The 105,059-nt window shown below is 38.5% G+C and overlaps 6 protein-coding genes and 4 long non-coding RNA genes across 12 annotated transcripts; 7 read left to right on the forward strand and 3 right to left on the reverse strand.

Annotated features, from left to right (window-relative positions):
* Positions 1-1,913: 1,913 nt before the first annotated feature.
* Positions 1,914-3,186, reverse strand: LOC126631509 (uncharacterized). The gene is made up of 2 exons (XM_050301629.1): positions 3,062-3,186; positions 1,914-2,980 (listed from the first exon to the last, which is right to left on the reverse strand). Exon 2 carries the CDS (start codon positions 2,970-2,972, stop codon positions 1,914-1,916), a length of 1,059 nt encoding a protein of 352 aa, XP_050157586.1. The 5' UTR covers positions 2,973-2,980; positions 3,062-3,186.
* A 16,155-nt stretch (positions 3,187-19,341) lies between these two features.
* On the forward strand, positions 19,342-31,980 carry LOC126633001 (11S globulin seed storage protein 2-like). Its single transcript, XM_050303550.1, has 4 exons — positions 19,342-19,483; positions 20,231-20,248; positions 29,672-30,368; positions 30,714-31,980. The coding sequence occupies exons 3-4, from the start codon at positions 29,674-29,676 to the stop codon at positions 30,841-30,843; spliced, it is 825 nt and encodes a 274-aa protein (XP_050159507.1). The 5' UTR covers positions 19,342-19,483; positions 20,231-20,248; positions 29,672-29,673; the 3' UTR covers positions 30,844-31,980.
* On the forward strand, positions 23,572-25,870 carry LOC126631510 (uncharacterized). Its single transcript, XM_050301630.1, has 6 exons — positions 23,572-23,770; positions 23,840-24,208; positions 24,281-24,351; positions 24,418-24,531; positions 24,605-24,949; positions 25,028-25,870. Exons 1-6 carry the CDS (start codon positions 23,737-23,739, stop codon positions 25,868-25,870), a joined length of 1,776 nt encoding a protein of 591 aa, XP_050157587.1. The 5' UTR covers positions 23,572-23,736.
* Positions 28,076-103,538, forward strand: LOC126633012 (uncharacterized). Its single transcript, XR_007626927.1, has 2 exons — positions 28,076-28,237; positions 103,289-103,538. It is a non-coding gene; the product is annotated as an uncharacterized LOC126633012 (long non-coding RNA).
* On the reverse strand, positions 32,127-33,578 carry LOC126633008 (uncharacterized). The gene is made up of 3 exons (XR_007626923.1): positions 32,935-33,578; positions 32,737-32,827; positions 32,127-32,629 (listed from the first exon to the last, which is right to left on the reverse strand). It is a non-coding gene; the product is annotated as an uncharacterized LOC126633008 (long non-coding RNA).
* On the forward strand, positions 39,047-41,416 carry LOC126633004 (uncharacterized). Its single transcript, XM_050303555.1, has 2 exons — positions 39,047-39,184; positions 40,241-41,416. The coding sequence occupies exons 1-2, from the start codon at positions 39,175-39,177 to the stop codon at positions 40,768-40,770; spliced, it is 540 nt and encodes a 179-aa protein (XP_050159512.1). The 5' UTR covers positions 39,047-39,174; the 3' UTR covers positions 40,771-41,416.
* LOC126633009 (uncharacterized) lies at positions 52,277-60,317 on the forward strand. 2 transcript variants are annotated; one of them, XR_007626924.1, is made up of 3 exons: positions 52,277-53,324; positions 53,414-53,528; positions 59,849-60,317. It is a non-coding gene; the product is annotated as an uncharacterized LOC126633009 (long non-coding RNA). The 2 variants fall into 2 exon arrangements; XR_007626925.1 differs by having other exon boundaries at positions 53,414-53,499.
* LOC126632994 (11S globulin seed storage protein 2-like) lies at positions 65,131-67,914 on the forward strand. Its single transcript, XM_050303539.1, has 4 exons — positions 65,131-65,290; positions 65,568-65,781; positions 66,257-66,968; positions 67,617-67,914. Exons 2-4 carry the CDS (start codon positions 65,583-65,585, stop codon positions 67,744-67,746), a joined length of 1,041 nt encoding a protein of 346 aa, XP_050159496.1. The 5' UTR covers positions 65,131-65,290; positions 65,568-65,582; the 3' UTR covers positions 67,747-67,914.
* Positions 75,528-78,700, forward strand: LOC126632992 (11S globulin seed storage protein 2-like). Of its 2 annotated transcripts, none has more exons than XM_050303537.1 (4): positions 75,528-75,578; positions 75,857-76,070; positions 77,390-78,098; positions 78,429-78,700. In XM_050303537.1, the coding sequence occupies exons 2-4, from the start codon at positions 75,872-75,874 to the stop codon at positions 78,577-78,579; spliced, it is 1,059 nt and encodes a 352-aa protein (XP_050159494.1). In that variant the 5' UTR covers positions 75,528-75,578; positions 75,857-75,871; the 3' UTR covers positions 78,580-78,700. The 2 variants fall into 2 exon arrangements, with proteins under 2 accessions (XP_050159494.1, XP_050159495.1); XM_050303538.1 differs by having other exon boundaries at positions 75,529-75,551.
* LOC126633013 (uncharacterized) lies at positions 99,253-99,627 on the reverse strand. Its single transcript, XR_007626928.1, has 2 exons — positions 99,374-99,627; positions 99,253-99,318 (listed from the first exon to the last, which is right to left on the reverse strand). It is a non-coding gene; the product is annotated as an uncharacterized LOC126633013 (long non-coding RNA).
* Positions 103,539-105,059: the final 1,521 nt, after the last annotated feature.

Raw genomic sequence — 105,059 nt, forward strand, 5'->3', positions numbered from 1 at the left:
AGGGCCATTTTCTTCTTCTGGAAGTCCAGAGGCATGAATTGTGGATTTGTCATTGACTATCTCTTCTTGAATGATTTCATTTGGATTCAGTTGTGCCCTCGTCTTTCTCTTCCGAGGGGCTGAATCTTTTGAACCTGGTGGTCTACCACGCTTCAGGCGTGCACCAAATGAATCATTCGCTGCCACTTTATTTTGTCCAACAGGGACATCAATTCTGGCAGGTGCATTTGCAGCTGGTATATGCGATTTTGTCACTTTCATAGCGTCATTAAATGCATCTGGCATTTGATTGGCAATGCTTTGAAGATGAACGATCCTTTTCACTTCATTTTCACATTGAAAGGTTCGAGGATCAAAATGAGACAAGGTGGGAACAACCCATGTCAGCTCTTTCCGTTCTTCTGGAACGGTCTTTTCTCCCCCTAACGATGGGAAGACTGTTTCATCAAAATGACAATCAGCAAAACGAGCTGTAAACATATCACCTGTCAAGGGTTCCAAATATCTAATAATAGATGGTGAATCAAAACCCACATAAATTCCCAGTCTACGCTGAGGTCCCATTTTAGTGCGTTGCGGGGGTGCAATAGGCACATAAACAGCACAACCAAAAACTCGTAAATGTGAAATGTTTGGCTGATGTCCAAACACGAGTTGTATTGAGGAGTATTGGTGGTTGGTTATAGGTCTCAATCGAACCAATGATGCAGCATGTAGAATGGCATGTCCCCATGCAGAAACTGGCAATTTGGTTTTCATAAGCAGAGTGCGGGCTATTAACTGAAGCCGCTTGATCAATGCTTCTGCTAAACCATTTTGAGTATGGACATGAGGAACAGGGTGTTCAACATCAATGCCCAATGTCATGCAGTAATCATCAAAGGTTTGAGACGTAAATTCACCAGCGTTATCAAGTCGGATTGATTTAATGGGATAATCTGGGAATTATGCTCGTAACTTAGTTATCTGAGCAAGAAGTCTCGCAAAAGCTACATTCCGAGTAGACAAGAGATAAACATGTGACCATCTAGTGGATGCATCAACCAAAACCATAAAATATTGAAATGGTCCACAAGATGGTTGAATAGGTCCACATATATCCCCTTGAATTCTTTGTAGAAATGATGGTGATTCAGCATCAACCTTTAGTTGTGATGGTCTAATTACCAACTTCCCTTGAGAACAAGCCTTGCAAGGGTTATCATTTGAGATAGCAATGTCTCTGCTCAATAATGGATGTCCATTAGAGTTGGTAATGATCCTACGCATCATGGTGGATCCTGGATGACCCAGACGGTCATGCCAAAGCATGTAAACCTTTGAATCAGTGAACTTCTGGTTCATGATAGTATGTGATTCAACTGTCCTTATGTATGTATAATATAATCCACTCGAAAAACCACGCAACTTCTCCAATATACGCTTCTGGGTATCATTGGAGGTAATGCATAGATACTCCACATTTTTTGCACTTTTCGTTTCAATGTGGTATCCATTTAGACGTATGTCTTTGAAACTCAACAAATTTCGAGTAGATCGAGTAGCATACAATGCATTTTGTATGGATAATATTGTTCCATTTGGTAACATAATATGGGCTTTCCCTGAGCCTTCAATCACATCTGAAGGTCCTGATATTGTTGTTACCCCGAATTTTGTAAGCATTAAGCTTGAGAAATACTTTCGATCATGAAGTATTGTATGTGTGGTTGCACTGTCTGCAAGACAAATATCTCCGCCATTTCTTATGTTCTGAGAATAACCACAGTTTTTATCCATGCTTTCTGAGTAAATGGAATCACAGTTAACAAACAATTTATAACAGGAAATTTACATGCCATTTTTATTGAATCTGAAAAACTAGTTTTAGACAACAAGTTCAGCATAATAAAAGTACATCAAACATAAACGATTTAGTCGGACCGATATACTTCATTCCCCCTTTTCGTAATGAAGTCTGAAACATCTAGGTGAGTTACGTCAAATTGCCCTGATAAATCAAACACTGGATCAGGTATATCCATTGGTTTAGCCTGGTCGAGAAAATTGGTCTCGACACCCTTCTTCTTGAGGGAGGCTTGATACAACTCCACCAGATGTTTTGGGGTACGACAAGTTCGCACCCAATGCCCATTGCCACCACACCTATGGCAAGCTCCTTCAGAGTTCCTGGGAGCATTGGTCATGTTAGCTTTGCCTTTGTGACGATTCACATTTTTGAAGCTCGGGCCAGAATTATGCCTCTGAACCTGGTTGTGAAACTGACCACCATGGTTCTTGCCTTTCTTATTCCATCGACCTCGTTTGTGGCCACGTCCTTGTTTATGATAATTACCACCAGAGGATGTGGCGTTCACTTCGAGGGAAGTATCATTTACTTCTGGGAATGGTGCAGATCCAGTAGGTCGGGAATTATGGTTTTTCATCAGGAGCTCATTGTTCTGTTCAGCTACCAGGAGCACAGATATCAGCTGGTTGTATTCAGTGTAGCCTCGCGCTCTATACTGTTGCTGCAGGAGCACGTTATTGGCATGAAATGTGCTGTAAGTCTTTTCCAGCAATATTTCATCAGTAATGGTATCCCCACAGAGCTTCATCTGAGAGGTAATCCTGAACAACGCAGAATTGTACTCCGCCACTGATTTGAAATCCTGAATTCTCAGGTGAGACCACTCATAGCGAGCTTTTGGAAGAATCACCGTTGTCTGGTGATTATATCTGCTTCGTAAGGCCTCCCAGAGAGCTAACGGATCTTCAACCGTTAAGTACTCACACTTTAGTGCCTCATCAAGATGGCGGCGAATAAAGATCATAGCCTTCGCCCGATTTTGAGAAGATGAGCTGCTTTCTTCCCTGATGGTATCTCCAAGATTCCCTGCTTCCAGATGGATCTTGGTATCAAGTACCCAAGTAAGGTAATTCTTCCCGGTAATGTCCAGGGCAGCATATTCAAGCTTAGCCAAGTTCGTCATTTTCTTTTCTGAAAGAAAATGAGATGTGTAAGAACTTGCAGTAATATGTATTCCTAGAGGAATGTGATGTTAGAACTTCTGGTTCTTACAAATTTTTCATTTTGATCTTCAGGCCAAAATGATAAGCACTCGAAACTTCTGGCTCGAGATTTTCAGGGTGAATGAGAAGGGTGATTGTACCGCACCATTCTCATTGAAAGAATGTAACATGGAATGGGCGATTATTCCACACCACTCAAGTAGCAAGAAAATTGAAATACGCAGAGCAGGGTGGGCGATTATACCGCTCCACCTGAAATTTGCAGTAAAATTAAATAACAGGTAAATTTAAATTTGAAGAGCAAGGAGGGCGATTATACCGCTCCACCTGAAATTTGCAGTAAAATTAAATAACAGGTAAATTTAAATTTGAAGAGCAAGGAGGGCGATTATACCGCTCCACCTGAAATTTGCAGTAAAAGTAGATCTGCAGTCCAAGATAGGCGATGATACCGCACCATCTTGGATCGCAGTAAGATGAAATTTGCAGTTTAAGATGGACGATTGTACCACACCATCTTGGATTGCAGTAAAATCAATATAAATATTATGTTAGTAATCAATATCCAAACCAAACAAGTAATCAAAGATGTATGTAACCGCTAGTTGGAGAACTACGAGCAGGCATGGAGCAAATAGTTCGTCGCGAGGATATACCACGCAGTTGAGGCAGATGAAGAAGATGAACAGGAAAAACCTTAGAGGAAACATTTATTTTTTTTCGTTCGGCGGAGAGAAATGAGAGAATGATTTCCTATATTGTTTAGTGAATGTAAATGAGACATGGTTATACTTAGAGACTCGTGCTGATAACGTGTTATAAAAATGTAAAAGTTATAGAAAGATAACCTTTATTCGGGATAGGAACGAAGCAGTTGCAGAGTATTATACCAATACAAGCTGTTGCAGAGGAAGTAATGTATATTATTACTATTAGATATTTTTCTCTTCCTTTTCTCTCTCTGCTCAGTTGAACGTTCGTAAAGCTCTATTTATAGAGCATCACCATGGAAACAAACAAAAACCCTATTAAGCATATGATATGTCTACTGTATGCATGTGGGCATACATTATTATACTATTTACAACAATATATATATATATATATGTAGTCGACTCCAATCTTCATATGTATATCCATAGTCATAGGTTCAAATTGCTGAATTTTTTTAGAGAGTTTGCTCATCTGTCTTCGCTCACGAAACTTAAAAGGTGATACTTTCTAGCCGAGTTGTATCGCTTCGTTTGTAGGATTTTGTTTTCTGGGTCAGATGCTTTCTTATACTGAGTTAAGATCATCTTCGAATCTCTGTGTTCGAAACCTAAAAATTGAAAATCTGAGCTGTTGAAGAGAGAGAAACAGAGATTTAGACCCTTCATTTCTGTGAGGTGGTCAAAATAGACTTCATGAGGACTACATGATTTAAAATGAGTTTTCCGGATCTTTGAGTCTGTTGACTTCAGACACAAAGATCCAAAGAGGACCTCAATTCTCTTATATTAACGTTGTTTGTACCATACTTGACCAATCCCAAAACTACTGAACACCGGTCAACGTTATACCGTCAAGGACCCAGAAGAGCTTCCTTTCAACCAGGAGGCCAATCACAATGCGACACGTGTCGACATCAGAAGCCAATCACAGCGCGACACGGGTCAACATCAGAAGCCAATCACAACACGACACGTGTCAATGTCATAACAAAACTATAAACTATCTTCTATAAATAGGGATCATTCTCCCACAATAATCTCTAATGTCATTTTGTACTAAACTATTCACTAGAACTCACAAAAAGAGAGCTTGAACCTATGTATTTGTGTAAACCCTTCACAATTAATGAGAACTCCTCTACTCCGTGGACGTAGCCAATCTGGGTGAACCACGTACATCTTGTGTTTGCTTCCCTGTCTCTATTCATTTACGTACTTATCCTCACTAGTGACTGAAGCAACCAAGCGAAGGTCACAAAACCTGACACTTTCTGTTGTATCAAAGTCCTCACTGATTTTGTGCATCAACATTTGGCGCCGTCTGTGGGAAGCGACACTTATTCCCATTCTCTTCAGCTTTGTCAAGCTGGTTTCCACCGCTCGTACACTCTCTTTTGGCCAAGCATCTCTCTCCGACATGGGGAGCGAAAGAAGCCATAGCACACAGAATGACACCCCATTTGGACCTAGTATGAAGCAACGAAAACATGAGGGAAATAGAGTTACTCTTCAAGCTAAAGTCGATGAGCTAGAGGTTCAGAACAACAAGATAGCGATGAAGAATGAGGTCCTCCAAGAACAATATGAAAAACTTTTTGAGATGCTTCACGAGGCTAGGCATGCTCAAACACACAAGCTCGTCGCCCCTGTTGAGGTCAACAATCATCTGAATGCCCCCCAACACGGAGGGTCACCGATATCCAACACGGACATCCCTGATAGGGATCGAGCTACACATCAATATGATAATCAACATGAGACTTCTCTCAACCCAGCTGCTTCAACCCGAAGCAGAAGAAGTAGAGGAAAACACCTCTTCACAGAGGGAGTGGAAGGATCAAAATCTGTCTATCGCGATTGTCGAGACTTCCTAAAGCAACGTCGAGAGAATCTCATCCACATAAGCTCGAAGATCAATGACCCAAAAGTTTCTGAAAGACTCGGTCCTCTTCCACGACCCAGGCCAGCAACTAATCTAGGGAATGGGCAACAAGTCCCAGAAGAACATGAAGGTACAGGGGACTCGAAAATATTCTGACATACTCACTCTATGAGTGAGTATGGCGAGTCCAAGGAAAAATCACGTTATCTTGATTAAACTTTCCTACTTACAAGAGGCGATGAAGACTTACGGAAGAAAACTTCAGTGGTGCACGACTCCACTCAGGACCCCCTTGTCCTACAGCTCCTGGAGGAAGTAAACAAGTTGAAGGCTGAACGTCAAGCCGAGATACCTGACTGGAACCAACCCAGGCCTAGCCCCCTCACAAGAAGGATCCTCAACACCCCCCTCCAAGCAAAGACAAAGCAGAAGTTTAGCTTACAACTCTATATTTGAAAGGAAGACCCGATTGAACACCTTAACCTCTTTGAGTCCACCATGGTATATCGGAGACACACCGACGAAGAACGGTGCCTTCTCTTCCCCTCCATCCTCTCTAGCAGAGCTTTAAACTGGTATTGCCGTCTTTCACCCGAGACAGTAGACTCATTTGAAGAGTTGAGGAAGCTGTTTGTCTCTCAACACATCTTCCAGACTGATCGCTTGCATTCCGCAGATGACTTGTACACTATTCGCCAGAAGCCGGACGAGTCATTACGAAAGTATGCTGGCCGCTTCAGCCATAAGTATTCTCGTTGCGTTGAGGCAGATGACAAGACCGCCCTCAAGGCCTTCACGGCAGGCTTACGTGACTGTTTCTTCAAGTACATGATCAACGCCAACACTTGGAAGACTTATTCTGAGGTGATGGCACAAGCTTACAACCATGCCTCCGCCGAGGCAATGACATATCAAGGGAAACCCCCTACAGTCACCCCTTATCAGCAAGTAGGGAGTGGAGGCCAGATTCAACCGAATGAGAAGACCTCAACCTTCCAAACGGTAGCAGCACACCCCCTGCCTCATTTAATGCTTCGCCAAGTCAACAGACATATCAATCCCAAGGCAAAAGGAAAGATTTCCATCCTCACCAATCTTATTTTAATAAAAAGAATAAGGGGCACTATCGCGATAACTCAGGATATCGTCACAATAACGCCCGTCCCCAGACAGTCAACGTAGTGGGCCAATCACGTGTCAAGACAGGCCCTACCCCGAGGTATGAGACATACACACCTTTGAACGCTACATGCGCGGCCATCTACCCCAGTATAGCTCACTTGATACCAAAGCCAAAACCAAGACAGCCAGATTACAAGTCCACGAAGAACACGGGCATGTTTTGTTGCTACCACGAGTATAATGGCCATGATGGCGAGAAATGCATCATCCTCCGTGATCATATTGAAGCTTTGGCACGTGAAGGAAAAATTGATCAGTTCTTCCTTCACCCTCCAAGGGATAACCGTAACCAACGCCAGGTGAATGTGATATATTCCATAAGCGGCGGCACACCCATGTCTGAATCTTCCAATAGGGCCATGAAAAACAGTGAACGAACTTTGAGACCTGGCCATCAAGTGTTTCACGTGGAAGACATCAGGGGAGGCAAGTATCAAAAGCCTAACTGGGATCCAATATGTTTCTACCCTGAGGAAGAAAGAGGTATCATCTACCCTCACAACGACCCGCTGATCGTGGAGGCTCACATAGCAAATTTTGATGTGAAACGAATCCTGATAGACACATGTGCTTCAGTCAATATCATGTTTGCTGAAGCTTTCAAGGCACTTAATGTAGCTGAACACTTGCTCGATCGCTCGATTTCTCCTTTGATAAGCTTCTCTGGCGATATCGTGCAACCTTTAGGGAGTATACACTTACCCCTCACCATTGGTATAGGCCCCTACACAGCTACTATTACCACTAACTTCCTAGTGGTTAATTGCCCGACGGCATACAATGTCATCTTTGGGCGCACAGGCATCAATGATCTCAAGGCCATGGTATCCACACATATGTTGTTGATGAAGTTTCCAACCCCTTTCAGCAATGGATACATCAGGGGAGATCAACTTAGTGCTCGATCATGTTACAACACTTCAGTTAAGCAGCAACACCTGCCTGTCCCCAAGGAGACCCTCTCTATACATAACCAAGTAGTAAAGACCAGTCCAGATGAAGCCAACTCGGATCTTCATGATGGCAACAGTCAACCCGATGACCCTTGAGATGACTCATTCACCCAGCAAGCACAACCCGCTGAAGAGTTAGAGAATGTCTCTATCTCCAAAGACCATCCAGATCGCATGGTGAAGATTGGCACCACTTTGTCACCACCCCTTCGGTTGTCGCTGATCTCATTTTTGCAAGAGAACGCTGAGGTCTTCACTTGGTCATATAAAGATATGTCGGGCATTTCTCCCGATATCATCTGTCACCACTTGAGTATTGATCCCAAGACCAAACCAGTAAAACAGAAGCGAAGATCTTATGATGTTGAACGATACGAGACGATGAAAGTAGAAGTTGAAAAACTCAAGGACATAGGCTTCGTCCGTGAAGTCAATTACCCAACATGGGTAGCAAATGTTGTCCTTGTTAAGAAAAATCCGACCAAGGAAAGTCTCCTGCTTCAAAAGGTCTTGTGGAGAATGTGTGTCGACTACACCGACCTAAACAAAGGATGCCCGAAGGATAGTTTCCCCCTTCATCTCATTGATAGACTTATAGACTCTACGGCAGGGTGTGAGCTCTTGAGCTTTATGGACGCTTATTCAGGATACAACCAAATCCTCATGAACCCCTCAGACCAAGAACACACAGCCTTCACTACTGACAGGGGACTATATTGCTACAAAGTCATGCCTTTCGATCTAAAGAATGCAGGAGCAACTTATCAGAGACTGGTCAATTCAATGTTCGCCGAACAGATTGGGAAGAGCATGGAAGTTTACGTTGATGATATGTTAGTTAAGAGCAAACATGCTGACCAACACATCACCAACCTATCTGAAACTTTCACCATTCTAAAGAGGTATCGAATGAGGTTGAACCCCAACAAATGTGCCTTCGGCGTGGGCTATGGCAAATTCTTAGGCTTCATGATTAGGCAACGAGGCATTAAAGCTAACCCCGAAAAGATCAAAGCAATCCTCGACATGAAAGAGCCAGTAACTTCAAAAGACATCCAAAGCCTTACTGGCAAGGTGGCAGCCTTAACCAGATTCATCTCTAAGGCCACAGACAGATGTGCTCCTTTCTTCAAAGCACTCAAGGGAAATAAGAAGTACATTACATGGACGGAGGAATGTGCCAAGGCATTCAGGAACCTCAAAGAGTACATGAGTAAAGCCCTTCTGCTCTCCAAACCAGAAGTTGGTGACACTCTCGTTATCTATCTATCGGTTTCGGCTTCAGCAGTCAGTTCTGTTCTTATTCGAAATGACAGTGGTGTCGAACGGCCCGTCTACTATACTAGCAAGGCCCTACAAGATGCGGAAACACGATACTCCAACATTGAGAAATTAGCTCTAGCATTGGTCATGTCTGCTCGAAAACTTCGCCCTTATTTCCAAGCACACGCCATCATTGTGCTTACTAATCACCTTCTTCGACAGATACTCTAGAGTCTTTACACGTCTGGGCGAATGATCAAATGGGCGATAGCATTGGGTGAGTTTGACATCTCCTACCAACCAAAACCATCCGAAAAAGGTCAAGCAGTAGCAGATTTCATCGCCGACTTCACATATCTTGTTGACATTGCTTCTACACCTGAAGCAATAGCTTCATTACCATCGGAAGCTCAGAAGATAGAATCAACAACCCCAGCATGGAGTCTGTATGTTGATGGCTCATCCAACCAACAGGGCTGCGGAGCAGGATTAGTCCTCATTACCCCTGACAAAGTGGCGATAGAATACGCTATTCGTTTCAAATTCAAGGCATCGAACAACGAGGCCGAATACGAAGCCCTTCTAGCAGGCTTACGTTTGGCCAAGCATCTTGGGGTTAAACGAATTGATATCTTCAGTGACTCCCAATTAATGGTCAACCAAGTCACAAACAACTTTGATGCTAAGGATAGCTCCATGGCAGCATATCTTGCGCAAACGCGACTTTTGCTCAAGCACTTCCACTACCAGATCACCCAAGTTCCTCGAGCGGCAAACAGTCATGCAGACGCTTTGGCTCGCCTCGCCTCGGCAGTGGAAGACAAGATTGGGAGAAAAATTCATGTCGAATTGTTAGCAGTACCAAGCACCATGGTCGCGGAAGTGTGCAATTTACAACAAGGAGATAGTTGGATCACCCCAATTTATAAATTCCTTGCTCATGGCACCCTCCCAATTGACAAAGTCCAAGCTAAGCAGATTCGATACAAGTCTGCCCGCTACCTGATCATTAATGACCAACTCTACAAGCGCGGTTTTACCCTGCCATACCTAAGATACCTTACACCTGCAGAGGCGGAAATTGTCCTTCGGGAAATACATGAAGGAGTTTGCGGAAATCATGCTGGGTCTCGATGCCTAGCACACAAGACTTTTCGCCAAGGATACTATTGGCCAACACTCCACCAAAATGCCATCAGAATATCTCGCTTATGTGATAAGTGTCAACGCTACGCAACTATCCCTCATTCCCTTCCCGAGCCGCTCACTCCTATGATCAGCCCTTGGCCCTTCGCCCAATAGGGACTTGATTTGATCGGCCCAATGCCTGCAGGGAAGGGCAAGGTCCGCTATGCAATCGTTGCAGTTGACTACTTCACAAAGTGGGCTGAAGTAGAACCCTTGGCAACCATTACTGAGGGAAAAATAGAAGACTTCGTATGGAAGAACATCCTCTGCAGATTCGGCATTCCCAATGCGATAGTCACGGACAATGGGCGGCAGTTCGACAACAAGAAGTTCAAGATGTTCTGCTCTAAGTTCAACATCAACTTATGTTTTGCCTCTCCAGCCCATCCCCAGTCTAAGGGACAAGTCGAGGCTGTTGACAAAATAATCAAGCGCACTCTGAAAACTAGCTTGGACAAAGCTAAAGGTTGTTGGCCAGAATTCGTAACCCAAGTTCTTTGGTCATACCGCACTTCATATCGGATTTCCACAGGAGAAACTTCATTCTCACTTGCTTTTGGTACAGAAGCAGTTGTCCCGGTTGAGCTTGAGCAAGCAACATACCGAATCCAGAATTACATGCAGAGTGAGAACGACAAACAACTCACCCTCAACCTAGATCTAGTCGAGGAACACAGAAATCAGGCTCACCTGAGGATTGTCGCCTACAATCAGCGTTTTTCCAACTACTACGACTCAAGGGTCAAACCTCGCTCTTTCAAAGTGGGAGACTGGGTACTGAAGAAAAGATTACTCTGTGATAGGGTCCCGAGTGAAGGAACACTCAGTCCTAACTGGGACGGACCGTTCGAGGTTGTCGGCATCAGCTGTCCTGGCTCCTACAAGCTCAGAAGCTCCAACGGCAAGACCCTTGGCCATCCATGGAATGCTGACCACTTGAAGTACTATTACAAATAGACTCACATTGTACAAGTGTTAAGCTACAGCCGTTCGGCATCCTATGTAACAAAGACCATTTGGTATGAATTCAATAAAGAGGTGATTTAGCTAACTCGGCCCTAAACTCTTTTACATTCTAAGCAATGAAACACTCAAGTGTTGAAGCTTCAACGCAAATGTTTCCAATACAAAATCAAATCTAAGTATATGTCAACAAGACTATACAAAGGATCTATGCAAACATAGTCAAACATTCATCAATGATAGGGCAAACACTTGAAGCTTGATAATGCAAACACTTGAAGCTTGACAATATAAACACTTGCTTGATAATGTAAACATTCATAAACATACAAAACAAAAAAACTCATAGGCTTATAACATGGCACATGCCATACAAACAACAAACTAGTGCAGGTAGAGTACATGCAGAAAGTGAAAGCACTTTTAGTCATCCTCATCTGAGGTTGAACCCCTGATCATATCACTATAAGTCCTACCGCCATTTTCTGCATTTCCAAACTCATCATCACCCTGATGACTCTGCTCATCAGCACTAGCCTCATCATCAGACTCATCTGCACTGCTAGAATAAACGGCAAGGTTGAAGGTTTCACCTTTTCGATGATGCTCATCTATTTCTTCACGGTATTTTCGAAAAATGCTTCCATCATCATAACGATCAAGGACAGCCATCCATTTCCTTTTTTTCAAAGTGAACTTCCCGGGTACAGCGAGGTCTAAGGACATGGAGAAAGGCCGGGGAACCCAAGAACTCATTCACAGCAGCTTCCTTCTCAGTCGGGATACTACTCTTCAGCTCAGAAACCTCAACCAAGGCACTATCCAACTCCCCTTTAACCTTGGAAACCTCGAGCATAGTTGTCTCCAACTGTTTCTTAGTCGCCTCCAACTGTACTTTGAGTCTCAAATTCTTACCATTCTGCCTCTTCAAACTCTCAAAATGTTGATCCCTGACTTGGATGGCCTTAGCCAAAGCTTTGCTCGTCTTCTTGGCATCATTCATAAGCTGCTTATTCTCTTTCAGTTTCACCTTGCACCGCTCAGCCTCTCGCAGTCTGTCGTGATACTCAGCCATGACCTGCATGACAAGACCGCTACCAAAATAATGCTAATAAAAAGGAGAAAACAAGGAAATGACAAAGTAACACTCACATATGAAGACATCTTCAACATTCGGTCACAATCCGATTCATCTTTAGCTAAAGGCTCTCCGAGCTCATCGAAAGTGAATCGACACCCTGCCAGGCAATTGTTGATATACCCAAAGTCCTTTGGCCGCATGGCAACCTTCACATCCTTCCAAGGGACACTGCCAACCTCTTCTTTATCTTTACCCTTGCTGCTAGAAAGATGAGCAATTGAAGGTAAGGAAAAGAATGGAAACTTATCATTCTTATATATAGTTCAACATGGCTATTGATATTCAAAATTCAAATTCAAACCGTGAGAAAGCCCCACATGGAAAATCTTTAAACTTCTAACACTAGGGAGTTTCAAATTTCAAATGTTTCAGTTCCCCCCTTCAAAAAAAAAAAAAAAAAAGGGAAGGGGGAACACAGTAGCTTTATCAATGGGATTCAACCGCCAATCTAAAAAAACTTCGCACTATCTTCATCAAGATAGTGCGAAGCACAATCACTTTATGGTGACCAACAAAAGCTTCATCAATGGAGGACAAATATCAATCTCAAAAGCTTCGCACTATCTTCATCAAGATAGTGTGAAGCACAATCAATTTATGGTGCCAACAAAAGCTTCATTAATGGAGGACAAATATCAATCTCAAAAGCTTCGCACTATCTTCATCAAGATAGTGTGAAGCAAAATCAATTTATGGTGCCAACAAAAGCTTCATCAATGAAGGACAAATATCAATCTCAAAAGCTTCGCACTATCTTCATCAAGATAGTGTGACGCATAATCAATTTATGGTGCCAACAAAAGCTTCATCAATGGAGGACAAATATCAATCTCAAAAGCTTCGCACTATCTTCATCAAGATAGTGTGAAGCAAAATCAATTTATGGTGCCAACAAAAGCTTCATCAATGGAGGACAACTTTCAATCTCAAAAGCTTCGCACTATCTTCATCAAGATAGTGTGAAGTAAAATAAATTTATGGTGCCAACAAAAGCTTCACCTATAAAGTTTCAACACCAAAGCTTCACCTATAAAGCTTCAACCCCAAAGCTTCACCTATAAAGCTTCAACCCCAAAGCTTCACCTATAAAGCTTCAACACCAAAGCTTCACCTATCAAGCTTCAACCCCAAAGCTTCACCTATAAAGCTTCAAACACAAAGCTTCAACACCAAAGCTTCACATATCAAGCTTCAACCCCAAAGCTTCACCTATAAAGCTTCAAACACAAAGCTTCACCTATAAAGCTTCAAACACAAAGCTTCAAACACAAAGCTTCACCTATAAAGCTTCAACACCAAAGCTTCACCTATAAAGCTTCAACACCAAAGCTTCACCTATCAAGCTTCAACCCCAATACTTCACCTACAATACAAAATTTCAACACCAAAACATATAAAAGCTTCACACACTCTTCATCAAGATAGTGCGAAGCTAATTCAAGTTTTGTATCCTACAAATAGCCTCAACTAGTCACGCTATATACCCAAGCAAAAATCTATAGTCAATAAACCTTACCTATTAAACTATTTTCCAAACACAAAACCTTGTGACAAATAAACAAATTTTGTTCACAAAACCAAGATTCCCTTGAACCTGTACAAAAACACGGGTCAACGCAAACATTTGTTTTGTTCTACACCCACAACATCCCTGTCATAAACAAACAAGCAATTATGTATATGTTTCCAAACATATTATAATAAATCAAACACCAAGCCAAAATCCCAAGTTTAACTAGAAATCCAACCCAAGCAACCTCTTTCCCTCTCTTCCTCTTCCGCCTCCTTTCATCTATCAAATTTCTGCAACCTTTGCTCTTCTCCAGTGGAGCTGAATTTTGGACACCCTATATTTCTTGAGCAGATGAACAACTTTCAAGAAGGAATCGTTTCTGTTTGAGCGACGGAAATTAAAGTGTTGAGGCTCCAAACACGACAGTCGGATTCCCGCAAATTTAAAAGCTTCTGTGATGTTTTGAAGATCTGGAAATATTTAACCGTTAGTTCATTCTAAATTTTTGATATGTCATGAACGAGACGATAAGGAACAACTTCGATGAAGAAAGTATGATGATCTGAACAAGAGAAAATAGAGTTTCGAAGCTCACAACAAGTCTGACAGGTTGACAGAAAAATGATGAACAGTTACTCATCATACCTGAATTTCTGGATTTTTACTTCTCCGATGGATCTCAAATTTGGATATGTTGTAGTTGACAAGGTGAGGAACAACTTCGATGAAGAAAGTATGTTGATCGGAATAAGAGAAAATGGAGTTTCGAAAAATGATGAACAGTTACTCATCATACCTGAATTTCTGGATTTGTACTGCTCCGATGGATCTCAAATTTGGATATCTTGTAGTTGACAAGGTGAGGAACAACTTCGATGAAGAAAGTATGTTGAGCTGAACAAGAAAAAATGGAGTTTCGAAGCGCACAACAAGTCTGACGGGTTAACAGAAAATTGATGAACAGTTACTCATCATACCTGAATTTCTGGAGTTTTACTACTCCAATGGACCTCAAATTTGGATATGTTGTAGTTCACAAGATAAGGAACAACTTTCATGAAGACGACTTTGCGATCTGAGCTATATAAAATGGTGTTATATTGCATCCACTCAGGCTGATTAGTGGAAACGAAAAGCAATTCCACCAAAGAAAAGATGAAAAAGAAGAATAACACAAAAAAGGGAGCTGGGTAGGACACAGGTACTCATCAACAAGAGAGAAAAGCTACTAATTGCACTTGATTTTGTCTAGTCATTAGCATGCAGCATCAAACACACAAAAGTCGGAAATATTTTTAGATAAGGCATATACGAAGGTGTGACATCAAAACAAGGCTTCGTTACTTTGACAAATTAGTAACAAATAAAACACCTCATTCGGCAACTCTCCTCGCCTGAAGACTTGAGGGACTCCCACCATATGCTACTGCACCTTGATACTCGGAAGTCTCACAACCACTCAGTGACTTGGATTTTTCAAGTCTCCAACCGAGAAGTTTTCCTCACTCGGGAAATTAAGGGAACACTACCTCAAACTACATGCTTCACTCACAAAGCTTCAACAATACAAGTTTCAACAAAAGAAAAAAATTCAAAGAACTTTCTGAAGAAGGCTTTGGTGTATTTAACACAATACGTTGAAATGAAGCGAAGCTTATTTATTAATATTTCCGATAAGTCACAAATATGTACATATACATGAGTCAAAATAAACAAACAAAAGGGAGCCTTCACAAAGGTTGCTTAGGGGAAGTCTCAGCAGTCGGTAGAGCCCCAGAAAGAGAAAGCACTTGAGGATGGTTATCCGGAGCCTCAGTACTGGACAGAACCCCAGAAGGAGGAGGCATTGAAGGTTGATCATTTGGAGCTTCATTATGCGGTATAGCCCCAGAAGACGAAGGCAATAAATGCCTTTGGAACAAACCCACAAACCTTTTATGATCAAGTAAAGCCTGACCATCAGATTCCTGCATCTGGTCAAGTTTCCTCTTCATGTTTGTAGCATAGTCATGCGCGAGCCTATGCAACTGTTTATTCTCATGCTTAAGCCCTCTAATCTCCTGTTTGAGACTTATCACTTCAGCAGCCAATGATTCAACTTGGCGGGTTCTAGAAAATAGGCGTTGGGCCATATTAGACACAGAAGCTGCACACTGAACACTAAGAGCCAGAGAATCCTTAACAGCCAACTCATCAGACCGTTTGGAAAGTAGTCTGTTATCTCTGGGAGTGAGAAGATTCCTGGCCACCACCGCAGCGGTCATATCATTCTTCATCACAGAATCCCCAACGGTAAGAGGACTAGTAGAGGATATGAAGGATGGGCGCCATATGTTGTCTGGAGAAGGCGTGGCTGCCTCTTCTCCAAGGTTCAAGTCAAATCGACGGTCGGAGGGGCCATACATTTTCAAAGGTGTTGAAGAGAGAAGAGGTCAGACAAATCAAGATCTTATAAGTGCAAGAAGGGAACTTCTACTGGTGGAGATTCAAGTGTGTTGTGGAACTTAATGCCAACCTCTATAAAAATCTGCACTCGATGGAGCTTCAGAAATCAAAGAGGCGTTTGCTTTCTCAAAAGCTAGGCTGCTCAGAGACCACGAGGGCCGATCTCAAAAATCAAAGAGGCGCTTCTTTTCTCAAAAGCTGGGCTATTCAGAGACCACGAGGGCCGATCTCAGAAATCGAAGAAGCACCTGCTTTTTCAGCTTCGTCAGCACCTGTCACATGCACACTCAGCTTTGCGGAAATTACGGGCAATCTGTCGAAGATTTCTGGTGAAGTAGAAAGCACGCGAATCTTGCTATTCAATCACCACTCTCCACACGCACCATTAACTCATCGGGTACCACATATAACTTTGCCAAAGATCTCTGACAAAGTTTAGGCGCGAGAATTTCGAAGTTCCAGCTACCCTACTATTACCCACAAGGGTAAATGAACATCACCATTGCTTGACAACTGGAAAGTCCATATGTGTGTCGACCTCCGTGTTCCGTGGCAAGACAGACTGGCAAGAACGTCCAACCTTTACTCACATTCGAGAAAAGACTCCCAACATAATTACTTTCTTAAAAGTTGAAGCGGCACCGCTTTCCGAATCTCGAGAGCCAGATCCCCGACGGGATTGCTTGTTCGAAAACCGAAGAGGCACAACTCTTAGAACTTCGAGAGCCAGATTTCCTTAGATAAAGCTTGTCTGTAATCTTCACACGCAACATCAGCTTTCCAGATACCACATACCACTTTTTCAAAGTGCTCTGACAAAGTTAAAACACGTGAAGCTGGCAGCTCCCACTACATTGCTGTGACCAAGAAGGGTAAAGGAATATCATTACTACTTGCTATTGGGAAATTCCTATATATGTCGACCTCCCTCCTCCATGGATAGGCAAACCTGCAAAAATGCTCAACCCTTTCTCGCATTCGAGAAGGCACCCTCAACATAACCTCTCGAAATACTCAGCTTTATTTCCCCCCGATAATACCTCAGCAAATAAGCCACGCCAAGAACAAGAGTATCTCATATCATCAGGGTCGAAAGCAAGAGTATCCCATATCATGCTTTCTCCCTGTCCTTGTCTTTGTCCTTGTCCACACCTGCAGGACAAGGAGAAAGAGAGCAGTCATTCGGAACCTGAAATCAAACCTCCAATCTGGAACTAACTGCCTGAGACATTTTCCTGGTTGCTTACTTAGCATTGCTCTCGAGTACTCCTCCTCAACTGCTGTCAAGGTCATGAATTCCACCGGCAAATACCTCATGACAGTTGATCAAATATTGGCTCTTTACACTGAAGCTGCCAAGCGTGGATGAATCACTATGAAGGAATGTTCTGAAGGACCATTTAAATGCAAAGGTTGCAAACCACTTCTGCCGTGCAAAAGATTGAAGCAGAAGGATCACTACAGCACGACACCTTTCCATACCACATTCACTATTCTGTCAACAGCAAGAGTATCCCATATCATCAGGGTTGATCATACTTTAAATTTGATGGACTTGTTTTGACCCTCAAATTCTTGAGTCGACTCACTAAGGCGTCGAAAAATGCACGTGTTGATTCATCACCCTTGAATCAAATCTTTAAAGATCAAGTCACCTACGGCCCTTGAAGATATCACAAGCCCGATTCAAGATCAAGTGTCCACCACCTTGAATCAAATCCAGTTCAAGATTAAGTCTGTGGAAAGTCCTTTCGAGGAAACTAGAAAACCCTCCAGCACAGTTCAAGAATAAGCTTGTGGAAAATTACTTCTTCAAAAGTAAAAGTATCTCATATCATCTCTTCTCCATTTGCTTCTCCTTATCCTGGCAGCTGAATAAGAGACAAGGAGAAGGAGAACAATCAACCGGAAGCCGAAGTCAAACCTCCGATCCTGGGTTGCTTGCTTGGAAGTCTGACTGCTTACCTTGTCTGTCACGTCTTTCGGCAGATCTCCTAGCTCGGAGACTTGGGGGACTCCTACTATAGGGTTTGTATCGCACTTGACCAAGCCCGAAACTACAAGTAAGCTTCAAGTGAAATTGATACATTACCTTGTGCATCTTCATCGGTTAAAGATACCACCCCTGGATGGAGGAAAAGTACTTCCAGAGAAGATGCCACATCTACATATGAGACAGATAAGGCAAGTGAAAACAATACCACACTTCGGTACTTAGAAGTTTTGTGATTACTCAGTGGCTTGAATCTTGCAAGTCCCCAACCGAGGAGCTTCCCTCACTCGGGAACTTAGGGGAGCACTGTTTGTACCATACTTGACCAATCCCGAAACTACTGAGCACCGGTCAACGTTATACCGTCAAAGACCCAGAAGAGCTTCCCTTCAACCAGAAGGCCAATCATAATGCGACACGTGTCGACATCAGAAGCCAATCACAGCGCGACACGTGTCAACATCAGAAGCCAATCACAACATGACACGTGTCAATGTCATAACAAAACTAGAAACTCTCTTCTATAAATAGGGATCATTCTCCCACAATAATCTCTAATGTCATTTTGTACTAAACTATTCACTAGAACTCACAAAAGGAGAGCTTGAACCTATGTATTTGTGTAAACCCTTCACAATTAATGAGAACTCCTCTACTTCGTGGACGTAGCCAATCTAGGTGAACCACGTACATCTTGTGTTTGCTTCCCTGTCTCTATTCATTTACGTACTTATCCTCACTAGTGACCGAAGCAACCAAGCGAAGGTCACAAAACCTGACACTTTCTGTTGTACCAAAGTCCTCACTGATTTTGTGCATCAACAAACGTTTCCTTGGCTCTCTGTCTCTTTTGAGGGCTCTTGTTTTTTCTGTTTAAGTTGTACATATGTAAGTTAGACCAGTTGGATGACAATGTAGATTCTCCTTTCTCCTAGATTCGACTGGTTAAAATGATCGTCTTGTTGTAAAATTAATTAAAAACCGATATTGATCTGGCTTTTTGGATGGTTTTTTTTTTAAGGAAATACTTTAATCAATGGATGGGACGGACTTAACACCCAAGTTAGCTCAAAAGTTGTTTGAAGCAGATGGAGGAGCATATTACATTTGGTCGAGTTCAGATGCTCCGGTGCTTGCTGAGGCCAAGGTTGGTGCGGGCAAGCTTGTTCTTCAACCTCATGGTTTTGCTCTTCCTCACTATGCAGATTCCTCCAAACTGGGATATGTTCTTGAAGGTAATTAATAACTAATTAACTACAGCCTGCAAATACATATATAATTAACTGCATTTCTGATTATCATGTTCACATATAAGAGATTTTTTATTGTACTCGGAACACGAGCGGAACATTATATGTCATTATACAATAGGAGGAAAGTTTTTTTTATTCAAGCGTCCATCCAATTACAAAATGACATGTAGTGTTCCACCTCATGTTCCGACCACACTGAAAAATCTCTCTTCATGTACATGTGTGCGTATTTTAGTTAACTGTATTTGTAATAAAAATGGAAAACAAAGTCTGTTATTTGTTCATCAATGCCCTTATTATATAACTAGTTATATGATGGAAACCAAGAGTCATACTTATGTTGCTAGACTATAATGCTTATATTATTATCTGTTATGAATCTGAACCACATATTTAATCAATAATCAAGTTGATTAAGTTGATGAAGTAATTCACATAATTTGTAGTTTATATTCACAACCTGACAAAATAACGATAACAGATGATGTCAGTGATGTTCTTTTAAGAAAGAGACTAATAGTGAATGATCATTAAGCCATGCAAAGAGATCATTTAAAAAAGTATGTTAATTTCATTCATCATCGTCCCTGTTACGATAATCGACCTGCTGATCGATCAGTTGGACCAAAATAATCAACATGATCAATAGTTCAGATTTAGTTATTCGCATGAAAGCATTAAGTTATTAACTATAGTTGAAGATTTTAATTAGCACTAATGGTGATGCAGGTGATGATGGATTTGTTTGTCGCAGGAATCTCCTGGCGGACGAGCACACAGCTCCCCTGGGAGAATGGCGTCGGTTGAGGGTATCTGTCGTACTTCTGCTTTCTTCTCGGGCTCGCTCGGGCAAGCCTTTGTCGGGCAGATCTTGGTCGGGCAAGACACACTTCGGGCAAGGCTCGTCGGGCAGTTCTGAAAGAGAAGGACAGAGTTAATTTGAAAGGGTGCCTTTGTGGGGCCTTAGGTGTAGGCCTTAAGGCTCACAATCAAGATTAACTTTGTCGTGCTCAGGCGTGCCACTGCCATCTTCAGTATGGCAGATGTTGAATGGGTGTTAAGCTTTGATTGAATATGTATACGCCCGAGAAACCAAGTTAGATATAACAGGTGCCTTTGTGGGGCCTTAGGTATAGGCCTTGAGGCTTCCTGTCAAACTAAACCAGCGCTTAGATGTATCATATTTGGTCTTTTATGGTTGCCAGAGTTTTATCACTATTATACCTTTGATTATCTGAATCCAAGAGGTAGGACGAACCCAAATGAGTGCCTTTGTAGGGCCTTAGGTATAGGCCTTGAGGCTTCCCATCAGAGTTAATCCTTATACTCGGACCAACTAGACCGCAACATGAAATGAAGCTAAATAGATGTCTTCGTGGGGCCTTAGGTGTAGGCCTTGAGGCTTTCTATCAGAATTCACTCCATGCTTAAGCCTTTTCTACGAATCAAGATATAATAGCAACAAAACGGAGAAATAGATTGATTACTTGCGCCCCAAGTAACTTCGGACTTCTCGCTTATCAAGGATTGTCGTGGATGGGTTGAGTCCACATAGAGTTCTTTTTTATGCCTTGAGGCCAAGGACTTTTAAACTGATCTTTAAATTACATGCCCGCCGGGCTTAAGACTTAGATCTGATTTGAACTCTGACGCGATTCAGATCGGATTCAAGTGCTGAAGACTCATTTTCATTATGACTTTGCTAGAAATAACTTGTATATAACTGGGAATATATAACATGTTATTGTGCTTTTAAAAGAAAGAAAAGACAAAGACAGAGCAAAGATAGTCGGGTAAGTTTGAACCTTATCGGCCAAGGCTGAACTTCTTACAAAATCTATCTTTGTGGCTCTGTCAGAGGTCTGAAAGCTTTTAGAGGGGTTGACGGGGGAGAAGAGGATACAAAATGAATCGATACCACCATGAACAAGGTAGCAGAGCTATTACAGGGGTTTGGGAAGGTTTATCCCGAATGGGATGAAGGCTTGTGCTGACTACAGCTTCGTTGAAGGCAAATCTGGCTTGAGCAGAGTTTTGGCTTTTGTTTGTTTGTTTGAGTGTCCTTAATTCTGTCTTCTCTTCCTCCTTTTATAGACGACTTCAGCTTGGGTTCCTGTAGCAATAGCGGTGCCCGAATGCGGTTTGGTGATGACTCACTAGCTTTTTTACATGAATGCCACCAATAAAGTACTTTATTAGGCTGTGTAGTGACTGAATAGCCTACCCCCTGTGGTCTTTTAGCAGGTAAGCAGGTGGCCTTTGTAACTTGTGCCCAGCCGAAAGCCTCTTTCCTGCCTCCTAAGTTTTCCTCTGGGCCTTGGGTTTGGGCCGACTTTCTCTCTGGCCCAAAGTTCAGATTTTATCCCAAACAGTGCCCCCTTCAATTGATGTGTTAAGGTTGGGATCCCAAGCGCCAATATTAATTGAAAGAGACCCCTGTTTTAAACCCTTAGAACTCTTAGAACCCTTGTGAGTGAACTTCTCCGTTCTCTGTGTTTCGTAAAAAGAAAACCTTCTATGATACAACAAAACTTCCCCAATTCTTCCATCATTTCTTTCTCGTTGTCCGACGAGGTTGCATCTTTACCGTTCTCCTTGTTTTTCTTCCCCACGGCCTTCATTAAATGGCCTCAGGATCCGGCCAAACCCTACCATCCTACGAGTCTGGTGAAGGAATTGCCACTCTACGCCGTCTGCTCAACGGGCTGCATCGTCCGCGGGCAGGTCTGCATTCTGAACTCTTCTTTGAGATACATGGGGTTCAATCTTTGGGTCCTGCCTGGATTTCTCGGGTTCCCTCAGTAGTAGAAAGTAATATGCCTAGGGGAAACTGGTTTACCCCAAATCCTTATTTGGCCGACTCGGGCATTTCTTCTTCTAAGTGGTCTTTTCATCGTCGAGGCTTTCCCTTGGTGAATGATCTTGCCTGGGCCCAGTGGATTGACGAATTGGAACCTTCCTTCAAGCAGAAATGGATGAGTAATGGCATCTACGAACTGATTATGCTTTCGAAGATTTCAATTACCCCTAAGCCCGAATTGCTTGCTTCTGCCCTCCTCTTTTGGAATACGGGCACAAACACCTTCGATTTCCGTATGGGTCCCATGTCTCCCACCATTCTTGATATGGCCCAAGTCTTCGGGTTGAGGCCATCGGGCAGGGTGATAGATGTTACTCAAGATTGGATTCCATCCTCTACCACCGGGGGCTCAAGTTCTTCCACCTACTTCCTTCCTCTCAGCTATAACTCAGTTACTTTCAAAAGTTATGGGACCTCCTTTAAAGGATTCATCCCTTTTGTCAAGAAGAACTTCGGGGCAGGCTCTCCTCAAGCCGACAAAGATCAAGAGCATATGTACTTTCTTCTTTACTGGCTTAACAAGCACGTCTTCCCCAACAAATCCAAGGGGGTACGGGTAGAATGGATCCCCTTGGTAGAGGTTCTTCACAATTTTGATGACGTTGCCACAGGTCCATTCCTTCTCTCCCATCTCTATCACCTTCTTTTTGACATGACCCGGGATGAGCCCTTTGAGACCAATTTGAACGGCCCCATCTGGATGATACAGATTTGGCTACAATGGTATTTTCCAGAATTTCGGGCTATCAATCTAGAGTTTCCAGAGGGTGTGGCTCCTGCCCGAATCCTGGCTGAAGCTCCTCCTGTAGATCATTCCACCTTTGCATGCTTCTACTTTTTCCGAGTCTGCAGGACTCGGTCAGACTTGGAATGGGGTGCATCGGTCTTGAGGAGATATCCTTGGTTTTCTGACCAAGCCTTCCAAGATGCCCCTGGTGAGGATGCTGCTCCCTTCTGCAGGGAAAAGTTTATCAGCTGTATTCAGCCAAGAGACTTGGCCTGGGGGGTCCGGGGAAATCGGTATGATCGAGGCTTGGAGGTGTATCATCCTAACTTCTGCAGCAGGCAGTTAGGATTTAGGCAATCCATACCTGTCCCATTCTTCGACTCCATCCATTGTGGCACTTCATTTCGGTTACAGACTCCTTCTGAAGCAATATTTCGAGTTGCCCGCCGTAGTTTGGACGTGATGAGCCAAGCAGCCCGACATTCCGTTGTTCTTAATTTCGAATGTACCTCGCTGTTTTCCTCTTGGTGGGAGGAAAGGTGGACTAGAAAATACAGAGGAGATTTGAAAGTGAACCACGATCGTATTTTCAGCCAGCTTTCTCTTAAATCATATCCTAGCTCGAGCGAGCTTGCAAATTGGAAAGATATGATCCAAGAGAAAAACCGATTACTCCTAATAGGTGACTTTCTTCCCATCCGATTTTGCTTTCCTTGTTGTTTACTTTCCTCACTCTTACCTGTTTCTGCAGCTTCAGTTGATACTGAATCCGAAGCCATCGAATCAGAGAATGATTCTGCTGATGCCGCAGTTCTTCATGGTGCTGCAGCAGAAGCTGAAAGGCGGGAAGCCGGGGAAGGGACAGACGTCTCAGAATCTCTTGGGGATTCAGGAGCCGAAGAAACAATTAAAGAAATAGCCAAAGATACGACCAAAGCATCTAAACGAAAGAGGGTGGCCATAACTAAAACCACAATCTCTGATCCGGCACTTCCTTCAGCAACCACACGACCAATTCTTACCCGAAAGAGTAAGCGGGCAAGAGTCACCGTGCCTTCTAAACCAGCAGCCCCATCTGCTCCTGTTTCTGAAGCGGGTAAAGAGACAGAACAATCTTCCAGTGAGTCTCTCCTCTTCTGGATCAAATGGCTACCTTTCTCCCTTATCTGATTATCCCTTTATCACTCAACAGGACCTCAAGCTTCTAAAAGGTCAACCCTTGCTTCTAAGAAGGAATCACGAAGGGCTGCTACGCTTAAAGAGGTATGACTTCTATCTTTATACTTTCTTATTTTCAAACCTTTCTGAATTTTGAATAATTTGGCTTAGGCTACAAGGAAAGAAAGTCTTTCTCCGCAACCTGCCCTAGATGCAACCCCTTCTTCTCAATTTGATCCTTCCACAGGAATCATGTTGCATTTTGTGGATGAGGATGATACTTTGGTGAGTTACTCTTTCTTTTCATTTCAACTTTGCACATTGCTACCGAAGTAACTCCTATCCATGTTCTTTGCAGCCATCTTCGGGATATGAACCCCTTTCCCCGTCAGTGGCCTTGGATAAAGAACCCATAGTTCCTGAGATCCCTGTAGCTTTAGACACAACTATTTCGCAAGTGCTTACTCGCCAGACGGTCGATGAACCTCCTTCTTCTCCTCAAGATCAACCTCAGGTGCTGGAATATTTTCTTCTTGTTTCTTCCTCTGGTGACCTTTTGCTGATCATCACTACTTTCTTCGGATACAACCAGGATGTAGACACAGGTTCAGGCACAACTTTCCCATCTGTCGCTGGTGGTGAAAAATCTTCACCTCGACAAGGAGTTAGTGCATTCTCTGGTGAAACCCCGGGGTTAAGTCAGGTAACTTTCTTCTCTCCAAAGCCTCCTTTGTTTTGACTTGTGTATAGTTCATCTTGTCCTGATCCTGAAGTTTTGTAGCGAGCTTCCCCAAAAGAAACTTCCCCTCCTCCAATGGCCCGTAACCCAAGGTGCTTTCAACCTCATTCTTCCTCTGGAGATGTTGACACCTCCCTGTCTAGAGATGAACCGATTGAACAAACAGAAATTGCCCCTTCCATAGGCATTATCTCACCAGAAGAAACTGTTATGCCGGACCCTTCTCCTTCCTCCTCTGATCCTGCCAAGTTGCCCAAACTCTTCGAAGCACTCGGGCGACTTGAGACGCGGTTGAAGTCTTCAAAGCAGGCTTCAACAAAATCTATGTCTTCGGAGCAGCAACAAATCTTTCAAACATGGGCAAAGAAAGAATTCACTGCATCATTTAGCCTCAAGGCTCTCTGTGACCTCGAGAGAGTCATTACTGAGTTCTTTAAAAACGATCGCTTATCCAAGCCTCAGTATGATTCTTTCCTTTCTTTCTTTGAAAACTTGAGGGCCCTCAGGGAGCAACATCAGAGAGCAGACCGGCTGGCTAACCGGGCAAAATGCTTCATAGAGAGAGAATCGAGCTCCTCTACCCAAGTTAGTCGGCTGATGGAAGAGAGTATGCAGACCAAAGAACGGATTGAAGTTGTTTCTTCTGAAATTCAGAAGTTGGAGAGACAACTGATGATCCTTAAGGCGGAGCAAACAACTCTTCTGGATAACCTTGAGCAACAGATCGAAGGGGTGGAAAAAGCGACTTCAGAGTTAGAGCAAACCAAGTCTGAACTTGTAAACAGCCATACTGTCTTGGCTGAACCAAATAGGATTTTTACCATCATGCGAACATACCATTCTAGAATAATCACCTTATGTGAAGATGTAAAGTTTTTGGAATAGAATTACTTTGTAATCTCTTTTTGTTTTAGAATGGATATGTAACATTCCTCCTGTTCTGCTCCATTTGGATAGGCCTCAGGCAACTCTATGCCCCCTTGCCTACCTGCTTTTCTCCTCCATCTTTATTGTTGGCAATCTTAGCCCCTGCCCCCGGGTCCTTTCAATGGCATTTTACTCTGTTGATAACCCCGACTCCTTGAAAACGAGGTCGATCATGCTAATAGGAGCTTCGGGGAAAGGGTTAGTATCCACCATCATACTAGCCTGAGGTGAATCGAGTAGTAACTTCCCCTTCACTATAAGATCCTGTACCCAGTCCCTAAACTGGACACAATTGATTATAGAGTGGTTGAAGGTATAATGCAACTTACAATACTTCTTCCCCCTGAGTTCCTCGGGCTTGGGCATCTTTTTGGTGCTGTCGGGCAAAATGACTCTTGCCCGCACAAGTTCTTCATAGATTTCTGGCGCCTTGGTTAGATCGAAAGAATAACTTTGATACTTTGGGGGTTTCATGGGTACGAACCCACCATCATTCATCACGATCTTCTGGTCCTTGACTGGTTGGACTAACCCTTTGATCGTCAATGGCTTGAAGGGTGTGGTCATCTCAGCAGCACACACATCTATACTCTTCTCCTCATGATCATCTTTGCATTCGGGTCCGGCTTCCCCTACCTCTACATGGTGAATAATAGCTTTATTTTTGTAGAACGGAGGAGTTTTGGAAGTATGTTTTACCTGCTGTTCCTCCTGTAACAGCCTCTCATACTTAGTAGCAGCAATCACCAACTCTTGTAGCTCATTAAACTGTGCATCATAGAACCTTTTTCTCAAAGGTAATTTTAAAGCCCTTTGAGCAATGGATATGAGCTGTGCCTGGTTGACAGGGAACTGACATCTCATCCTTGTCCTCCTGAACCTCATCATAAAATCTTCGGTGGACTCATGATCATATTGTTTCACTTCTACCAGATCATTAATGGTGAGCTCTGGCTCTATCCTGTAGAACTGTTCATGGAAAGCCATCTCCATTTGCCCCCAGTTAGCAATGGAATTGGGGGGTAATAGAGAATACCATTGAGATGCCAATCCTGCTAGTGAATTTCCAAACAACCTCAATTTGTAGTTTGGATTGTCCTCATACGCCACACAGTGATTAGAAAATTTGAAAATATGATCTCTGGAGGACACACTGCTATCTTCCCCTGTGAAAGTCGGGAATGCGGGCATCTTGAAATTAAGAGGGAATGGATTTAACTCATCGATATATTCAGGATATGGCTTCTGGTAGGTAACCCTGAATACTGGACGAACTCGAGGCTGGGCGTTTTGAATCACCGTTCTTCTTAACTCAGCCAATTCTTCTCTTAGTTGCTGAGTAGCTAAATTATCATTCTGGCCATGGATAGCTGACTCAATCTTCGGACTCCGGTCATTGCCCGCGTTTGCTTCCCTCCTGGTTTCAGATTTTCTCCAGTTAGATCCTCCACCTTTGTTGACCATCGAGGGTGGCCTATAAGGTAGAGGTTTATCTGACGTAATAGTGGTTGTTTCTTTCCCGCTAGTTTCTCCAGCCGTGGCTGGCAGTCCAAACTTCATTCTTTCTTGTTCGCTCTGCCTCCTATTATTAAATGATAATAATGGGAAGCTGGGAAACTCCTTTTCTGAAGCTGACTCCATCACTGCTTGACTTCCTTCAGGTATCACCTTCTTCTTTCCCCTATCCTTTTCTTCTTCTAGTAGTGGAAACAAAGGAATGATTGGCTCACTTCTTATAACAACTGGACTCATTCCACTTCCTTGAGCACCCTTTGGAGTAGAGAACTCCAAGTCCAGCCTCCTTTGTAGATTTCCTGTAAGCATGCAGAGTCTGCTTACTTCTCCCTTAGTCTCCAAGGAAATTCTTTCCATGCTTTTCAACACTTGGATCATTGTAGCTTGCAGTTCTTCATTAATCCCTTTCCCTTGTGATTTCTCAGATGCAGTCGAACTACCTGAGACCACCTGTCCGGATGGGGATAAAGGATTTTCTGATTGTTCTGTCATCTGGAAAAGATCCTTCTTGGCTTCTTTTTTGGCAAGTTTATAGCTTCTCTTTTTGGACATGTAAGATCTTAGAAGTGTAGCTGTTTCTTATCCCACCGGGCGTGCCAAAACTATGTTCGTCGCAGGAATCTCCTGGCGGACGAGCACACAGCTCCCCTGGGAGAATGGTGTCGGTTGAGGGTATCTGTCGTACTTCTGCTTTCTTCTCGGGCTCGCTCGGGCAAGCCTTTGTCGGGCAGATCTTGGTCGGGCAAGACACACTTCGGGCAAGGCTCGTCGGGCAGTTCTGAAAGAGAAGGACAGAGTTAATTTGAAAGGGTGCCTTTGTGGGGCCTTAGGTGTAGGCCTTAAGGCTCACAATCAAGATTAACTTTGTCGTGCTCAGGCGTGCCACTGCCATCTTCAGTATGGCAGATGTTGAATGGGTGTTAAGCTTTGATTGAATATGTATACGCCCGAGAAACCAAGTTAGATATAACAGGTGCCTTTGTGGGGCTTTAGGTATAGGCCTTGAGGCTTCCTGTCAAACTAAACCAGCGCTTGGATGTATCATATTTGGTCTTTTATGGTTGCCAGAGTTTTATCACTATTATACCTTTGATTATCTGAATCCAAGAGGTAGGACGAACCCAAATGAGTGCCTTTGTAGGGCCTTAGGTATAGGCCTTGAGGCTTCCCATCAGAGTTAATCCTTATACTCGGACCAACTAGACCGCAACATGAAATGAAGCTAAATAGATGCCTTCGTGGGGCCTTAGGTGTAGGCCTTGAGGCTTTCTATCAGAATTCACTCCATGCTTAAGCCTTTTCTACGAATCAAGATATAATAGCAACAAAACGGAGAAATAGATTGATTACTTGCGCCCCAAGTAACTTCGGACTTCTCGCTTATCAAGGATTGTCGTGGATGGGTTGAGTCCACATAGAGTTCTTTTTTATGCCTTGAGGCCAAGGACTTTTAAACTGATCTTTAAATTACATGCCCGCCGGGCTTAAGACTTAGATCTGATTTGAACTCTGACGCGATTCAGATCGGATTCAAGTGCTGAAGACTCATTTTCATTATGACTTTGCTAGAAATAACTTGTATATAACTGGGAATATATAACATGTTATTGTGCTTTTAAAAGAAAGAAAAGACAAAGACAGAGCAAAGATAGTCGGGTAAGTTTGAACCTTATCGGCCAAGGCTGAACTTCTTACAAAATCTATCTTTGTGGCTCTGTCAGAGGTCTGAAAGCTTTTAGAGGGGTTGACGGGGGAGAAGAGGATACAAAATGAATCGATACCACCATGAACAAGGTAGCAGAGCTATTACAGGGGTTTGGGAAGGTTTATCCCGAATGGGATGAAGGCTTGTGCTGACTACATCTTCGTTGAAGGCAAATCTGGCTTGAGCAGAGTTTTGGCTTTTGTTTGTTTGTTTGAGTGTCCTTAATTCTGTCTTCTCTTCCTCCTTTTATAGACGACTTCAGCTTGGGTTCCTGTAGCAATAGCGGTGCCCGAATGCGGTTTGGTGATGACTCACTAGCTTTTTTACATGAATGCCACCAATAAAGTACTTTATTGGGCTGTGTAGTGACTGAATAGCCTACCCCCTGTGGTCTTTGAGCAGGTAAGCAGGTGGCCTTTGTAACTTGTGCCCAGCCGAAAGCCTCTTTCCTGCCTCCTAAGTTTTCCTCTGGGCCTTGGGTTTGGGCCGACTTTCTCTCTGGCCCAAAGTTCAGATTTTATCCCAAACAGGATTAGTAGGAATGGTATTCCCTAACACATCAGAGGAGGTGGTGGTTAAGGTTGAGAAAGGAGATGTGATACCAGTGCCAATTGGAACAGTCTCATGGTGGTTCAACAACGGAGATCGTTCTGATCAGGAGCTTGTTGTTGTTTTCTTGGGTGAAACTGCCGGAGCTCAAATTCCCGGTCAATTTTCGTACTTTTTTATTGCCGGAACGCTAAGTCTACTCGGAGGTTTCTCAACTGAATTTGTCAGCAAGTTCTTCAACATCACCGAGGACGAAGCTGATGACATCACCAAAAGCCAGACTGGGGTTTTGATCATCAAGCTAGGTCAAGATGAAAAGACCAAAATGCCCCTTCCCAATCAGAAACTCACCCACACACATGTTCACAACATCACTAGTAGTAAAACTACAGCTACATGGACTGAGAAGGAATTTCCTCCTCTTAAACAAGCTGGGTTAAGTGCGAACCTCACGAAACTCGAGGCCGACGCGATTAGCTCTCCAATTTACACACCTGATTCCACAGTCCAGGTGATTTATGTTGTTCGAGGGAGTGGCCGGATACAGATCGTGGGTGTTAACGGTCAACGTTTGTTGGACGCAGAGGTAACCGCCGGGCAACTGCTTGTGGTACCAAAGTTCTACATGGTTGCTAAACTCGCAGGACAAAATGGGTTGGAGTGTTTCGCTGTCATGACCAGTTCTCAGTAAGCACATTGAGCTGTCACAACACCACTACTTTAATTTCAGTAGTACTTCCTTTTTGCTATTTATCAAATGAATCCATTTCGATAATGAAGTACAAATGATTCTAATTGGACGCAAAAAATTGATGCCCATATGAACGCACTCTATAATACTAATACAAGTAGGTCTCACGTATAATTGTATAATCCATTTGTATTAAAAAGTGTGTCAATGTTGTATGTATAAATAATTTTATTGCTAACCATTATTATTGTGCAAAATAATATTGAAATGTCACAACAACATTACTTCAATTTCAGTAGTATTTTATTTAGGGATATACTTAATTGGTATTATTTTTGCAGGCCTGTCTTAGAAGACTTAGCTGGGAAGACATCAGCTTTGGGAGCATTATCACCGGAGGTACTACAAATAGCCCTTAATATAAGTCCAGGGCTAGAACAACTTATCAAGTCAAAGATTAGAAAGGGGTGATCGATCATGATCAACGGTTCAACGGCCTAATTATATATCTCCATATATATATAAAAAGAGACACTTTGGATGCGGTCCCTAGCTATCAATATTCTTTGATTGAAAACTTGTTAGTTTTTAGTTTTTTATTGAGGTCCCTGACATTAATGTAATAATGTAAGTTACTATATTTTTTAAATTAAAAATTAAAAATTGAAAATTGAAATTTGTAATTGTTTATATTAATGAGATTTTAAATAAAACCCATAATTTATGGGATTAAAAATAATAAAATATAAATTATACTCTCTATTATATTGTGTGTGTGTACATATATGTATGGGTACATTAACCAAAATTAACAAAAAAAAGTTATTGTACCAAAACATGGATACATTCTCAGATCAACGAAAAAGAATGTATCCATATAAGTTTAAACATCGATTAAAACATTTGAATGGATTTTATATTAAAAAAAAGGGTACATTTTACATATAACAAATTGATATATTTGAGAATGGGTACATTTAAGATTAAAAAAATTGAAAAATTATATGAATGGGTACATTTAAGATTAAAAAATTGAGAATGTTTTTATGTATAAAAAAAACTAATAGGTACAAACTTAATTTAATTTAATGTTTTATTATTTTGGAAATGTTTGAATTGAAAATTAATTAGAAGTTTAATAGAGGTGTGAGTATTAAACCCTAAATTAATTACTAATTTTTATATTAAAAAATTATATAATAAACATGTAAATTCATTATCACATTATTGCTAGGGACTTGAATCAAAATTTAAGAACTAATAAGATCTTAGTCAATGAATAGTAAGAACTAAGGACCGGATACTAATTTTTCCTATATAATATTAATAAGCAGATCCATGCATCATGCATGATATATTACTGCAATGCAAGAGTGAGATACGGTCTTTCTGTATGTAATTTTCACTTCAAGAATTTTAGCTATAGCACACCCCTTGTATTGGTGTGGATTAAGATGAAAGAGCACCGATTTCGGTGGCAATTATCAGTAGCCACCATGCAGCCACTGAATAAGAATCCATGTCCTATGTAAACATCTTCATTGTAACAAACGCCACTATTTCTACATCCGTGTAAAAAGGTAATAGTACAAGTCTCATTATATTCGATCTTTTTATTTAAAATAGGAAGTTTAACGAAAAGTTCCTGAAATTGTTCACTTTAACGAAAAATCATATTTTTACACTAAAAAGTTAATCATGATATTATTCACCTTACTATTTATTTTATCTTTATCATTAAAACACAAAGTTTTCAGACACTTTTTATTAGTTTTCTTTTATTTATTTATAATTAAAAATAGTAAGTAAATCTTGTTAGAGAAAATGTCCTTTTTGCATCAGTGTCCAGATTGCTTTTTATTTATTTTTTAATTTTTTAATTTTTATTTTTTAAGACGGGAGTAGGATTATCCTCATCTATTCTTATCCCTTTCCCTCCTTTCCTTTCATATATTATTTTTTGTCATATTATTTTTATAAAAAAATCAATATAAGATGTTGACGTGATTATACCATAACCGTTCAAATAGAAGAGAAGAGAAAGAGATTAAGAGGGAAGAGAATCCTCCTCTTTCGAAAGGGCACCCACTGAGCACCCATTGCATTGTCTAATCCCATTATTAATGTCAATGGCTTTTGATAAAATTAATATTTTTGCAATTAAGTCCTCCAAGACAAACTTGCAATCAAGTCCTACAATTTCAAAGCGGACAAGGATTGTCTGCCCTCCCTTTTTTCCATGCCATTCCATGCCCTCCTGTTTATGTGGTCACGGTTAAGCCACGTCAACATTTTATATTACTATTCATTTTTATCTTATTATCTTTATAAAAAAAATAATATAAAATGTTAACATGGTTTAACTGTGATCACACAAAACAGGAGGGCATGGAAGGACATGGAAAATAGGAGGGCAGACAATCCTTGTCCTTTCAAAGCATACTTCCATCCATACCTGGGCAAAATTATAAATTAAAAATAATAAAAACTTGAAAGATAATATCACATAATCATACTAAATTTAAAATAGTATAAAAACAACTAAAACTAATTAAAATCTACCTTCATAAGAACTTCATAGTTCATATCTGAATAAATCACTCAAGATCTTATTGTTAAATCATCTTCTGCACTTCTTTCTTTCTATCAAAAAAGTTAACAACGCAAAAAAACCACAAATAAACATCATAATTTACTTAAAAGAGCAACGAAAATTAAGTTTTTAGTCAGAATGAAAAAATAAAAGAAAAATGATTATAGCGAAAACAGAATAGTTATGCCTATTCGTGCATCCTCCTCAATGCCAAACCTTTTTGTACTCAACACTTTTCACTGTAGAACAACAAACTATCGTATGAATTAACAAATAATTGCATGCAGAGGAGACCCAAGCGAGATTTGAAAACATACATTCAGATCTTAGAAGATATGAACTCAAAGTGGGAAAAAACTCGGACCTGATCTGAAATTGAGGAAAAGGAAAGAGCTCTCACAAGTGGAGAGAAGAGCTCTCACAAACGGGAGAGGAAAACTCTCACCAACTCCTCTGCAATCCAAAATAAAACAAAGGGGAGAGAGAACTTTATCTCTGAAGGAAAAACACAAGAGGAAGAGGAAATCACGAAGAGAGATGTGACGGTGAAAACAAAGAGAGAGAGGAAAGTAAAAGAAAGAGAGAGAGGGGGAAAAACAAAGGAGAAAAAGGAAAATGAAGAGGGAGAGTTAGCTCATTAGATTTGGGCACAATATAATAACAATTAAAAAACTTAATAATTATTATTTTGACATTAAAAGAATCTAATAATTATTATTTGAGAACTTTAACGAAAAACTCATGGTACTGTTCACTTTAACGAAAAACCACATTTTTACACTAAAAAGTCAATTTTGGTACTATTCACTTTACTCTTTATTTTGTCATTTTCGTTAAAACTCAAAGTTTTCAAGCCATTGTCATTAGTTTTCCTTTATTATTTTGCATGTATAAAGCAAAATAATGAATTTATAGGTTATATATTTGAAGAATGACACTATCATCGGTGTTGGAAAGCCTAAAGGACACCAAACATACACAACAGTGCAATCGACTCTTAAAAAGACACTGATGGTGAATGGTGTTCCCAAAACAGTGTCCTATGTATGGCCTGTTTTCTAGTAATGTTTTTTGAATAAAATTTGTGAATGGATCACAATGACAATGTAAGAATTCACTATTGATAAAATACAATACACTCTCTGTTTGTTCAATAAAATTCTGTGAATGATGACGATGACAATTGTGTACACATAAATCCATTTCACCAAAGCTGAGACTTGGCAAGTAGAGATTATGAGCCCCGCTCTCATCTTCCCCTCTTTCCTTCTTTCCCTCTTCTCATTTGCATCTTGTCTCTTTTCCCTTGCTCTTCTCTTCCCCTTGTATTTTCTTCATATGTTTTATCTGTCCATTTTCTTCTCTTTCTCAAATCAAACAAAATTGGTCAAACTAAGCTGAATCTGAACCGAACTAGTTATACCATTTAAATTTTATCTTCCATTTTTTAGGGTGAAGCAAATCGAACCAAACCGTTAATTAGTCAGTGTTTAAGCATGTATATAGGGAATCCATTATCGAACACATCTGCTGACTTCATGCTCTTTGTGAGCTCTAAATTGTTTAGTTAGTATATATGCATTAAGATATATTTTCGTAGTCACATTATTCAAACCACTGAAGTTGTAATTCGTTTGATTGGACTTCGATTAATGAAATTTCTCTACCATATATTGACAAAAAAAGAAAAAAGAAATGCATGTATTATGGCCGAGAGCTAAGTTATACACACGACAGTGAAACAAATAATACTATGTACCTAGTCCTCTCCATTGCAGTAGATCTTTTTTCATGTACCCGGAACACGAGCTTGTACATTACGTGTCATAAGATTGTTGAATCCCACATCGACCAAGTAAAAGAAAAGTAAATAGTTTAAATATCTTAACCACACTCTAACTAACACCGATGCCATTTGTGACAAAACCTCATACCTAACGAATTAGGCAGGTGGTAATTACCAAGTTGGGCATCGAGGTATTTTGTGATAAAACCCCACACCTGACGGATTGTGCAGGTGGTAATTACCAAGTTGGGGACAGTATCAATGTTGTTGTAAGTGGGTCTTTGGCCTGTCTCGTCTTTCTAATAATTCTACATGGTATCAGAGTCAGAGAGCGGACCCGTACTATACTGCCACATGATGGATGGGTCTCATTGGCCCTACGCGATGATGGATGGGTCCCATTGTCCCCGCGTGTAAGGTGAGTCCCCTTAGCTTCACGTGGTTGTTGATGTGTGGATCTCCCACGTGTGACCCACTAATTAGGTCCCACGTGAAGGGACGTGTTGAATCCCATATCAACCAAGTAAAAGAAAAGTAAATAGTTTAAACATCCTAACCTCACTTTAACTAACACCGAGGCCTTTTGTGATAAAACCTCATATCTGACGAATTGTGCATGTGGTAATTGCCAAGTTGGGAACAATATCGGTGTTGTTGAAAGTGGACTCTGAGCCCGTCTCTCTGATAATTCTAAATGATATCAAAGCTAGGAATCGGGCCCCGTATTGCCCATGATGAGTGGGTCCCCTTGGCCCCGCGTGCTAAGGGTGGGTCACTTGGCCCCGCGTGTAGGGTGAGTCCCCTTGGCTGCACGTGGTTGCCAATGTGTAGACCTCTCACGTGTGACCCACTAATTGCGTCCCACGTGAAGGGGCATGTTAAGTCCCACATCAGCCATACAAAAACAGAAATTATAGTTTAAATATCCTAACCATACTCCAATTAATATCAATGCCTTTTATGATAAAAATCTCACACCTGACGGTCTTGGCAGGTAGTAATTACCAAGTTGGGGACAATTAGTGTTATTGGAAGTGGACATTCGGGCAATCTTTTTGATAATTATACATGGTATCAAAGTTAGGGAGCGGGCCTGTACGTACTACCACGTGATGGGTGGGTCCCTTTGGCCCCATGGATAATGGTGGGTCCCTTGGCCCCGCGTGTAGGGTGAGTCCATTTAGCTCCACATAGTTGCCGATGTGTGGATCTCTCACGTGTGACCCACTAATTGGGTCCCACAATAGGGCATGTTGAAATCCCATATCAGCTAGAGAAATAAAGAAAGAAGAGTTTAAATATCATAACCCCACTCCAACTAATACCGAGGCTTTTTGTGATAAAACCCACACCTGACGGATTGTGTAGGTGGTAATTACCAAGTTAGGGATAGTATCAGTATTGTTGAAAGTGGGTATTTGGCCCGTTTATCTGATAATTCTACAAAGAGGACATATATTTTTTAGTGTCCCTTGGTAAAGATTGTCGTAGTATTTATAATAAATTTACTTGTATTATGACATATGATGTATATATTTATATTCCGTATACACAAAAATCTCTCTCAAGTTGGGGATACTTGTGAATAGCATGTATCACATGACAATGTCGGGTCACTATTAGGAATGCAGTACACCTCGCATGTGCTATTTTGTACATATGCGACCAAATCTGGAAAATGTCAGCGAAGCAATTTACAAGGGACCAATAAACAACGATGCGATGCATTTGGGAACTCGAGGTGTGTGTGTTACGTTACGTACACGGAGGGCTAACTGTATGACGGGTCCAACAAATCTTACAACAGCATGATATCTCAGGTACACAACAGCATGATATCTCGGGTCCTAATAAGTGAGAGATTTTTTTATAGGGAACTTTAATGAAAAACTCTTAGTATTATTTATTTGGGTAAAAGATTGTTTACTATCCTCATATTTTGTGGTTTTCAACATTTAGTACATCAATTTTTTTTCGTCTCAGAGTCATATCTAAAGTGTAAATTTTGGGACAGTCTCATACATCCGTTAAGTTTTCTGTTAGAAATTTTGTTAAGTGATGAGTTGGCGCCCATGTGGACAATGACTGGACACCACATGTCAATAAGGGTTCCACGTGGATATTAAAAATAATTAAAAATTAAACATTAAAAAAAAAAAAAAGTTGTCTTCTTCCTCAACCCTCCCTCCCTTCTCCCTCCCTTCTCTCTGAGAGCACCCACCCAACCTCTGCACAACCTCTGCACCTTTCACGTTCCACCGGCGCGACAACGCATGTCATCGAGTACCAACCCCACCACTGCCATTATCCTCCTCCGCCGACTCACCCCGGCAACCGACAAAATTATAAAATAAAATAAAAAAAGAAGAAGAAAAATAGAAAACCAGGCTACCGTCTTTCTCTCTTCATACCTTTCCCACCAGTAAACTCCATTGATGAACCCTCTAATCCAGTAAACCCCCACCTCTTAGTTTCTCATACCACTTTACAAAAACTAGATGAAAAACTCTATAATGGCAAAATAGAAAAAAGTCAAGATGATTCGCTCTTGAATTGAACCTTTTTCCTATGCAAAATCCAAAAAAGCAGCAATTGCATCTACTATGTATTCCCAGATTTATAATCAACCCATTGATTACTGAAGAACACTACAATCCAAGCTCCAAATCTGAAAACTTTTCAATTTCTAGGAAACATGGATCCCGATTCAGTGAAATCCACCCTCTAAAATCTAGCATTCGAAAATGTAATGACCGCAGCAGTCCGTAATCACCCCGGCAACCGAAGTCCCAGTTCAGCTTCTCCACCGCCGATCTCGTCCTCCTACTACCCCACTGCCCCCCACACAGCGGCCCCTCTGCCCATCGAATCCTCCACCGCCGGATTACTCGACTGCTCGTCCGACCCGATCTCCCCACCGGCTGGTTCAACTGGTTTATTCGGCTCCAAACCATTACCCGTACCCGCATATCTGGTTCCAGGTTCCTCGGGTTTCCGATCTGTCGTGTTCGAATCGTCAAACTATTGCCGTCGTGCACCAAGAAATCGGAAAGAAGGGAGGGTGTTCTCGGATTTTTCTACAGAGGGGAATGGGTGGGTGTGCACTCACCCACAACCACCTCTTCTTCCAGATCAGAGCCGTCAGCGCCATCTCTGTCGAACGTCGTCGCTCGCACGCCATATCTCTGTTGAATCGAATTCGGAAGTTTTGGATTTTGATTTTGATTTTGATTTAGGGTTTTAGTTTTCAGAAAGGGCGAAAGACAGAGGAAGAGAAGGGAGGGTAGGTGCAGAGAAGAGAAGGGAGAGAGAAGGGAGGGGGGGTCGGGGTGGGGAAGACGATAGGGTTTTTTTTTTTTTTATTTAATTAATTATTTTAACAAAAAAAAATCCACGTGGACCCACGTGGCGCCCAGTTATTGTCCATATGGGCGCCACGTCACAGTTAACGGGAGATTTAACAGTTTGACTAACGGATGTATGAGACTGTCCCAAAATTTACACTTTAGGTATGACTCTGAGACGAAAAAAAAATTGATGTACTAAATGTTGAAAACCACGAAACATGAGGGTAGTAAACAGTCTTTTACCCTATTTATTTTAACGAAAAATTACATTTTTACACTAAAAAGTCAATCCTGATACCATTAACTTTACCCTTTATTTTGTACTTATCGTTAAAACTCAAAGTTTTCAAGTTTTTTGATTAATTTTCCTTTTTTTATATGCTTGAAATATGGGGCAAACACAACATTTTTTTATACAATTGGAGGGATACACTAAAAAAAAAATCCAATTGTTCACACCTTTTTTATATTTTTGGTTGTGAGGAATGCCATCAAGCCCAATCAACAAAATTAATTAGTTTCGGTATAGTATCTGCTTTTGTTTAGGTTGTAAACACTTATGAGACCATTTCTAACCTTTGGGCTAAAACCTAACATTTTTAACCCAGAACATTTAGGTTTTAGCCCATAAACAGTTTTTCTGCCTCAATCTTTCTGACCTAAAATTTTAGCCCCAGATTGTAAGAATATTTTAATATTCTAAAGTGGTTCATATGACACGGTCCATATGATATGTAGGGTTTAACGGAGATTATCATTTGTAAATAATCCTATTGGTCAAATTAAGAGAAATGTTTCCTATCAAATTACTGTGATGGGTGGTAATTGATTATGGACTTTAAATGGAAACGAGTCCTCTCTCTGCCTCACTTATATATATATATATATATATATATATATATATATATATATATATATATATATATATATATATATATATTGCATATACCCATCTAATATGCACTTGATAGAAAAACACGATTAGGGTTTTCACGTGCAAATAGAGGCAAGAGAGAGAACACCTATTTCCTCCGCCGCTGACAGAATCCGTTTGGGATCTCATAGCGTTCGTTGTCATGGATCAAGGTACGCTTGGTTGTTTAATGTATTTCCGGAAATTATTTGTATGTGAAAATCATGAAGTTCGATGATCTTGGCTTAATTGTTTTAAGATTTACATGTGGTATCAGAGCCTGGTTGAGAGCTCTCATGATTTTCCAATTACGATTATGAACTTTAACTGAATCGACTTGATTAGGGTTTTGTTTCGAAATAAATTATGATCCGCTGTGCTATTTTGAAATAACCTAATCGCTGTTTTGAATTGTGAATGTTCTTTATATATTGTAAATTGCACTCGGCAAGAATATTTTTAATTATGATGCTGTTGCTTACTGTCAGCATAATTTTTTAAATCTGCAAGAACGGAATCGGTGGTTAATTAGGGTGCAATGTATGCTGTTTTGAGGCAGACATGATTGTATTTTATTTGCGTGTATTGATTATGCATGTTGGGATTAAGAAATTGTAATCTTAGTTTTATTACAATTTTTGCCGAATTGCATATTTGGGTATGGAAATTATGATGTAATTTGGACGATTCTTTTAGTTGGAATTAGTTAAAGTAGTTTGAATACCTATGACTGATCATTACGATTATAAACGTCATTCATTTAATTTGTAATTCGTCTTACGAAATTATTTGCAAGTCACCAAAGTGGCTAAACTAGAAAGATTACATGGATTCAAATTAAATGATGATTAATCAATTACTCATGGTAGGATGATCCATATGAACGAACAAAACCTTATTATGTTTTAAAGGTTTGTACATGAGTAATATGTTTTTCATTTGTCATAAGTTCTTAAGGGTCACCCAAAGGTAGACTAATTGCTCATATGATTGATGATATGAATGTGTTGAGAATCGTATATTTCATTTTTATTTGTTCGGATATCCAAAGATAATGAAACCTGTCTTATTAGAGATGTACAATTATCAATAAGGTATTATGCATCGATTATTGTTTGTATTGTTGTAGTATCTACCCAAAGGAGAATATGATAATACACTTATTGTTATTACACGTGTTTTTTTTTATTACTCAAAGCAATAATGTTGTGAGCACTTTTGAATTGCAGTGTCAGTGCCTGTTTCTCTTCATTCACTTGCTCCATCTATTCCCTCACTTAATGGAACAAATTTCTCAGATTGGAGTGAGCAAGTTCAGTTTCACCTTGGTGTCCTGGATCTTGATTTAGCACTCCGAACTGACAAACCTGCTGCTCTTACGAATACAAGCAGCACTGAGGAAAAATCTCTCTATAATGCCTGGGAGAGATCGAATAGATTGAGCATGATGTTTATGCGAATGACTATAACGAGCAACATAAAGACTGGCCTTCCTCAAGCTGAAACTGCTAAGGAATACTTGAAAAATATTGAGACTCGTTTCAAGACTGCTGACAAGTCTCTTACTGGGACATTAATGGCTGAGCTTACCACCAAGAAATTTGATAGTATGCGAAGCATGCATGAGCATGTCCTTGAAATGACTAATATAGCAGCAAAGCTAAAGACTCTTGGAATGAATGTGGATGACTCCTTTCTTGTTCAATTTATTTTGAACTCCTTGCCTCCTCAGTATGTGGCCATTTCAAATCAACCATAATGCTATTAAGGACAAATGGAATGTTGATGAATTGGCCACTAAACTCGTTCAAGAGGAGGAAAGGCTTAAGCAGCAAGGAGAACATTCCGTTCATTTAGTAAGTCAAGGACCTGAAAGAAAATTTGGAAGAAAGCCTGGAAAGGGCAAGAAAAGAGGATCACCCAAAGTGAATGGACCTGCTAATGCTACTCAGGCTCATGATAAGGAACATAAAAGTGATTTTATGTCGCATCTGGAGGAAGCCTGGGCATTATCAAAAGAATTGCCAGAAATTCAAGGAATGGTTCGAAAAGAAAGGTGAGCCTTTGGCTTATGTAAGTTTCGAATCATATTGAACTGAAGTTCCTTATAATACTTGGTGGGTTGACTCTGGTGCTACAACTCATATTTCTAATTCGATGCAAGGATTCCTTACGACCCACACTTTAAATCCAAATGAAAATTTCATTTTCATGAGGAATCGAGTCAAAGCTCCAGTTGAAGCTGTTGGAACTTTTCGTTTAATTTTGGATACTGGATATTGTTTGGATTTATTTCAGACACTTTATGTTCCTAGTTGTTCCAGAAATTTGGTTTCAGTCTCGAAGTTTGACCGTAATGGATTTTTTATAAAGTTTGGTAATGAATGTTTCAGTTTATATAAGAATACCTCTTTTGTTGGTTCTGATATTCTAATAGGTGAGCTGTATAATTTAAAACTCAATAATCGTTTTGCTGAAACACTTTTGACCTTGCATCATAATGTTGGAACTAAGCGTAGCCTAAACAATGAAAATTCTTCATTCTTGTGGCATAAACGACTGGGTCATATATCCAGAGAAAGGTTAGAAAGATTAGTAAAGAATGAGATTCTTCCAAACCTAGATTTTACTGATCTCGGTGTGTGCGTGGATTGTATTAAGGGCAAACAAACCAAACAAACCAAGAAAGGAGCTACAAGAAGTTCAGAGCTTCTTGAAATAATTCATACAGACATATGTGGACCTTTTGATGCTCCATCTTTTAGCGGAGAAAAATATTTTATCACCTTTATAGACAATTTTTCACGTTACGGCTATATTTATCTGTTGAAAGAAAAGTCTGAATCAGTGAATGCCTTTCAGGTGTTCATTACTGAAGTTGAAAGACAATTAGATAAAAAGGTGAAGATTGTCAGGTCAGATAGAGGTGGTGAATTTTATGGAAAATATGATGAATCAGGACAATGTCCTGGTCCTTTTGCAAAACTCCTTGAAAAGCATGGCATATGTGCCCAATACACTATGCCAGGTACGCCACAGCAGAATGGTGTTGCTGAAATGCGTAATCGTACTCTTATGGACATGGTTAGGAGTATGTTAAGTAATGCATATTTGCCTATATCATTATGGATGTATGCTCTTAGGACTGTTGTATACTTATTAAACCTGGGTTCCTAGTAAGGCAGTTCCAAAAACACCATTTGAACTGTGGACAGGAAGGAAACCTAGTTTAAGGCACCTGCATGTTTGGGGATGCCCAGCAGAAATAAGAATTTATAATCTGCATGAAAAGAAGTTGGATTTTAGAACGATTAGTGGTTACTTTATTGGTTACCCAGAAAAATCCAAAGGATATAGGTTTTACTATCCTAATCATAGTACGAGAATTGTTGAAACCGGCAATGCCAGATTCATTGAAAGTGGTGAAATCAGTGGGAGCGAAAAACCTAAAGAATTGGTCATTAATGAAGTAAGGGTGCAGATTCCTACACCTATAATTTCTAAGCAAGTTGTTGTTCCTACACATGTTGAACCGTTAGACAATGTTGAACAACAAATTAATGACCATCCGCTCTAGAATGAGATTATCACAAATGAAAATGTAGTGGAAGAACCACAAGAAATAACATTAAGGAGATCTCAAAGAGAACGGAAAAGTGCTATTTCAGATGGTTATGTGGTATATCTACAAGAGTCTGACGTTGTTATAGGAATAAATAAAGATCCGGCTTCGTTTTCACATGCCATTAACCGTATTGATTCTAGTAAATGGATTGATGCCATGAATGATGAGTTAAAATTAATGGACAAAAATGAAGTCTGGGATCTCGTTGAATTGCCTAAAGGTTGTAAGAGAGTTGGGTGTAAGTGGGTTTTTAAGACCAAACGCGACTCTAATGGCAATATAGAACGATATAAAGCCAGATTGGTGGCCAAAGGTTTTACTTAGAAAGAAGGCGTTGATTACAAAGAGACTTTCTCACCAGTTTCAAAGAAAGACTCTTTTAGAATCATTATGGCATTAGTAGCTCATTATGATTTAGAGTTACATCAAATGAATGTGAAAACGGCATTCTTGAATGGGAGTTTGGAAGAAGAAGTCTACATGGATCAACCTGAAGGCTTCGCATTAAAGGGAAAGGAACACATGGTCTGTAAACTAAAGAAGTCAATATATGAACTTAAACAAGCTTCACGACAATGGTATCTTAAGTTTGATAATATCATTGTATCCTTCGGTTTTAAAGCAAACATCGCTGATCGATGTACATATCTGAAGGTCAGTGGGAGCAAGTTTATCTTTCTAATTATGTATGTTGATGACATTTTGCTTGCTAGTAGTGATCTTGGTCTATTACATGAGATCAAACAGTTTCTCTCGGAGAATTTTGAAATGAAAGATATGGGTGAGGCGGCCTATGTGATAGGAATTGAAATATTCCGAGATAGATCACGTGGAGTGTTAGGCTTGTCTCAGAAAGCATATATTGAGAGAGTTCTAGAGAGATTCGGTATAGAAAAATGTTCATCCAGTGTTGCTTCAATTCAGAAAGGGGATAAGTTTAGCCTTATGCAATGCCCACAAAATGAATTGGAGCGTGCACAAATGGAAAGTATTCCTTATGCATCTGTTGTAGGAAGTCTGATGTATGCACAAACTTGTACCAGACCAGACATCAGTTTTGCAATTGGGATGTTAGGCAGATACCAAAGCAACCCAGGAATGGATCACTGGAAAGCTGCAAAGAAAGTGATGCGGTATTTGCAAGGAACTAAAGACTATATGCTCACGTATAGAAAATCTAATAACCTAGAAGTTATTGGTTATTCAGATTCAGATTTTGCTGGATGTATTGGTAGCAGAAGATCAACTCTTGGTTACTTGTTTCTCTTAGCTGGAGTTGCAATTTCCTGGAAGAGTACAAAGCAAGATGCTATTGCTATATCCACCATGGAAGCTGAATTTATAGCATGCTTTGAGGCTACAAATCATGGATTATGGTTACAGAATTTTATCTCAAGGCTTGGTGTTATTGATTCCATTGCTAAGCCGTTGAGAATTTTCTGTGACAATGCTGCTGCTGTATTCTTCTACAAGAATGACAAGTATTCTAATGGTGCTAAACACATGGATATAAAATACTTGACTCTTAAGGAGGAGGTTCAGAAACAAATAGTGTCTATTGAGCACATAAGCACAATGCTTATGATCACAGATCCCTTGACAAAGAGACTGGGGCCGAAGGCATTTAATGATCATGTTGAAAGAATGGGTCTTGGTTGTAGTCCATGATGATTGTCATTTTTTTTTTTTTTTGTTTATGAGAATTTGTTTAATGACAGTATTGTGCTTGACACTCTGAGCTCGATAATTGAACATGTTTATGGTATTTCCTGTTTTCCATTATATGTATACATTTATGAGATCAGATGAATGATAACAGGAATGTCTCTGACAAAGACATTATCGGACCTATATATGTATTTCTCACTAACAGACTGTTTTAGGTAATTGCTAGTGTTGTGGTGCATGGAAGGGACTACGTCGCTCGTTGATGTACAACCGCCATGACTCACACTAGTGAATTGCTTAAGATCAGTAATTATGTTAACCAATTGATAGTAAGGATTATTTTGAACTTTACTGCGCGCTTAATGTTTATTTTTTAAACCTGAAAAGGAACATGTGTCACTATGGACCAAGTGGGAGAATGTAAGAATATTTTAATATTCTAAAGTAGTCCATATGACACGGTCCATATGATATGTAGGGTTTAACGGATATTATCATTTGTAAATAATCCTATTGGTCAAATTATGAGAAATGTTTCCTATCAAATTACTGTGATGGGTGGTAATTGATTATGGGCTTTAAATGGAAACAGGTCCTCTCTCTGCCTCACTTATCTACATTGCATATACCCATCTAATATGCACTTGATAGAAAAACACAATTAGGGTTTTCACGTGCAAATAGAGGCAAGAGAGAGAACACCTATTTCCTCCGCCGCTGACAGAATCCGTTTGGGATCTCATAGCGTTCATTGTCATGGATCAATGTACGCTTGGTTGTTTAATGTATTTCCGGAAATTATTTGTATGTGAAAATCATAAAGTTCGATAATCTTGGCTTAATTGTTTTAAGATTTACACAGATTATTAAAGAATAAATTTAGGCTAATTTTTTTTTCTTAAAGTAACTTTTTTAAAAGAAAAAAAATTATGTAGACTATCATGATTTAATTTTATGAACATTTTAACTTAAAAATATTTATATTCTGACAAATATTGAAAAATCACAAACCGACACCATGAAACTAGTTCATCACTATGAAAAAAATATGAAATACATAAAATATTTTTTTTAATTACTTTAGCCGTTAAATTTTTTTTTTACCGTTGAATTTCATCAAATTAGATCTTAACAGTTAGATTCAATGACTTTATAAATATAAAATTAAATAAAATACACATATATAGTGGGTCAGCCCTACTAATCCTGGGCTAAATCAGACTTTTTTTTTAGGTTTTAGCTTTTAGCCCACACATTTAGCATGAGTTGGGTTGAGTTGGGTTTGAGAGAAATAAAACTTAAAAAATAGCATTTAGCCCAGAATTAGGTTTAATCTAAGTGCTGGATTAATGTCCCAGCGTCCTATCCGGATTGACCCATTTCAATATATTAAAAACGTGAGAAAGTGGTTGACAAGTGTACAAATAATATATGCGTTTGGTATGTGAATTTTGTGTGGTTTATGTGTATCAGCGTATTTGGTTGAATACGATTTATGTAATACTAATAATATTGTGAGTTTTTAATTGACCCAAACCAGAACTTCTTATTAATACTATAACTTTAGTCCATAAAATATCAACCACATCCTTCACTAAAAAAATCTGACAACGTGAAAAACATATTTGAACGTGTTTATTCATAAATCTTATCACGGTCCATCACAAATAGGGTCGATATTATTTCAATTTAACCATTTATTATTAGATGTTGGATTTTATCACAAAAGTCTTCAATGATATTTGCTGTAAAAATTCTCTTATTAATACATTATTTTGTCATACCTCCGATGCGCAACTCAATTCTCTAACATTTATCGGTTTAAGCAAATCTCCAAACAACTTTCACAACTAGATGGAATGCATAACAATAAAATAGAGGCCATTTTCTAAGGGATTAGGACTCTCTCCCCTTTCCCCTCCTATTTGAACAACCACAATTAAGTTAGGTCAACATCTTGTGTTGCTTTCTTTATAAAGAGAGAAATACAATGAAAATGTAAGAGAAGAGGAGGAAAATGGATGAAAATTGGAGGGGGAGAGATTCCAAGATAGTTAGCTCATCTGTTTTCACTCACAAAACTTAAAGGTGATGTTTTCTTGCCTAGTTGTATCTCTTTGTTTGTAGGCTTTTGTTTTCTGTGACCCAGATAAATTAATTTCTCTTTTGACACAGTCACACTAGGGGATTTCCATTTACAATATTGATCACGTTGTTGACACACTCTCAAATAGATGTGAAATGTGAGTCATCTTGTCTAAACTATAGCTTGACACCAATTTTGAGTGTTTAAATGACGTTTCTTTTTCTTCTTTTGTGTAATTATAAATTCCAATATCTGATTTTTGTCTAATTTACCGTAAATATTTGGTAGATCTCTTGTCTCTTTTCCCTTGCTCTTCTCTTCCCCTTTTCTTTTTCTTTTTTTTCATATGTTTTATCTGTTCCCTTCTTATCTCTTCACCAAATCGGACAAAATTGATCAAAGTAAGCTGAATTTGAACCGAACTAGTTAACTTTTTATTTTAATTTTCAATTTTTTGGGATGGAAGTAAATCAAACCAAAGCGTTCTCACCCATACTAAGTCAGTGCTAAGCATGTTTATCAGGAATTGAACACATCTGCTGACTTCATGCTCCTTGTGAGCTCTAAGTTGTTTATTTAGTATTTTACAACTGATAAATTTTCGTAGTCACATTTTTCAAACCATCGAAAGTTTGTGTCAGTATGCTTGGAAAATTTAATAATAATATTATTAAATTAAATTTATTAATTGAATGGAAATTAGAAGTGGAGACCTTTGGTAGAAAAATGTGTCTATTCAAATGAAGAATTACAACTTTTGACTCTTCATGAATAGTCATGCTTTCCAAAGAAGTATCTCAAAATCTATAAATAGGAAAGTCCCTATAAACATAAATAATTTTCATTATTTACATAATCATACATAGAGTGCACTAAATATTAAAGAGACTCATTTAGTCCATATGACAAGCCCCGACCCCGATATCCCCAAATAACAGGATATGCACGTGCTGACCGATACCCGATGGTGATGAAGCCATTTTTAAATGCATGCAAGTTATAAAGAAGAAACAAACATAAGTAAAATAAGTGAATTTAAATATATATGAAAATGTGTGGATACGGGAACGTGTTCAGAGCATATATCTAATCAAGAATAGTGAGAAAGGAATTTAAGAAATAAATGTGATTACAAAGAAAGTGGGTCCTACCTCGAGAGGACTCGAAGATACCAATGCGGGAGTGCCTTGACGTCGTGATCGTACGCCTCAATCCTAAGTCCTGAAAAGGGCTCAAAACAAAACATGAGTGGACTAAAGTTGTTAATAATAATAATAATAAATTTATTTCTTTTTGAACATACTAACCCCCTGTTCTGAAAACACCATATAAATACTACATAGTAGGGTTTTCTGAAACTCTAATATGCCATAAAACCATCGTAGACCATGTATGTACAAAACAATGTTGAATAATGGTTATATAGTCACCCGAAGGCAAATCTGTAAAAGCTCGTAAATCATATAACTATGTACTCAATTAGGGGTATCATAGTCTGTAATACCTTGAAAAATTTAAGTATATGAATTTGATATTCATAATTATGAATATGTGGGGAAAAATAGAAATTAAATCTATTTATGGTTATGGAAATTTAATTGGGAGATTTTAAAATTTTGTTACCAGAAATTATTATAATTTATGTTGTAAAAATTTATCGATAAGGGAAAAAGATGAAAATGCACTAGTTGGTTTAACGTAATTATAGGAGGACGTATTTTATCCTCGTATATATTTAATTGTATTTCTTGATATATTTGGATAGAGCTCGACCCTACGAAAACGTAAGCAAAAATCGTTTGTGAATTGAAGTTGAAACGAAGATATTAGAGGTTTTTTTTTTAAAAAAAAAAAAAAAAAAAAGGAGTCTGGAAGCTGCTAGAGGGCAAATGAGGGGGAAAACCCGGTTCCCCTTGACTTGCGCGACTCGACTGAGTACCACAACCAAATTTGATCATTTCTCTGGGCAATTTCTGGTGAATTGCGTTGATTCACTACCTGAAAATTTATCCTTGACCTCTCATCTCCCCGTTACACCATAAACCCTAGTTAATTAGATCTTGATTTGGAAAAAAATAGCACCATGGGTGTGTCGAGTGCTCGGCTCGGAATCACCAAAATCTGAAGCTAACTCTCTCCACCACCACCACCAACCAACTCCACACAACCTCAGGAACAAAGCCCAAGTGGTGGAGGCATTGGAGCGAATATGGAGGTGGAATCGAAGCACACCCAATTCTAGGGTTCAGGCGGTTCATGGGCGATTTCTCGGCCCAGGTATAAAAATTACTCCCCTAATTGAGATCTACATGCCTGTAAAATTTGGTAATTTTTGGAAATAGTTGAATTTTCCGGCGAGTCAGGACGGCCGGCCTCCATGTGCGGCAGCGCGTGGGCCAAGACCCTACCTGCTCTTCCTAGATTAATTTGGATACCCTGATTCCATATGTGGCGTTCGATTTATGAAATCTCGTCGTATGACTATGATTTTGATAAAAACCGCCACTTAAATTTGCAATTAGCGGAGATCCAACCGTTGGAACGTAATGAAATTTTAGTATGTTGTTCTACAAGCATAATGTGGATGTTGATAAGTTACGGATTATAAATCTGATTGGCGGATCATCCGGTTTAAATTTCTAGGGTTGTGAACCCTATACTTGATCTTGATCGACGGGTGACTTTTTATAGTCAACTAAACCGAGTTTCTGGCGTGCCGTTTATCTTAGAGTGTTGTTGACATTTCATGAAGCTTAGTGGGCTCATTGCGACGACGGGTGGCTTGATTTACCTACAAGTGACTATAATATAGGTGATTTATATTGAATTGTTATTTCATTTTATTGCCATTGATCTACATTTGTGAATTGTGAAATACGATTGACTTGATCTCTCTAAAGGGTACGTAGGCAGTCTAACGAGAAGTTAGATGCATCCATAAAATAAATGAGATCGAATTTTAGTGGAAAATCATCAAGTTGAGAAATGTTAGAATGGTTATTAACATAAAGGGTAACTATGACATTTTTGGCTTACCACTAAATGTAAATTCTGAAATATATTGGCGGGGCATTACATAGTCGCCGAAGGCCCAACCATCACCCCGAGGGTGAAGCTGTACAACACGAGGTTACACCGGTGAAGAAACATGATAGGTCCCATTACCCGAAGGTGAAACTGTACGACTCTAGGTTACGCCATAGAAGAAATATACATAACACACGGACACTAGCTGTGGCTAGTGAAGCTGTCCGACACTAGTTTCGCCAATGAAGCTAGGCGTATGTCATAAATATCTCACTACTCATCAAACTGTGTCCTATGGTCATAAATAGATACATACTCATGTTGTGTTTATGAGTTGTATGATTACCCGCTAATAAGTACAAAAAACATAAATAAAAATTTTCATATCAAATCCTCGGAGCTCAAAAGCTCAAACATCATATCATAAATCCATAGGAGCGTTCTAGCTCAAATCATCATCATAAACCATAATAAATCAATCATGTGAAATCATAAATTCATATAAATCCGTAATATTTCATAAGGCGTAAATCCAATAATTCGTAACGTTTCGTAAAACGTAAATTCGATAAATTATAAATATATTTCATGAAACATAAAATCAGGAAATCATGCTTTTCATGAATGCAATACTAGCATTTGATAAAAATTATGCATTTTCAGAAGAGGGTCACTCACAGATACTTGTGAGGTCGCAGCCGTTTGAACTAGGAAAGCCGGAGTCTCCAATAGTAATCGCACCTAAGCATAATATTGGGACCCATTAGTAAAACTCAACTAAAACTTTTAAATTTGGGAAAACAGAGTGCAAATTTGGATCAGGGCGTTGAAGTATCCTAAGAGGAGTCCCGGGCAAATTTCGTAAAAAGTCAACGGTCAACTACATTAAAACTTTGGAATTTCACTAAATAGATGTCAAAAACAGCTCGGGGCATCGAAATAAGCTTAGGAGAGTTCCTGAAAAAGTTTAGTAAAAGTGGACGCAAAGAATATTTCAAATGATTTATTATTATTATTATTATTATTATTATTATTATTATTATTATTTTAAACTTTGGTCATGTCACGTTTTGTTTTGCACCCCCTTCAGGTAGAATCGAGGCATACGATCCCAATGTCAAGGTACTCCCACATCGGTATCTTCAAGTCCTCGGTGTAGGATTCACTTTCTTTGTAATCACATTTATTTCGTAATATTCCTTTTGCACTATTCTTGATTAGATGTATGTTCTGAACACATTCCCGGATTCACACATTTTCATTATATTTAAATTTAGGGACACTTTGGATGCAGTCTCTAACTACCAATATTCTTTGATTGAAACCTTTGCATTTTTTTATTTTTGATCGAAGTCCCTGACATTAATGTAATAATATATTTCTATGTAGGTTATTATATTCTTAAATTAAAGTTATTTATATTAATGAGATTTTAAATAAAACCCATAATTTATAGGGAGTTTTAATGAAAAGACCGCGGTTCTGTTCACTTTAACGAAAAATCATATTTTTACACTAAAAAGTCAATCATTGTACTATTCACTTTACTCTTTATTTTGTCCTTATCGTTAAAACTCAAAGTTTTCGAGCCCTTTTTATTAATTTTCCTTAATTTATGAAAGTAAAAATATTAAAGATGAATTATACTCTCCAATATATTGCGCATGTGTGTATATACACACACAGGGGCACGTTCTTCAAAGCTAACTAAACAATTATTGTACCAAAATATGGGTACATTTTTCAAAAACACAAAAAAAAGGCTTAATAACATTATCAAATTTCTTTTATTAAGCTTGACATGGATACATTCTCAAATCAACGAAATAGAATGTGCTCATATAAGTTAAAAAAAAGGTACATTTTTCATATGACAAATTAGTATAGTTAAGAAATGCATTTTTTTTTTTATAAAAAGTTAATGGTTACAAACTTATTCTAATTTTATTTTTTATATTTTGGAAATGTCTGAATTGAAAATTAATTAGGAGTTTAATAAGGGTGTGAGTATTAAAACTCTAAATCAATTACTAATTTTTATTATAAAAATTATGTAACTTACATAAAATTCATTAATATATTAATACTAGGGACTTTGATCAAAATCTAAAAACTAATAAGGTCTTAGTTAATAAACATTAGAAACTAGGGACCATATACTAATTTTTTTCCTTATTTTATTTTTGTTCATTTCTTCTTTATAACTTGCATGCATGTTAAACATAGCTTCGTCATCCTCGGGTGCCGGCCAGCACGTGCCTATCCTAGTATTTGGGGATATCGAGATCAGGGCGTGTCGCCATATGAGAGGGTTTCAACAGAATTGTGGTTCATGGAGCCTTGTGATTTCACTACTAGAATTATGGCTATAGGATACCGATGTTTACACACCATTTGCAATTGGTGTCCATAGACATAAAGCAAGCACTCTTAGTTTTTTTTTGGTGTCTTTATAGTTGGATGCCACTGATATCGGTGGCCTTCAAAATTTAGACACCAACCATTGGTGTCTGTTAAATAACTTTTATTCTTAAAAATACTTTTTTTGTGCATTTGTGATTAACTGGGCACCAATACAATTTATTGAACACCAATACAACAAATAAAAATTGAGAGCTATTCTCTCCCCTGTGAGAGTCTTTCTCACTGTTGTGTGAATGGTCTTTTGCTCTCTTTGATTTGCGTCGGCGCCGGCCCTAGCTTTGGTTAGGGTCGGTGCCAGTCCTTTGTTTTTCATGTGTGCTTTGTTTCTGTGGTTTGTTGGGTTTTAGCTTTTTTTGTTGCCTGTATGTTTTCCTCATTCTCTGCCACTTTCACGATATGCTTCTATCCTTTCTCCTTTTACTTTTGATCTCACCTTTTTTAGACCAAACCTCCAATCCCCCGTTTCCTACATCCTCTTTGACCATTTCCCCCTCTTTGACCCACCCCCTCCATCTACTGCATCATCTTGGCCTACCATCTATCCCCCATCTTTCACCCTTACCTCTATCCTCAATTCCGGTTGGTTACCGTCTCAGTTTACCGCGATCTATCGCGAATCTTTGGGAGGGTGTGTAGAGCTTTAGATCGGGTGTTCGCAGCACCACCACCCTTGTTGATTGTTGTTGGTCTTTCCCGTAGTTCACCCTTGCCGACGTTATTGCTCGTGGGTTCTCCCTGCGTGCTTCCTTGTTCTCCTGACGAAGGTTCTTGTTGGTACTTTGAGAAAGTTGTGGCTTTTGTCTTCATCATTTATAGGGTTTTTGGTGGTGTGATCTTAAGTGATCGTGATTGGAGGCTAATCATGACGCTTGTTGGGTGGCTCTCCGGTGTCGGTTTCGGCGTCTCCAGCTTTTAGAAGACTAGTTTTTTAGGTTTTTTCTATGTTGTTTGTTTGTGTGTGTTGTACTCCAAGGTTGGGCTTGGGGCTTTGCCTTTTGTTTGTGTGTGGCCCCTTTTTGTTTGTGTATAACTTGTTTTGGGCCTTTGTTGTACTTGTGTTTGTTGATAATAAATTTTACCCTTTGTCCAAAAAATAAAATAAAACAAATAAAACAAATAAAAAAACCATTAAACCTCTCTCCCCTTCACAAAAGTCCAACTCCTCCCCTTCATTCCCTCCGCTTGCTTCCCCATTCATTCTAAGCTCCTCCCTCCCGTATCCTCTCTCTCCCTCTTCTCTTTCATGCAGCAGCGGCTCCGTCCTCCGGTCACCAACCAGCGTCAAACTATACCTCCAGAATTCTCTTCCCTTCCTCTTTCCAACCCTCAAGTTAGTTTCTCCAAATTTGTAGCTGAATTTTCTCAATTTCAGATCTAAGAAACGGTGACCGTGGGTATTCCGACCAATTTCCGGCGAAGTCTGCCTGAATTTGACCTCAACCAAGAGGTAAAAATGATCATCTCCTCATGGCTGTTCCCTAGTGTAAGTGATTTCTCAAAATAAAAACTTTCAATTTTTGGATCGATTCTAGATTTCAAATTTTAATTCCATTTTCTATATGCATGTCGAAGATTGGAGACGAGGAAGGTGAATCAAGGTTGTTTCCAACCTGGGCCGAGAAGAATGGAAGCCTTGGAAGGTTGTGGGCGAAACTAAGGTGAAGAGGGTTCTTCTAAAAAAATTAAGGTGAACAAGGTGATTTTCTCCTTAACCACAACTATTACATTTTATCTCTTGCTTGGAATTTTTTTAAAAATTCCCAGGATCTGCTTTTGCAATACTTTTGATGGTAAAAAAGAAGCAGCTGCTTTTATAAAGCTTTTGTAGTCTCAAGCACGGTAAATATAATAGCACTAGAAAGTGAGGAAATCCACTTTCTTTGGTCAGGTTGGATTCTCTACTATGACTACCATTTTTATCTCTAAACAAATTTTTAATGGTATGTATGATATAAAAAGGTAAATTTAACTATTTTGGTTTCTTTGTTCTCACGCTTTGGTGCCTCGAGTTTTAATTTTTCATAGTTGTGTCTGAGTTTTTTTCCAGTTACGATTCGGGAGCCATTGGCAACTTCTAGGGGACCAAAATTGTTTTCAGGTCAAAATACAGGAACCAAATCATAACTAGACTAGGAGATTACATTACCAAAGTAGGAAAGTTCAGTCTTGATTCAGAGTTTGGCAACATAATATGTATGTAGGATGTTGTTTTAGAACCGCTTGGTAAGTGTTAAATACATCTTATAACATGACTAACTAACAAGCATGGTCGTTCAGATATACATGCAATTGAGATCACTGACTAAATCAGATTTCTTTTATATTGAAGCAAATCTTGCCTATTAGGTGTTTGTAAAAATTCCCCAGAGAGTTAGAAGTAGGATATGATGCAAATCTGAATGTAGGCTGTTTTGGTATGTGTGTGTACGTATAGGGTGTTAGAATAAAAGTTAGTATTGTTTTACACTGCCAGGTGTCACAATTGTATTGGAGATTCTAGAAGTTAGTTATGCGTGATTGTATTTATAAGGATGTATGATGTAATAATTGAGATATAATGAAATAATAGTTTCTCTCTCTACACTCTCTCTCTCTCTCTTCAAAGCTCTCTAGTTCTTCTCTGCCTTTCACCATAGCTTTCTCTTAGTGTTATCATGGTATCTTAGCCAGCCATGGTTTACACCATTGCTTAACGATTCATGTGCTTCCGCTCATCTTCATCGTTCCGGTGACCGATATTGGTGGCTGTTTGCTGGTTGTTAGTGATTCCGGTCAAGTGTCGATTACTCAAAAAAAACAAAACCCTAAGTCGGTGGAATTTCTTTTTGTCGATTGTTTGATTCTGTCGTCGGAGATTATTGCTCTGTTCGTCGATCTTTGCAATTGCTACTGCTTCACAATTTGTTCAGCCGTGGTGGTACAATTGAGGTGTTTTCTCTCAATTCTTGCTACTTAGTATTGTTTATTGATAGTTCTGTGTCAATCAAATTGTTGATTTTTGGGCAATTCTTGCTGCGTGATTCGTTGTGCTTCTGTTTATTTCTTGAGTAAATGAGTTGTGTTCGTTGATTGCGTACTGTGGACGACAGATTTTGTGGTTCTTGAAAGTTAATTTCATTGTTGAATTGTTGATCTCTGTTGGTGCATTATGGTTACCACTTCACAATTAGCCCTTACACAATCTCCAATTTCTTCGCTTATACCTAGTGTTGGAAACACAGTTACCGTGAAATTGGATTATTCAAATTATGTTACTTGGAATTTTCAGATATCATTGTTACTAGAAGGGAATGAAATTATGGGGTTTATTGATGGATCCATTCCATGTCCTTAGAAATATACTGAATTGGAATCTGATGATGAGTCGGTTGTTAATACTTCTCCACTGACTGATGCTTATAAAGTTTGGAAAATCCATGATAAAGCTCTTATGACCTTGATCACTGCAACACTCTCTACTGCTGCATTATCTTGTGTTATTGAATGTCAAAGCTCTAGTGATATGTGGAATAGTTTGAAAGAAAGATTTGCTCATATGACTCGCACTAGCATTGTTCAAATGAAGATTGATCTACAGAACATTAAGAAAGGGCCAGAATCCATTGATGCTTATTTGCAGAGAATTAAAGAGTGTAGGGATCAATTAGCTATTGCTGGTGTTGTGATTTCTGATGAGGATATTGTCATTGTGGCTTTACGAGGATTACCTACAGAATACAATACCATTAAGTTTGTGATTCAGGACAGAAAGAGTTTGGTTACATTGAAAGAGCATAGGTCTCAGCTCAAGGCCGAAGAGTCTACTTTGGAAGAAGTTCTTAAACCACCATCTTTAATGGCAGCTATGTTTGCCAATACTTATGATCCAACTTATGAAATTGATGGCTCTTCCAACTCTAACTCACATATTGGCAGCTTTGATCTTGGATCTCATGGTTCCTCATTGTCACCAATGGCTTAATTTCAACAATTACCATTTCCTTCTTCCCAAGGTCCTGTTGCTTTTGTTTCTCAAACTGGTTCTGGAACTTATAACAATTTTAGGGGGAATAACTATAGATCTAAGGGTAAAGGGAAGAGGTTCCATGCTGGTTATCAACAACCTTCTGGATATCCAAATTTTGCACAACCTCCATTCCAGTCTCAGTCACAGTTTCAAAATCCTGGAAATCAAATGGTTTCAGGTGAATCTTTTCAACCACTACTTGTTTTCCAAATATGTGATAAGAAGGGACATGTCGCTTTAAACTGCTTTCAGAATGGCTGCCAAATCTGTCACAGAAAGGGACACACAGCTGCCACTTGTTTTGACAAGAACAATCTTGCATCTATGACTGTGCCTATGTCTCAGACTTTCTTCCCATCTCTTATGATGTTTCAGCAACATTCATATCCTTTTACTCCTTCACAGTTACAGCTACATCTTCAGTCTCCAAATTCTTTTCCTTCTCAAGTGCAGCCTCCTACTATGATGTTTTAATCTCAGTTTTCTAATAGGGTGATATATTCTCAACAGAATTCACCTGTTGCTTTTACTGCCAGAACCAATTTCTCTCCAACAGCCCCACAACAAGAGTATTGGTTGCTGGACTCTAGAGCAACTAATCATATGACATCCGATCTCTCTAATCTGCAAGTTACTACTCCATATGCTTCCTTAGAGACTGTGACTGGTGCTAATGGTGAAGGTTTACAAATTTCACACATTGGTCAAGCTAGTTTATCTACTCATTCTCATACACTTGAGTTAAAATTTGTGTTACATGTTCCACAACTATCACAACACTTACTGTCTATGTATCAATTATGCAAAGACAACAATTGTAGGTGTATTGTTGATGAGTTTTCTGTGTGTATACAGGACAAGGTCACCAACATGATTTTATATCAAAGACTGAGAAACCAAGCTGTCTACCCACTTCCTATTCTCAAATCACCAAAGACAAATCCTGCAGCATTTCTTGGACAGAAAATAAATGCTTCTCTTTGGCATTGTAGATTGGGTCATCCCACCAATTCTGTAACTCAAGTAGCTCTTAGTAAGTCAGCCATTAATTTCCCTTGTAATTCACCACCTCAAACTTGTACTGCTTGTTTACAAGGCAAGTTCACCAAGTTGTCTTTTCCTATAATGGCTTCAAAGTCTCTTGTTCCTTTTGAAGTCATTCACACAGATGTATGGGGTCCCTCTCCTACTAAGTCTATAGAAGGGTATAGCTACTATGTGTCGTTTATTGATGAATGTACATGATATACATGGATTTTCCCCATGAATAATAAAGCTGATGTCTTTGAGATATTTGTCTGATTTCATGCTTATGTTCACAACTACTTTTCTGCAAATATTAAAGTTTTGCAAAGTGATGGTGGAGGTGAATATGTTAGTACTCTTTTTCAAAACTTTATCACAACCAAAGGCATTGTTCATAAAAAATCTTGTCCATACACCCCTGAACAGAATGGTTTAGCTGAAAGAAAGAATAGGCATCTTGTTGAAACTGTTGTTACATTACTTCAAAAAGCCTTCCTTTCATCTAAGTTATGGTTTCATGCATGTGCCACAGCTATCTATCTTATTAATAGACTGCCTACTTCTGTCTTACATATGCAATCTCCATTCGAAATGTTGTATAAATCTCCACCTCCAGTTGATCATTTAAAGGTTTTTGGTTGTACTTGTTACCCTTCCTTAAAACCTTATAGACATCATAAACTTGATCCTAAGACTACTCAGTGTATTTTCTTGGGACATGTTGCTCAATATAAGGGGTATGTATGCTATACTATAAGGGATAACAAGTTAATTGTTTTCCAGGCATGTTTTGTTTGATGAAACTGTTTTTCCTAGTGAACATGGGATGTCTTCTTCATTTTCTAGTCATGCTATATCTTCTAAGTCACTTCCAGCTACCATAACTCATCCTACTACATTTCATCATCCTCTCATTATTCCCATACCATTTCCACACATGTCATCTTCTCTGATACCTGTTACTCAGTCATGTTCCCAATCAAATGGTGATCTTGGTCCTACTGGAGGTGTTTCTACTTCAGAGTCTCCATCTTTCTTGATGCCATCTGAAAATCATCCTGATGTAACTAGTTCTCAGGCTCCAGATTTGCAACAAGTATCTATGATCAGTCTTAATACTCATCCAATGCAAACCAGGTCCAAGTCTGGAATTTTTTAAAAGAAGGCTTTTTCTGCTTCTATTCAAGCAGATTCATCTCTGGACAAGGAACCTCAATCTTTTTGAGTTGCTGCTAAATCCTCTCAGTGGCAACAAGCAATGGCAGAAGAGATTAAGGCAATTTTTAAACAGAAAACGTGGACACTAGTTCCTCTCCTACTTCATAAGAACTTGGTGGGTTGTAAATGGATATATAAAGTGAAAAGACATCCTGATGGATCGGTTGCCAGGTATAAGGCTCGTTTAGTGGCCAAGGGATTTTCTCAAGAAGCTGGTCTCGATTACTATGAGACTTTTAGCCCTGTGGTTAAGCCTACAACAATTCGGTTGATGTTGTCATTGGTTGCAACAAAGGGCTGGAAACTTAAGCAGCTAGATGTGAAAAACGCTTTTTTGCATGGCTTTCTAGATGAGGAAGTATACATGTCTCAACCACAAGGGTTTGTTAACAAGGATCATCCAGATTTTGTATGCAAATTAGAAAGGTCTTTGTATGGCCTCAAACAAGCTCCCCAAGCTTGGAATGAAAGATTTTCTAGATTCCTTCTCAGTTTAAGGTTCAAAGCTTCATATCCCGATCTTTCTTTATATGTCAAGAGTGATGGTCATTCTCTTGTTGTGTTGCTGTTATATGTTGATGACATTATACTCAATGGAGATGATGATTCTCTTGTTCAGTATGTGATTAATCAATTAACCAGTGAATTCGATATGAAAGACTTACAGGTCTTACACTATTTTCTTGGGTTACAGATTGAGTATCAACCTTAGGGATTGCTAGTTCATCAGTCTAAGTATATCAAGGACTTGCTGCATAAGGCATATATGTTTGATAGTAAGCCTTGTACCACTCACTGTCATCCTCACCAAAAGCTCTTAAATCATGGTAGTCCTCCATTTCATGATCCAGGTCTTTACAGAAGTATAGTTGGAGCCTTACAGTACTTGACTTTCACTCGACCTGATATAGCCTACTCAGTCAATTAGGTATACCAGTTTATGCATTCTCCTTTTGAAAGTCATTTTGTTGCTGTGAAATGAATCTTGAGGTATCTCAAAGGATCTATGACTCTCGATTTATGCTTTAGACCTGGTAATCTGGATATACGAGCTTACACAGATGCTGATTGGGCTGGGGATCCTAATGACAGAAGGTTAACCACTGGTTTTGTTGTATTTTTAGGTGATAATCCGATTTCTTGGAGTTCTAAGAAACATCATACTGTTGAGGATGTGTGGATTCAACAGTTACTCAAGGACCTATTTCTATCTTCTGCAACAACTCCATTGCTCCACTGTGACAATATATCAGCTATGGCCTTAGCAACTAATCTCATTTTACATTCTAAGGCTAAACACATAGAGATTGACTGTCATTTTGTGTGGGAAAGAGTGCAACAAGGCACAATTCTGTTGCAGTTTGTTAATTCCTCAGAACAGTTTGCTGATATTCTTACCAAGGGTCTATGTTTTCCATTGTTTAATTCTCATTGCACCAATCTTATGCTTGGGAATGCCCAGCATAAAATTGAGGGGGAATGTTAGAATAAAAGTTAGTATTGTTTTACACTGCCAGGTGTCACAATTGTATTGGAGATTCTAGAAGTTAGTTATGTCTGATTGTATTTATAAGGATGTATGATGTAATAATTGAGATATAATGAAATAATAGTTTCTCTCTACACACTCTCTCGCTCTCTCTTCAAAAGCTCTCTAGTTCTTCTCTTCTTTTCACCATAGCTTTCTCTTAGTGTTATCATGGGGGTGTTATATTGATACGACATGATGCCTAATTTTTCTATTTTTGGATTGCTAGATCAAAGAAGGAAGTTCAATTTATCAAGGATCAAGGTTTGGACTACTAGATAGCATGCCGCCTTCGGTTTGAGGTATGGAAGTCTCGTGCTTACAATCTGGCCGCTTACGTGTTTAAATTTCTGGTTTATCAATATGCTCAAGATTTGGTTAGCAGGTAGTTATGCTAACAAATCAAAATTCTTTTAAGAATCTGGTTGGTAATCTTGGTGACCTCCATATTTGTGTAAAAATCAAGAGCCATCTGCATAGTCCTATGCTAATGAGCTGCAAGTAAAACTTCAGTAATAATGTGTTTTTGTATTTCTTTCTAGTGATCAACTCTTTGCGCTCGAAATTTGGCGATTAGGACTTGCCTTTGATTTTATTCGGTGCAGCAGAGTTTTTCTTCGATTTGTTCATCTTCTTCCTGATTTTTGTTCCATTTTTTGTATATTGTTTTGGGATATGTGAATGTAATTTTTTGGGTATTTCTTTGCTTCAATTCTCTCTAATTTTTTGTTGTTTAGTTTGACTGGTATTTCCCTATTTGTTACCCAAACAACAGTCCTTTTAGATACTACTTGCTTGGAGTACCATATACCTATATAGTAGTTTGAAACCTGACCTAGTTTGAAGAAACCTAGCTCAAACATCCCACCTGCAGAGATAATGGTTTGATCGCCAGAGAGAGATTTGCATGACATGATTAAGCTCTTTGGAAACAGAGTGTTCAAACACTTTTCAAAGTTTGAGTCCCAACATTTGTTCAAAATTGTATAAAAGATCAGTTATGCAAATTTGTGTTATATTCTTATATCAAAGATATTACAATTTGTTTCCTCACCCAAAAAAAAGAGGAAATATTCCTATTCAAATCTGGGTGCCCCCGGAGGAATCTTTTTTTTTTTAATATTATTTTGCAACTTTGCCACCAATGTGAATTAGGGTGGCATTGTTTGCAGATGACACCAATGCAATATTGGTAGCCATTGTTACAATAGAGTCCTCTACATAGGCCATGTTCTCTAGTTTAGTGGCTGCTTGGTGGCCATTTAGGTTTGCCACCAATGAAAGTGTCCACACTTGACAATAGACACCAATGAAAATGGTGGCTTTTAGCCAAAATTCTAGTAGTGTTTGGAGTGCTACTATTATAAGGACGTGGTCGTTGTATCTTGGGAGACAAGAGCCGATCAACCATGAGCATCATAGTTGGGTGTAAACTTGTCTTAATGATAGAGTGTCTAACACTTGCCTCAACAATATTTCCACATTTTTCAAATCCATTATGTCATGTTCATTTAACATTGATTACTCATGCGCATGCATTAATTTTGATATATAATTGCATGAATTATTTCTTAATTTTCTATGTGATTTAATATAGCAATTAGACCATATTTTTCAAGTTCGTCTACCCAAGGAGATTGCCGGTATATTACGTACATATCATAACTAAAGAAGGCATCTACTTTTTAGTGTGTAGAAAAATATTCTTGTATGATTTATTTCATTCCCAATTACACAATATCTAAGATACATCGGTATAATGGTTGATTACAATTGAATGGATTACACAACAAGATATGAAATAGCCAACTTTCCATTATTGACACAATCTTATTGATGATAGAGAGATTTGTTGTGATGATGGAGATGAGAGAATCCCGATGTTGACCTTAAAAACTATTTAGCCTACATGACGCACATGCCGAATAGTTAATAAGCTAACTACATCCATCGGTTGATTACAGGGCTTGCCAAATTGTCGGTCGAGCTTGGGCGGGGAGTGAATGAATGTTGATGTGGCGTTGTGGTGCTGATGACTTCTGAATCTTGTGACTGCGGCTGAAGAAGGAACACGTCTCAACCTTCGAGTTGTACAGCCTGAAGACAAGGTTGTTAGTTCTGCAAATTTCACGAATCGTGGGCACTGGGTTCAGCGATGGTGAATTGATACCGAACTGTAGAGCCACAAGTATTTTGAGATATGTGTCTTGATTGTAAATATGATTCAACTATTTAAGTGCCGAACTCTGAAATGCACTTGTGAGTATCCTATCATATACTAAGTTCGGCCTTCAGTGTGCCAAACGTCGTGGTAACACCTTACTTCATTGAGAAGGCTAATAAGATGACTTTTTCCAACAAGGACTCAACAAATCCTTACTGATCGAGATTTGGATAGATAACCAGTCGGTCGCGAAGAAATGTTGTTTATCCAAACTGAAGATGCTCTTCAATAGGCTTATTCTACAGCTCCAGTGCTGTTTATCCAAACTAAAGATGTTGCCAATTGCCAACACAGTGTTGTTTATCCAAACTCAAGGTATATTGGTGTTAAAAGGGTAAAATAAAAATCTCAAGATGTGTGAGAGGTTTTGCATAGAGCGAGAGTTTACGCAAGGCAGTTTTGTGTGTTGGTCTAGAGGGGATCTTAACTTCTTGTTGCTTCTTTATTTATAAAACATATTTTCACCTTAGCACGACCTGACAATTTTGTAGAGTTCAACAGATTTAGATCCCATCTGGATCCAAATTGTAGGGATCCTATAGATCCAAATTGTTGGGATCCTAAGGATCTCCACGTCCTAGCCGTTCATCGTATATCGTGCAGTCAGAAATCTTTTTTAATGATGTAAGTATCTCTAAATCCCTAAAAAAAAAAATCTAAAAAGAATCCTCATCTGAGTTCAGCTGCAACTCAAACCAGTAGAATTGATCTATGCCATAGGCTAAAGCCTATCCCCCAATCAAAAACTTATCACGTCACCAGAAAAAAAAAAACAAGTTTATCTCCATCAAATCACTTCACTGATCCAAGCCATGCATATTTCCCCTGATGAGACCGCGGAGAAATTATAGAGTAGTACTGTAGTACCACGTGGCAAGGCCAAATGGTAGTACTCATTAATCAGATTAAGAAACATTTAATTATGAGATAATAAAAATATCAGTGTTCTAAAAATCGGCCTAGGTAGCACCTAGGCGCTGAGCGGTGGAGCTTTGACTCGATTTAGACCAAAACGTTCAGTTAGGCGGGGAGGACTTAGGCGGCCGCCTAAGCTCTTGATAGGAGCCTGAGGCAAGCTAAGCGGCGCTAGGTGACAATTTAGACGGTTTGAATCCTGCTGCAATTTTCGCAAATGATCTACAACTTTCGATCTCGTACGTAGCAGTAGAGCCCCGGCGAATTTCTACAGCTCGTCTCTGTGAAGATGAGGGAAGAGAGAGTGCTATCGGCGAATTTTTACAGCTCGTTTGTTAAGATGAGGGAATATAAAGTGCAATGAAAGAGAGAGAGACTTAAACATTTCAATGTGGTGGCACAAGTTGAGGATTGGGATCTCAAATCCAAGGTTAAAAGCTGATGGTTTTATTTATGAAAACCACCCAAGGTGGACGGTTGATGGTTTTAATAATGAAAACCACCCACTATGTGGGCTTTTTATATTTTTAAAAGTTTGGGATATATTATATATATTACAAATTATTTAGATAATATTTTGTTTTTTTTCCTAGGCAAGCATAGTATATACTAGAGAGACTCCCCAGTTCCCCCAACTTTTCCAGCTTCCTTCCGTTCCTAGATGAGCAACGCATGTACATCCAAACTCCTTCCCTTCCTAGATGACCAGCACACATACATCCAACCTCCTCTCCTTCTTAGATGACCAACACACTACATAATGGGTAAACCAGTAAATTCACTGTGCAAAACGGAAAATACGGGCTAATATCAAAGGAATTGGAAGGCATTTTCGTCCATTCACTGTTAATGAACAGTGTTTTTGTGTTGGGTTTTAGTATATGTATAATGTACATAAAACCTTCACATATGTATGTTCTTCTATAAGAAATAACATATTAGTCAATAATTAATTACTTTTGATATAGTAAATTTAATTAATTTATAAAATATATAACAAATTTACCTAAATCAGTCTAGGCCGCTAGGCCGCCTGTCTAGACCCCGCCCAACCACTAAGTGCCAACCCGCCGTCCAACTAGCGCTTAACGTTTTTTATAATCTTGAAAAATATTTATAATTGTTTAATTATTTCATTAACTATCAATAAATTTGAAACCTCTCCGGCTTCTTCTCTCTCCTCTCTGTTCATCGAGAAATCTTTAACTTCATCTCTTTCTTCTTCGTCTATCTCCTCATTGCCTCCTTTCTGTCGCAGAACTTCGTCCTCCGTGCGCTCTGCCGGTGAATGACTACTGATCAAAATTTAAATGAGACTTCTGAACCAAGGAGGTCCCTGTTCGAAAAGAGTTCGGCTTTCGTCACTGTTAAAATTTAAATGGGAATGAGAGAGATGAGTTCGATGTCCTTCCTTCTGTTGTTTAGATTTATGTCAGAAGTCAGAATTATTCATTTTGTTTCGATCGTTTGTCTGTAAAACGTTCACCAAAATATTGCATATTTTGAATGACCGGCCGACGAAATTAGATCCTCTCCGGACCAATTTCATATGAACCCTCTGGACCATTTAATCCCGACTGTTCACCATAGAAACGGCGGTGAGGACTAAAACTTTTTTTTATTTTAACTCTTCGCTCACCACGAAACAATGAAAACAAGAAATTAAAAGATGAAAATTGAAACACTTTTCAGATTCTTTGCAGCTGAAAATCAGTGAAAGGATGAAAAATTGTATTTTTGGATTTGTAGCAATCTTGAAGGTTTGGAAAATTGAAATAGTTTTCAGATTTTTTTTGCAGTTGAAAAATAGTGGAAGGATTGAAAGTTGTAGATTTGCAGCAACCTTGAAGGTCTGGAGCTTTTCTTCAATGAAAGTCCAGAGCTTTGCTTCAATGAATTGTCTTGTGGGAGGAGAGAGAAGACAACAGACGAAGTTGAGGCGGTGAAGAGTTAAATGCATTATTAATAAATTATTAACTGATTATTCAATTTATCTTTCCACGTGTCTTAATATGATTAGTAAGTACTATCATTTGGCCTTGCCACGTGGTACTACAGTACCACTTTATAATTTCTCAAAGACCGCGTGCATGCACTATGATTCCTTCGTCAAATTAAACTCTGACAAGTCATTCGAATTGATGTAATGTAATCACCATATCTCAAGATAAAGTTACGTGCTACAACCATCACAATCACTCAAACATGTTCATGAATTCCAAGCCAATTTGAATACTACCACTACTTCCATAATTGAGATATGACTTTGGGCTTTGATAATAAGCCACGTAGGAGATTGCATGCACTGGGGCTTGATGTGATAGTGTATTCGAATGTCTTCACGCAATCTTTGAAAATTGCACACGTGCCCACTTTTTATTCCCATGCATATTTATGGATCTCTCTTGCATATATATGCATATGTACACGTTGTCGACTCCAGACTTCCTTCATATATCCATAGTCATAGATTCAATTTGCTGAAAAATTCTAGATAGTTGGCTTATCTGTCTACACCCACGAAACTAGAAGGTGATATTTTCTTGCTTAATTGTATCGCTTTGTTTGTAGGCTTTTGTTTTCTGTGATCCAGATGCTTTATTATACTAACGTTTCCTTGGCTCTTCGCCTCTGTTGAGGGATCTTGTTTTTCTTGTTTAAGTTATGCATATGTAAGCTAGACTAGTTAGACGATAATTTGAAATCTCTCTACTCGTAAATTGGATTGGTTAAAAAAAAAATTGTCTTGTCGTAAAAGCTAATTAATAAAAACCGATATTGATTTGGCTTTTTGGATGGTTTTTTTAAGGAAATAATTTAATCAATGGATGGGATGGACTTAACACCCGAGTCAGCTCAAAAGTTGTTTGAAGGAGACGGAGGAGCATATTACATTTGGTCGAGTTCAGATGCTCCGGTGCTTGCTGAGGCCAAGGTTGGTGCAGGCAAGCTTGTTCTTCAACCTCATGGCTTTGCACTTCCTCACTATGCAGATTCCTCCAAACTGGGATATGTTCTTCAAGGTAAGTAATAACTAATTAACTACAGCATGCAAATACATATATAAATAAATGCATTTATAAATATCATGTTCACGTATGAGAGATTTTTTTTTTATTACGTCTGGAACACGAGAGAATATTAATGTCACTGGAAAGTTTTTTTTATTCAAGTGTCCATCCAATTGTAAAATAACATGTAGTGTTCTGTCTCATTTTTCTAGTACACTAAAAAATCTCTTCACCTACATGTTTGCCTATTTTAATTAATTTGTTTTTGTAATTAAGAAAGACGGAAAACAAAACTTTGTTATTTGTTCATCAATGCCCTTATTATATAACTAGCTATATGATGGAAAACAAAAGTTTGTTATTTGTTCATCAATGCCCTTATTATATAACTAGCTATATGATGGAAAACAAAAGTCATACTTAACTTGCTAGACTATAATGCTTATATTATTGTTGAAGATCTTAATTAGCTCTAATGGTGATGCAGGTGATGATGGATTAGTAGGAATGGTATTCCCTAACACATCAGAGGAGGTGGTGGTTAAGGTTAAGAAAGGAGATGTGATACCAGTACCAGTTGGAGCAGTCTCATGGTGGTTCAACAATGGAGATCGCTCTGAGGAGCTTGTTGTTGTTTTCTTGGGTGAAACTGCCGGAGCTCACATTCCCGGCCAATTTACGTATTTTTTGATTGCCGGAACCCTAAGTCTACTTGCAGGTTTCTCAACTGAATTTTTCAGCAAGTCCTTCAACATCACCGAGGACGAAGCTGATGACATCACCGAAAGCCAGACTGGGGTTTTGATCATCAAGCTAGGTCAAGATGAAAAGACCAAAATGCCCCTTCCCAATCAGAAACTCACCCACACACATGTTCATAACATTACTAGTAGTAAAACTACGGCCACATTGACCGAGAAGGAATTCCCTCTTCTTAAACAAGCTGGGTTAAGTGCGAACCTCACGAAACTCGAGGCCGACGCAATTAGCTCTCCAATTTACGCACCTGATTCCACAGTCCAGGTGATTTATGTTGCTCGAGGGAATGGCCGGATACAGATTGTGGGTGTTAACGGTCAACGTTTGTTGGACGCAGAGGTAACTGCCGGCCAACTGCTTGTGGTACCAACGTTCTTCATGGTTGCTAAACTTGCAGGACAAAATGGGTTGGAATGTTTCACTGTCATCACCAGTTCTCAGTAAGCACATTGAGCGGTCACAACACCACTACTTTAATTTCAATAGTACTTTTTTTTTGTCTATTTATTAAATGAATTCATTTCCATAATGAAGTACAAATGATTTCATTTGGACACACAAACAAATTGATGCGCATATTAACGTACTCTATAATTCAAGTAGATCTCACGTATAATAGTATAATCCATTTGTATTAAAAAGGGAGAAAGATTCTCTCGCCTTTTAATCTCTGCCCCATTTCTTTCTCTCTTACTTGAACGGTTATGATTAAGTCACGTCAACATCTTATATTTTATTGATTGTTTTATAGAGACAATAAGACAAAAACTAATATGTGAGAGGAGGGGAGGAAAATGGATGAGAATAGAAGGGAAAATAATTTCAGTCTATTAAAAAGTGTGTCAGTGTTGTATGTATAAATAGTTTTATTGCTGACCATTATTGTTGTGCAAAATACTTTAATTTCAGTAAGAATAAATAATATCGAAATGTCACAACAACACTACTTCAATTTCAGTAATATTTTTTTTTCTTTTCTTGATGAAATTATTTGGAGACTGAATTATTGCTGTACGAAACACTGTGTGTATATATATGTGTGTGCGTATATTAATATAGGGATAACATAATTGGTATTATTTTTGCAGGCCTGTCCTGGAAGACGTAGCTGGAAAGACGTCAGCACTGGGAGCATTATCGCCGGAGGTACTACAAATAGCCCTTAATATAAGTCCAGGGCTGGAACGACTTCTCAAGTCAAAGATTAGAAAGGGCTGATCGATCATGATCAACGGTTCAACGGCCTAATAATTTATCTTATATATATTAATAAGCAGATCATCATGCATGATATATTACTGCAATGCAAGAGTGCGGTCGGATCTTTCTGGTTATCTTTATTTTTATGTGATTTTCTTGAATAAAATTCTGCGAATGGATTACGGACGTGACAATGTAAGGATTCAGTATTAATAAAATAGGACAATAAAACTCCTAGAAAAGTAAAAGACTTCAGTTAATACTAGAAATATAATAAGCCACAAATTTAAAGCAAGATACATGCATTATAGCTCTAAAAATGCATATATTTTTTCATATCATTCTAATCCCTTGATGCCATAGCTGCCACTAATTTTATGCAATAATGATCTTGGTCCATGGCCTGCATCAGGTCGCTAGCATCCTCTTTTCCTAATTACCATAGCAGTTGTTATATGACTTCATATAACAACTAGGGTGGAGCTAAGGTGATGCAACCGAAATGCACCCAAGTATTGTTTCATAGGAAAACTAATGAAAGGGGTTTGAAAACTTTGAGTTTTAACGATAAGGACAAAATAAAGGGTAAAGTGAATAGTACCATGATTGACTTTTTAGTGTAAAAATGTGGTTTTTCGTTAAAATGAACAGTACCGGGAGTTTTTCGTTAAAGTTCCTTTGTTTCATTTCACAAAGCACCCTACTGAAGCTACTACGCATGTTAGCTATAGAGGTCCAATTTTCAAAAGAAAAAGCTGGCCACAATCATGTTAGCTACTCTACATGAACAAACACAATGCGTCTATAGAAAATATACATGCAATCTAATCAGTCTCCGGAAAATTTAAAGGGAGCAAAATAAATGTCAACATATGCTGTCAAACAGTTTCTCTTAGGAATTATATTGAACAGGTCGATCCTCCCCTCCCGTCTGTTTTAGCAATTTATCTTAAGGTCTCCGCTCTAAGAGCTCCCTGGTAACAACAGAGGAGCCGACCCACCACCCTGCCGCGGCAGGCTTTTTTGTTTCACAATAAGACCTGAACGATTATCCCTACCCTTGATAGCTTATGGGTTTACGTCCATCCCCAATTGGATACTTTTGTTTAAAGAAACACGGTACTTTCTGCATTCAAACCGGCCAACAAAATCCAAAAGGACCAGTCCGTGCTCACCGAACTATATATTCGGTCTCCATCAGAAAGACACTAATTGAGTTCTGGTACTGGTGTAACTGCAAGGATTCATGTGCACATCGTTCCAACCATTCAATTTTCAGTAATTACTAGTGCTCAACGTGCAAAAAATAAAATTGTACCATGTACATGAAGGCCACCACTAAGTACAGAGTTCAGGTTTAGTTCTCACTGAAATATTCCTTCCCGACCATAGCGTGAAATGAAGCTAAAAAGAGAAACGCAGAGCCCAGCTATATATGTTTACGATATAATATAGTTCTCATTGACTGAGAATTCTACAAGGATAGAACAGATGAAGGAGAGTTGGATAGAACCGATAAGAACTATGAAAGGTATGAGATAGCAAAGAATGAAGTAATTAAAGAAAGCCATGAGCGAAGCGAAGCTAGCGGCTTTTGACGACATGTCTAAGCAATTAGATACCAAAGAAGGAGAGTATATCTATAAACTGTCCAGAACAAGGGAAAGGAAGACAAGACTTTAACCAAGTAAGGTGCATCAAGAATGAGAATGGAAATGTTCTGGGTATGGAGAATGCGGTTAAAGACAGATGGATAGTTTATTTTCATAATCTCTTCAATGAAGGACACAACATGAGTACTTTTTTGGGTGAGTTGAGTGACTCGGAAGACTGTAGAATTACTTCTTTTACAGCCAAGTTAGGAAAGAGAAAGTTGTTGTAACTTTGAAAACGATGAAGCATAGAAAAGCAGTGGGTCCAAATGGTATACTGATCGAAGTGTGGAAGGTCTTGGGAGATATGAGTGTAACATGGCTCACAAACCTTTTCAATAAGATATAAAAAACGAAGGAGATGCCCAATAAGTGGTAAGAAAGCACTTTGGTGCCAATCTTCAAGAATAAGGGTGACATATAAAATTGCATAAACTATAGAGGTATTATGTTAATGAGTCACACAATGAAGCTCAAGGAGAAGGTAATTGAGCATAGACTAAGACAAAAGACACATGCCTTAGAGAATCAATTCGGGTTCAAGCCAAGACGCTCGTCAATGGAGGCAATCTATCTCTTATGAAGATCGATGGAATAATATAGAAATATGAAAAAAGATTTGTACATGATCTTTATAGATTTAGGAAAAGCGTATGATAGGGTCCCAAGAGAAATTCTTTGTAGGATTCTAAAGAAGAAAAAGGTACGATTAGCATACAGCAAAACAATAAAGGATATGTATGACGGAGTAAAGACTGCAGTAAGAACTCATGGAGGACAAACTGAAAGCTTTCCCATACCATAGTGTTACACTAAGGCTCAACTTTAAGTCCTTACCTTTGCATTGGCAATTGACTAGTTAACGGGACATATTAAAGTGATATCCCTTGTGTATACTTTTCACATATGATATAGTGCTAATAGATGAAATGTAGGAGGCAGTAAATCTGAAGCTTAACCTTTGGTGGGAAATGTTGGAATCTAAAGGTCTTTACCTAAGTAGGTTAAACATAGAGTATATGATGTGCAAGTTCGGTGAAATGGGGGCCCAGATGAGATAGGGGTGACGATAAGAAATTAGGAAGTACCAAAGAGTGAACATTTTTGTTATATTGGATATGTTTGCCAAAATAACATATAATTAGATGAAGATCTCAACCATAAAATAAAAGATGGATGGATGAAGTGGAAGAATGAATAGGGTGTCAATAATGTGATTAATTTTGTGTTTCTAGCATTATGTATATTTTTTTTAATTTACAAATTCCAAATAGTTAATTTTAGAATGATTTACAAATTACAAATAATATGCTACATCTGTACATAACAGAAATTTTGACAAAATTATCATGGAGGATCATACTGATTTTCAACACCCATTTTTAGGTACCGCATTGATGGAGTGAGTCAAATTTCAGGGACCATTTGTGATAAAAAAAATTTAAGAAAAGGGGAGTCAATTGAAGTGAGTGCCAGTTGTAACGACATATTTTGTAATTTTTGTTTATCTTAAATGAATTTAAATATCACAATACATGATTGATCTATTTATAATTAACATAAATATTGTTGATATATTTTGTAAATTTTTATTGATTTTATACAAAATCATCCAATTTTATGTTTCTAAATAACATTATGTATTCTTTTTATACTTAAAAATTCCAATAATTAATTTTAGGCTGATTTACTTCAAATATTTTGTAGCTCGAACATAATGGTTCAAACAAGTACATGCTCAGTAATTTTTTGGCCTGATCGTCGCATACCAATTTATTCATGTTATTACACCAACTATTTATTAACACTCTTTAGCATAGGTTCATGAAATGCCAACCGTATCATCCACTAAGAAACTTGTAGACATTTGATGGCACAGTAGAATATGGGGAGAAGGCCACAGTTCAACTTGCCACATATTAAATAAGTTGAAAATCATAATACGCATTATGAATATACAAAGAATAAAAAACTGACCAGCAAACCGAAGAATAAAAAACTGAGTAACAAACCGAAGAAGAAACTGACTACAAACGAATATAATTGAGTAAATTATACTTTACTACCTCAAGTTTGAGATCTATTGCAACCTCTTATAATATCTTCAAAACATTTCACTTTCATACCTCAAGTACTATTTTATTTCAATATAATACATCCGTTACATTTTCTATCTATTGATCTGTTAAGAACTGACGTAATTGCCACATTTGTGCCATGTGGCAAAAAAAAATTTTATTCATTAAAAATATTATAAGAATTTACCTTATTTATAATTATTATAAAAAAAAATTGTAATTAAAAAAAAATTGAAAACCCAAAAACCCATTCCCCCAGACCATCTCCCTCTCCTCCATTCTCTTCACCTCCCTTCCCATCCAAAAACCCACCCCACCTCCCTTGCAAACCCCCACCCCCACCTTCCTTGCAACCCCCCACCCCCACCTTCCCCGAGCCTTTTCTCCTCTTCACCCTCATCTGCAACCCCACCCACCCTTCTCTCTTTTGCAACTCGAACCCACCCTCCCTTCTCTCCGTTACTTATCATCTTTCCCGACGCCTTCCCCGCAACCCAAACCCCCAATCTCACCCCACATCCACCTCCCCCACAACCCCCCATCCCCCACCCCACCCCACCCCTAGATCTGGACCTCGACAACCAGTCAACGACCTAGATGCACTGAACAACCCAAAAGCCTCTGAATCCAGTGATGGTCTTCTCGCCGAGCTCGAGTCCCTTTGCTAGTCACACTAGGCCCTATTATTGAAGTCGGCGGCGATAGATGTTCGGCTGTGAGGATGAAGGAAATGGAAGTGGTTGCTTCGATGGGAGGGGAGGATTGACATGGTGGTTGTATGAGATGGGTGGTGGTGATGGAGAAAGAAAGACATGAAGTTGGGAGGCTCAGGAAGGAGAAGAGGGGTTAGGGGGGGTTGCGGGTGTTGGATATACATCAACAATCTGGGATAAACTTATATATATATATATATATATATATGATAATAATAAATGCGAATAAATATATCACAGAGAATAAACAAGATGAAATATTATTTAAGCAGAAAACAGAAGATCGAGGCTTGCGTACCGCAATGTCCTTGAAATAGAAACTTCGTCCCTACTCAGTGTTTGTAGTTCTACGGACGTCTGCTTCACTAGGATTCAATGATCTAAGTTAGAATTCCAACACTGGAAAACTAGACTTCTGGCGAATTTGTTTGTGGTACTCTCAGTATGCTTGGTATATAAGGATTGATGATTTTCAGTGATCTGAATGATATGCAGATGCATGTATTTATAGTGAGCATATGTCTGTTCGCAACAGACATGTTTTTGGGAGGCGACTGTTCAATGTAAAGGGTGTGTTGCTCCATCTGTTTCTCAGATATGATCTCAGACTTCATCTGAAAAGATGAGTCTTTTCATAAAAAAATAATTTAATTAAATTCAAAAATAATGAAAAATAATTAATTAAAGAATTTAATTTTCAGAGCTCAAGGCCCATCTTTTGATAATTACTTATATATATATATTAATTATTAATTAATTATCAATTAATTATTACACCCCAAAGCCCAACCCCAAGGGTGAGCCCAATTTTATTCTCCAAGGTCCATCACTTTAATCACTTTCTATAAGGGACAAAGCCTTATAAAGTGAGGAAACCTTGTGGTGGTGAGCAATGTGAGACAATGAAATTCTACTCAAAATTTCCAACAGCAGGGAGGTGGGGGTGGGGTTTTGGGGATTCAGTTTTTATTTTTTATTATAAATATAAAAAAAATTGCCACATAGCACAAAGTTGGCAGCCACGTGGCAACCACGTCAGCTCTTAATAGATCAATGAATGAAAAATGTAACGGATGTATTATATTGAAATAAAATAGTACTTGAGGTATGAAAGTGAAATGTTTTGAAGATGTTGTATGAGGTTGTAATACAACTCAAACCTAAAGTGTTAAAGTGTAATTTACCCAATATAATTTTATTGACTGAAAGTCATGATGACTAAAAATCGGATGACTACATTGTGACTGACTTACTTTAAACTGAATAACAATACACCTTATTTATAGAGAAACTAACTCTAATTCTAAAAGGCAAGGAAACGAAACCTTAATCTACCAAGTGGCCTTCTACCACAATGGTGGAGAAGAGTGTTGCCCTTGCATCACGACATGAGTTTAAACCCCATTGACTTTCTAATCTAACAAATCTATCATTTGATCCAAAAAAAAATCTAAAACGAGCTAGAACTAAATTCTAAAATCACAAAAATCCTAAACAGGAAAACTAATGAAAATGGTTTGAAAACTTTGAGATTTAACGATAAGGACAAAATAAAGGGTAAAGTGAATAATACCCCATGATTGACTTTTTATTGTAAAAATGTGGTTTTTCGTTAAAGTGAACAGTACTGGGAGCTTTTCGTTAAAGTTCCCTAAAATAAATCTACAATACTAATATTTTTCAACAGAACAACTCTGACTTTCTGCATAATAACAACGATTACACTGTTGTACTCTGCTACGATGGAGTATGTGGCTCATCAGTGGCCATAGCTCAATGCTTGCTGACCATCAATTGCCTAGGAAAAACTAAGCCATAGATAATCCAATGGCCTTGGCCCAGACTTCTCTCATGAGGAGCATTTTGAACGTGTTTCTCATATAACAAGTTCTCATAAATGCAATGTATATCAATTTACAAGGGACCAATAGACGATGACGTATTGCGCCTGTGGTCCAACCAACCTCACAAAAACACGAGACTTCCTGTATTTTAGGGTTTAATCAACGACTCACAAGAATTCAGTTTTCACTAAACACAACGAGAGATTCAGAAGGTTCATCATTAAGCTTTTCTTCTTTTGTATGTGTGTCATTTTTCTCTCTTTCTAGCTTTAGAATACAGCACAGCAATGATAAACTTCTCTATTGACACAGTCACACAAGGGGATTTCCTATTGACACAGTCACACTTCGATCTCCTAACAAATAATAGGGTTAAGAATTCAGATAAGGTTTTAAGAAGCTTGTTTATGCTCATGTGATTTCTTCAATTGCCGATTCTCGACTCGTAAAGCTTCCAGTTCTTATTTGTGGGCAGTGAAGATGGTGGTGGCTACATCGTGGTAGTCTATACCATTTTAGCAACCTCCATAACCTTCTTTTTGATGTTGGCTGCTTGAATTGTAGGGTGGAGTTGGTGATTCTACTTTGAGTTTGGAGATGATGGCTTGATGGGGATGTGGTAACCGTTAGTTGGTGGTGGCCATAAATTTTTTTGAATTCCATTAAATTTTAATATAAACTATAATGTTCAATGCTTCATGACCTTCTATTATTTTGGAGACAAATGAAGCCCTAATTAATTTAACAAAAATTTAACTGGGGCTCAACAGATGTGACATTTTAAATATGTTAGGTACTTGTTTGAAATGTTTAAAAAGGATGTGATCAATTTGGAATGGTACTAAAATGTAGTGTTTTAGGTACTTAATCCTTTAATAATAATAATAATAATAAATGTTCATAATATATTCACATTTGGTGGGTTGCATTTGTTTACCAAGTCAAACAAAACTAACACTCTCCATTGGAGGGGGTTTTTTTATGTACCCAAAATATGCGTCAGTACATCAGGGATCATAATATAAGTGAAATGACATGTATCTTTCAGTGTCTCTTGATAAAGGTTGTCGTGACACGTAGTAGATTCACTTGTATTATGACACGTGGTGTATAAACTTGTTTAGTATATTCACTTGTGAATAACATGTATCACAAACGGATAATATTAGGGAGACCAAATTTGCAAATCAAATAATGCGTTACCAAACATGTTAACCAACATTTAAGTAACAATCCAATCATCAACCACCACATTATTTGATTTACCATATTTAATTTGAAAATTTACTCCCTAGCATTATCCATCACATAAGAGCGTAAATTTCCATTTTCCACTATTTAGGAATGCAACACAACTTCCACATGTCCCGCATTTCCCATTTTGTGCATATGCCACCAAAGTCAATGTGGAAAATGTGACCGAAGCAAAATACGTAGTCGACTCCAAACTTCCTCTATATATATCCTTAGTCATAGGCTTAATTTGCTATAAAAATTTTAGGTATTGCTCATCTGTCTTCACTCACGAAACTTAAGGTAATTTTTTTTTTCGGTAACATAAAGGTAATATTTTCTTGCCTGGCTCTATCGCTTTGTTTGTAGGCTTTTGTTTTCTGTGGTCAAGATGCTTTCTTGTACTTACGTTTCCTTGGCTCTTCGTCTCTTTTGAGGGCTCTTGTTTTTCCTGTTTAAGTTGTGAGTATGTAGCTAGGTTAGACTAGTTGTACGACAATTTGAAATCTCCCTTCTCGTAGATTAGACTGGTTAAAAAAGATCGTCTTATTGTAAAAGCTAATTAAAAACAGATGTTGATTTGGCTTTTTGGTTGACTTTTTTTCAAGGAAACAATTTTATCAATGGATGCGATGGACTTAACACCCAAGTCAGCCCAGAAGTTGTTTGAAGGAGATGGAGGAGCATATTACATTTGGTCGAGTTCAGATGTTCCGGTGCTTGCTGAGGCCAAGGTTGGTGCAGGCAAGCTTGTTCTTCAACCTCATGGCTTCGCTCTTCCTCACCATGCAGATTCCTCCAAACTGGGATATGTTCTTCAAGGTAATTAATAACTAATTAACTACAGCCTACAACTACATATGTAATTAACTGTATGTGGTGTTCCTTTCCGTCCGTGCACACTAAAAAATCTTTCTTCACGTACATGTAATTAAAAAAGGTGGAATACAGAAGTTTCTTTTTGGAACACTTTGGATGCGGTCCCTAGCTATCAATATTATTTGATTGAAACCTTGTTAGTTTTTAGTTTTTGATTGAGGTCCCTGACATTAATGTAATAATGTAAGTTACTATATTTTTTTTTAAATTAAAAATTAAAAATTGAAATTTGTAATTGTTTATATTAATGAGATTTTAAATAATATTAATGAGATTTATACTCTCTATTATATTGTGTGTGTGTACACACATATGTATGGGTACATTAACCAAAAGTAACAAAAAAAGTTATTGTACCAAAACATGGATACATTCTCAAATCAACAAAAAAGAATGTGCCCATATAAGTTTAAACATGGATTAAAAAATTTGAATGGATTTTATATTAAAAAAAGGGTACATTTTACATATAACAAATTGATATATTTGAGAATGGGTACATTTAAGATTAAAGAAATTGAAAAATTATATGAATGGGTACATTTAAGATTAAAAATTTGAGAATCTTTTTATATATATAAAAAAAACTAATAGGTACAAACTTAATTTAGTTTAATTTTTTATTATTTTGGAAATGTTTGAATTGAAAATTAATTAGAAGTTTAATAGAGGTGTGAGTATTAAACCCTAAATTAATTACTAATTTTTATATTAAAAAATTATATAATAAACATGTAAATTCATTATCACATTAATGCTAGGGACTTGAATCAAAATTTAAGAACTAATAAGGTCTTAGTCAATGAATAGTAAAAACTAGGGACCGGATACTAATATTTCTTTTTTATTCATCAATGCCCTTGTTACATAACTAGTTAATATGATGGAAAACAAATCATACTTTAGTTGCTAGACTATAATGCTTATATCATAGTTTGTTATGAATCTGAACCACACATTCAAGCGATAATCAAATTGACAAAGAAAATCCCATATAATATGTAAATAGTTTAGATTCACAATTTGACAAGATAATAATATGTTATATTTGTTATTGGATCATAGAAGTTCAAAGATTTTAGCATTAACTATCGTCCTTGTCACGATAATCTACCTGATCGATCTGGTTGACCAAAATAATCAACATGATCAATAGTTAAGATTCAGGTTCTCGCATGAAAGCAGTAACAATATGTCCGGGATTTGTTATTTGGGGAACAAAGAAGTTTGAAGATCTTAACTAGCACCAAATGGTGATGCAGGTAATGATGGATTAGTAGGAATGGTCTTCCCTAACACATCAGAGGAGGTGGTGGTTAGGGTTAAGAAAGGAGATGTGATACCATTACCAGTTGGAACAATCTCATGGTGGTTCAACAATGTTGATCACTCTGAGGAGCTTCTTGTTGTTTTCATGGGTGAAACTGCCGGAGCCCACGTTCCCGGTCAATTTTCGTACTTTTTTATTGCCGGAACCCTAAGTCTACTTGCAGGTTTCTCAACAGAATTTGTCAGCAAGTCCTTCAACATCACTGAGGATGAAGCTGATGGCATCACCAAAAACCAGACTGGGGTTTTGATCATCAAGCTAGGTCAAGATGAAAAGGCCAAAATGCCCCTCCCCAATCTAAAGCTCACCGACAAATTTGTTCACAACATCAGTACTAGTAGTACAACTACATTAACTGAAAAGGAATTTCCTTTTCTTAAACAAGCTGGGTTAAGTGTTAACCTCACAAAACTTGCGGCCAACACAATCAGCTCTCCAATTTACACAGCGGATTCCACAGTCCAAGTGATTTATGTTGCTCGAGGGAGTGGCCGGATACAGATCGTGGGTGTTAACGGTCAACGTTTGTTGGACGCAGAGGTAGCTGCTGGGCAGCTGGTTGTGGTACCAATGTTCTTCATGGTTGCTAAACTTGCAGGACATACTGGGCTGGAGTGTTTCGCTCTCATGACTAGTTCTCAGTAAGCACATTGAGCTGTCACAACACCACTACTTTCATTTTAGTACCTTTTTTTGTCCTAATGAAATCAGTTCGATACTGAAGTGCGAGTGATTCTATTTGGACACACGAAAGTGATACATTTGTTGACACACATGTAAATACAAATGGAGCATTATACATGACACGAATACGTCGCTAATATAGTGTTCCTTACCAATCATACAACGTGAAGTGTTAGTTTCTCTACACATGACATTATGTCATTGGTATAGAATACTACATCAGCAGTATAACTATGTCATGTAAGTCCTCATAATTCATGAAATACTAATTGTTATTATATTTGCAGGCCTGTCATGGAAGACTTAGTTGGAAAGACATCACCATTGGGAGCATTATCACCGGAGGTGCTGCGAATATCCCTTAATATAACTCCAAAGCTAGAAAAACTTCTCAAGTCCAATATTCGAAGGTCTGATCATGATCAACAACCGAATTAATTATTCCAAATCAATGTATCGTGATTAATGCGGTAGTAAAAGTCCGCCGAGAATCTTTTATGTAATCTTATCTGTTATTTTAAAAAACCGAAAAATAAGTCACAAGACTTAAACGTCTTTATGGTGGTGAGCCTTGTTAGCAATTGAGGTCCAAATCCAAACTTCTGTTAGTCTTTTGTTAAAAAAACTCACGTGACTATCACATGGAGGGCCAAATTCATCATTTTAATTCAAATTTCATCCTATTCCATAGACATCTAGTATGAGTTAGTGTTTAACGGAAATAAGATTTCACATAAAATAAGCTCGAATGCAAAGAGTGAAACAAAACCTGTAAAACCACGTCAATGGCTAGGAGAAGAGGTGAAAGTGAAGTTGCGCCTAATTTCTCAGGTATGATTTCGTTTGGAAATCATAATACTTGTATTAAACCATTGTTTTTTTCAATGCCAACTCGTCTTTGATCATGAGTTAGAGTCTTAGTCTGCCTTAAATTTTCATTCTTGTATCAATTTGTACCAGTTCGAATGCATATATACCTTTCAATTTTGTCTTTAATTGATAGTGAAGTTTGATACACGCTGTAGTCAACCAGTACACAACCTTTCAATTTTTTTCTTAATCTTCTTTGAATTTTAGTTATTTAAGTTTCTTACGCTCTTGAAGTTTATATGCAGAGGACAGACATGAAAATTGAATTTTCAGCAATACCTTGCATCCATTGTCTTTAATTTTTTAATTATGCAATGTCTGTCACCCGTCTAGATGCATAAATACTGCGATGCCTTTCCCCTGTTGTCTTTAATTCTTTAAGTTATTCTTGTAAATTATCTCTCATTTTCACACTTGTTTCAATTTGCTTTGTGCACTAGAATCAGATGCCAACTTTTTAACTCACAAAAAAAAAAAAAAAAAAAAAAAAACAAATGTATGTCATAACCCACCCAGAAAGAACAAGTGTATACCTAAGTCATACTAGATGTCCATGGAATAGGATGTAATTTGGATTGAAATGACGTATTTGACCGATCCATGTGATAGTCGCATAAGTTTATTTAATGAAAGACTAACGGAAGTTTGGATTTGGGCCTCAATTGCTAACAAGGCTCACCACGAGGGTTTAATTAACAATTTTTTCATCACAAAAGTCACATTAAAAGTAGTGTGTCACGTTAGAAACCACAAAAAAAAAAAAATTTGACCTTAATAAAATTTGTGTGGATAATGGATCACGGATGACAATAAAAAATAGAATACAAACAGATTACTCGATCTTCACTTTCCCAGTGGACCCAAAAAAAGATTTCGCGCTTCTCTTTGTCCCTAATAAATAAATCGGCTAAGGTATTTGTACCCTATTTTTCAAGTTTTTTACTACGCATTTTGGCCGTGGGATCATAAAAAATAAGTCAATTTTAATGGTATTTCAAGATATTATTATTTATTTTTTGGATCAGGATAATTATCTTGAGAGATTATTAAAGGGTTATCTAAGTTAGCTATTATGATTGGATATGGTTGAGTTTACACGAGATAAGATTCTCTCATCTCCTATTTTCTTGTCCTTTCCTTCTTTCATTTCTTATTTAAACAGTTACAATTAAATCAAGTTAATATTTTATTTTTTGTAAGGGAAAAGGACAAAAACAAATGAAAAGAGAAGAGGAAAGATGAGGGAAGAGATAAGAGAATCCTACTCCTTATCAGAAATAGGATTGATCTTCGGGTTGGTGGTGAGGTGAAGTACGTAAGTGGTTGGAGAATGACTAGCATGTGGTAATCTTCTAACTGTCAACCACATGTTGATGGGATAAAACTAGGCCTGGCAAACGGGTCGTGTCAGTCGTGCTTGTGTCGTTTTCGTGTAACATCTGTTATCTTAACGGGTCGTGTCGTGTCACACCTGTTATCTTAACAGGTTGGGTCACTTTACCCAACGGATAAAGTGACCCGACCCGTTATAACCCGTTATGACCCGTTAAGAAAAATATATTTTTTTCTTAAATTTGCACATACCACACTTTGCCACATAAATATTACTTCAAAACATTAAAACACATAATTTAATATATATATATATATATATATAATTATTTTAGTTTTTAGGGGTATAAAATTGTTAAATTAATGTATATAATTATTATAGTTTATTCATACTCATTAAGTATAACATAAGATTTTGTGGTATCCACTAGTGTAATTTTTTAAATTGAAGATCGAATTTATTCATTGTATTCATATAGGCACTAGTAGAAAAACTCGTTTGCGCAACGGAATCTTGCGCGACGCACAAATTTTCGTCGCGCAAAGTGACTTTGCGCGACGCCAAACATAAAACGTCGCGCAAATGGTCTTTGCGCGACGACACTTTGCGCGACGAAGGTTGACGTCGCGCAAAGCTATTTTGCGCGACGTAGGTTTACCTGCGTCGTGCAAAACTGTTTTGCGCGACGTCACCATTCGTCGCGCAAAGTTTTGGCGCCAAACCTACAATATTTTACCCTTTTGCCCAAAGTTGTTTTGCACGACGCAGATGCAGCTACGTCGCGCAAAGTTTTTTTTTTTTTTCTTTTGGGGATCTTTCATTGCCTTTTTCTTTTGTGGTATCCACTTGTGTAAATGTTTTAAATTGACGATCAAATTAGTTCATTGTATTCATATAGGTTTAAAGAGTGTCGCTGTAAAAAATCATCAAAATCGAAGTTAAAATAACCGTTAAATCGTGATTTTTCGTTTATAGCCGTCGAAAAGGTTTGTCCCATACTTAATCTCTGAATGTTTGTTTTTTTCGATTTTTGGCGTATGCCATCTCGCAGTATATACAAACAAATTTGACAGTTGGATCGTTGAAAGTAATCTCGTACAATGTGTTTCCCATCTAGTTCAATGGTATATATATATTTACTAAGTAGATTTTAATTTATTTATTTTGTATTCATAAGCAAACGGGCAAAAAATATTTTTAAAAAACCTTGTGCGACGTAGGTGACGTCGCGCAAAGTGTTTTTTTTTTTTTTTGCTTTTCTTTTGAGGTTCTTTAATTGCTTTTTCTTTTGTGGTATCCACTTGTGTCAAGAAGTGTAGCTATAAAAAATCATCAAAATCGGAGTTAAAATAACCGTTAAATCATGATTTTTTTTATAACCATCGAAAAGTTTTGTCCCGTTACTTGATCTTTGAATGTTTGTTTTTTGCAATTTTTGGCGTATGCGATCTTGAAGTATATACAAACATGTTTGACGGTTGGATCGTTGAAACTAGTTTTGTAGAATGCGTATCCCATCAAAACAATATATTCACTAACACTTGAGAGTTTATTCATACTTTCATTAAGTATAATATAAGATTTTGTGGTATCCACTAGTGTAAATATTTTAAATTGAAGATCGAATTCATTCATTGTATTCATATAGGGTCAAGGAGTGTAACTGTAAAGAATCATCAAAATCGGAGTTAAAATAAACGTTAAATCGTGATTTTTCTTTTTATAACCGTCGAAAAGTTTTTTCCCGTTACTTGATTTCTGAATGTTTGTTTTTTGCAATTTTTGGCGTATGCGATCTTGAAGTATATACAAACATGTTTGACGGTTGGATCGTTGAAACTAGTTTTGTAGAATGCGTATCCCATCAAGACAATAGATTTACTAACACTTACAAAGTTTATTTATACTTTCATTAAGTATAACATAAGATTTTGTGGTATCCACTAGTGTAAATATTTTAAATTGAAGATCTAATTCATTCATTGTATTCATATAGGGTCAAGGAGTGTAGCTGTAAAAAATCATCAAAATCGGAGTTAAAATAACCGTTAAATCATGATTTTTCTTTTTATAACCGTGGAAAAGTTTTGTCCCGTTACTTGATCTCCGAATGTTTGTTTTTTTGCAATTTTTGGCATATGCAATCTCGAAGTATATATAAACGTGTTTGACGGTTGGATCGTTGAACCTAGTTTCGTAGAATGCGTATCTCATCAAAACAATAGATTCACTAATACTTAAGAGTTTATTTATATACTTTCATTAAGTATAACATAAGATTTCCACTAGTGTAAATATTTTAAATTGAAGATCGAATTCATTCATTGTATTCATATAGGGTCAAGGAGTGTGTAGCTATAAAAAATCATAAAAATCGGAGTCAAAATAACAGTTAAATCATGATTTTTCGTTTTATTACCGTTGAAAAGTTTTGTTTGGTTACTTGATTTCTAAATGTTTGTTTTTGTGATTTTTTAATGATGCAATCTCGAAGCATGTTGATGCACAAAATCAGCGAGGACTTTGGCACAACAGAAAATGTTAAGTTTGTGACATTCGCTAGATTGCTCCGGTCACTAGTGTGGATATGGACAGGGAAGCAAACACAAGATGTACGTGGTTTACCCAGATTGGCTACGTCCACGGAGTAAAAAAGTTCTCATTAATTGTGAAGGGTTTACACAAGTACATAGGTTCAAGCTTTCCTTTAGTGAGTACTAGTGAATGATTTAGTACAAATGACATTAGGAAATATTGTGAGAGAATGATCTCTATTTATAGAAGAGAGTTTCTAGTTTTATTCTGACATTGACACGTGTCGTGTTGTGATTGGCTTCTGATGTTGACACGTGTCGCGCTATGATTGGCCTCCTGGTTAGAGGGAAACTCTTCTGGGTCCTTGACGGTATAACGTTGACCAGTGCTCAGTAGTTTCGGGATTGGTCAACTATGGTACAAACAGTGCTCCCCTAAGTTCCCGAGTGAGGGAAGCTTCTCGGTTCGGGACTTGCAAGATCCAAGCTATTGAGTAATCACGAAACTTCGAAGTACCGAAGTGTGGTATCATTTTCACTTGCCTTATCTGTCTCATATGGAGATGTGGCATCTTCTCTGGAAGTACTTTTCCTCCATCCATGGGTGGTATCTTTAACCAATGAAGATGCACAAGGTAATGTATCAATTTCACTTGAAGCTTACTTGTAGTTTCGAGCTTGGTCAAGTGCGATACAAACCCTATAGTAGAAGTCCCCCAAGTCGTCGAGCTAGGAGATTTGCCGAATGAGGTAATAAACAAGGTAAACAATCAGACTTCCAAGCAAGAAACCTGGATCGGAGGTTCGACTTTGGCTTCCGGTTGATTGTTCTCCTTCTCCTTGTGTCGTAAACAGCAACAAGGATAAGGAGCAAGGAAGAAAATATCGGTAATATCGGAAATATCGGTAGTCCGAAAACACGGAAATATCGATGGAAATATCGGTAAAATATCGATATCGATAAAAATTACATGGAAACCACGGAAATTGTAAGAAAAACTTGGAAATTTTTAATGAAACTTTGTAGGATGTTTATTTAGTCAATTATCTATTAGTTTATCACAAAAAATTGGAAGGAAATGCATTGCATGATGGATTTAACTGATTTAAGTTGATTATATAGCGAGCTGGCAAACATTGTGAGTGTAGAAAATATGTAGTAATTAATGAAAGAAGTTTAAACACACCATAATCATTTATATATAATTAATTAGTACAATATTTGGAGGTTTTATTTAGGATATTAAAAAAAAAAAGGGAAGTGACTAAAATGATGAAGAATAATGTGCCGAATTTGACACTTTAAATTTCTTACACATAAGAATAAGACTAAACTTTAATTTGGATGCCGATTATGTTTTTTCAAGTTTATATAAAGTAAAAGAATTGAATTTTGGAAACCAGGAGTGTGTCAATTGAATTTTGGCCGGCGTGTAAGGTATCAATCTCTTCGTCTCGTCGAGTAGTACAACTTTCCTTTTTGTTTCACTCAATTTCGTTGAGTATTGAAAAAGTTATACTCATTTGAATCTTACCCAGTTTCCGGCGACCTCAGTGGCTTTCGAGGAAATTTCCGGCCAAACCACAATGAGTCAGACGTCGTGTAAGATACCATTCTCTTCTTCTCTTCGAGGTCTACAACTTTCCTTTTCGTTTCACTCAATTTCGTTGCGTATTGAAAAAGTTATACTCATTTGAATCTTACTCAATTTCCGGCGACCTCAGTGGCTTTCGAGGCAATTACCGGCCAAACCACGGCAAGTTGGCCAGCGTGCAAGGTATTAATCTCTTCGTCTCGTCGAGTAGTACAACGTTTTTTTTTGTTTCACTCAATTTCGTTGAGTATTAAAAAAGTTATACTTATTTGAATCTTACCCAGTTTCCAGCGATCGCAGTGACTTTCGAGGCATTTTCCGGCCAAACCACGACGATTCAGACGTCGTGTGAGGTACCATTCTCTTCGTCTCTTCGAGGAATGCAACTTTCGTTTTTGTCTTGCTTGATTTCGTTGAGTTTTGACAAAGTTATGGCCGTTTAAAGTGGGTGTAAATTTTCGGCCGAAATTCTGATTTTCTTCCTTGAGTGACTGAGTCCCACATCGCCCAGCGAGGGCAGTGAGCAAGCCAAAAATGCCTATAAAAGGCACATTCACCTCCTGAGAAAGCTTGTTTTCATGTCTTGGTTGGCCTTTGGGCTTTGATCAAGTGTAGTATGTTGAGATTTCTCAACATATTAAGTATTTTTGAATATTTTATTGCGATATTATTGATAATTTTGTCAAAATATTGTGATATTATTGATAATATTGATAATATCGTGATATTTTGACGAAAATTATTTGGATAGTTAAAAAAATATCGGATCTTTAAAAAAACGATAATATCGGCGAAATATCGCCGATATTATCGATTTTTACTTCCTTGATAAGGAGAAGCAAATGGAGAATAGATGATATGAGATACTTTTGCTTTTGAAGAAGTAACTTTCCACAGGCTTATTCTTGAACTGGGCTGGAAGGTTTCTGGTTTCCTCTAGAGTATAAGGCCGACTCAAGAATTTGAGGGTCAAAACAAGTCCATCAAATCTAGAGTACATTCGACCCTGATGATATGAGATATTTTTTCCGTTGACAAAGTAGTGGATGTATCGGCACGTGTTCTGTTACGCTTATCTTTACATGCTTCCTTGCATTCTTCTCACTTGCCCTATATGTTCCTTAGGCAGACATGGTATCTTCTCTGGAAGTATAAGATGTTGAAGATGAGTACTCAAGAGCAATGCCAGGTAAGTAATCAGGCAAGGGGTTCTCGGCAGTCAGTTCCTAACTAGAAGCTTGATTCCAAGTGCTGACTGATTGCTCTATTTCTCCTTGTCTTGCAGATAAGAATAAGGCCAAATGAAAAGACAGGGAAAAAACATGATATGGGATACTCTTGCTTTTAACCCTGATGATATGAGATACTCTTGCTCTGGTGTGGCTTGTTTGCAGAGGTATTATAGGGAGGAAAAGAAGCTAAGTATTTCGAGAGACTCTGCTGAAAGTGCCCTCTCGGATGTGAAGAAAAGTTGAGCATTTTTTTTATTTGCAGGTCTGCCTGGCTGTGGAGGATGGAGGTCGACATATATAGAAGTCTCCCTAACAACAAGTAGTAGTGCTATTCCTTTACCCTTCTTGGTCATAGCAATGTAGTGAGAGCTGCAAGCTTCACGTGTTTTAACTTTGTCAAAGCACTTTGAAAAAGTGGTATGTGATATCTAGAAATCTGATGTTGCGTGTGAAGATTGCAGACAAGATTTATCTAAGGAAATCTAGCTCTCGAAGTTCGGAGAGCGGTGCCTTTTCGATTTTCGAACAAGCAATCCTATCGGGGATCTGGCTCTCGAGATTCAGAGAACGGTGCCTCTTCGATTTTTGAGAAAGCAATCCTGTTGGGAGTCTGACTCTTGAGATTCGGATAGCAGTGTCTCTTCGATTTTTTGAGAAAGTAATCATGTTGGGAGTCTGGCTCTCGAGATTCGGAGGGCGGTGCCTCTTCGATTTTTGAGAATGTAATCCTGTTGGAAGTCTGGCTCTCGAGATTCGGAGAGTGGTGCCTCTTCGATTTTTGAGAAAGCAATCATGTTGGGAGTCTGACTCTTGAGATTCGGATAGTAGTGTCTCTTCGATTTTTGAGAAAGTAATCATGTTGGGAGTCTGGCTCTCGAGATTCGGAGGGCGGTGCCTCTTCAATTTTTGAGCAAGCAGTCTTGTTGGGAGTGTTTTCTCGAATGTGAGTAAAGGTTGGGCATTTTTACTTGTCTGCCTTGCCACGGAGTACGAAGGTTGACACACATTGGGACTTTCTAGTTATCAAGCAGTGGTGCTGTTCCTTTACCCTTGTGGGTAATAGTAGGGTAGCTGGACCTTCAAAGTTTATGTGTCTAAACTTTGTCAGAGATCTTTGGCAAAGTTATCTGTGGCACCCGAGGAGCTGATGTTGCGTGTGGAAAGTGGTGCCTCTTCGATTTTTGAACCAACGACCATGTTGACCTTTCTTTTATAAAGGCACCAATTGTGTGCAAGAAGTACATTCAGAAAGTTATTGCTTGTAGGAATTTTCCCCTTACTTAAGAGATTTATTGCACCTCATTTCTCTTTCATCATTTCTGAGAATGTCTGGCCCATCCGACCGTCGTTTTGACTTGAACTTTGGTGAAGAGGCAGCCATGCCTTCTCAAGACAACATATGGCGCACATCCTTTTTATCCTTTACTGGTCCTCTTACCGTTGTGGACTCTATGATGAAGAATGATATGACCGGTGTGGTGGTGGCCATGAACCTTCTCACTCCCAAGGATAACAGACTACTTTCCAAACGGTCTGATGAGTTGGCTGTTAAGGATTCTCTGGCTCTCAGTGTTCAGTGTGTAGGTTTAGTGTCTAATATGGCCCAACGTCTATTTGCTCGAACCCGCCAAGTTGAATAATTGGCGGCTGAAGTGATAAGTCTCAAACAGGAGATCAGAAGGCTCAAGCATGAGAATAAACAGTTGCACAGGCTCGCACATGACTATGCTACAAACATGAAGAGGAAGCTCGACAAGCTGCAGGAATCTGATGGTCAGATTTTACTTAATCATCAGAGGTTTGTGGGTTTGTTCCAAAGGCATTTATTGCCTTCGTCTTCTGGGGCTGTACCGCGTAATGAAGCTCAAAATGATCAACCTTCGGTGCCTCCTCCTTCTAGGGTTATGCCTAGTACTGAGGCTCCGAATAATCACCCTCTGGTGCCTCCTTTTTCTGGGGCTCTGCCTACTGTTGAGACTTCTCCTAAGCAACCTTTGTGAAGGCTCCCTTTTGTTTGTTTATTTTGATTCATGTATATGTACATATTTGTAACTTATCGAAGATATCAATAAACAAGTTTTGCTTCATTTCAACGTATTGTGTTAAATACACCGAGGCCTTATTCACTAAGTTCTTTGAATTTTTCCTTTTGTTGAATCTTGTATGTTGAAGCTTTGTGAGTGAAGCATGTAAGTTGAGGTAGTGTTCCTTTAATTTCCCGAGTGAGGAAAACTTCTCGGTTGGAGACTTGAAAAAAATTCAAGTCACTGAGAGGTCGTGAGACTTTCGAGTATCAAGGTGCAGTAGCATATGGTAGGAGTCTCCCAAGTCTCCGATCGAGGGAGTTGACGAAGGAGGTGTCTTGCTAGTAGCCAAGTTTCCAAAGTAACAAAACTTCACTATTTTCCTTTCTAAGTGGTAGCCCAAAAATCATCCTTCATATATATTTGTTATGAAAGTTGTTAGGCCCAAAGAAAAGGAGGCCTAGGCAATTTTTTTTTTTTTAATTTTTGAATTTTTAAAATTTTGAATTTCTAAATTTTCGAATTTCCGATATATATATATATATTAAGCTTTATAGGTGAAGCTTTGTAGATGAAGCTTTGAGGTTGAAGCTTTGTTGAGTACCATAAATTGATTTTGCTTCACACTATCTTGATCAAGATAGTGTGAAGCTTTTGTAGATGAAGTTTTTGTGTTGAAGCTTTGTAGGTGAAGCTTTTGTAGGTGAAGCTTTTGTGGTGGGTGAAGCTTTTGTGGTGGGTGAAGTTTTTGTTGGTGAAGCTTTTGTGGTGAGTGAAGCTTTTATTGGTGAAGCTTTTGTGATGGGGGAAGCTTTTATGGGTGAAGCTTTTGTGGTGGGGAAAGCTTTTGTGGGTGAAGCTTTTATGGTGGGTGAAGCTTTTGTTGGTGAAGCTTTTATAGGTGAAGCTTTTGTAGGTGAAGCTATTGTGGGTGAAGCTTTTATAGGTGAAGCTTTTGTGATGAGTGAAGCTTTTATGGGTGAAGCTTTTGTAGGTGAAGCTATTGTGGGTGAAGCTTTTGTAGGTGAAGCTTTTATATGTGAAGCTTTGGAATTGAAGCTTTGTAGGTGAAGCTTTGGAGTTGAAGCTTTTGTTGGGTACCATGAATTGATTTTGCTTCACACTATCTTGATCAAGATAGTGTGAAGCTTTTGAGAATTTGTAATTGTCCTCCATTGATGAGCTTTTGTTGGTGAAGCTTTGTTGGGTACCACAAATTGATTTTGCTTCACACTATCTTGATCAAGATAGTGTGAAGCTTTTGAGAATTTGTAATTGCCCTCTATTGATGAAGCTTTTGTTGGCACCATAAATTGGTTTTGCTACACACTGTCTTGATCAAAAGTGTGTGAAGCTTTTGAGAATTGTGGTTGCTCTCTATTGATGAAGCTCTTGTTGACACCATAAATTGGTTTTGCTTCACACTGTCTTGGTCAAGAGTGTGTGAAGCTTTTGAGAATTGTGGTTGAACTCCTTTGATGAAGCTATTGTTGGCACCATAAATTGGTTTTGCTTCACACTGTCTTGATCAAGAGTGTGAAGCTTTCTACGAGTTGTAGTGTTTGCATTGTTATAGAGGGGAAATGTCTGAAGCAGATGCAAGAGGGCTGAATAGCTTGATCTTCGTATACCATGCACTGAAGTTGTTGTTGGCTTGCAATAAGACTTTGTTGGTAACTATAACTCTTGTTGGGCATAAGTGCTCTCATAGTTGAGTTGTCAAGCTTGAGGGTTTTTGATTATTTATGAATGCTAGGAGTTCACATGTACAAATTATACCACTCGTCTTCTGGTAGGTGGAATGAATGGTGAGTTGCTTTCATCACTTGGTTGGTGGTACGAAGGTGAGTTCCTTCAGCACCTTTCATCACATTTCATCACCTGGTTGGTGGCACGAGGATGAATTCCTTCTTCACCTGGTTGGTGGCATGAATGGCAAGTTGTCAAATGATATTAGAGTACAGGTTGTACATTTCATCACCTGGTTGGTGGCATGAAGGAGAGTACGGGTTGTACATTTCATCACCTGGTTGGTGGCATGAAGATGAGTTCCTTCTTCACCTGGTTGGTGACATGAGTGGCAAGTTGCCAAATGATATTAGAGTACTGGTTGTACATTTCATCACCTGGTTGGTGGCATGAAAAGGAGTAAGGGTTGTACATTTCATCACCTGGTTTGTGGCATGAAGATGAGTTCTTTCTTCACCTGGTTGGTGGCATGAGTGGCAAGTTGCCAAATGATATTAGAGTACGGGTTGTATATTTCATCACCTGGTTGGTGGCATGAAGGAGAGTACGGGTTGTACATTTCATCACCTAGTTGGTGGCATGAAGATGAGTTCCTTTTTCACCTGGTTGGTGGCATGAGTGGCAAGTTGCCAAATGATATTAGAGTACTTGTTATACATTTCATCACCTGGTTGGTGGCATGAAGGGGAGTAAGGGTTGTACATTTCATCACCTGGTTTGTGGCATGAAGATGAGTTCTTTCTTCACCTGGTTGGTGGCATTAGTGGCAAGTTGCCAAATGATATTAGAGTACGGGTTGTATATTTCATCACCTGGTTGGTGGCATGAAGGAGAGTATGGGTTGTACATTTCATCACCTGGTTGGTGGCATGAAGATGAGTTCCTTCTTCACATTTCATCACCTGGTTGGTAAGAATAAGGGCAAGGTGTCGAGGCACATTGTAGCAAGTGTCGAAGACACAAAGCATGTTGAACCCTTTCGAAGCACAGTTGGCTTATGTATGGATGTGTTGGAATGTATGAATGTGTTGGAATATATGATGTTTATGTATGAATGTGTTGGAATGTAATCTTTATGTTGATTGATATGAGTGATGCTTATGAATGTTTTGCTATGCATGAAGGGATCCATGTTCTTGATATGTGAACCATGTTGGTTGTAACTCTTAGTATCACATATTTTGTGTCAAAGTACGCATGTTGAAGCTTTGAGTTGGAGTATAAGGGTAGGCCAGCGTAGACCAAGTGTTCCAGTGCTAGGAACGCAAAAGACTCAGAAGAAGTTTTCTAAATTCCCTCTTCTTTAAATATTTGCCGAATGGCTTGTGTGACAAAAGATCTCAAGCGGTTGAGAGTCAAAACATTTGTAATATGTATGCCTTCTTATAATAGCATTTCCTTCAGTACCTAGTCATCCACTTTGAAAGAGTGAGGCTTGGCCCCATAGTCATAATAGTCGACGGTACGTTCACCCCTGGTTGTCTTGATACGAACTTTTATCCCTCTTGTTGTAATGGGCTTGCTGAGAGTAAAAATCATTCATCTTACCAAGAGACAGATACATTTGGTGACTTAGCGAGTAGCTAAATGAGGCAGGAGATGATGCAATGGGTGTTTGAATGACCAATATCTCTTCACTTGGTAAAACTTGACTTCCACTTCCCATTTGTTGATAAGGGTTAACCATATGGGGGTTCCCTTAGTATGTCCTTGCTTCGGTGGAGGCATGGTTGTAAGCCTGTGCCATCACCTCAAAGTAAGTCTTCCAAGTGTTGGCATTGATCATGTACTTGAAGAAACAATCACGTAGGCCTGCCGTGAATGCCTTGAAGGCGGTCTTGTCATCTGCCTCAGCACAACGAAATACTCATGGCTGAAGCGACCGACATACTCTTGTAGTGACTTGTCCGGCTTCTGGCGAATAGTGTACAAGTCATCAGTTTAGAGCTCTGCCAGAGAGGGTGGAGAGAAAGAGAAGACATCGCTCTTCGTCGATGTGCATCCGATATGCCATGCTGGATTAAAAAAGGTTAAGGTGTTCAATTAAGTCCTCCATTCCAATATAGAGTTGTAAACCAAGCTTTTGTTTTGTCTTCGCTTGAAGGGGGGTGTCGAGGATCCTTCTTGTGAAAGGGCCAGGCCTGGGTTGGTTCCAGTCAGGTATCTCGGCCTGACGTTCGGCCTTCAACTTGTTTACTTCCTCAAGGAGCTGTAGGACAAGGGGGTTATGAGTGGAGTTATGTACCACTGAAATTTTCTTTCGTAAGTCTCCATCGCCTCTTGGAAGTAGGAAAGTTTGAGCATGGGCGTGTGGTTTTTTCTTGAACTCGCCGTACGGACTTGTAGGGTGAGTCTGTCGGAATACCTCAGAGTCCCCTATACCTTCATGTTCCTCTGGGACCTGTCGTTCCTTCCCTAGATTGGCAGCCGGCCTGGGTCGTGGGAGGGGACCGAGTCTTTCAGAAACCCTTGGGTCATTGATCTTCGAGCATATATGGAGGGGATTCTCTCGACATTGCTTTAGGAAGTCTCGGTAGTCACGATAAACGGCTTTCGATCCTTCCAACCCTTCTGTAAGGAGGTGTCTTCCTCCACTTCTTCTACTTCGGGTTGAAGCATCTGGGTTGAGAGAAGTCTTATGTTGATCAATGTTTTGATGATTAGCTCACTCCTCATCAGGGATACCCATGTCGAATGGAGGTGACCCTCAGTGTTGGGGGGGCACCTAAATGATGGTTGATGTCCACAGGGGCAACGAGCTCGCGTGTTTGAGTACGACTAGTTTCGTGGAGCGTCTCAAAGAGCTTCTCATATTGCTCCTGGAGGACCTCATTCTTCATTGCTATCTTGTTGTTCTGAGCTTCTAGCTCATCGACTTTAACTTGAAGAGCAACCCTCTTTCCTTCATTATTTCGTTGATTCGCACTAGGTGCAAGAAGGGTGTCATTCTGTGTGCTGTGGCATCCTTCGCTCCCCATGTTGGAAAGGGATGCCTGGTTAAAAGAGAGTGTACGAATGGTGGAAACCAGCTTGGCAAAGCTGAAGAGAGTGGGAATAAGTGTCGTTCCCACAGACGGTGCCAAATGTTGATGCACAAAATCAGCGAGGACTTTGGCACAACAGAAAGTGTTAAGTTTGTGACATTCGCTAGATTGCTCCGGTCACTAGTGTGGATAAGTAAGTAAATGGATATGGTCAGGGAAGCAAACACAAGATGTACGTGGTTCACCCAGATTGGCTACGTCCACAGAGTAAAGAAGTTCTCATTAATTGTGAAGGGTTTACACAAGTACATAGGTTCAAGCTCTCCTTTAGTGAGTACTAGTGAATGATTTAGTACAAATGACATTAGGAAATATTGTAAGAGAATGATCTCTATTTATAGAAGAGAGTTTCTAGTTTCATTCTAACATTGACACGTGTCGTGTTGTGACTTCTGATGTTGACACGTGTCGCGCTATGATTGACTTCTGATGTCGACATGTGTCGCGCTGTGATTGGCCTCCTGGTTGGAGGGAAACTCTTCTAGGTCCTTAACGGTATAACGTTGACCGATGCTCAATAGTTTCGAGATTTGTCAAGTATGGTACAAACAAAGCATATACAAACAAGTTTGATGATTGGATCATTGAAATTAGTTTCGTATAATTCATATCCCATCAAGTTCAATGGTATATATATATTTATTAAGTAGATTTAAATCTATTTATTATGTACGTATAATTATTATAGTTTTTAGCGGAATAAAATTTAATTTAAAATTATATATATATATATAATTATTATAGTTAATTTAATATATATATATATATATATATAATTATAGTATTTTTTAGGGTTATAAAATTATTAAATTAATATTCTGCTTATCGTTTATCGTGTTACCTACGTGTATACCCGAACCAACCCGTTATCTTAACAGGTGCTTATTGGGTTACCCGATAACGATCCGATTCGTTATCGTGTCGACCCGAACACCTGTTAATTTCGTGTCATGTCGTGTCAGGTTATCGGGTTGTGTCAGGAATTGCCAGACCTAAATAAAACCATCATGGTTTGATAGAGTGACGTGTGGGATTAATCTCCAATAGTTTGAAAATTACCATAAAGCTACATTTAAAAGATGAAGATTTATGGCATAAGGAGACCATGAGAGATGTGGTTTGATGGGTGTGGAATATCAAGAATATTTTGATATTTATCATGGGAGAGATGGCTGTAGCTTGAAAAACGTCTCTACGGATTGATGGCCAGGAGTATGGAAAGAACGTAGCCTATAAATAGGAGGGACTCTGAAATATGAAAACTCTTCTAACTCAACAAATAACTTAAAACACTCTACAAGAAAATTCTTGTTCTATATGAATTCACACCCCTAAGAAAAACACTAAATATCCTAACCTCTTCGTCAACACATGTACAATTTGGATAAGTAAACAGCACATACAATTTGGACAACAAAACACAATTTGGATAAGAAAACATAAAACACAACAATTTGGACGAGTAAACACAATATGGATAAGAAAACAGTAGTGGATCATGGTGCTCTTTGGATAAGAAAACAGAAAACACAACAATTTGGACGAGAAAACACAATTTGGATTAAAAAAAAAAAAATAGCAGTGGAGCATGGTGCTCTTTGGATAAGAAAACAGCAGTGGAGCATAGAGCACCTTCAATTTGGATGCATATGAGCACCTTCAGTTTGGATGAGTAAATAACACTACTTCTAGGTTGGTTGATTATCCATCCAAGTCTTGATCGACGAAATTCAGAAGGTTCATCTTTAAGCTTTTCTTCTTTTGTATGTTCATTTGTTTAGGTTCTTCATTTTTCTCTTTTTCTAGCTTTAGAATACAGCGCAACAACAATAAACTTCTCTATTGACACAATCACACAAGGGGATTTCCTTTTGCGATATTTGTATTTACAAATTGACCATATTGTTGATACACTCTCAAATAGAATGAAATGTGAGACACACTTTCTAAACTAAAGAGTGTGACGCTAACTTCGAGTGTCTAAATGACGTTTCTTTTTCTCCTTTTGTGTGAGTATAAATCTCAATATTTGATTTTAGCCTAATTTACGGTAAATATTTTGTAGCTCGCACATAAGCATTTGGAGTAATTTGTACGTAGCTCGGAAAGAGAGGTTTTATTTATTTTTTATTTTTTTTTCAGAGGCATCCAATTATTTTTGTTGAAGTAGAGGCTTGGCTTTATAATAGTAGAGATTATGATCCCGCTCTCCTCTTCCCTTCTTTCTCTCTTCTCGTTTGCATCTGTTGTCTCTTTTCCCTTGCTCTTCACTTCCCCTTTTCTTTTTTTCTTAGATATTCACTGTTCCATTTTCATCTCTTCCCCAAATCGAACAAAACTGATCAAACTGAGCTGAATCTGAACCAAACTAGTTATACTATTTAATTTTATTTGTGATTTTTTGGGATGAACCAAATCGAACCAAACCGTTCTCACCCGTAATTAGTTAGTGTTTAAACATGTTTATAGGGATTTGAATAAATCTGCTGACTTCATGCTCTTTGTGATCTCGAAATTGTTTAGTTAATATTTTAGATTTACAACTGATAAATAAAAAATAAAATAAAATAAAATAACGCATATAGATTAAGGTAAATTTCGTAACAATTGAAAGTAGGTGTCAGTCAATATATATTTCCAAATGCTTGCGTTATGGCTGAGAGATAATTTATACACACGGCAGTGAAGCAAATAATACAGCGTACCTAGTCCTGTTCATTTGAGGAGATATTTTTTCATGTATTCGGAATACGAACCGGTACATCATGTGTGCACAACCGTGATGCATTTGGGAACTCAAGGCGTCTGTATCGCGTACATGGGGGATGGGGGGAAAGCTATATGACGGGTCCAACATGCATTTGGGAACTCAAGGCGTCTGTATCGCGTACATGGGGGATGGGAGGAAAGCTATATGACGGGTCCAACATGCATCTGGGAACTCGAGGCGTCTGTATCACGTACATGGGGGATGGGGAAAAAAATTGTGAGACGGGTCCAACATGCTTTTGTCAGGTACATGGGGGGTGGTCGGTGGGGACTTTGATCCATAAAATATCAACCGCGTCGTTCACTAGGAAGAAATTTGACGTTGTGAGAAACATATTTTGAATGTGTTTATTGATAAACTTTATCATGGTTCAACACAAATAACGTCGATATTATCTCAACTTAATTACTAATTATTAAATCTTGAGTTTTATCATTAAAGTCTTCGATGATATTCGCGTAAAAAAACTCTCTTATTATTTATATTATTTTGTCATATCTCCGCTTCAGGACTCAATTCTAATACTTTTATCACTTTAAACAAATTTCCAAATAATTTTCACAACTTGATGCAATGTATAACAATAAAGGAGAGGCCATTTTCTAAGGAACTGGGATTCTCTCCCCTTCCTCGCCTCCTCTTTGAACGGCCACAATTAAGTTACGTCAACATTTTATGTTGCCTTCTTTATAAAGAGAGAAATACAATGAAAATGTGAGATGAGGAGATAGAAGAGGAGGAAAATTAGAAGGGGAGACAACCGTAGATAGTTAGCTCATTTGTCTTCACTCACGAAACTTAAAAGGTGATATTTTTGTATTATATCTCTTTGCTTGTAGGCTTCGATTTTTTGTGTCCAGATAAATTAATTTCTCCTTTGACACATTCACACAAGAAGATTTCCTTTTACATTAATTGTACTTGCAATATTGATCATATTGTTGACGCACTCTCATATAGAAGTGAAACGTGAGATGCCCGTCTAAATTAAAAAGCATGACACAAATTTTGAGCGTCTAATGACGTTTCTTTTTCTTCTTTTGCATAATTATAAATTCCAATTGATTTTAGCCTAATTTACTGTAAGTTTTTTTCGTAGCTCACAAATAAATGATTCACACAAGCACATGTGTAGTAATTTTTTAGCTCGTACAAAGAGAGTTTTCTTTTTTCTCAGAGATTTTTGTGTCCAATTATTTTTGTTGAAGCATGTTGTACGAAAGCAGAGACTTGGCTTTATAATAGTCGAGATTACGAGTCCGCTCTCGTCTTCCCTTCTCTCTCTCTTCTCGTCTCTTTTCCCTTGCTCTTCTCTTCCCCTTTTCTTTTCTTCATACATTTTATATGTTTCCTTCTCATCTCTCCACCCCCCCCCCCACCCCCAATTGAACAAATTTGATCAAACATGAGCTGAGTCTAAACCGAAGTAGTTCTACTATTTGATTTTATTTTCGATTTTTTTGGGGGAAAAATCGAACCAAACCGTTCTCAACGGTATTAATTAGTCAGTGTTAAGCATGTTTATAGGGAATTGAGCAGTTGAACGTATCTGCTGGCTTCATTGTTTTTGTGAGCTCTAAACTGTTCAGTTAGTATTTTACAACTGATAAATAAAATTTGAATAAAATAACGCATATAAATTAAGAAAAAAAGCTAGTAGTCACATTATTCAAAACCATTGAAAGTAGGTGTAAATTAATAGAGCAATGCTAGGCAGATTAAATTTCCACCTCCAAGCTCAAACTATGACCAATGCAACCCCATCCTAACATTTATATTCAAAACCCACCAACTAGGTATATCATGGCCCACATTAGGCCATCTCTAACAGAAGGGGATAAATATAGCTCAGTCCAAAATTATAGCCCTACAAGAAATTATTTTTTATTGGATAGTATCATATCATATTCATATATCTCTAGCCGAATGAGCTAAACATAGCTCATTCAATAGTTTATTTATATTAATTATTCTTTGAATTTACTAGTTTTGAATTTATTGCTTAAAACTTTTTTCACTAGAAGACAACTTAAAATAATTTATCACAAGCATTTCAACAAATAATAAAAAAAGATTAATTGTTGATTCTAATGATTATAAATTCATAAACACACTAAGCTTTCACTAATGGTCTTATATCTATTACCCAAACATAGAATTTTTACATCTATATTCTTGAAATAAGTATAATGTATATTGTAAGGCAGCCTATTTTTTATTTACAGCTATAGAATTTTTACCCAAACATAACGAAAGACTAACGGAAGTTTGGATTTGGATCTCAATTGCTAACAAGGCTCACCACGAGAGTTTAATTAACAATTTTTTTTCACCACAAATGTTATATTGAAAGTGACATGTTACCACATAAACCCCCAAAAAAATTTTACCTTAATAAAATTTGTGTGGATAATGGATCACGGATGACAATAAAAAGTAGAATACAAACAGATTACTCGATCTTCACTTTCCCAGTGGACCCAAAAAAAGATTTCGCACTTCTCTGTCCTTAATAAATAAATCGGCTAAAGTGTTTGTACCCTATTTTTCAAGTTTTTTACTACGCATTTTGGCCGTGGGATCATATAAAAGTAAGTCAATTTTAATGGTATTTCAAGATATTATTATTTATTTTTTGGATCAGGATAATTATCTTGAGAGATTATTAAAGGGTTATCTAAGTTAGCTATTCTGATTGGATATAGTTGAGTTTACACAAGAGATTCTCTCATCTCCTATTTTCTCATCTTTTCCTTCTTTCATTTCTTATTTCAACAGTTATAATTAAATCATGTTAATATATGTTTTTTTAAGAGAAAATGTCATAAAAAAAAATGAAAAGAAGAGGAAAGATGAAGGAAGAGATAAGAGAATCCTACTCCTTATCAGAAATCTTCGGGTTGGTGGTGAGGTGAAGTACGTAAGTGGTTGGAGAATGACTAGCATGTGGTAATCTTCAAACTGTCAACCACATGATGATGGGATAAAACCATCATGGTTTGATATAGCTCTTTGACGTGTGGGATAAATCTCCAATAGTTTGAAAATTACCATAAAGCTACATTTAAAAGATGAAGATTTATGGCATAAGGAGACCATGAGAGATGTGGTTTGATGGGTGTAGAATATCAAGAATATTTTGATATTTATCATGGGAGAGATGGCTGTAGCTTGAAAAACGTCTCTACGGATTGATGGCCAGGAGTAAGGAAAGTATTAACAGAAATGCCGAAAGAGCATGTATCAAAGAAATGCAAAGAGAGAGAGAGAGAGAAAGTGATTGATTACATTGATACTGAATTAATCTTTACAACTATGAGAATACAGTTTATATAGCCATCATGACTAGCTTGCAACCTAAGCTATTTAACTAACTGATTCGATAACAGCTATAACAACGCAGCCACATTCTCAACTGTCTAACTGACTATTGTTGAGCTGGAATAATATATTCAACATCCCCTCTCAATCTCAACTGGGTTTCCCAGTTTGAGATTGAATGAGTGCTTGAGAAATGCAGAACAATCGGGCAGCCCCGTCATGAAAGTTCCAACTCTAAAGACCAAGTCTACTGATTCTTCTTTAGCTTCGATGTGGAAGAAGACAAATGTTTCCACAAGCATGCCAATGTCCAATCCAAAAATGCCTCCAACAACATTCATGATGGGACTCTGGTTAAACAAAGCTCTGAATGCAGCATATCCTACCAAATATTCGGTAAACATGGTCACCACAACATGTAAACCAAAGCCGAGTTGATCCTTGTAAGAAGACAAGGGCTCAGTGGTTTCTTTCTGTAATATCCTTCGCATGACCAGTCTAGGTGGGTTCGTCAGAGCACTGCTCATTTTCGAACTTGCTTTACAATCACAAAAATGAAAAGAAAAAAAAAAAAACACCCCTCTTCGGCAATCGGCCTTCAATGAAGAAAGGGAACAAGAACTGCACTCCGGCAATCGACCTTAATGGAGTTGCACATAATAATAACAAACAAAACTTTTCAAGAACGTTACTCCGGCTATCGGCCTTTAAGGAGTAACACACAATATCTAAGACAAAGCTTTTCACTCCGGCTATCGACCTTATGGAGGAAACAAATTGCAATCAACACACTCTTTGGCAATCGGCCTTGTTCGAGTGCACAAACAACAATCAAGAACTAGTCAAAACAGTAGAAAGGAATGGCTATCGGCCTTTGTATACCTTCAACAATCTCACAAAGAAATCAAACAAACTGGCATACAACGAAAAACGAATCCATCGAAGAAGCAAATTTTCAGTGCAACATTTAAGCAAACAGATGGAGTGCAGAATTGAGTAACAAAACCTGAGACTTGAGTGCAGTGGCGGATCCACAGTGGGGTCATTGGGGTCGCGCGACCCCTTGGAAGCCATGGAAGCAACCTTAGAGACCCCTTGGACTGGTGGTGCGACCCCTGGTGCGACCCCGTTCGCTGCACACCAACTGTTCGACGAAAGGTCGTCGGTCTGGGCAGGTTGGATGAAGAAGACGAAGGCGCTGTGGCGCCAGTTTGTTTTTAAAAAAAACCTGGGCAAAACGACGTCATTTTGGCCCAGGAAATTTTTTTAAATGACCTGGCCAAAACGACGTCGTTTTGGGCCAGGTTTAAACAAAAAAAAAATGCCCAGCGTGTCCTGGGCAGGTCTGAACAAAAACAAAAATACCAAGCGTGTCCTTTCGACCTTATTTTGCACAGAGCCTTATTTTTGTGCCTTTGCTAGTGGAACCGAAAGGCTCTGCTTTTTATTTTATTTTTTCATTGTTCTTTGCAGATGTAGAGCTGGAATGTAGGATTTTGAACAAGGATTTTGGAGTAGCTGGTCGCGCTATCCTACCAAGACCCGATGAAATGACGATATGCATGCCGTTTCTGTTAAAAAAAAATTTCGCGCTGCGCGCACTATCCTTAATGACCCCCCAAACATTATTTCCTGGATCCGCCACTGCTTGAGTGGATGATCAGAAAACCCCATCACAGAAGCTTCAACAAATCACCATGAGCAGAAGATGATGGCCACCAATGAATGCACACGGCAATCTTTGTCATACAGCAAATCGTCCCACACAAATAGAGCAACAACACACTACGCGGTGGAAGAACGAAGATTGAAAAATCCCCAAAATCATCAACCAGGAAGCAGGCAGTTAGGGTTTTAGGTGCAGAATGGGGGCGAAGAGGAAGCAAAAGCAGAAAATTATTCTACCTCCTGATCTCCCACCGGAGGTCTTAGAGGACGAAATTGAAATCTCTGACGAGGACAAGGACTTCGTCGACAAGAACAAAGAATACGCTGACTTCCTCTCCACCTTGGACACCCAATCCATTACCAAGCATGTTACCCGGGTTGCCGATGTGAAGGAGGATGCTTTGGAAGCTTTTTATGAAAAACACTTAAAAAAGAAAATCCTTGCAGAAAGAAAAAGAGGAGGATACTGAGCTTCAAGTTGATCGTGTAGATGCCCTTCCTGTTAAAACCTTAGATAGACAACTCTACTATCGAAGGAAAAATTACCAAGGATCGACCTCAAGATTTGTATACACTCCAGCAAGTGGCTGACACAATTCATCAAACAGTTGGAGTGCACCGAGTTGACTTCTCTAGAAACACCCATGAACTCAAACAGAAAAACTTCAACCAAAGTAAGAAATCACAATCAAGAACATAGCATCCATTAGCATTGCAGCGGAAAGACGAACGGTCACCAGCAATCGACCACCGGCGATGATACCATATTAACAGAAATGCAGAAAAACACAAAAATGCAGAAAAAAACATGTATCGAAGAAATGCAAAGAAAGAGAGAGAGAAAGAGAAAGTGATTGATTACATTGATACTGAATTAATCTTTACAACTATGAGAATACAGTTTATATAGCCATCATGACTAGCTTGCAACCTAAGCTATATAACTAACTAATTCGATAACAGCTACAACAACACAACCACATTCTCAACTGTCTAACTAACTATTGTTGAGCTAGAATGATATATTCAACAGAAAGAACGTAGCCTAAAAATAGGAGGGACTCTGAAATATGAAAACTCTTCTAACTCAACAAGTAATAACTTAAAACACTCTACAAGAAAATTCTCGTTCTATATGAAATTATTTTCACACCCCTAAGAAAAACACTAAATATCCTAACCTCTTCGTCAACACATGTTCAATTTGGATAAGTAAACATCACATATAATTTGGACAACAAAACACATTTTGGATAAGAAAACATAAAACACAACAATTTGGACGAGAAAACACAATATGGATAAGAAAACATAAAAACACAATTTGGATATGAAAATAGCATTGGAGCATGGTGCTCTTTGGATAAGAAACCAGAAAACACATCAATTTGGACGAGAAAACACAATATGGATAAGAAAACAGAAAACACAATTTGGATAAGAAAACAGCAGTGGAGCATGGTGCTCTTTGGATAAGAAAACAGTAGTGGAGCATAGATCACATTCAGTTGGATGCGTAGGAGCACCTTCAGTTTGGATGAGTAAATAACACTACTTCTAGGTTGGTTGATTATCCACCTAAGTCTTGATCGACGAAGAGTTCTCAATTCTTTCTCATAAAAAGGTCGCTTAACTTTTTAGCGAAGTGAGGTGTCACTCAGGTTATTTCATATTCAGTAAATTGAACTTTTTATTGAACTTCACAGTGAAAGGCAACCTTGTCTTTGGGTTTTAGCACCCAAGACTGAGATGCATTCCTTCCTCAGCCATAGTCGCTCAAGTGTAGAAGTCAGCAACGCATTCGACACCACCACTACATCTATTCTACTCATCCGACCGAGTTTGCTTGCAAGTTGGCACGCTTACATTCACAAAAATGACGTAGTTAGCTCATAGTTACTCGGCTGAGCACCACGTAGGCTTTATAATTTTTAGGGTCAACACAGACAGCTGAAAGCATATTTTTGATTTCCCAAAACACCAAGAACACAACCATCTTCAATCTTAATTGAGCGGTAGGTGGTCATTTAACTTTTGTTCTACTCTCATTGTCCGTTGAATTAAAATCAAATAATGAGTGACAACAATTTCATTTGATCATGTAAAATGGGATTGAATGTAATATCCTGCACATATAAAAAAGAAGCACGTTAATCAATACCCAAGTAATAATTCAATCTTTAATTTTCATGTCATCTAATTTACAAAATTTAGTCCACAAATTTTGTCTCTCTAACATTACCCATAATATTATAGTTGCGTTAGAATTTCAATTATGAGATTGTTTATCAAACATCATTCTAGGTCTTTTTAGGGTTTTTCGTTATAGGTAAAAAAAAAAATTAATGATTGTTACACCGTTCAATTAGGAGTGATGCTATACTTACCACATAGTTGTATCATCACTTGTATCATCTCTCTAATATAAGTTGGACCTTCCAACGCATGTATACCAGATCTCTATTAGAAAGATGATACAAGTGATAGTAAAAATAGATGGTAAAAGTAGTATTTTTGTTCAATTAATTCCGAAAAAGAAAAAGGCGTCCACGTGTCAACAAATTAAATTGGTGATTGGGGTAGTAGCTGACCTAGCATTGGTCTAAGGGCTCTCCAATGTTCTTCCAAGAATTGTCCCTACCACTGTATAAACCCAACAGGAAAGGGATCCTCTCCGGATCTCTTCCACCAAATTCATAAATCTGGATTCTTGAAATTTGATCCAACGACTATAAACAGGAGGCCTCTTCAAAAGTTATAATAACTGTAACCGTTAGATCAAATTTCAAGAATCCGGATTGGGTGAATTTGAGGGAAAGAATCCGGAAAGGATACTGTTCGTGGCAGGAATTTCCGTCGGGGATGCTTCCTAGCTGACGAGCACACAGCTCCCCGAGAGGTCGGCGCCGATTGATGCTTTCTGTCGGGCTTCTGCTTTACTGGCGGGCTTGTTGGGCAAAACCTGTCGGGCAAGGCTGAAAGAGAAGGACAAAGTTAACTTTGAAAGGTGCCTTTGTGGGGCCTTAGGTGTAGGCCTTGAGGCTCACAATCAAGATTAACTTTTAAGTGCTCAGGCGTGCCACTGCCATCTTTAGCATGGCAGATGTAAAATGGATGTTGAGTTTTAATTATATATATACTCGAGAGACTATGTTAGTTATGACAGGTGCCTTTGTGGGGCCTTAGGTGTAGGCCTTGAGGCTTCCCGTTAATAACTAACTTAGTACTCGTATATATAAGGTTCGTTTTCTTGGTTATATGAGTCTTATAACCATTATACTTCTGATTACCTAAGCCCGAAGAGCAGAATGAATCCAAATAGGTGCCTTTGTAGGGCCTTGAATAGGCCTTGAGGCTTCCCATCAGAATTCATTCTATACTCAACGTTCTAGCCCGATGAACAGAATGAATCCAAATAGGTGCCTTTGTAGGGCCTTGAATAGGCCTTGAGGCTTCCCATCAGAATTCATTCTGTACTCGAACGTTCTATGGTAATCATAATATAATAGAAATAAAACTAAGTGACAGGTCGATTACTTGGGCCTCAAGTAACTTCGGACTTCTTGTTTATCAAAGCTTGTCGTGGATGGGTTAAGTCCACATAAGGTTATTTTTTTATGCCTTGAGGCCAAGGACTTTTGAGTGATCAAATCTTACATGCCCGAGGGCTTAGAACTTAGATCTGGCTTGAACTGTGAAGACATATTCAAATCGGATTCAAGCGCTGAGAGAATCTTTTAATAGCCATATTACTAGAAATAACTTGGATACAACTTGTAGTATACAACATATTGCTAGGCTAATGAATGAAAAGACAAAAACAATGAAGGTCGGGCAAGGCTGATCGTCTTGCAACTTCTTATCTTTGTGGTTTATCAGGAGGTTTGAAAGCTTAGAAAAGGGGTTGGGAGATGAGTTTACAGAAAGAAATCGATACTACAACAAGAGTTGAACAGGGTAGCAGAGCTATTACAAAGGGTTTATCCCGAAAGGGATGAAGGCTTGAGCTGACTACAACTTCGTTTTGAAGGCAAATATGGCTTTGAGCAGAGTTTGTGCTTGTATTTGTTGGTTTGTTTGAGTGTCCTTAACCCTGATTTCTCTTTCTTCTTTTATAGACACTTTGGCTTGGCCTCCTGTAGCAATAATCTTGCCCGAATGCAGTTTAAAGGATAGTGACTCATCAGCTATTTACTTGTACTGCCACTGTAAAGTACTTTTGGGCTGATTTAGCTGGCTGGTCTATACCACTTAGCCCTTGGGTAGGTGAGCAAGTGGTGCAAATGATCTGCACCTAGTCGGGAAAGGCCTTTTCTGCCTTTTGGGCTTGGGCTGTGCTTCGGGCTTTTCTCCTCTTTTTGGGCCAACTCCCTTCTGAGCCCAAAGTTTAAGTTTTAACCCAAACAGATACCTTTCCAACCCAACACATGCGAATAATTCTTACTCCCTGGCGCAACATCAGGAGCGAGTCCCGCTGCCTTTTCTTTTGTTTATTGATGGAAAAATCAACTCTCCTAATAGCTTTGTGGTTGTTTTTTGTTTTTTACCATTTCGATCAACGACTGTGAAATTACCAATAATTTTTTAATCTTTTAGTCCCTGTATTTAAGAATTCTACTATAGTAATCTCTCATTAGAGGCAATATTCCTTGAGGGACCTGAATATCCCTTCAAGCCCTTAAAAATAGTCCTCAAGAGTGGTGGTAGAGACCCTAAAGTAGGATATCCCATTGGAGATGCTCTTTATCACTATCTCACTATATGCACTACAAAAAAAT

This window comes from Malus sylvestris, chromosome 8 (assembly GCF_916048215.2).
Source record: "Malus sylvestris chromosome 8, drMalSylv7.2, whole genome shotgun sequence".
Taxonomy (NCBI): Eukaryota; Viridiplantae; Streptophyta; class Magnoliopsida; order Rosales; family Rosaceae; genus Malus; species Malus sylvestris.

What these genes read in the sequence shown, in the direction of transcription:
- LOC126631510 (XM_050301630.1), top strand. Translation starts at nt 23,737, where the DNA reads ATGATCCAAGAGAAAAACCGATTACTCCTAATAG. An exon ending in AAACCGATTACTCCTAATAG is followed by an intron (nt 23,771 to 23,839) that starts GTGACTTTCTTC and finishes CTGTTTCTGCAG; the next exon opens with CTTCAGTTGATACTGAATCC. An exon ending in GGGCTGCTACGCTTAAAGAG is followed by an intron (nt 24,352 to 24,417) that starts GTATGACTTCTA and finishes AATTTGGCTTAG; the next exon opens with GCTACAAGGAAAGAAAGTCT.
- LOC126631509 (XM_050301629.1), bottom strand. Translation starts at nt 2,972, where the DNA reads ATGACGAACTTGGCTAAGCTTGAATATGCTGCCCTGGACATTACCGGG.
- LOC126632994 (XM_050303539.1), top strand. Translation starts at nt 65,583, where the DNA reads ATGGATGGGATGGACTTAACACCCGAGTCAGCTCAAAAGTTGTTTGAA. An exon ending in ACTGGGATATGTTCTTCAAG is followed by an intron (nt 65,782 to 66,256) that starts GTAAGTAATAAC and finishes ATGGTGATGCAG; the next exon opens with GTGATGATGGATTAGTAGGA. An exon ending in ACTGTCATCACCAGTTCTCA is followed by an intron (nt 66,969 to 67,616) that starts GTAAGCACATTG and finishes TTATTTTTGCAG; the next exon opens with GCCTGTCCTGGAAGACGTAG.
- LOC126633001 (XM_050303550.1), top strand. Translation starts at nt 29,674, where the DNA reads ATGGTATTCCCTAACACATCAGAGGAGGTGGTGGTTAAGGTTGAGAAA. An exon ending in GCTGTCATGACCAGTTCTCA is followed by an intron (nt 30,369 to 30,713) that starts GTAAGCACATTG and finishes TTATTTTTGCAG; the next exon opens with GCCTGTCTTAGAAGACTTAG.
- LOC126632992 (XM_050303537.1), top strand. Translation starts at nt 75,872, where the DNA reads ATGGATGCGATGGACTTAACACCCAAGTCAGCCCAGAAGTTGTTTGAA. An exon ending in ACTGGGATATGTTCTTCAAG is followed by an intron (nt 76,071 to 77,389) that starts GTAATTAATAAC and finishes ATGGTGATGCAG; the next exon opens with GTAATGATGGATTAGTAGGA. An exon ending in GCTCTCATGACTAGTTCTCA is followed by an intron (nt 78,099 to 78,428) that starts GTAAGCACATTG and finishes TTATATTTGCAG; the next exon opens with GCCTGTCATGGAAGACTTAG.